The sequence below is a fragment of the Paramormyrops kingsleyae genome, chromosome 4 (genome assembly GCF_048594095.1).
Source record: "Paramormyrops kingsleyae isolate MSU_618 chromosome 4, PKINGS_0.4, whole genome shotgun sequence".
NCBI classification, from domain to species: domain Eukaryota; kingdom Metazoa; phylum Chordata; class Actinopteri; order Osteoglossiformes; family Mormyridae; genus Paramormyrops; species Paramormyrops kingsleyae.
In genome coordinates, this window is record NC_132800.1 from 15,564,340 (window position 1) to 15,695,705 (window position 131,366).

Sequence of the window (131,366 nt, forward strand, 5' to 3'; positions counted from 1 at the left end):
AGGGGCCCAACCACAGCTGGACCGACCGCATCTGCTTAATGGGAGGAGCTGCCATTCGGAGTAGCTAGCTGGCCGTCATTCTCGCATCTCCACCTCACTCGTAACCTCAGTCATTATACCACTCTCCCGGCACAGGAAACCGCGCATGCCAGAAGAGGAGAAGAAATGCGGCCATCAGTATCGTTCAGCATCACTTCGTCCGCTAGCTACAGAAGGCTCCTACGGTGTCAGTCGCTTCTTGAAATAGGTCTGAGGACATGGTGAAGGGGCTCTTCTCGTAGAGAGGTGACACGGAAGTCGGCACCTGAGCCGTCCCACATTGGCACGTTGGGGAGGCTTTTCCAGCGGGGATTCACGGGAGTCGCCCTGCCCTCGGAACATCCCGGAAAAATCGCACTGTGTTTGCTGGTTTGCACTATACCTACACGTCTTTGCACATTTTCTTTGTTTTGCACTATTTGCATCTGTAATTTACAGACCTTGCTTCTGTATGCATCGGAATTTCCCCCTGGGATCAATGAAGTAGATCTAATCTCAAAACAAACTAATAAATAGGTAAATGAAGTGCTGAAGTGATGTGCCTTCACAACATCCCAAAAATAATAAAATTTAGTTTGAACTATGTTTACTTGTTTGCATTGTGTCTTTGTTTTGCATTATATATTTTTACTATTTACAGACCTTGCTGCTGTATGCATCATAATTTCCCTCTGGGATCAATGAAATATGCTTTATCTTAAAGCAAAAAAGTAAATATATGCTTCACAGGAGTCACTTTGACCATGGAACATTCTAGAAATGTTCTCACTATGTTTGCATGTTTTCACTATGTGTTCCATCTTTGCACTTTGTCTTAATTTTGTACTATATACTTGTACTATTTATGCACCTTGCTGCTATATGCATCAAAATTTCTGAAACAAACATATAAATAAATAAATCCAATGCTGTTCTTAAATTTTATAGAGTGATGATTGATTGAATAAATTATTTCCTCAAGTTGAGATTCAGATTAATCTCTGGAGTGCGTTCTGTCTACAAAACATTTATTATGGCTTGTATTTTATTATTTTAGCAGTTTTCTCCAAAGCAACATGCAAGTTGAGAGAACGCAGGGTCAGAGGGTCCCTGGAGCCATTGGGGGGCTAAGGGCCTTGATTAAGGCTCCAAGCTTAACATTATTTGATTTGAACCGGAATCTTCCTGGTCACAAACAAAACATCCTAACCCATCAAGCCACTGACCAATTCCACTGGTCATGAAACGTTTGGTTCTTAAACTGTGTCCCTTGCAGTGCGGCTAAATTTGCTTCTTACCTTCAGACTCATTCAGAACTTTGATATGCAATATAAGCAATGGGAAATTTACCCTCGGAGAATACCTTCAGCAGATTTCCGGCAAATTCTGTGATTGTTTCCTCTGGGAAATGTGTTAACAGAACATCAGGTGACCTATTTGTTCTTCTTGCACCAGTGTGAAGATCTATTGTATGGAAAAGATGTATAGCTGCAATTTCCCATGAATGGTTTTATGAAAAGGCACAGAGAGTTGACTGTACCTCAGGTGAATGCGGCCCCTGTTTGCATCTCAACAGGGCCTCAAAGATGCCTTTGAACGATCGGGGGATCTGTCTGTTTGGCGATTCTCCTAGAATTACAAAAAAAAACAGCAGACGTGGATGAAGTCATCTGTTCATCCAAATGTAATTGCAGGACACAGTGAAGAAAAACCGGGCAGCTCTTAGACATTTTTGATCCAGTCCCAGCCGACTTTAATTACAGACTCGAGAAGAGCCCAAATGGACTTCTGGCAGCTGGGATCCTCATTTTGGCTCCCACGGGATTTAAAATCTATTTTGCCTATTACAACCTTTACCCCTCCAGAGTCTAAATTCACGACATATGCAGAGATGTGCAAAAAAACATTTTAAACCAAACATCAATTTCAGAGAAGGGAAAGTGGATGAAATAGATAATGTGTTCTGATATGCCTCTTTTCTTAGATGAAATTGAGATTTTTTTCGTTTGGGTTGAAATAAAAACACTTCCTTGTTTTTACAGATGTGGGTATCAGGAAACCAGCTGCTGTCACATGACCTTAATGCAAACATGACTTCTATCAGCTCATTATTTAACAAGTGTGAGTGGAATTCTCCATTCCCATCTGTCAGCTATTTCATCTCCTGTTGCTTGCCTGCAATGCTGTCAGGCCTCACCCATTTGCAACTTAAGGGGACCTTGGAGACCCTGATTGGTTGTCAGGATGCCACTAGTTTGGGTGCTAGAAACCTGGGCCCGCGGCTGGGATGGATTCCAGCGGCGCCCTTGCAATTCACGGCATCTCACTTGCATGCCTTCTCACTCCCATAATGCATCACTAGCTTCTATCTGGAGCAACACAGCATGGGGTCAGTTTTATGACACTCAGGCAGGTTGGGCTAGGATGACAGCAACAAGAGTAAAGGCTGATGTTTCTGTGGTCTGCTGTGACTGTGGTCATTTCTGACCTAGTACAAGAGAAAAAAACTAACAAGCAACAACTAACTAACAAGCTAACACGTTCAGCATGGAGGTGATGGGTTCTGATCTCAAGTGCTATAGCCTTGAAACTGGATCTGTAACTTGATCTGTTTTAGGAAACCGTATGGATGCTTTGAGGTAAAAATACAGCATAAAGAAAAACAAAAATTGGGATTCTGACTAATTCAGTGAAATCGCTCCCCACTGTATCTAAAGAGAAGGATCAGGGTGACTCTGCAGAATGACACCTACATGCTACATAAACACTTTAGTGTTGTTCCTCTTCCTTTACTATGGACCTACCCTGTGATGTTTGCACTCAAGCCATGCAAAAACGTTAATATTTACCCCAAATGTAAAAGCAGATGACAGATGTATATTTACCTTACATGTAAAAGCATATCTATACATTTACCCTACATGTAAAAGCATATCTATACATTTACCCTACATGTAAAAGCATATCTATACATTTACCCTACATGTAAAAGCATATCTATACATTTACCCTACATGTAAAAGCATATCTATACATTTACCCTACATGTAAAAGCAGATGTATATGTATCCCAGATGTATTAGCAGATGGGTAATTGCCCCAGATGCAAAGAGTAGATTTATATTTACCCCAGTGTAAAATCAGTTGTATAATTGTCATAGATGTAAAAGCAGATTTTTATATACCACTGATTAGCAGACAGGTAGCTGCCCCATATGTAAAGCAGGTGTATATTCACCCCAATGTAAAATCAGATGCATAACTACCCCAGATGTAATAGCAGATGGCTTATTGCCCCAGATGTAAAATGTATGTATATAATTTCCTGTGACACCAAAGCAGATGTTTGCCCCAGATGTAGAAGCATCTGGAGACTTGATACCAGGATTTAAGTCTGTGTGCATAATTATTCCAAATGTAAAGACGGATGTTTAATTACCCCAAATGTAAAAACTCCTGAAATTGGCCCAGATGTGAACTCGTGTTTTAATTGCCCCCAGATGTATAAGCTGCCATGAAAATGCTCCCAGTATTAAAAGTATGACTTTAATTGCCACAGATGTAGGAATGTGGGCATACTGACCTCCAGATAAATAATGTATATAATTGTTGTTTTATTAAAATTTAGAAAATTAGTGTGATTAGATTGTACTTCATCAGTTTTTAGTGAGGGGGGGGGGGAGGGTTGGAGGGGGTTTACAAAAGCTGCCCCCCCCCAGCATGTTAACTGTAAACGGGTCAGAATAATCATAAAGCAGGCTTCCTATCTCCAGGGAAGGTCTCTAGAGCAGAAGGGAGAACCTCAGGCAAAATATGGCGAAGTTTTTTGAGTACATACAGAATGTTATGGACATGCTAAATGCTTCAGCAATTTAGCAGTTTACCAGCTCTTCAAAGATTCTCTGTTAATATGAAGTCCAAAATGATGATGTGTGACATTTAGACGTCACACCTTCAAGAGTGACGAGCAGATAAGAAGACCTCAAAGAATGCATGACAGAAGTGTGTGTGTGTGTGTGTGTGGATTAGGTTTATATTACATTGTGGGGATCAAGTGTCCCCCACAATGTAATCAAAACCTGTTTATTGTGGGGACCATTTTTCAGGTCGCCACAAAGATCTGTGAATGCAATCAAAAATGTAAAAATGCAAAAAGTCTCATATTTAGTTTGGTTACTTATGGTTAAGGTTAGGACCGGGTAGGGATTAAGGTCGTCATGTTGGGATTAGAGTTTCCTCCACAGAAATGAATGGAGAGTCCCCACGAAGATGTAATTACAGACCTGTGCGTGTGTGTGTGTGTGTCTATTCAATTCACAGCAGGAGTATATATATTAAAAAGAACCCTCTCTTGTTACTTGAAACAACATGCTCTATTTTATTTAAAACAGGAAAAAATGTTGGACAAGTTACAACAAGAAGTAAAACACCGTCTTGTACATTTTGAACACTGCAATGGCTGTATACTTTGTGGTCAGACCCAACAAGTCACCCCAGCTCAGTTGCTCAGTATTTCCACTCAATATGAAATAATATCGCAGCCGCCTCCTACCCTGGTCCCCTCTGAATGTCACTTTCCCTTTGCTGTACAAGCTGAGATTCCAATTAAAAGAAGAAAACTGAATGTTTATTACCAGCTTTTCCTGTTTAAAATCTGCCCCCCTCACTTGCCTCTCAGTTGTCAATTCGTATTACAGTCAGATTCCGTTTCCGTGGCGATTCGAGACAAATGTGTTCCATGGCAACGGTTGTCCTGTCTCCGCGTCCTGTCCCCGCAGAAGGGAATGCTTGAACAGACTGTCAATTAGTCCAGCTGCACGCCGATCCACACGAGCACCGTGACATCCCGCCTCATTGGAAGTCTCACCTTTTTTTTCCCAGCGAAGAACACTGAAGTTTGAGAAGAGACTAACAAGCAGAACGCTAACAGAAAGGCGTAGAAAATGCTCAAATGACAGCGCATCCGTTAGCTGACATATTGAGTTGAATTTTAGCGCCAGGCGTATTTACATTTGTTTCTTCTCTTTTTTGGAAAGCAAACGCGTTTCATCAGCACCTCCCTGTCAATTCTGATTAAGTCTAAGTAGCTCCTGTCCAGCAGAATCAGGAGCGACTTCAACGCCTGGGCTTATTCGTTAGTTTTGATCACCGTGCTGCTATAGCTATGACACTAAAACACGTTAGCGTTAATGTGCGCGCAAGCCCTGAGCGACACGCTTGCCCATGTTTGCGAGGTTCCCGGTTGGATAAAGGGACTTGCTACCGTCTGTCATATATCTTACCTCCTTAAAGGCATCTCCTCCTGTTTCAGAGATGGTGTTTTACGAACATGAGTCTTTTATTCTACAGGGAAAATTCTCTGCTTCCAGGCGATGATTATGAATGAGGTTGTGGTTGACTGACACAAAAGTATGTTTCAATAGGGGAAAGTTAGCCTCATAATCCAACAATGAGTCTTACACCATTCTCCATATAAGCCACTCCAGTTCCATAGGCATGTAAACATATTTTTCTAATCCTAAACATATGTCTGGACACCAAAAGACTCTCGACTCAAAGATTCTCGTTATTATAATTCCCCCTACAGATCGGGGCCCGTGGTTCTGTCATTCTTTGATAGTCCGATGGCAGCACTTCGCCGAACGTGGGAGCAGGAACAGGGTGTGATGAAAGGACAAAGACAGAATTTGATGTTAGGCGAATTTCATATTTAAGGGACGATGGGTGTTGCTAACGGCAATGTGAAAGGAGGAAGCGTAGTAGTAAAACTTAGGCTATCATCATTGTCATGTTCGTCTGTATGTTGCCTGGGTTAGGGTTAGGGTTAGGGTTAGGGTCGAGTCTTGAGATGGATTTTCAGTCTCCTTGGTCATAGTGCAAAGAAACAGTAATACACAGAATACAATATAAATATAAAAGACATTGAAACATGACATATTTAGGCATGGACATAGAAGAGTAAAATACAGTTAAAAATACATTTAAAAAATGCAGTTATGCCAATTGGCAATAGAGTTGAATAAACAGGAATGGGTGATAAGTGGTTTTGTGTACTCATAATACTACTCATTAGTATTGTGTGTACTTACTGAGATAGGAGAGCTTTACAAATGCTCATCCTTATTCCTGTGATTGCATTCAACTATTTATTAAACCATTTTCCAGCATTACATTGCGTCATAAAAGTCGAGCTATTCCCTCTCTTTGGATAAAATATTTCCTTTCGTATGTTGCGGTTGTTTATATCTGAGGGATCCACCAGCAGCCAATCAAGCGCATCGCGACCATGGTTTTCTGGTGGAGTAACTCCATCTACGTTTGCTTGGCAATCCCTCTGCCGCACGGCCTCGGTTACCTTCGAACCAGAGATCCAGCTGGAAATTCCAGTGTCAAATAGACAAACGCATGCTAACTCCCGGTATCCTATTTTAACCACTCTGTTTGGTGAGCTCGTGTTACAATTTATGTTTATAACTAAAACAAATGCCAATGAAAACAAGGCAAACCAGTAAACATTTAAATCAACATTATATGCAGTTGGAAAAGGACCTCGTAAAATGATCTCGAACCCCACTCAACTCATCTCTGTCAATTCTTCACGTTGCACCAAAATTCAACTGGTTAAGCACTGTATGAATCAAGGTCATGCAGTGGAAAGAGACCCAATTAAGGGTCACAGGGTCAGCTATGATGTATGACACTGCTATTCCTAGCATGCATGAGACTCCTAGCAGAATGGCCCAGCCTCCATCACTGGCCTGTCTGCTGAAGCACTAATTAACAGCATGGGTGTTTCTTCCATTTTAAATTCCAGTGCCAAATAATTTGGAAATATCAATAAAACTAATACATCATATGCAAAACTAATTAGATTGCACAATATACAAAGCATAAAACTAATTATACCCTTGGTAAAGACTTTGGTGGCTGTTGCTGTGCTTGCTGGCTCAGTGGGTTGTTGAGTTCAGCCTCCTGACTGCAGGCCTCCCCCATGGTCTCTCAGGTGTCCCCCTGCAAACACAATTCTGTAGTTTGTGCTGAAAGGTTGCTCTTAGGTCATTTTTCCCTTTTACTCACTGGACCAGATTTTATGGATAATGGAATAGCAAAATGAATAGATCTATTGGGAAAAAAATTACAATTTGCTTGCATTTTTTTAATTGTATGTTATGATGTGGCTTTGATTCCTGAACCCAGTTTTGTGGGTGGGGTTTGCATTTGGGGCGTGGCTTTGATTCCTGAACCCAGTTTTGTGGGTGGGGTTTGCATTTGGGGCGTGGCTTTGATTCCTGATCCTGGCTCTGTGGGTGGAGTTTGCATGTGGGGCGTGGTTTTGATTCCTGATCCTGGCTCTGTGCGTGGAGTTTGCATGTGGGGCGTGGCTTTGATTCCTGATCCTGGCTATGTGGGTGGAGTTTGCATGTGGGGCGTGGCTTTGATTCCTGATCCTGGCTCTGTGGGTGGAGTTTGCATGTGGGGCGTGGCTTTGATTCCTGATCCTGGCTCTCTGGGTGGAGTTTGCATGTGGGGCGTGGCTTTGATTCCTGATCCTGGCTATGTGGGTGGAGTTTGCATGTGGGGCGTGGTTTTGATTCCTGATCCTGGCTCTGTGGGTGGAGTTTGCATGTGGGGCGTGGCTTTGATTCCTGATCCTGGCCCTGTGGGTGGAGTTTGCATGTGGGGCGTGGCTTTGATTCCTGATCCTGGCTATGTGCGTGGAGTTTGCATGTGGGCATGGCTTTGATTCCTGATCCTGGCTATGTGGGTGGAGTTTGCATGTGGGGCGTGGTTTTGATTCCTGATCCTGGCTCTGTGCGTGGAGTTTGCATGTGGGGCATGGCTTTGATTTCTGATCCTGGCTATGTGGGTGGAGTTTGCATGTGGGGCGTGGTTTTGATTCCTGATCCTGGCTCTGTGGGTGGAGTTTGCATGTGGGGCGTGGCTTTGATTCCTGATCCTGGCCCTGTGGGTGGAGTTTGCATTTGGGGCGTGGCTTTGATTCCTGATCCTGGCCCTGTGGGTGGAGTTTGCATGTGGGGCGTGGCTTTGATTCCTGATCCTGGCTATGTGCGTGGAGTTTGCATGTGGGGCATGGCTTTGATTCCTGATCCTGGCTATGTGGGTGGAATTTGCATGTGGGGCGTGGTTTTGATTCCTGATCCTGGCTCTGTGCGTGGAGTTTGCATGTGGGGCATGGCTTTGATTTCTGATCCTGGCTATGTGGGTGGAGTTTGCATGTGGGGCGTGGTTTTGATTCCTGATCCTTGGCTCTGTGCGTGGAGTTTGCATGTGGGGCATGGCTTTCATTCCTGATCCTGGCTATGTGGGTGGAGTGTGCATGTGGGGTGTGGCTTTGATTCCTGATCCTGGCTATGTGGGTGGAGTTTGCATGTGTGGCGTGGTTTTGATTCCTGATCCTGGCTCTGTGGGTGCAGTTTGTATGTGGGGTGTGGTTTTGATTCCTGATCCTGGCTCTGTGCGTGGAGTTTGCATGTGGGGCGTGGCTTTGATTCCTGATCCTGGCTCTGTGCGTGGAGTTTGCATGTGGGGCGTGGCTTTGATTCCTGATCCTGGCTATGTGGGTGGAGTTTGCATGTGGGGCGTGGCTTTGATTCCTGATCCTGGCTCTGTGGGTGGAATTTGCATGTGGGGCGTGGCTTTGATTCCTGATCCTGGCTCTGTGGGTGGAGTTTGCATGTGGGGCGTGGTTTTGATTCCTGATCCTGGCTCTGTGGGTGGAGTTTGCATGTGGGGCGTGGTTTCGAGTCTTGAGTCCAGTTTGGGGTGTAGTTTACATGTGGGGCGTGTCTTTTATTCCTGAACCCAATTTTACTAGTGGTTTGCATTTGGGGTGTGATTTTGATTCCTGAACCTAGTTCTGTGGGTGAAGTTTGTATGTGGGTGGGACTTTGCACCCTGAACCGAGCTTGGGATGGAGTTTGTATTTGATTCATGAGCACTCCACAGTATGAAAGTATGAAGATCAGCCTTGTAGCTTAGTTCAATTGATTTGTATTGAATAATTTGTAGTATTTCTTGGCACAATGGCCAAATCATCTGTGGCCCTGCGTGGTGCATGGAAAATAGATTTTTCATCAGCGCTATAGGTATCAAACAATTTCTTATGGATTATTAATGAAAAACATTTCATAATGAAACAGTATATTAGTTTTAAGTTCATGAAAGATCAGAAATTGCATACATTATCCCATTCAGTTGTATATCTGGTTGGATACAGATAAATTATGTTTTTTTTTCCAATTGTTGCATGTTGGTTAATTATGTTGTGTCTGCAAGCATTAACAACCATCCATCCATCCTCATTCCAAGCATTTATCCATTGCAGGATTAGGGTTTTGAAAGAGGGGGGTTTGAGGGTCGTTGATCACCTCCACACACACAGAGGTAGGGGTGGGATTCAACCCCACAGCCTTCAGTGCTACCTACTGAGCCACCATGCAAATCCATACACCGCTGGCTTTTTAACAGTAGTAATTCAGCTTCCAGACTCTGTGACCTTAACCACTACACCACCTGCATCCCGGCAGGCTAAAAGCCGCCATATATAAAAAAGAGGGAATTCTGGGTAAATGAGGCATGTCCTACCATACCATAATGACCGTGTTGTGATCCACGAGTCATTTGGTAGAACAGCAAGGCTCTAATGGCAGAAGCTGTTCATGCTCACTTTGTGACTGAAACCAGTGACCTTCTCTTGTCCTGTGAGCCTGGATCCTTTAAGGGCCAATTCTCCTCTAACGCCCATCCAGCATTCATTTATGCACTTTGACCGCATCACGTGGCCCCATGTCGTTTATTTGCTTTGGCTCCCGTCGACAGCGAGCATCTTAGATAAAGGCGAGATGTAATAAAACAGTGAAGCTACAGAAACCACTCAATATTTTAAAAGGGGAGAAAATTAAAAGGCCTACACACTGAAAAGCTATTTCATGGTTATACACACCATACCCATCAGAAGAAAAACAAATAGAGGCATTAAACATTTCCAGAATAAACCTTCCAGAAGTAATGAACCAGCCATTCGTGAACATCTCAAATCCAATTTTGTGGTCAACAGCTGAAGGAAAACTGGAAGATTGCCACATAAGATTGTTAAGATGACAAGCTTCACGAAAGCTGTTATTTCTAAACAGATTCATTCATGTGTTATTGATTACGCTGCAGATCTTTTTTCCCTTTTTAAAACATTTATGTTAACATTGTGGCAATGCCGTGACTTAATGCTTTGCCATTTGTTTCTTTTGGTGTTTTTTTCCATCTCTTATGTTTTTATACTGAAAACTATGTTTTTATGGTAAAAGATGAAATGGCTTTTTATCTCAACATGAAAATATGCTTTAAGCTAAGAAAAAGAAGCAATATTGAGGACTATGTCAATGTTATTCACTATTTGGGGAGTGACTGACTTTGGCATGTAGAAATAAACACAAAACCAGTGAACCAAATCTGTTTCTAATTAGATTAGAGAAGAAAATGGGACATCATTACGCCAGCTTGAATACATTAAAAATACATACAGCTTGTTTGTGTTATTCATGAAAAGAAACATTTTTCAAAGTCAAAATAATCCATGGAAAATTTCTAGAGTGACCAGGACAGTAAACAGTCCCGGCTGGCACCGGAGTCTAGACAAGCAGTCTAGTTTTCAGGTTATTTCTATGGTCATCTTCTACTGATCATAGCTCAGATTTCTATAGTGGCCAATCACCTGTTTTCTATGTTACATCCAAAAAAGACAGGTCAGCAGTGACCAGAGCAACCCCCTGGAGTCCAAACTAGACTAGGTTTTAATTATTGAGGTGAACATTAATTATCATCTTTACCACTAGGGGGCACAAGAGCAGCTCTCATTTGGAGTGAACTAGTAATCTTTCATCCACACTACAAAATTAGTAATTTTACAGTTTCTATAATGCATATAGGATTTAGATGGTAAAATTGGTGTCTATATATTGTCAAGTTAAAGTCAAGTCAAGGTATCTTTATTGTGCAAATGGGCAATTAATTGAATAGATAGGAAAGTGCATTAATGGATTTTGGTAACAATATTATTTGGTGCAATACTAGATAATATAGAAAATTGTGTCCAAACGTAACTTTTTATAATTATGATGCTTCAGTGTTTAATCTGGTAACAAAGATGTGAGCATCTAAATCTAAAGGTATATAATTTCTATTTTATTTTCAATTTTATTCATATAGCACATTTCACAAAGAATATTATCACCAAGCTGAGGTAACGGTTACAAGGACAAACTCCCTGAGAGAGAGGGGAAGAAACCTTGTGGGAACCAGACTCAAGAGGAAGCCCCTCCTTTGGGCAACCCCGAGGGATACAAGTTTGCATAATTAAATGATTGTTAATTTAGTGATTGTTAAAAGGCCTTTTACACAGCTCATAAACCCGATGGGCACCAGGGAGTATTAAATCACAAATAATTCAGTGGAAAATCCAATTTTCTTCCTGAGAAATAGGGCACAACATTTTAACATCCAACTACTAGCTGAATTCATGTCATGCAGCTATGGCAAATGGATTGTAAATACTTTATATATATATATTGTAGTCATGGTATACACAGCATTTTATATGAATTGTGTTTAAGTCCAAAGAGCTTAGAGCCCACTATTGTTGAGCTATTAATAACGTAAGAGAAAACTTCCATGGAGCTACTATCTCACACCCTCAATGCATGATGTGAAACTGATGTCCACAGAGAATCATGGTTTTTCCAAGTGAACAGGCAACAGTGTGGCTACATTTAGAATTAGGTGATCGATTGTTGACACATCACAGCACACAACAATGAAACGTGTCCTCTGCATTTAACACATATGTGACATTGTGACATAGCAGGGGGCAGCTAATTCAGCGCCCGGGGAGCAGTGCTTGGGGGCGGTACCTTGCTCTGGGTACCTCAGTGGTGCCTTGCTGGTCAGGGATTCAAACCAGCAACCTTTCAATTACAAGTGCACTTCCCTAACCATTAAGGCAGCACTGCCCACATCAGATATCAGAGAGGTAAAAGCTATCAGTGTTTGTGAATGTTTGTGAATGCCGTGTTAATACAAATGTCTGCCATGTATGGGGGCCTGTGATCGGAAGGTTGGCAGTTCAAATCCCAGGGTCAGCAGGATGATTTCACTGTTGGTCCCTTGTGCAAAGCCCGTAGCCCCCAGGCACTCTGCGCGCTGGCTGGTCCCGCTTTCTCAACTGCACGTCGCTTTTATAAAAAGTGTGCTAAATAAATAAAATGTAAATGCATCGTCCAGATAATGCGAAGAGGAGTGGACATCTGAATGCAGTGCTGGCAGTGGTGGGGGTTTGCATGGGTAGGAACGGGTGCAGATAATTTTCAGAACCAGCCCCCCGACAGGCACCATATTTTTGGCTAACAGAACCACAGATGCCCCAGAGCCGCACACACTAACATTTGGGTTGTTTTTGCCCCAGTGAGGGAAATAAAGAGCCCAATGTGGTTTTCTACCCGAGTAAATTGATTTATGTAAACTGGTTCCATTCCAAATCACACTGGCCCGGCGAAGCCGGGCTTTATGATGGTGTTACGTAACTGCAATCACTCCAAATCTGTCGTAATTCATCACTGTTTGCTCTTCTGTTCAGATGGAGCTCAGGAAACCAGCATTTAGAAAAATAATGACTCACTGACAATTTGGCCGGCAAAGTGAAGTGCAGTCCCATAATATTTATTCAATAACTGTTATTGTTCTTACATGTAGAAAATCTGTAATGATTTTGTAAAGATAAATTTTTTTTTGTGCTACAGAACATGTTACAGTAACATCATGTATACAATAATGTTACAGTATGTGAAATATGCAATATATATATATATATATATATATAAATATATAATGAGCAAGACACCATATATTCTGAAAGATATCATATTTTTATGAAATATGACAGTAAATGACTATAGAACTATTCATTCAATAACTCATTTTAAAGGTGTTTCCTGCTTTAAAAATACCTCTCAAATTTCCACAACTTAATCAAACCCAAAAAGAAACCTGTAACCACCTTTGCAAACATCATTTCTGTTTTCCAGGTTTCAGCTGCTAGCATTGAGCCTTCATTAAAATAAAATTCATGTAATTTATGCAAATGACATATTACATCCATCTTCTAACTGCATATTCTGCTCATGGTTTCAGGAACCTGGACCATATCCCAGAATGCACAGGGCTGGGGTACACTATGGACGGGATGCCAGTCCATTGCAGGGAGCACACTACAGGCAACATAGGGGTGAACTGTAGCCGAACTGTATGTCTTTAGACTGCAGGAGGAATACCACACAACACCGAGAGAACATGCAAACTACACATTGTAGAAGCCAAAGTAGAAGGTCAACACTGTAACCCAGTGCTTCACCATAAGTGACTTACACTCAGTGACATAAAAAGTTAAGCACCCAGACGGAGTGGTGGAAGTGAAATGAATCTGCACACGGTGACTCAGCAAAAGACGAAATGCATTTTGTGGTTCCACAGAATCAATTTTGTCCATGAAATTACTGTATATCATTTACGAAATGCATTTCATCCACTTTCTTCTGTGCACGTAATGCAAAGTCCTGATATCAATTCTGTGCACAAAATGAAAAATTCCTTTTGATTTCTGTGCATGACAGAAGGTGAAGTCCTTTTGCTTTTGTGGATGGAATGCAGCGAAGCATTTCTTGATTTCATCATCAAATAATGCTTTTTTATACATATATTGTATATATGTAATGTATTTTGTACACGAAAATGAACGCTTGACACTTGGTGCCCCGTAAGTGATGGTAATGCTGTCTAATGCGTCTATGAGGCATGCTCTGTATCTGGTAACTAGTCATGCCAGCTCCATGCAAATCAAAACATTTACATACCAATCGCTGGTCTGCACATGTATCAAATTACATCCAAATCGGACCATTATTTCTGCATGCTTAACTTTTTTTGGTACTGAGTGTATATTATGTCATATCGTGCATTATCATTCTTGTTATTCTTCCTATTAGTAATTAAGAAAAAGCACTCAGTGATTCCTAAAAAATATATGCCATGTTAACTTATGCTAGACATATCTGATTTTTCAGATTTATTACGTAGATTATAAAACAGGTTCAGCTCCAGATGTAAATGAGAATGTCAGACTTCAAAGCACCTTTTATTGTCGCCTTCAGATATATGATTCATGGAGTCATACACTGAGCTAAAGTATCTTTCCTGTTAGCCACAGTGCAAGTAAGGAGTAATACATAGATTATAAATACTGAGACATATAAACACAATGTAAACATGACATTTTAGTGCATGGACATTAAGACAAACAAACAGACACAACCATCTGATTGGTGGGGAAAGTGTGCAAATTTGGTAGGGAAGTATCGCACACGATGCAGAATGTGCAATAAATAAATAGATTTAAATTCAGAGTTATGAGTCCAGAATTATTAGTCCATTTAACAAACCCAGTATTAGGCTGGGAGGGGCCAGACTGTTCTGGACCCGAATAGTCTGAGGAAAAAAGCTGTTTTTAAGCCTCAGTGTCCTGGCTTTGAGATTGCAGAGCCTCCCAGCAGACGGCAGCGAAGCAGTGTGCTGTAACGTAGCATACTGGGTTAAATATCTCCGAAATAAATACAAGACAATCTGAAAAACAAGATACATTTAGCATGCAGATGTAGCAGGTTTGTACAAAATATGGTTTAAATAGCCTCATTAAAATATCATTTGTATGGCACTGTAGAAACCTTATTGCATAGAATGGCAAAACGCTTCAAGAGGAATGAAACAAACACTTAAAAATGATAGCTAAACATGACTGATAATGAGAAAATGAAAAGAAACATCTGTCGACTAAATGAATCAGGTCAGATCAGGCTGGGGAGCATGCGCTGATGCAGCGCGTTGCCGCTCCCAACACACAGCGAAACTCCTCGTGATCCCGGCCGGCGATACAGCAGGCAGACATGTGGTCCAGTCCCACCCTCTGGAAATGGCCATCCATCTGCCGCAGCCTAGTGTTACGTGGGCGTCCCCTTGGCCTGGTCCAGCCACTTGGGTCCTCAGCAATGAGGATCCTGCGAGCCGGATCACCCTCAGGGAAACGCGCCACATGGCCGTAGTGCCGTAACTGACGCTCCCTCACAATGCAGGTAATGTGCCTTATTTGGGACTCCTCTATCAACCGCTCATTCGACACAAAGTCAAACCAGCAGGACCCAAGGACTCTCTGAAGAGACACAGTACCGAAGGAGTCCAGTCTTCATCTCAGCTCACTGGATAGTGTCCAAGTATCACAGCCATACAGCAAGACATGGAGTACCAGGACTTTAGAGACTTGGTCCTTCGTCCTCTTGCAAAGATATTGGGAGCCACACACCCCTTTCTGGTGACCTCATGACCCCCCATGCTCTTCCAATCCGTCTGCAGACTTCATAGGAAGAGTCACCAGAGACATGAATGATCAGTAAAGATCAGTAAATCTTTCTTCGCCAAAGGTCACCCCACAGCCGCTGGACCCCACGACCCTGCCCAACACCCAGTCCATACAAGCATTGAACAGAGTTGGAGCAAGAACACACATCTGGCAAACTCCAGAATCAACTGGGAAGAACGCAGAGGTTCTCTCTCCACTCTGCACAGCACTCACAGTACCAGTGTATAGGCCGGCCATGACGTCCAGCAACTTGGGGGGGATCCAGCAAAGTCTCAGGATGCCCCACGGGGCAATATGATCAGCTGAGGTGAACGCTTTATGAAAATCGACAAAGGCTGCAATGAACCTCTGCCGATATTCACGCTTGCGCTCAATGAGAACCCTCAGTGCAACAATACGGTCGATGTTAGACTGCTCCAGTTGCTGACAGACATGCAAGTGATTACGGATCCTGTTAAGAATGACCCTAGCAAGGACCTTACCTGCCACTGAAAGCAGTGTTATCCCCCTGTAGTTGCGGCAATCCAGGCGATCACCCTTCCCTTTCCAGATAGGGACTACAAGTCCTGTTTTCCAGTCAGTTGGGATGACGCCTGACTTCCAAATGGAAGCAAAGATTGCCTGCAATCCCAGGAGGACAGCCTTACCACCAGCCAGGAGAAGTTCACCCCGAATACCACAGATCCCAGTGGCATTCCCTACCCTCAGCTGATTCACCACCGGTGCAATTTCAGTGAGATTGGGTGGTTCACAGCTGATCGAAGGATCAGCTTCGAGAACTGTGGACCCAGAGATATCCAACATCCTAGCTGGAGGGTCAGCTTTAAACAGCTGCTCAAAGTAGCCGGCCCAGTGGGTCACAACTGCAGTGTCCTCTGTAAGGACCATTCCATCATCCACCCTGACTGCAAGTCTCCGAGGAACAGATTCAGATGTGCATAATGCTTCGATTCCTCTGTCAGCAGGACGTGGGTCACAGGACCACAGACGGTGTGTCACCTGCTCACAGATTTGTCTAATCATACCCGGGAAAATAAAGAAATGAAATGTTAAGGCCAGTATGTTCATTCCTTTGACGTATTACTTCAGGTTATCATGTATTCTGGTACAACACACTGGTGTTGTGATGGCCTGTGTTTAACTGAATCCCCCACAAACTGAGAATAAGCTGCTACTAAGATCCAACCAAAGTAACCCAGGAACACACACACAAGCCCCAGGAAAGGAGAACAATCAGATAAAACATAATGGATGCTTGCCCACATGGAGCGAGATAACAAGAAACAAAGAGTGCCTGCTCTCAAGATCCACTAGACCACTGAACGGATTTCTGCATGGTTATGGAGGCGAAGTTACATAAACTGCAGGTGTGCCCAGTAGCCTAAGTATCGCAGTTTGACATCTATTGTGACAGAATGAAAGCGTTTTGAATGTTTCAATATAAAATAGCAAATACAGCAACCCTGATCCTAGGGAGAAATGGAGCAGAATCAGTTCTGAAGATTGCAATATAAAATATATGTATTTGTATGTATCTGTGTGTGTGAAGCTTCTTAGCTTGTGGGGACATTTTTCAGGTCCACAATATAAAACTCTATTTTCTATAAACAAAATTCGTGAATGCAGTTTAAAAATTAAAAATGCCAAAAGTCTTGTATTTCGTTTGCTTGCTTAAGGTTAGGGTTGGGTGGGGGTTAGGGTCATCATTACTGGGATTAGGGTTTTGCCCATAGACATGAAAGGAAAATCCCCACAAAGATATTAATACAAATGTTTGTGTGTGTGTGTGTGTGTGTGTGTGTGTGTGTTTTCCTGTATCTTTCATATCGTAAAGATAAACAAGAATGTATGCAAAACAAAAAATCTGCAGTATTTTGAATGTCATGATTATTTTATAAAAACCCAAACGTTTCCAAACATCATTTGAATCCCAGTCACTAAAAATGTTTGCATGATCCATGCATGGAAACTACGTTTTGCATAAAAAACATATATAATGAGGCCCTTAAATACAGTATTTACAGGATGCCTGCATTTCGGTCAGCTGTGCCAGGCTTCAGTTCAATAGTACAGGGCCATTCACAGTTTCCAATACATTGAATGACATTCCTGATTAATGTCATGTTCTCTGACACCTGGTTTTTATAAACCCAGCATATAATAAACACAATCTTTACATTACCCTGGTTTTTATTAATTGGTCCAAATGTTAATCAGAAAAAAAATGAAAAATGTGGATTGAAATTTAGCCGGTGAGGGATGGGGGTATTTGTCTACCTGCTGAACATCTTGGGTAAGACGTCATAAATACACACAAATTAACAGTTCATCTTAAGTGTCCCATTTCCTCTATGTTTTTGCCCCAAAGTGCACTTCTGTTTCGCACTAATGACTGCTGGCTCCAGAGTAGCTCATTTTCTCCTGTACGGGAAAAAAAAAAAAAGACAAAGTGAAATCTCCATGGAAACCGCTGTAGTTGATTCAAAGGGGACGGCTGTTCGGAGATTCCCTCGTTAGCGTTCCTGTTAGCCGACCTCTGAATTATGAATGTTTGGAGAAGGGGAATGAAAGTCACTGCGAGGCCCACTAGTTCTGAGGGGAGGGGGGTATCTGATGATGAAACTGAGACAGTCCGTCAATGAATCAATTCAAACACCCAAGCAATTAGACAGGACACAGACGTAGATTTACCTTTGAGGAACAGTCTGTAGACCTCCATAGTGCTGTCTAGAGAGGTGACAGACCTCGGTAAGGCTGTCTGTAGTGCTCAGTGGCCACTGATACTCATGCCATTCATAGGGGGGACACCAAGCATCTGTTACGGACATGTGGAAGCTCATTTCCTTCGTTTCATTTTTGAAAAACGGCATTGGCTATGTATAATATTTATCAGCCTCCGGAGTGGACAAGCGAAGGCAGCTGGATGTCCAATATCTCTGGATGACAACATTGAGGCCCTCTTATAATCTATCAGGAGAGAAAAACAGGACTGAAACAAGAGCCATAAATGGAAACAATAACATCTATCACAGGAACAAAACTCTCTGACTTTCATTGTGGGCAGATGATAGTGACCAAGCTTCTATATTTAATTTTATCACTCAAAAAATCCGTCGCCGTTCTAATATCCACATTCTTTCATATTGAAACGGGACATGTTTTCCATGCAGCTTACTGTGGCAGTCATGGATGGATGTTTTTATTATTTAAGCAGCTAGCTAAAATATACATTATATATATTAAAATGCAGTCAGAGCCCATGCAGTTGACTATTAAAAATATAAAGAAACAGCCAATAAAATACAGCACTCACTATTAAATGCTTCAAGTAATTTGTTTTTTGGGGGGAAGTACAGTATTGGAAATTCCTTGCGTGCAAATAACTTGACAGAGGTACTTGTGAAGCAAGGACATTGATGCTGGCACAGAAAGCAGTAAGTTTTAACACAATAATCTACTTTTCCTAGTAACAAACACCTACAGTCACATTGCTTGGCCAAGACCCAGCATACACTACTGGCCTGCTAGCACATTCACCAACGGTGTGTTCAAATTTCACCACCCCACAAAAGAAACAACTATGTAAATTTTCTGCATTTCTATAAGCACGAGAGACACAAGAGAAATACAGCAAAGCAAAAAAATAAGTGTTAACACAAGTAATTCTGCCAAATAATATTAACTGTTCTACTCCCAGCATGCTTTGCTCTATCAGTAAGTTCCATATACATATATGAGGGCCTTGACAATATCGCTATAATATGTTTCACATGTTAATGCCGCCTTATTGCTAACAATCTGAAATATATGTAGATAAAAACACAAATCGAACAGTTTGTGCTCATGTATGCTGTGAACAGGCTCCTGTGCGTCCAATCCCATGTCCTAATCAGCTATTGCTTTTAATGTGTAACTGACGTTATCCACAATCACTAACTGCAGTTTTAAGCCCCCAGTGCAGCCTCTGAGATTTCCTTGCATATTTTCTCACCAGCCTTTGATTTTATATGCCTGTAACCAGCTCCTCCCCCGACCAGCATATATTTGCGTAATAGACAAAGGATCCTTTAAATTTCCCTGTTCAAATCATACCACTATGCCTTCATCTTTGGCAGTTCTGTTTACAGACCAAGAGGGGGTGATACGGCTGGGGTGACTGCAAACAACAGTTTGTGGTTTCAAGCAGTGGCCATGCTATAATACAGAGAGAAGATCTTTTTTTCTTCTGAACTGTTTATATATACAGTACATCTATATCTGCAGGTGATTTTACCTAAAGTGGCACACAATTGAAAAAGCAGGAACAGCCAGTCCCTTAAGCAATAGGGGTTGAGGGCTTTGTATAATGGCCCAACACTGAAATGACTCTGCTGACCTTGAGATTTGAACCGCTGCCCACCTGATCACAGGTTCAGCCTCCTAACCAGATAAGCCACTATCACCCACCCTCCACTAAAACCTCATACAGCTGAACCTAAACGTAAACCGTCAAAGATTATTCCACAAGCTGAACCTACACAGCAGACATAAATGTTATTGTTCTTTTAACGGTAAACTCACATCGCCGTTCATCATCACCCAGCCGTTTTCATCATGGGATTGGAACAGCATCCGGATACATGCGATGGATGACTGATGCATGCACGCGTAACTATGACAATGTATGGATTATATATGCATGGGTGTAAAAGCACAGTGCTATTTCGGAACTCGTTTAAAACGAAGGGAATCTCAGGAATTCTTCCAGATGCACATGAGTGTTTTCAGAACCCAGTGTCAGCTGCACCTGTGCTCTTTCTGTCTCTTCGTGGGACACGCGCATGCAAACGCACAGAGAGCTTGTTATCATAACTCATCCCCCTGTTCCTGTTTGCTTTCTGTTTTAGTCGTAATAGAATTCAGTGCAGGCTGACAGCCTGCTTTTCCTGTCAGAGGCATTATTTGTGACTTTCCCTCAAAATGTTATTTTCCTCATTGATGGAGAACATTGTCGTCCCCCCCCCCCACCCCGACCCCCGGAATGATTAATATTTCTCATTGATTCATGCTCGCAGTGGGACCACACAGTACATTTTGTGCAAAACACTGAAAGCAATTATAATTTTATAGAAACATTCTCCGCGGCCTACTTTGCAGACAAACAATTACATTTCAGATTGAAGAGGTGAAATGATTAAGAATATTTTACTTTGTTGCCATGACAGCATGCATTTTTCATGTGCGGAGTGTAATTACTATAGTTTCAATGATGTAAAATCAAGAAAGATGATAACAAACAGAAGGAGAAGGGAAATATTGCTATTGTGGCGGGCGTTTCCATGGCAACGGTGATAATAATCCCAGTGATGGATGTTTTCTCCTGCATTTTCCATTTTGTATGGCTATAACATTCAGAGGCAGTTTTTAGCATAGCTGTTTATAGTTTATTAGTCTGTCAGAATAGTTTATGAGATGTTTCTGCAAAACAGACGACCGTGCACCCAGACCTCAGGGATGCCTCTTTAAGACATATAGAGACTCATTTAAAAAGGGATTTTTAATGCTAAGTGCTACGAAAACACTAGCTAGCTCACAGTCGCAAATTACGCTCACGAGATGCACATGTATAATATGTATCGTCTTACAGTATTTTGTACAACATCCTGACAAATACAAGGAACAGACATCAAATTATGGTAACAAGCTCCATCTGTTTCATAGATAATAAGCAAGAGAGTTTCTTTTTTTATTAAGCACAGGGTGTGATTTTGGCAGATTTATAGGGGTTGGGCATCTATCGTTGTCGGCCTTCTTAAAAGCGAGAGACGTTGATAGATCAGCAATCTAACATCAGGTAAATAAATAGTTACACACCCCCTTCACATGATATAGGTTCCAAAATCCCCTTCGGGGGTCCCTGAGTTCTCAGTAATTCAGTCGCTCTGCTTTAACCGTGAGCATTAGGGCCACGGATCCGCACGGGAGGGCTTGGTGATGCACAGGGAGCGGTTCTGAGCTGCATCATGTAGCTTCCCGGAAGTGGGCATCCCCTGATTAGCAGAACCGCTGTCGCAGCTGTGCTCACCCACGCCGCTAACAGCTGCGAGGAATGCCACAGAGGACGGAATTAGCTTAACGAGTAGAGTAATTAGTTCAATGGAGTGTTTAAATACTTAGGAGTAATGACCCCCATGCCCGGGGATGAAGCATGGCGGGCGGCTCTCGGCACAGCTACTGATAGTCTGATAGCACTGTTTAATATCTGATGTTTTAAGAACATTTTAACGACGTAAGAGGAGGTGATAGATTAGCGATTTAGGGGTCGAAAATTTTCAGTCCAAGTCCAATGAATCAGTGAGTTCTTTGCATTGTGTAACGTGCATATCGTTTAGACATCAGTAGTTCGATATTACAATATTCACTTGACACATAGGAGGCCTGGGTTCGATGCCCAGTCAATAATTTCCTTCTGGGATCAATAAAGTTAATCTAAATTCACTGAGGGGTTCTCAAGTGGCTTAGCCTCAAGATCCACCTTTTTTTCTTTATTGTTAAGACCCTATTTTGTTTTCATGCACTTGATGCACTTTTACAAAACAAAAAGGTAAACGTCAGAAAAAAAATGGGTCATGACCCTCCAGTTGAGAAACAGCAGGATACATGTTATCTTAATGGGTTCAGTGTAAAACTGTGAGATTATGTAAGACACCTCATAAAAAAACCGCTAAATGACCAACAATAAACATCTGCAGCAAGAATTAAAATGGATTTTAAAAGGAAACTGTGTTCACTGTCTATTGTCAACTAGCATTTCAGTTCCTGCACAAAGCAGACACTTTCAATAACATCTTTTTTTGTTTCCATTCAGTGATTTCAATGGAAATGAGTAACTGTAATTATCACATGTCTGTTTTGTCATGATAAGCCCTTTTTGTCGAATTTAATTAGCAGCAATTTTGCACAAAGCGTTTTTCATAACAGTGCTTCTTCATAATGGCACTTTTTTCCCCCCCGTAACATTCATTTCACGACATTTGCTTGCATACAAGTTCACAGTTGGACGTAAATTTTTTTTTGTGTTTTACTTCCTACCATGTTTTCTGAGAAGTTTGTATTTGTTTTGGACGTGAGACAGGGCAAACAATCTCCTCCTGCACAATGACGTTAAATTGCACTTATTCACTCGTGAACATAATGTGTGACACGTCTGCCGTTGGTGATAAAAGGAATTAAGCTTAACACCCCCCCCCACCCCCTTCCCCAGTTTAATCGTCCCGCATGGGATTTTGGGTGCCTGTTTCTTTAAGTAGATAGGAATATGACAGCCCTTACTTCATTTAGCATTCAAAATGTAGGAGGAAAGGGGAGGGGAGCTTTAATTAATGCTCAGGATGAAGTTGACCATGAACGACACAATTAGGGGGACATATTTAGAGAACGGAAGTGTCATGTGATGCAGGGAAGGTTTTGCTATTGTGGGATAGCCAGCTACTTTGGGCATAACAAGGTGATGAAACCTCGCAAATACAAGGCAGGTAGCCCATCTGCTTGTGGTTCAGGAACAGGCCTTTCCACATAGGGGGAGGGGGATTGGAAGGCTGTTGGTTTGAGTCCCTGGACAGAGTAACCAAATCAATGTTGGGTCCTTCAGCAAGGCCCTAAATGGCTGACCCTGCACTCAGACCCTAAAGCAGGGGTGCCCAATCTTATCCACAAAGGACCGCTGTGTGTGCGGGTTTCCGCTGCAACTCCCTAATTAGATTACTAATTAGAGGACTGATTGGCTGAAGAGTCCTCACATCAGGGTTTGAACAGCTGACCTACAGGTTGTCCCAAAAACCAGCACACACACCGGCCCTTTGCGGGTAAGATTGGGCACCTAAAGCTTCATGCTAACATCTTTATGTGTCTCTCTAAATAAAATGAGGAGCAAAAGGAGATAAAAACATGTGTCATAAAAACACATTCTAATGTACCTGTACTTGTGCAAATGGCAAATAAAGATTCACTTAAAATAAAGAGTAACACCTCTGATAAATAAACGGCAAGCCTCCATCCCCAGGAAGCCATATAAGTCCAGTTAGTAAGAGTCAGTTATGCAGAAAATAAAACCAGTTGTAGCTGCAACTGTCTGTTAGTGGAAAAAAAGATCACAAACTAGGGTGCAAGGCCAAGGGCGGGTTTGTTGTTTCTGGGGGCCCACACAAAAAAATCACTTCACTCCAGGAAACACCCCCCATCCCCCCAGAGGTTTCAGAAACTAAATAAATATCTAGTGAGTAGAGTCAGGAGATCATAGCTAGCTAGCTGGTTAGCAGAACATGCTGCTTCAGTGCCTCCTAAATAAGGAGCGTGTTTATTTTATATTTAGTGTAGTGACTGCAGTGACCCAGTCCTCCACCTAGCTAAGTTCTCCTTTAACTCCTAAAAGAATCTGGACGGGCTGCTGTGACACTGTAGAAGATTGCTGGTGGATTTCCCTGCTTCCAGTATCACGGGGTAATTCGCTGACAGACAAAGCAGAGATACAGTGTCATACTTCTCACACATTCAGGAAATCTGTGGTGATAATGTTTGGACAGGGTTCAAGGACAGCTGGGTCTCTGTTGAAGATTTGGGCTCTATTTTCTGAGAGGAGGGGGGGGTCTCATGGCCATCTTTGGACCAGGACAACACACCACACCAACACTGCAAAGGTTCATATCCCTGAGATCATGAACAAATTGTTAACTACTCCAACGCTGTGCTTCACTTTGGATGAACGTCTGATAAATGAGTTAATATAATGAAACCATATGGCTAGACTCTAAAACTCCACAGAAAATATTCTCATTCTTAAATGGATTGGCTCCTCTTCTCAACGTGAGTAACATCAGCACATGATGACAGCTGCCTCATTGGCTCTTGCCCATGTTTCATCTTCCAGAGACCAGTGCATATTAGAAATTGCTGTAAAAACAATTCTCTTGTGCACTGCAGTGTTCAGTGAATACTGTACTTCACCTGTAGCTTTGGGCAGATTTTGACTTTTAACAAAAGAAATGGGATGGACTGGCATTCCGTCCAGGGTGTCCCCCTGCCTCGTGCCCTGTGATGGACTGGCATCCCGTCCAGGGTGTCCCCTGCCTCGTGCCCTGTGATGGACTGGCATCCCGTCCAGGGTGTCCCCCTGCCTCGTGCCCTGTGCTGCCTTCAATAGGCTTCAGGATAAAAGATAAGAGGACTTACATTTGTTTTAGATTGATACTTTGGTAATATTTAAACCTAATTAAATAATCCCATTATAGTCTTGCAGCCATTTCATATGAAACACCTCAGTCAAAATACACCACATACCTACAAATACCCGCTGCAGCCTTAACATCCACCTTCACCTGCAGAACCTGCATAAAGATAAGCTGTGTTATTGCGAGTATCAACTATTGTCTTAACAACCATCTTACTGAAACACCTCTGTCAGAAAACATAATTATTCCCTGGTATCCTGACAAGAGTATTTTTTCCCCAAACCCTTACAACCATGGTGTCATTGATGCAGCACGTAAAGAATTAGGCCGTGTGCACTCAGCTAAAAAATCCCAGGAGAGGTATATTCTTAAAGGTTATTATTAAATCTACATTTCTAGAGTTAACATTCACTATGCATCAGATTAGTACTCTGGCATGGTGACAAGAGTGGGTATTATGGGATGGGGGAGGGTGTTCATCCATATGTTGATTTCCAATGTTTTTCCAAATGTGTTTTTCTGATGTTCAGCTCTATTTGATCTTTAGAGGATCAATTACACACATGAGCTAAAGACCTAATAAAATTTAAGCCACCTCCCATGCTTTAATTAGCAATATAAATATGTCTTATGAATAAAGTACTGTAAGAAAAGTTCTCTGAGCTGGGTATATTTTTTTAAGCTCCTTGATAATGATCTATTTGAACTGGTTTTCAGGCAATTTAAGAGGACGATCCCTGGAACCTGCTTATTAAATGTTAAATTTGCTCTCAGACTTTGAAAATACATTTTCAAAAAGGAATCTGTTTTAAGATATGTGATGCTGGGCAGGCTTGGCATAACCGACATCAATAAAGAGTTACACTTCAGCTCTTCTGGATGCATTTATCAACATCCTTATATTGTCATTATTATTTTAAGCAGGCAAAACTAGGGATGCCTAAATGGCTTCAAAAGTCAAATGGACTCTTCTGTGATTAAAATTAATATCTTATGTGGATAAGGTTAAATTACTCTGTTAAACATGAGGCCTGTTACTGATTCTCAGGTTACAGATAAAAGTCTGGCATTGTTTAAACTGTGTTTGAAACTTTTATGGACAGGAACAAAATGCAGGCAGTTTGAGGAAAACTCTCATTTTGGAATTCTGCCCAGTGGAAAAAGGTGGGGGGGGGGGGGGGTTGGGATGAGGGTAAATTAATAAATTCTCTGTTTTTCATGTTCCTGATAATCTGATTAAATATTATGGAGCATAACTACAAGCAGCCGTTCCCTGTTTTATTTTTTAATGAAAGACAAATATAAAAATCACTGATAAGGATTTGGGGTTGAAAGGTAAATCAAGAAATGGTGTTTCAGCAAAAAGAAAAAAAAAAAAAATCAAAGTTCACTTACATCTTCATGCTTGTGAAGGACCATAAATTTTAATTAATTTGACCACTATGGACTTTAAGCATGATTAAAGAGACACGTATCTGATATGTGATAGCGTACAAGATACAGGGAGGGAACAGAATCATGGAGACATCAGATAAAAAAGGGCTTCAACTTTGAAGCAAACACATCACAATTACAAAGGAATCTACAAAGGAGAGTCAAATGGAGTCAAATGCGGATTAGCAGTATGTGTCAGGCATGAAAATGGAGTGATGAGCAACAGTTTTAAAAAGGAAAAGATAGGAGCTAAAAGAGTTACAAAGGGAACAGACCACCAAGGCCGGAATCCTGGGATCCTTGGCTAACATGAATAATGCCTTTATTGTCATTGTACAGGTAGCACAGAAATTAAATTTTGAAATATCCCATCTTGCTCCCCTATGAAATAGACACAGACAAGATATGCAGGTTAGAGTGAAGCTTAGGGTCTGAGTGTAAGGTCAGCCATTTATGCCGCACCACTTGGAGAAACTTTCAGAGTTAAGGGCTTTCCTTAAGTGGCCAACAGTGATAGGATTACTCTGCTAGCCAAGGCCACCCCCCCGGCCAAATTGGGGCCCTAAGCAGAATTTTATTTTGAACCCCCCATTACAAAATTGACTGTATCACGAGATCACCTGCATGGATCCAACTGCCTGTCGGCGCATTTGACCGCTGATTGGTCAGATGCTGCGTGCTGTCAATCACTGCGGCAACGCTTGCAGTGTCAGAGTACTCGTCTGTTTTTTTCTCCCCTGCCTTGGCTGACTTGGTGCCCTACGCGCGCCTCACGGCAGCGATGCGCATCCTTTGCGCATTTGCAGAGAATGCGTCCCCTTGAGGAAAATGGGCCCCCCCCCCATGGATCGTGGGGCCTGTGTTCTGCGTGTAGGGAGGGGATTTGAACCGGTCACCTTCCAAACACAGATACAGGCTTCTGACCCACAGAGAGACACCCCACCCAGTATTTACCAGGCACAAGATGCAGCCGTGAAACACAGTCACAATTCAGATTTCACTATTTCAGATAGACAGACCCTCAACAAGAGAACTTGCAAACAAAAAAACAAAAAAAACTCAGAACGGAAACAATCTTTCTGTTCCAACCAAATCCTCACAAGAGGTTCACATTGTGAGACACTATGTATTTATAACCTTGAGCAAAACCAAGTTACATGGGAATGGGCAGGCAAGAAGGTTTACTGGGTTCCCTTGGACAGGAAACAGGAAAGGGATCAAGAAACAAACACTAACTGAATGCCATCCATCCATCCATTCATCCATCTTCTGCATCCACTTGTCCTTTTCAGGCTCGCGGCGGTCCAGAGGCTACAGAGGCAAGACAGGGAACAACCCAGGACGGGGCACCAACCCACTGCAGAGGCGAACTGTACATATGCACACACAAAATAAACGAGGTGACACACAGCAACGAAACTACGAACAACAGAAAGAAATAAAAATAAAGTTCTCGCTCGCATTTGGGATTGCATAATGATCCAGGTTTCTGGGAGTGAGGAAAAGAACCATGAGGGCCTGTAATTAACCCGCAGAGCCTCCGTCATGTAGTTTCCTGAGGTAAGAACCATAACCAGGACAGGTTTGCATTTGGAGTAAGATCAAAGACGCCTTCAAAACACAATGTCTGCTGCCAGCCATTAAAGATGGTGGCGCTGTAATGGTAAGGTAGCCTCATGGGAGTCATATGATTGGAGGATTATTCAACATGGTTGTATAACAAGCCAGGAATCTGTTATATCCATTTTAAGACTTGGTGCACCCTGCAGTGTAAACTATTTTCTCATGATGTTCCCATACTTCAAGATGATAAAGCCCCCCCCCACCCCCCCCCCCCCCACACACACACACACAGTACTAAAATAATTCAAGACACAGAGTAATTTCATGAACACCAGGACGGAATCAAATGCTAGCCCAGTGCTCCAATGTGGGGACATCGAAACGTCATTGACCCTTTAAGGACAGTTCCTGAGTGCAGAGCACAAAGCAGACTTACATCTCCGTCATCTTCCAGGCATCACTCAGTGGCTAACACAGCGTCCAATCGCATGCAGAAGTGGGGGGGGGGGGGTCAGTTCCTGGCTGTGTGTGCATGGTGTTTGCATGTCTTCCCATGTTCATGCTGGTTCCCACCTGCAGTCCAAAAACATGCAGTTGGTGTCCCTACATTGCCAATAGCGTGTGAGTACAGTATGTGTAATTACACCCTCACTGGCATCCCACCCAGGATGTTTCCTACCTACTGCTTGGCACAGGCTCCAGCTCAGTATCACCCTGTACTGGGTAAGCACTTATCTAGCATGTACTGTATGGAGGAAAGCGATGGCTTCTCCACTCCCTGTTCATTAGTGTTCCTAGGTATTGCCACCATGTGACCCCAAACCTGCTTTTACATTAATGCATTCTTTCCTTTCTTTTTTTTTTTTTTGATGTTCTGAGCAAACGTACTAGATTTATGGCTCTTACTTGTTCCGCGAATAGTTCAGTAATCCTTGCCTACAATGAACAGTAAAGATTATCTGAATTCACCAGTCATCCGTGAGCAGAAATATTTCTGTCCTCACTGGTCCTTTCACTGATTTTTCTTCTGCCCCAATAAATCTCAGCGTCTCTGAAATGTTTGAGTAAGTCTGCATTCCCAAGGCAGATATCACACCTGGTTTAGTCTGGTGGGCCGCGAGCAGTGAGTAGGGCTTTTGTATGGTCTCATTGCATCATTGTTGACAAGCCTGATCCTGTTGGTGTTGCTACATCGGCAGACCAGTCATGTAGTCCCAGGAACATGTCACAGATATTACAAAATTAGAATCAAAGTATAAAATTCAGATTTGGTTTTTATTTTTTATTTTGTCCTGGAAATGAAAATGGAGGAAACATAGCATACATATAGATGAAATCATGGTGTAATTGTTTGCCAGGGTTTTGGCACTGAGATTTGAAATTGTAAAAATTCATATTTTATAGTAATATAAAATATTACTATTACTATATGCAATACTACTATTATTTCATCTTCCTCTTCCTCTTCAAGTGACTCTACAGGTTCACATACTTTTTACTGTATATATGAGTTGATTATATTAAATGTGACCAGACCCAGCTCACATCTGCATGCCATCTATGATGCACCTATTTGGTTTTTCTGTACTAGGTGTCCTTCATAAAAACAGCTGTCTTTGGTTCTGTTCCTCCCCATCTCTACTCTGGTCCAAAATAAAGCCCCTGTTTGTTCCACCCATCATTTCACGTAGATCTGTCACACCCAGAGCGAGCATTACAATTATCTATTACAAATTTAAACATTCTCTCAGGATAGTCATTGGCAGAGGTGGAAATTTCAGGTCCAGAAAGTTAAAATCCAGACCAACATTTTGTTCCAACAAGCCAGTTGAGTACCTTGTAACTGTAACTCTTTATACTCGATTGGTTGGTTGAAACAAAATCATGGTCTGGATTTTTACATTCTGGACCTGAAATTTCCACCTCTGGTCATCGGTTGCTCCAAGGAGGGAAGGTGTGCCCTGGGTTACCCATGAAACGGAAGATGTAGAGTGAATGCCAAGAGGATGATAAGCTTGATTTTAAGAGGCCAGATGGATACTAGATGTTTTCAATGAGTACTGAAGGTCTTGATTGGCTATGTCAAACCTGCAGCTTTAAAAAGACAATTACTGCAATGGTAAATGAACATGGGAATATGAAGAATAGGCATTTGGATAATGCAATGAAACTGAGTTTCAATAGAACACCATCACATCACGTTATAAACTGATTTGTTAGAATGTTTATTCAGTCATTGGTTTATATAAAGAAAATGAATGATAATAAACCTTTGGTTGGCATTTTTGCTTCATGTTTTATGTTCTAGATGCTGAAAATGTAAACAGCACAGGATATGAATCATCATTTTGTTTAAAAGGGAAAATCACTATGACTCAGACTTGAATAGCTCCGATTCGATATTCCTTAAATGAAGATATTTATGGTCCCTGAATACTGCAAAAATTGCGTTTTAATACCATTATATAAATGCAAGATGCATGATTAAAGATTCAAGATGTTTAATTGGCCTTTTGAAAAAGTTCACGGAATATTTACTTGCTCAGTCAAATCCAATACAAAGAATAACTGGCAGTAAATAAATAATAAATAATTCAACACACAATACATGATAACCATTATAGCAATACTGCAGTGACACAAATAATACTTCCACATGGCGTAATATATATGAAACAATACCCCAATGAAACAGCCTATACTGAAATACATTCAGCCCATTTCAATGCTTTAAAAATGTTATAAAGACAACTTAATTTGTAAAAAAAGTAAAGATAATCAGCTCTTCATTCTTCATTTTAGAATATTTGAATGTTTTGTATTTCTTACATCATTTTAAGAGTTCAGTGTGGAATTGAAAACTCTGTTTTTAAGTTTTTAAGCTGCAACATATGAAACGTAGCTTGTGTTTAAAATGCACAGTAATGAGCTCTATTGAAATATGTCCCACATAGTTCCCGACTGTCAATATTATTGTACTCCTGTGGAGTAGTGATGTGTTTGTCTGGTCACTGGATCAAACCAACACGGTGTGATGGTATTTAACTAGCTCTGCCGACACCAAATAGCATTCCTGTCACGCTCCTTGGTCCCCTCACCGCATCGACCATGTACGACAAGTGACAGGGTGCAGGTGACACACTGAAAATCAAAAGCAAACATAATTCAGCCAGAAAGATGAAAAATAATCGTTATTCCCTTTTTTTTCATGGAGGTCCCTGGTTGCCAAGGTGATGATTGAAGCAGAAAAATCGGGCCAATCCGTAAAAATAAGACAGACTTTGATCCATGACTGATTCACTCTCCAGGATGCACTGAAGTGAATCATACTACCATAGGCATGAATTTACAGTTAGCGGAATAAAAAACACGCATTTTAATAATAAAACCATTTGCTTCTATCCACTGTGGTCAAAGATGAAGGTTCATAGTTGTCCATTCCTGTGTGTTTCTGGACTGACTTATTTTTTCTTTGATTTGTTTAATATTAATGATCGTCCATTGTAATACTGTCAATTACCTAAAATTTAGGTAGTTGTCAGCTGATCGTTTGGCCACAGTTTTGGTTTTAGTGTGCAAACCTGGTAATAATTTATAAGAGATGAGTAAGGAAGGAAAGTTTATGTGCAGAGTCACGACCAAAAGTTTTGGCGGTGACACAAATTTTGTGTTTTGCAAGCTTTGCTACTTCAGCATTTTATATATATATTTTACACATTTCTATGGTATACTGAAGAACAATTAGAAACATTTCATAAGTTTCAAAGGGTTTTATTGGCAAATACAGCACATTTATTCAAGGAGTGAGTATTTACAACGTTGACCCTCCTTCCTAACTTATGCAATTCGCTCTGGCTTGCTGGATATCAGCTTCTGGGCCAAATTCTGATGCCGATCCATTCTTGCTTGTTAGAGCTCATAGTTGATCACAGCTTGTGGGCTTCTGCTTGTTCACCGACTTTTTGAGGAGTGACTACAGGTTCTCAAAGGGATTAAGATCTGGGGAGTTTCCTGGCCACAGATCCAAAATTTCAATATTATGAACTCTGAGCCACAACGTTGTCACATTTGCCTTGTGACATCATGATCCATCATGCTGGAAAATACACAGATCATTACCAAATTGCGCCTGGATTGTTGGGAGAAGTTGCTCCTGAAGGATGTTTTGGTAACATTCTTCATTCATGACGGTGTTTTGGGCAGAACTGCGAGTGAGCCCACTTCCTTGGATGAGGAGCAGCCCCACATGTGGGTAGAATCTCCGGATGCTTCACTGCTGGCACGATAAAGGACTCCTGGTAGCTTTCACCTTTCCTTCTTCAGACCGTCGATTTCCCAGATGTCCCAAATAGTGAGAAGGGGGCTTCATCAGAGAAAATAACTGATGAGTCATTTAAACCTTAAAAAGTGCAGCCTCATTGCTACGGTGTGGTTAAAATCTAGATTAAAAAGTGTTAAGATTCAAGATATTTATTCATCACGTACACAGTTGTAATCAGCTGTGCATGATAAGAGAGTAATAAAATATAGAAAAAATAAAGAAAAATAATAATATAAGATAAAAAAATATATGAAATGTTCAGCTGTACATGATAGGTAAAAGGTATTCTGCTGTGCAATTTAAGTGCAATGTGCAAGAGGCCTGAGGTATGTGCCAACAATTTGGACAGTGTGAAAGCAGTTCTCATAGGATTATGTCATTGTTACAGTGACTGAAGAGTCACTGTAGAGTCCGGCGGAAGACCTAGAGGCACTGAGTCTTATGACCTGGGGAAAAATCTCCTCCTTAACCTTTCCGTTCTGGTCATAAGGCTGCGGAAGCGTTTGCCTGAATTCAGCAGGTAAAACAGAGAGTTATTGGGGTGGGATCGATCCTTGGACATTTTTGCTGCTCTGGTCCTACAGCGGCTGTTGTAGATGTTAAAGTAATTGCACCATGAAAGAACTAAGTTGCCGAAAAACAACCTTTTCAATGAGCTTTCCTAAAAAAGGTTGGTTTGGTATAGACCTATAGTTACTTATTACTGAGGCATCAGGGTTGGACTTTTCTAAAAGAGGTTTGATAACTGCGGTCTTCAGGACCCTTGGAAAAAGGCCGGACTGAAGAGAACTATTGACTATTTGTAGCACATCGGATGCTGTACAATTAAAAACATCTTTAAAGGAGCTTGTAGGAGCTTTGTCAAGGTGCTGAACAGGTTCTGTCAAGGTATGTCATGGTCTAGGTCATAAACAGGACAGGGACGTAAAACTCCAGTCCTGGGGGGCTGGAGCCCTGTGTAGCTTAGTTCTTTCCCTGTTCCACCACAAACGATTCATATCAAGAGCTGTGTGGTAATTAGCGCAAGGAGGTGCAAGGAGTTGAATCAGGTGTGTTAAATGAGGGAAAACCCAAAAATGTGTAGGGCTCCAGCCCCCCAGGACTGGAGTTTGACACCCCTGGTCTAGTGGGTGAAAATGTGCCAAGTTAATGTAAGTAATCTTAAGCGGAGGCACAGGTGACATAGATATTTTGCCCGAGATGGAATTGCAGACACTTCGTCTCATCCTCAGAATTTTATCTGAGAAAAAAGATGCAAAGTCATTGCATGGTTTGCATGACATTGCATACAGTTCAGGAGGAACTGAGGTTTGTCAGTCTATCAACACAGTGATTAAAGTGCATGCATTATTGCTATTTCTATTAATAATCTTAAAGAAAAAGGACTGCCTTGCCCCTTTCAATTCTAAGTTATAGATGTCATAGTGAATTCGGAGTTTGGTTTGTTGCCACCTGTACTCTGCCTTTCTAAATGTTTATGTTTTTACCAGTTTTTTTCTGTTTTCTTTCCTGAGACGACTTTGACGTTCATGGGGGCAGAGGCATCAATAATGTTCATAAGCACAGGATGCAATAAATTACAGAGTTGGGAATAAACAATGTCTTTCTGGTACTAGTGCCGTTCAAAGCAGCTGGTTAGCAGACTGTTATCTGGAGAGGCTTCCTCAGCTTATAGCTCTTGATTAACACTGTACCAGTAGGACCATTTTACACAGGGCACTTGGTTCATGGGCATGACAGTGTAAACCCTCTAGAGACATGAATGTGTAGCCTTCTGTCAAGCAGTCTGCCTCCATAACTGGTACAATGCTTGCTGCTGTGTTAGGCTGATGCTTAGATACGTGAATCATTCGTATATAACTGAAAATGACAACACATCAGCAGCAGCATCGTCATCTTCATCATTAGCATCATCATCAACATCATCACCATCATCATTATCATCATCACCATCATGATCATCATTATCATCATCATCACCATCATCATCATCATCATCATCATTGCCATTATCAACATCATCACCATCATCATCATTATCATCATCATCATTATCAACATCATCACCATCATCATTATCATCATCATCATGGCCATTATCAACATCATCACCATCATCATTATCATCATCATCATGGCCATTATCAACATCATCACCATCATCATCATTATCATCATCATCATTATCAACATCATCACCATCATCATTATCATCATCATCATGGCCATTATCAACATCATCACCATCATCATTATCATCATCATCATGGCCATTATCAACATCATCACCATCATCATCATTATCATCATCATCATTATCAACATCATCACCATCATCATTATCATCATCATCATGGCCATTATCAACATCATCACCATCATCATTATCATCATCATCATGGCCATTATCAACATCATCACCATCATCATCATTATCATCATCATCATTATCAACATCATCACCATCATCATTATCATCATCATCATGGCCATTATCAGCATCATAATCATTTTCTGCTTTCCCTAGTCAGGGCCCCTTCAGCAGAATACTGAGCAGACCATACATTTTCAAAGGCCATGGCTACTAGCCGTTCTGGGGGATCCCTGGACGATCCAAAACCAGTCAGGGAGATGTAATCCCTCCAGCATGCGGTGGGATTTCCCTAAGGCTCTCATCCAATGAGATGCCTGGAACGGGTTCAAGTCGGCACCCAAATTAGACGCCAAACCACCTTAGCCGACTCAATCCGTTGGAGCAGAGGCTCTCTTTCGAAGTCTCTCTTGATCTCTGAACTCCTAACCCAGAGCCATCCATAAATGCTACGGAGAAACCTCATCTGGATCAATTCTTTGATCTTCAGGCAATTAATCCAATCTTTAGGACTCACTATCTGCCAGATGAGAGGTGGAAGGTTCCATTTGGGCAACAATCAATAAAAACACCATTTAGTGCATTTGTTAAATAAGTCAAAAAAAAAAATCATGCTTTCATACTTCATTTTGACACATTTGAATGTTTACTTGTACTTCTCAAGCAATTTTAAAAAGTTTGGTGTTGAACTGAAATGACACAAGAAACTGTGTTTTTTTTTTTTAAGTTGCAACCCTTTCAAAAGTGGTCTGTTTCTCGGGGGATCGATGAAGATTATATGAGGAGCTTGTTGTGATGTACGCGTTCCCTCAGAACATCCAAAATCAGCCCGGCACAATTGTCACCAATGTCGCGAATATCTTTTTCACCAGGCCTGCTGAATTTGTTTACATCCTTCGCAGGAAGGTTCCTCTCCAGCTGGCAATAAAAAGCCGAAATCTATAGAACGTGACAGATGCTCGAAACACCACAACAGAGGTGCAGAGTGGGGTGACAATTCGCTTATAATAATCTGACAATGAATGACAGATAATGCCGGCTGTGAGGAATTTAATTGGCACCCTCATCCTTACACATAAACATGTGAGTCGTCTGTATACTGTGATGTCTGAAATGGCATAATATTACCTAAAAATACAATAAGAATACTTACAATTCATTATTATATGCCCAGTATAATCTGGGATGTGATGGGGAATCAAAGGACCCAAGCTATGAAATGAAGACATTTGTGCCAAGGTTTTGCTGGATATCTGAAAGACCTTCAGCATTTCAAACTGCCCACCCAGCGCTGAGTAAACTGCTACACAGTAACAGTGCTGCCTCTTCTAAAGGCACCTGCATTCTGAACGGACATTGAACAGACATTTGCACAACAGCCATTTTGCACTGTATTTACTGCAGTGCTACATTGTTTGCACAGTTCATATTTTTTAAATGCAGTTTTTATGCAATTCTTTGTTGTGTTTCTCTCAGCCAGAACTGTCCTTTGTTGTGTTGACAGAACAATGAAATTTTCCCGCATCAGGACCATCTTATCTTATTTTAAAATGTTATTATTTTATAATGTTTGAGCACATGCCGTAGCATGACGTGATGGAGGCTTTAAAGTGCACCTAAAGGGTATGTTCTGTGTCCTTCAGACTGTCCTGTGGAATTAACACACTGGAATAAAAACGTAGCATTCAATTAAAAATAAAATCATTTGGTGATGGAGATTTTAAACAAGTCGGCGGGAAGAGATGCAGTGATTTGGTTGTGCTTTACTGCATTCTACATAAAATAGCTAATCATTTGAAATACGTAGGTACAAATATAACATCTTAACAACATAAAAAAGCTACGTAATGCATGCAACACTAGTCCAATAAATAATAATGATAATAATAATAATAATAATGTTTATTATTGAGTGACTACAGCCCTGTACTGGATAAGTGGTTTTGGAGAATGGATGGATTACAGAGTTACAATCAGCTTTTTGTCTGGATTTCCCCCAATACTATAAGGCACAGAGAATATGTGCCAATTCAAATATATAAACTTAACAAGATTATTCTTAAATAGCTTTAACAGTATTACTATAAAATCTGACTTTCTTATAAGAATCTAATAAGATCTATCAATGTTACACAAATCATTTTCATTAGTCAAAGGATGGTAATTAAGTCCACTATTAATGTCGCTCTATAAGAATACATCTCTGCCTGTATTGTGTCTGTATGATTTGAATCATTTTTCATAATGAGCGACATTCATAATAAGAAGAATTATAATTGTATTATTATAATAGCCAGGCAATTTTGTAGATCAGTAGCTTTACCAGTAGGGTTATATATACACAGTGTACAGTAATAATAATAATAATAGAAAAACGGAAATCCAACTGTATTGTACTCATTTTATTTGCGCGTTCTGTTTCCTTTGTCACAGTAAACACAAAAACAACAAGATAGTGCTTGAAGAAGCACAATGCAGAGTGTTACTTCGCATAGTAAATGAGAAACATTATACTTCACTGGCTACCCTGCAGGACAGAGCAGTACAGAAGAGGGTCCTGCACTGTCTTTGGGGATTCTGGCTGATCAATAGCATGTAAATGTATTCACCACTTCAGTGGAATTCATATTGTGATACATATGTGATACATTAATAAATAGCCACACATTAAATAATAATGAGTTGGAAAAAAAAAAAAAAACATCGTGCATGATGCATGGGATCTCGCCAAAAGAGGGAAATACATTCAAATGCATTCGCCGCAATTGATATTCATGAACACCATGGCAAGGCTGTCAGTGCTTCATGATAACAGGGGTCAGGGCAACAGAAAATGGTGGTTAAGACCAGACTGAGTTCTGGAGGCAAGGCCACGAGGAAATTCAAATCACTGTTATAATCATATCAAAGGGTACCGTGAGGCGCTCTCGAGACTCACCCGGCACAGAGAAACATGAGAACGCATTTATTCAACGAAATGCCCACTCTCTATTCTCAAAGATGGCTACGTTTTTGCAGGCTGCCCCCCCCCCCCATGAAACCTGTCATCTTCTCCTAGTGGTTAAGTTGGCAGGTCTCACTGCTTATGCTACAAAAACATTGCATGATTTTTCTGGGGGGGGGTGGGGGGGGTGGTGGTGCTATTTTTGGAACTAGATACAGATTAGATCAGTACTTATACTATACTATATACTATAATATTTTCTTTAGTACCTGACGTTCTTAAGTTTAATAAAAATACTCATTGAAAAATAATATGACATATCATTGAGACGCTGTTATGCAGAGATTTGGGTTAGATCTCATTTATGTTATCTGCTCTGCTGAGAAAAGTATTTTAGGTATGAAAAGAAAAAGAAAAATCTGAGACCTGCTAGCTGGATTAACAATAACCAAACTTCTGGTTGTAATGTCCATGAAACTGGTTGTGAGGGGAAATGGTGCAAGTTTTAGTGTGAAGCTGGCTCTAGAGAGGTAGATAGGTATTTAGTGTAGGGAGATACAGTATACTGGGCCTAGAATGGTAGATAGGTGGGTAGGTAGGTCGATAGCATTGACTGAACTCTATCGTCTATTAAGATAGACAGACAAAAAGACAGATAGACAGACAGATCATTATACAGTCTACTGCTTGAAGGTAGGAACAATGGATTTGAAGACCACAGAAATGTTTGCATTTGCTCCACAGTAGGCTCGAAAACATGTGACCTGTTTAGCCTATCAGAGATGACATTGAATTGGAAACCCCTGAATGCATTCGTTAAATACTTCAGTGCTTTCATCTCGTGCACAATGGTGTTTCTTTATAACCCGCAGACAGAATCATTACGGAAAGGGAAATGGACAAAAGCAACAAAGTAACACCAGATGGCCAAACATTGTTTGGATGTCTGCTCCTGTTTTAACTCAACTCACATCAGCCAAAGTTACTTTACACCCTGAATCAGAAAAGACACTTTGCCCAAACAATGTGTTTCTTTGCCTATATGAAACGAAAATCACCAATAAAAACAAAAAGTAATTTCTTACATAATTTAAACTACCATTTTCATACCTGAATTATATTCCAATAAAGCAATTATCTGTCATGGTTGGTGCCCATCCATCCCTGTCCTAAGTGTTCGGTCACTGTTTGGCCAGCAGGTGTCGCTGTCCATCCTGTTCCTTGTGTCATTGTACTAGCCCCTAGTATGTTGCCCTTTTTCCCTGGGTTGCTGCATAGCTCAGTGGGTTGTGTGTGTAATACCAAGGTTGTAACCCTACAAGCATGGGGTCAAGGCCATCTTAACTTGTTTTGTTTAATGGATTTCTGTTCTCTAGTGTTTAGGTTTCCTTTATTCTATTTGTGTCCAGTTTAATTCTGTCACAATTAGTCTCTCATCGTGTTAGCCCAGTTGTGTGTCAAAATTTCTAGTGTTTATTTCCTGGTATGTATAGTTAATATTTCCATAGTTTTGGTGTTAAAGTTCCCTAGTTTTCTTTGCTTGTTAATTGCTAGTTAAGTTTCTCCACCTGTGGCCTGTTTCCCTGCACTGTGCTCACTGGTTAATTGTCTTGACCTACCTTTTGTTAGTCCTCATTTGTGTATTTGAGTTCCTGCCTTTTGGCGCGTTCGTTTTTCTCTCGGAACTCGGAAATTCCGAGTTGAGTGACATTACGTCCGACAATCTCCCGTTCGAGCTACCCACATCTCGGAACAAAAATGGCTGCCTCCATGAACACGCTGCTGTGTGTTGTTGCTTTATATTTTAGCAGATTTGGAGTTTTCCAAATGGAGAAAATGGAGAAGTGGAGATTTTTCCGAGAGACAAACAAGAAACACGAACTAGTCAAACCACATTAAAAGAGAAATAATCGAACGCACCATTTGTCCTGCTCCTCAGTCTGCCATTTTGAATTTAGCTGTGTGTTGCTGCTCTATTTAGTTTCTAGCTCTGCTGCCTGTGTTACCCGATTCACAGTCTTTCCTTGTTCCTTGGTTGTGTTTAGTTTCTTGGTTTTTAGTTACTTCAGTCATTTTCCTTGTTTTCTGACCCCTCGTGGGTCTTTTGTTTTGTAGTTTTACTCTGTGTGCTCAGTTTCTTTAATAAATCCCTATTTGTCTTAGAGCTGCTAGTGGGTTGTCACCTTTTTCTCTCCTGTGCCATGCTGCGCTGGAACAATCATGCCCTGAATAGGCATTCCATATGGCCTATATATATATATTATAAATAAAGTAAAATGTGTGTGTGTGGGTATAAAACACAACAGTACCACAGAAAGACACCTATATGTAATAGAGATCATGTAATTTATGCATTATCACACTTTATCTGCCTGTGTGGGCATTTAACAAGCAGACAGTAGGAATAATAATAATAATAGGTTCCACACATAATAAATTTAGAAAAATAGTAGCGTTTGCCAGCACCATATACTAATTAGGATGTCACACATTGGCACCTCAACTTTATATGTGATGAAACTGAACCAAGTTTGCGGGGCGGTCAGATGGCGGAACGTATGTTTGGCTGCGATTTGACGGCGAACATGTTGTCGCGGAGAGAGGCGCCCGCGGGGAGCTGTTATGCCGATGCGCGATCCCGGTGCGCGACTCTCCGTGCGACACCGGAGCTGCGGGGGTGGGCGGCACGCGCCAAGGCGCGCTGCCGACATTCGGATCCCGCAATGCCGTTACCTCTTTCCAGAGAAACCAAAAGGGTGACGAATATATTATTAAGGGTCCAAAGCACGTAGTGCTATGGAACCTTATTGTTTTATTATTATTATTATTATTATTATTAGCAGTAGTAGTAGTAGTAAAATACAGAAAGGACAAACAAGAAGAGGTCACCACCAAGCATCAGTACTTACTATACTATAATCAGTAATAATTTTAAAGTTTCAAGTTTAATGAAAATACGCCTCATGTGATTTACTTTGTGTGATTTCAATATGGCTGTTTTTGTAATTCAGTTATACTGAGATTTGGATTAGTTCTCCTTTACTTTTTTCCCACTATAGTGAGAAAAGTATTTTAGGTATAAAAAAACTGGATCAGTAATCACCGAATTTCTGCTTGTAATGTCCGTGAAATGAGAAAAAGGTGTAAGCGTCAGTGTGAATCTGGGCTCGGCTTTGGTAAACAGGGACACGTGGTACGGCGGCGGCTGTCGGGTAGGATGCGAGTCTCCGAGGAGCCGTCACTGCTGGGCCGTAATGTCTTCTTCATTATTTCTGTATACTTGAGGTCGAGCAGATGGTTCTGTGGAGAAATCGATTTTCCTGGGTAAGTACGTCTGATAAGCTGGTAGAGAGGTAGTATTTTATGAAATCCTCTACGGCATGGTTTCAGAACGGGGGGGGGGGGGATCACAAAGACGACATAAATAAATACCTTCTACGAAGTGAAAGTGTGAAGGTTACGCGAAATTATAGTAGAATGTCTTATTATTACTCTCTGGGGCTTAGGAAGCAAGTAAAGGCCTGTGTAATTTTAAATAATTGTGAAATAGGTCATATTTATTTAGGGCATGGTGTTTTATGGCTTATATTTATTTTGCACTTATTGGAGGAGTAGGTCTAGTGTAATTTATTTGCCTAGAGTTAAGCAACATACTCCCTGAAACTGCTGAAGCCCAATATATTACACAGCAGGTCCCATACTCTGCTGAACCTTGGCCTTTACATAAATATAAATATGTGTGTATTTATATGCACACACACACACAGTACATATTTATTATTCGTTATATTTTGCAGCTGTACTGCAGTGCAGGACATTGCACATTAGCGCTGCAGTGAATTATACTGTGCAGTGTTGCCCTTGATGATGCAGTGCTCTGTTGTAGCTTTTATGCTGTGCTTTGTATGCTGTATTATGTTGCCTCTATGAACTTTTCCATCCTTTGTAAAAATTAATACCAGTAAAAAATTAAATACTCCCAGAATAATTTTTATATACTACAGCCTGTACCAGCTGTTGACATTGTGGTTTGTCTTGCTATTTCCTATATTCAATCATACCATGAGCCTTGCACAATTTGTAACAGAAACATATTTTCTTGCAATGCAAGTTGCACCTGTTTTATATACATGCTCTAAATCATGACATGAATTAATATTGTCCTGTTAGATTGATCTACTTAGTTCAGTTTTGAAAGGTCATATACAGGCCTTGAATGTAAGTGTAATGTTTTTAAAAGAGCTATCAGTGCCAGTTTGGTTGTTGCAGGGAATTACCGTAAAAAAAATAACATTTTACATGTATTAGGAGGATTAAGGGCCTTGAGCAAGGGCCCAGTGCTGATGATGGGATTTGAACCAATGGGCTTTTGATCATGGATGCAGCATCTTAACCTGTTGAGTCACACAACACTCTGTTTTAAATACCCAGAATTCCCCCCCCTGCTCAACTTTCCACATTAGTAGTGATTACTGTTAGTTTAATCTGCGAGAGGGAATCTTACTTCGACCGCTGCAGACTGAAGGATGGCAGAGTTTTCTGACTTTTGTTCGCACCCTGCAGTGGGATTAGGGGGCTCTGGTTGTGCACTGACTTGGCAGAGAGCGACCAGCAGTGTCACCATTCCCTGCACTGGCAGCCAGCCTGCATTTTGGAGTGACGGTATTCGAGCGTTCAGCTACAGGATTCTCCTCCCCACATTTCCGTCAAACTACTGGGCCTTTAAGCAGCAGCCCTCAGAAAGCTGGACACAACACTGAACACTGCACTGCACACACTGGATGCTCACGCTTCTGTTTGACTTATACTGGATGCCGGTTGTTAATAACGGAGTGATTTGTTAACAACGTGTGTGATTCATCCCATTTAAAGAGCGTGTGGTAAAACAGCACCCTGTTGTACCTACTGTCCCTGGAGATTTTAATTTATATGTAAATGTGCGGAATTCAGCCATACTCACTTGGATCAAATTATTTGGGTGTCCATGATAAATAAAAAGCTGATTTTTAAAAATAATATTAGAAATTATTTAAAGACTTGCGTAATATTATAGGATAAGAAATATGTGCAATACTAGAAAGTGTCTATCTGAAAAGGTAATTACATGCGTTTGAACATCTGTAGTAGTTGAGGGATATGAAACAATATTACGGGAAAACAAATATTAGTGTAAACACAAGTCACATCCAGTAACAGTGCATACCTGACTTTTGTTTTCAGGCTAATAAATTTTAAACCATTAAGCTATTAAGACTCTTTAGGACCACCGGATGCCAACTTCCAAGAATACTCTCCACATTTGGGAAAACATGGAACATTTGTAATCACTTATTATTGCAAAAAGGATCTTGTTGAGAAACCAGTATTAATATACTCACTCAAACTAGTATTAATATACTCACTCAAACCAGTATTAATATACTCATACCTGCTGTGTGGTTTTAGTGCCTGAATCTGTAAATAGAATAAAAGATGAATCACTGTGAGTCGGGGTTATCTACTTGCACATATAAAATGTTCATTGCAGCAATGTTAAGTCAAACTACATTCTTTAATATTCTTTAATAATTAAGTGACAATGCCTGGCACTTGGCCTAATAAAAAGGAAATGTGTAAAAACATTGTTTTACGTTATTGCCAGGTACTACAGAGACAGAGGTTTCATTTTAATAAGAGGGTAGGGAGAATTACAAGGTAGTTATTAGGATGAATGTATGCCTGAGATTATTCTGGACAAAAAGATCCATAAAAGATTGGTGTCGTATTATTCTGTTGCTTCTGGGCACTTCTTTCATTATAATAAAAGAGCGAGATGGAGAAACAGGGAAAGAGATGCTCCTTCAGATGAATCTCTATAATTGTGCCACACAAGGATGTCAGACATTCACCGCCCTGTCAGAAATTTCATGTCGTTAGTGATACTGAACGGGGCATTGGGAAAATCACAAGAAGACGATGCCTTTCCCAGAAGAGGAACAACTCCAGTCGGCCACCGGCACATTTTAACATAACTTAAAGAGTCAGTAATTAGATCTCTTAAGCTCGGAACTGTTTGCAAGAACATTCTGCAACAGTAATGAAGTGAGCTCCTCCATTTAACAACAGAGGGATAAATCTGTTTGTTCTGTACCACAACCTACCCGGGTAATTAAATTACGAACTCTAAATCAAATCCGCCCCTCGGCAAAGCCTTGTATTAGGGTAAGCCACAGAAAACAAGGCTAAGGCTGTGTATTTGTGTCCTCATCCTGTGGGAATAATATGATTGGAGGAGGAGTCGCGAGTGAACTCTGAACCTAATGAACGCACGGGATTGCCCCCCCCCCCTCGGGGGAGTGGTTCGGTATAAAATACCACGTCCTCCAAACGACTGGCTCTTCAATTCTTTAGCTACCCAGTTCCCATTCTTCCAGGGATGTTTTCTGGAGCAGTCGTTCTATCATGCTGACATTAAGGTCCAGCTCATACTGTATGAGGGTGGGGCCACACCCTTCATTGCATCTGAGAGGAATGTTTCCTCCGAACACGGAAAAATGGGGGGAGAGTGTGGTTTATTTTCTCTCACTCAACCCTTTCCACTCATTGCTGTGGCTGACGTGTAATTATTTTGAGAGGGTCAGAGAAAAAAATTAATGTAACCCTGTAATATATCAGAAAATGATAATATAATGTGATGTGGAATCATTATGAACTAAACAGGGTGTAACCCCCCCCCCCCCCCCCACATCCCTGACCAGGCTAAGTGGACAGCAGTTAGGTCTAGGTCTATATATTGTACACTGACATCCCATTGTGCCCAGTGCATCATGGGATAGGTCCCTGGAGATAGGTAAGTGGTTTGAAGATGGACCGATGGATTACTAGCTAAAGGTTTAGGGAGTCTTTAATAAGTATTTTTTATTTTACGTTTAATTATGTCAGTTCTTCGACAATCCCCCAATAACAGTGACAGTGTAGCTATATCGAGACGTGTGACGGTGTAAACCCTTCATTCAGCCATTGCAGATGTCAGGGGTATACAGTATAAGGATCCACAGCCTCTTGCACCTCAGAACAGGCTGCCAGGGACAGTGTTCACACTGAGCCTCTTCTGCTGTTAATTACGTTGACAATAATTAACAGATGATGATAATTATCGCGTATAATTACTCCGCAAACGATTATCCTAAATGAGAAATCAAGCTTCCTCGTAGCAGTCATACCATGCAGGAATGCTTAACTGGATAGTTCTTAATGAATTGGACCACATTCGGGAACATAACAGTCTACGTTGGCACTTGTTTTCTGCAGGAATTGATCAAATATGTACACACAATAAAAAAACAGTCGGACCGCTCTCCTTTTTCTGTAGGCCGGTTGATTCTGTCCCAGGAATCTTGTCAGTCATCTTAACCCCATTTAGTAAGGTAGTAATGAGTGCGGATTCTGGAACGTGCAAATCCTGCAAACCAATAACGGCGCCTGAGTCTGAGCGCGCGACAAATGAGGGCTGAAGTGAACGCGCTAACCAGCCGCATTACAGAAAAATCAGGTTTTCATACTTTAATAAGGACGATTTGCCTACTTGGTGGCCTAACGATATCATGGGAAAACCTGCTGGGTGAACAGCAGAAATACGACAGGATGGTTTTACAGGCCGTAAGGTACGACTGCCAGCTGAGCCTTGCTAAGGGAGATAATAATCGATATGTTCTTAATAACCCCATAAGCTTGATAGTACGGTATTCAGCATGCATGTAATATGCTAATTAACATCAAGAATTATATATTAGCTAACTAAACGTGCTATTATAATGCTACACACACTTGATCAAGTGCTTAGTCATTTTTGGGGGTGATAAAGGCAGGTTTCATAAATAGCACATTCGTATGGCATTGTTAATGTCGCTATACATTATTAATGAATATTTATTAAAAACAAATATTACTATCATAGTTTTTCAGTACATTAAAATTACATGTAAAAGAAGACGCTGTAAATATTATATTATAAGGCAATTTGTGTCTATGATGTACATGTAGCTTTGCATAAACATTTAATAACTGAATTACGGTAGGAATAAAAAATAAATAAAATTAAAAAATGTAAACGAATTCAATGCAACGGATGGACATAAAACTGAAACATTTTTCCACAATAATCTGGATGAAACGTGGAAGGAGAAGCGGTGATGAGAGATGACACGTCTCAGCTAGGCCGGGACCCATTACAGCCTCGGTGAAAATAATCAGTCCTGACAGCTCTGCGTTTATTTCTACTCTGTAAGAACAGGATCCAGCAAGAGATGCATAACCCTAAACAGCTGCCTTTATTTTTTCATCGATCCCAAGTATATTTCCCGGTGTTTCCCTTTTTTTAGTGTAGGTCTGTGTGCCGCTTACATGTGTGAGGTGGTTTGAAATGGAAAACTAGATATTGAACGAGTTTATGGATTACAGCGGTGTTTCCAATCTGGTCCTCGGGGACCTACAGACAGTCCGCGTTTTTTGGGGAGTTTGGAGCGAGTGAAAATGTGGACTGTCTGGCAGGGAGCTCGGAGAGAACCTAAACTGGGCTTGATCGTAGGTCCCCATAGACATTGGGGAACACCGGATTACTGGGTTAGATTCAGGAGCAGTGGATGCGGATGAAGCTTCTTGTTCTGGTGTCAAAGCTGACAGGAGGTTAGTTGAATCAGACATTAGCTGTCAAGGATGTTAGAACATTTAGTGTAGCTCATGTTCTTAAAAAAATATTTGTAAACAAAAACATCACTATTTTAGCCCAATTTAGTCTTGACCAGTACATAAACATATATACACATAAATGTAAAGGTATGTATTTTTGTGGGCATGTGTACACAATACTGTGCAAAAGCCTTTGGCTGCTGAAGAAAATTATGTTTAAATTATCTTTATGCTGGCGTAAAGCTATGATTTTATGTCTGTCAAAGTGTGTCAGATTAGCCGTTTCAAAACCTCTCCTATATCACCCCAGTATCTGCCAGTAACTGCCCAATATGCCCACATTTTTGTTGACTAGGTCGTTAAAGAAATCGGTGGATAAGCGAGGAGCCGTCCCTTACTGATATTTCAAACATACTGTGCTGGTAGTTGGTTTGTGTAAACCATCTTTAGATATTGTTTTAATGTGACCTTTGCACCATTTATAACATTTTTAGTATATTTATAAATGTTTATACAGTAATGTACTGCATACTGTAATATATAGTGTACAGTGTATATGCATGAAATCAACTCTAATATACAATACTTGTTTGCATACTGTAAATATAGGCAATCATTTTTATTTATTCTGAGATGCTGCGCTGCACTTTCCGCAACCAAACTTCTTGTACAGCATACAATAGCGACTGGTCGGCGAGCTGGTCGTAAGTCCGGGTGGTCGTTAATACAGCAGGTAGGTCTTTAAGTGAGGGGTGTCTGTACATGGAGTGGCTGAGGGGCCCCTGAGGAGGGGGTTAGCATTTACAGTTACAAGTCTCTGCATCTGCTTAATGTCAAATTTATCCCATTCGTCTGTGTAGTTTTGCTCAAATTCCACGTTTGGGATCCACTATTGACTGCAGTATTCATTGTTTCTGCAGAAGCATTCAGGTCTCATAAGAACCCCTCGTGCTCGATGGTTGTCCTGCTGACTAAGGCTTGCAGCTAAATGCTAGCTAAGTGTTGTTACCAGGCACTACCTCTCTTTCACTACCTCTCTTTCACTACTTCTCTTTCACTACCTCTCTTTCACTACTTCTCTTTCACCACCTCTCTTTGCTGTGGACTCCACACGGGCTTTGTAAAGGTGTGTCTTTACTCGTGGACTTCTCTTATATAGATTCATTCATTAAGCACGTTTTGCTTGTTGCATGTACTCTCCAACCTTCCGTGCTACTGACCCACATGCTATGATGGCAAATTCTTATTGGTCTCCATAGTTTCCAATTATCTCCCTCCTCCATGTGCCAATTCCAATTGAGATGCATTAATCGGTATCCCAAATTCCATTCATTGAGGAATCTTGTATAAATGAGAGCATTGCATTTTATTAAATGATACGGGTGTATACAGGGATGGGGTGACAGGAACACTGACCCCAGCTAAAAGCTGATTGGCCACCAGAGTGCCCCACTCCCTCTCATTCACCAATTCTGCATAAATTATAGTCCCTCTTGTGCTGCTACCTCGAATCCCAGAAATGCCCCTGATACGAAACAATTAATATAAATGCTAGAAATAAGTAATATAACAAACATCTGGTTACTGAGTTAGGGACGCTATAATCTGTGCCTGTCCCAGAATGTATAGGGATAATCAGAGATAATCCTGCTTGTGTCGGCGTTTCCTCTTTCAGGGTACACACTCGCTAGGGACGTAAGAAACACTCTGAGGGCATGAAAACTTCACACACACAGATGGGGCTGCATTCAAACCAAGACTTCTGGAGCTGTGGGTCAGGGGTCATGGGGTCACAAGGTCACAGGGTTACCCTGCATTGTCATGCTAAACAATGAGGCTCTTCAAAGTACCACAAGAGCAGTTTCTCATTTATCATTTAGTGGGTCTCTGTAGCATAATTACTCTCACCGTCAGCATGAAAATTAGCTAAATTTACAAAATTACTTCCTTATTCTGATTGACGGGTCTGCTTGCTCGGCAGATTTCAATCAATAACAGCGACAAAAGAAAAAATGGAAACTATCGTTAAAGAAAAAATGTTAAGGGAAAATCCAAGGGCTAATGTGAATCTTTTTGACAGAGATTTTGGATCAGACTGGTTATTGCACCCATTTGGCTCGTTAATGATCCTATGGGAATAAAGTACTGTGACACTGTAAATTATGTGAAACACCAGATGTGCAGATTTAATACTGAGGGATGCAAAGAAGGTAGCTACATATTTGCAGGTGTAGGTGCTACATTAGGGTGTTGAGTACTGTAGGTGGGAAAGTCATTGTCTATAAAGCGTTCCTTACACTTTTAAGGTGGTGGGGGGGGGGGGGGGTCGGGGTCGTAAACTAGCAGACTCCAGTTCGGGATGCTTATCATGCATCTCGATGGAGAATCCTGGAAGTATTGTGTGCAGCAGGAGTCTTGATAGATGACAGTAATTCTGTCAGCAGCAGCGGTGTGTGGTTCACTGGGTCAAGCCTGTGACCGGAAGGTTGTCGGTTCTAATCCCATGTTCAGCAGAGGAGCCATATATCCATTGAATCTTTGAACAAGATCTTTAACACCTCAGAAAATACTCCAGGAGCGCTAGCTGAGCAGCTGCCCATGTGCCATGAGCCTCTCTCTCACCTCTGTATGTGTGCGTATACTCTAAGAAATAGGAGAGCAGGGTGGGATATGCAGAAAGTAACACATTTAATGTATCTGCTCTCATACTTGTACAAAGACCAAAGAAAGCATCTTTTCATTAAACAAAGGACTGGACTGAGGCGTTACTCACACAGTGTTCTTCCGTAACTCGCCATCTGAAAGCCAGTTATCAGGAGACACATCTTGGTAAATTTGCAAAATTATTTTAGTATAAATTGTTCAATATATTGTCTTACCTCCTTATTTTACTGTTGTTCAGAATCTGCTGTTTAAGATTTAAATATAAGTTTGCCTGCTTGAATTTAGAGAAATTCAATCAGGCCAAAGCGGTTAAACAGGAAGTAGGAAGGTTTGGTTAGCTGGTATAATGCTGAATAAATGGATGAGGAGTGAATCTACCTCTGAACACTGCAGATTATTTGGGAAATGCTCCATCCACTGTGTGACAGACAGCAGGATGGCAGGTCAGATTGGAAATGAAAGATGAGCGTTATCACAGGATATTAGTCTCAAAGATGAGAGGCAGAAATTCCACACCTAAGTCAAGGACGTTTAGTTAACAGTAATCAACAAAATGCAAGCATGATGCTTCAGCTTTAGTTACCCGAAAACATTTAGGCAAATATCAGGCCATAATATCGACAGCAAAACTGTAAACCTAGACACTGTACGACATCCAGTTGTATTTCTGCCCTATAGGGGGTGCTGTGGCGCCGGCATACTGTTGGATCTGCGCTACTCTCAGCCACGGTAACTCATCACCGTGTCTCTGGCACATATGCAAGACAGAAAGACGGGCTCGGGATCCAGTGACATTCATTCATCAGAGTGGAATGCCTAAACGCTGTTATTAATGTGGTGTTAAATCTACATCGAGTTTATATAGCAGCTGGAGGCCGTTAATTTGTTTGCTCATTTATTTATGGTGCTACGTATATGTGGCATTATTTATTGCTGGCAATATTGCTGTTTTCTTTTGTTTTTTATTGCGGTTGGTATAAACCCACCAAAAATGAAAGTACAGGAGCAGCTCAAAAATATCGCTTAGCCATACAGGCATACCTTTCCCCACTAAAGTCTTTTAGTGATTGTGAGCGGGTATACCTTATCTTATGGGGACACAATGTCCCCACAATATGATGAATACCCGTTTTTTAAACTCAGTTTAATAAAGATCTGTGACTGCAATAGAAAAACTAAAAATGCAAAAACTCTTGTATTTTGCTTGGTTACTTATGGTTATGGTTAGGGCTGGGTATAGGGGTTAAGGTTGTCATAGTTAGCGTTAGCATTTTTCCCATAGAAATGAATAAGCGGTCCCCACTCACGTGTGTGTGTGTGTGTGTGTGTGTGACAGAGAGAGAGAGATTAAGTTAAAAGTCACATAAAACACATTTAAAACAATGTAACTAGTCAACGATTAATACAGTTTTGCACTTTCTTTCGAATTACTTGATCTAATAGCGTTTTTATCTAATAATAATAATATTTTATATTCCACGGTTAAATTAAAGATTAACGATTTATAAACATGCTGCTCTCAAGTTATTTTAATGGTCATCCAATAGCAATGACAGGAAATCCATAATAATCAGACCATAGTTAGTGTACGTTTAGGTGGAACATTGGAGCTTGCTGTTTATTTACAGTCTTTATGAGATATGTTCTCATCTTAATGCATCATGTGCAATCGGCCAGCAGAGCGCGGATAGAGAGCCGGGCAGTCCATGTGGAGGGTGTCTAAGTAGCGCCCCCTATGTGAAATGCGGCGATACGCGCACTTTCGTGCGCAGTCTTTTGTGTGCAGTGTTGGGAGCGCATAAGCAAATAGGACACTGGCTCACTAAGTGAACGGGCCAGTCACTGCCAGTACATCTCATACCGTCAAAGAAAGACAACTTCTCCGCGACTGCACTGCCCGCGATCGCCTTCTAAAAGCCTAAAAAAGCAAAAGCCATCACTTGGGTATACATTCATTTGCAGAAACCTTGTGGTACTGGTTCATCTAAAGTCATTTTTTTCTTCTCAAAACCGCGAACGGATGTGAGGCAGAGACAATTTTCAGCACTACTAATACCTCGGTTTTAAGTTGCGCGCCGATTTCTCTCTCTTTTTTGTGCCGACTCCTCTTGCAAGAAAAGAAGGGGAACTGAATAGGAGGTGATTGATTGATGTTTCTTCTGAAATGGACGTAAGGTTTTATCCTCCTCCACCCCAGCCTCCATCAGCCACAGATCCGACTTGTTTGGGACCCTCGCATCGCTTGGACCCTTACTATTGCAATAAGGTGACGAACGTCTCTTTTCCTTCTTTGCATCTCAGTAAGAAAAATAATTACAAAAGTTAGTCCTGAATTTCCTCATGGTGGAGTCTGATGACACTTTTCAGCCAGAGTAATGCACTTCTGCTGGATAGTTTGAATTAAAGTGGCAGCCGATATGTTTAAAACGAGCAAAAGCATGTAAAGTTATGTAGGCTATGCAAAACTGACGCGCTTCTCTATAGATTAAAATGTGATTGAGGTGCATGACAACGCGATCTAAAACAGGCTGAAGTGGTTTATTTATGAGCTGAATGACACGTCGACCAATCGGACTTTGAATCACATTTCTTAGTTGTAATTGTATAGTTTGTAAAAAAGCACATTCACTGGCACCCTACTATTGGCACTAATACTTATTCAAATCGGCTTCCAGTACGTACTTTCTGGTAGCGTGCGCTATATCCTCGAACAGCCCACTCGCATGCAGATCTCAGTTCAGCCCTGCGTTTGACAACAACTTTACATTTAACTGAAAGCATCGATGCATTCTAACTCATAATAAGGCAGTCTACAATACTACAAGAGAGTGACGGATTGCTTTGTGTGAATACGCTTTGCGATGAACTGTGAAGTTAGGAGGATAATTCATTTTCTTCATCACATAATGTTAGTAAGAATATTTTTTTTTTGCCAAAGGTTGCCACAGATGGAGCTGTAGCGTCGCAAATCATGCACGTTTTTGGTATTTTTCTTTAGTAGAAACTGGGTGGTCATGAGTATCAAACACATTACAAATACACCTGCGGGGGATTAAATATACGTTTCTAAAAAAAAAAGTGTTGATTTTACATTATGCACTGTATATAGGAGTATGAGGTGCCTTGGCTTATGGACTGATTATCTTCCTTGTGAAATAATGCCGGTCTTGTTCTGTAAGGTTAGTCCTTGTATGTTTAAGGGGGATGGGGATGTTTAAGGGGGGAGGGGGATCCTGGGCGGGGGTTGGGTATCACAGTGTCCCCCAACCACACACACGCTTAGACAGTTTGCTGTTTCGTTACAGTAATTTCGTGCATTTGTAAGTGATCTGCGGAGAAACAAAAAGCACACATTCGACCCCACGTCCACTTCTGTCCATACCTACATCCAGCACTGATTCATGTTTTACAGAACGCTGTTTGACGGCAAGCCCCGATTCTTAAACGTCACATTTTTAAGTAACGGTTTAAGTAATGTTCTTTTCCATTTGAAGTAACGCATGGCTTATTTATTAACATATTTTTAGTATTAAGTATTTGGTCAAAACATCGTGATATTAATTATTAATTAACTATTAATCAGAAGATTCACGAGTAAACGTTCAGCTTTTAACTACTGAGACCACTTTTTTGATGAAATATGAGTTGCATCCTTCTCGTAATTATTTAGTTTCCCACTGTCGTGGATGTTTCTGGATGTTCCATCTGACACCGATCGACTCCTGCTACTCAATTTCTGTAAGGTGAATCTTTCACGGCCTCTGCTGGGTTTTCCTAGTTTGTAGGTCATAACTGTGAGATTCTGGGTTGATAAGACTTCTGTGAAAACGGGGGCGGGCGCACAAACAGCAAATTAGCTGAAATGGATGCTGCCCCGATATGTGGTCAGGACACCTCGGCACTGGATTATAGCACCGAGATCGCTACTCAAGGGGGATACTTTCGGTGACATAAACGCAAGATTGCGATGGTTCGTTGTTCTTACGGTCGTTTTCCAAGACGGGTCACAGACAGCACTGAAAAAATTCTATGAGTTTACTTGTGAAAATGCTGACCTAGATAATAATGTACTTCTGTTTGCTTGCCTTAGGTTGAGACCAAAAAGCAGAGAATTCATGTTGTAGAAGCCATGCATGTTGTAGAAATCCCGTTTAACAATTTATTAAAACTTATGATATACTTGGATAGTGTCCTAAGTACAATTTATAGTGCACAGGATAATTAAACAATTAACAATTAATTTACCAATCGTCACCAGTAGCAAGTAAAACGGATGGGCTTACATTAATTAATTGCTTAATGACAACTTACTGACAGTTCAGATGTATTATTATTATTATTATAACTTGCCATTCACTATGTTTAAACAGCTGCTTTTTACTCTAGGCCTACGTAAAACAACAATTAGTGAATTTGACATAACAACAACAATTGTTATTTCCTAGATATGTAAGTTTTGAATAAACAAAACCCCAGTCAAAACTATTTTCTTGTCACCTTACTTTGACTGAAATATATTAAAGATAAAATCCAGATTTCACGGTATGCTTTATCATTTGATGATAATTATTCCAAGACGTAAAATTTAAACAATTTCTTCTTACACCATACCCCATTTAGGGCTTAATCGGAAATGTAATATTTTGTATTATAATTTATTTGTTTTACTGTAGAAAATATTTCAACATTTTATTTAAAAGAATAACGTTGTTTCAGTAAGGTACATTTTTTTCAAACTGGTAACCCTTCTCTCTGTTTTAAACCGGTCAATGCGTGGTCAGTGCAATCAAAGGACAGACACTGAAAGGACCTCTTTTAAAATTCCGAGTTGTCATCTGTTCCTGTCTTCTGGCTTCACCTCTTCCCGTTACCATGGAAACCAGAACTTTTCCAAGCCAACGTGTTCTAATCAGGAGGGAGGGACGGCTATGTTTTAGGCAAATAAGCCAATTAAAAAAAAAAAAAAATTTTGCATTTTATAATTTTTACAATATATATTTTAATGAACCCAGCAGCTACTTAATACTTTAAATTGGGGCTTGATTTATCAATTAAAAGTTTTTATACAATTAAGAACTTTATTAGCATCGTGTTATATTTTGGAAAAAAATCAAGATATAAGACCTCTGTGCCGTTATATTCCCTTAACGCTTGGGAATTCTTGGTTGTGACGTTTACCAAATATCAGTCTTCGGTGTTTCAAATGGGCTGCTTATACAATTCTCAGTACGAATGTCCAATTTTTAAACGCACGCCCTCCGCGGGTGTCCCGAAAGATTTATAGAAACAAAATGGTCAGAACACCGAGAGAGGTTTCAAGGGAAATATGACAGAGATACGTACAGACCGAAAACTTTTAGCAAATCTAAAGGGAACATTTTACTGAAGATGTAGGTGGCTGCATGAGTCAGATTATTCAATGGTCCGCTTGCAGCGTGACATTTTGAGACCTTGCTTGTTCATTTGTTACTGACCCCCATTCGGTACGTGGTAATTAGGGGATTCAAACTGTTCGCTTTATCAGCACTCAGTACTGTTATTCATAAGAAATTGGTTTATGCCTTCCTTCTTACAGCTGGGAAGAGAAACATTTTCAGATAAGTAGGTGTTTGTTTTAAACTGATACTCTTGTGAGTCAGCGGTAAACTAGAAACCTGGATATTATCAGTTGTCCGTTGTCCTCTAAGAAAAAACGGCTTTTCCATTCAATAAATCTGAGTAGTCTATTTTGTGTATGGTTTTTAATCTCTCCAGTTTTGATTACTCAAAAGCTTGGAAATATTAGCTTTTGGCCGGCAGTTGTCACCACCAATTTAACGTCATTGTAAGGAATGACATCTTGCATAAATTAAAATGTAATTTACTTCACTGTTACTGTGTAACATTTTGTCAGGAACACTCATGTTGTTTACTTATAAATTTAAATTACACTGCCCACGTTATTCATGTTATCAAGGAAAATTTACTTCACTTTCATATTTTGCATTGTGTGTTTTAAGTGTTTGGTGGACATATGATTGCATCCATGCAGCTTAAATGGACGCTATGTTCTGTAATACAAAAGGCCCCATCAGAATGAGCTTTTATAGCTCATTAATTTGTTACAATCACTATACCATGACTAACTTGAATGTCAAGCAAGAGGACATACATACAGGTACAAGGAAATTCAACAGATGCACGCCTTAACTGAATAGTTAATATTTAACTCTCAAGAAGCTTGTACATCTGGTTATGGTCAATAAACTGCTTTTTTTTAAAAAAACAAAAAACTAATTTTGAAAAAAGAGGGGACAGGGTGTGTTTTGCCAGCGGTAAAAATGTCAGCCGATTCTTCCAACTGATTTGGCTTTGAATGTCTGGACTGGAGAGCTGGAGAAACTACCTTTGAGAAATTAACAGAGAGGGCTTGTTTGATCGCCTGCTATTAATCTGCAGAAAAATGTTTACTGCGAAGTGTTAATATCAAAACTAATGATTTATTTCAGACTAATGACTTCTGCACAACATGGCGGTCTCGATGGAGTGCGGAGGCTTGAAGTTATTAAAGTTAATGGGATAATATTCCAGTCACCGGGGCCAACCCGAACTTTGTGGTTGTTGCAATCAGCAAGTTCTACTTGCCAGTTTTTCTTCAAGGTCCAAATGATGTCATAATTGATAATAGAGACTTGTGTCCACTTAGCAGCTGTGTGTTACTGATTATGAAGTCATGCTGTGTGGCAAACCAACACACGATAAACAGGGAACACTACTGAATCGAACACTGCAGATACCTTCCACGGAATGATGTGGAAGGTGTTGGCCATGTCAGGTGGCCTTCCCTTACCGTTAGCTACAACTCTGCTTAACTCCTTCGCAGAAGGTGGTCCAGCATCGTTTGCCTTGAGTAAAAACATCTGGCTGGTGTTCTTTATGGTTTTCAACATCATAACGACCTTGTTTTCCAGTGTTTCCCCCCCTGCTCCCCGCCCTTTAGGGGGCTTTTCCACTGCAACAGGTAGCATACTTTTGGAACGGTACTTTCCCTTTTCCACTGACTTCCAGTCGATTACCAGTACCAAAATTTCCAGTACCTAAAATACCAAACCAGCTGGGGTACATTTTTGGTAGTTCGGTACTTTGGGGTGGGACTTGCAATTGCTTTCTTATGAAAATAGCCTGCCTCTAAAAAAACGTAATAACAATAGATGTGGACAAATCATTATTATGATTATTATGATTGTGATTATTGCTGGGAGGGCAGCACCAAGCTAACAGGCACCACCCACTGAATTGCTTAAAGGACAAGCATGTGAATCGCATTAGGTTACCGTAATGTCTTGGTAAATCACCTGCCACATTGAGGGACACATTAAAACTGCAGACAAAAAGCACGGGGTCATGTGTGGCTCTGTGGCTCAACACTCGGTGCCTGTGGCTGCAGGGTCACCAGTTCAAATCCCAGTGCCAGCAGAGTAACCATCAACACTGAGCTACTGACTTCTCTTAATTCCTGTTGCTCCAGAGTCTGACTGTGCTTTCTCAATTGTATATCATTTTTGATGGAAGCATCTGCTAAATTAATAAATGTAATAACTACAATTTACAACAGGCCTACAGTACAGCTTTATATAATTTACTCACTTAACATGTTCATATCTAATTCAATTGACTGAAAAAGCAAGCTAACTGTTGCCAGCAGTAATTTTATTGAAATTATTTAATTTCCAGTTATAGAGTCTAAGCTAATATTTTTATTTGTGCTATTGAACACGGGCAGTATTGTTGGCCTAAGATGTTTCCTATATGGGTATGTGTTTCCTTATTGAGGTGTGGTTTGGATGTATTTGCTGGTCTTTTTATTGGCGAGCAGAAGCATGCCTGGGGGGTTAATCAGCGTCATACTGAATCAGATCATTGTCTGAGCACTGGGCAGGTTTCTTTACAGAGGGTTAAGAACGATAGCAGTCATGGAGCAAGCTTCTCTAAAGCAAACATTTTCCGATGCTGAGGTAGTCGTCAAACGTGAGGAAGGTTTAGGCCTCTGTATAGTTGCTAGCTATTTCGTAAAAAAAATGGGCACGTAGCAAAAAGTTGACATTTTAAAGGGATACATGTCATTTGACTTAACCCCGGCTGAGCTAAAACAGGAATTCTGCTCGAGTCAGATATCATGTCTTCATAATTGCATTCCATACACACCCTAATGAAAATTTCATCACATTCACATGGGACCCAGTGCTGGCCCTTGGCTTTTTTGCCACTGACAACAAAAACCGCTACTTCGATGCCTGCTTGTCTGTGTCAATTAGTGTGTCCTATAATTTATGGGTCGAGGGCAACCGTCCCCCCAGTCATTTCCATCTTGTATAATCACTGGTTTCTCATGAATCATTTAGCGCCACGAAAAGATAACATTACTCAACATTAAATAACTGCAAAGTGCTAACTGGCCATAATTAGGTGTCCCTCACAACCCCTGAAACAAAATATAAAAATTCTTATTGTGTTAATTATTCATAAAATCAAATTTGCAATCAAGTTCAAACTCAGATGGCTTTTGCTTTCTTTTTTTTTTTTTATTAATAATCCACCATGAGTGTTATTTTGAGTCTAATTTTTGTTAAAATGATTGTGTTTGTATTGACAAACCAGTGGTGTATAATCGTCTGAGATGGTACAGTGCGGTATTTTAAAAAACCTCTTTAGGACTTCTTATACAGAGGAAAGTGATAATTGGTGTCAATTCTAATAACAGTGTGGGAATATGCAGTTTTTTTTGCTAGATTTCCCCTTCAAAGGAAAGATGAGAGTTTAGTGTTTTTTTCCACAGGCAAAAATCTCAATCTGTGGTGGAAGAAAACCTCTAAAAGTGATAACGTCAACCTGTCGACAGATTTTTCTACTTCGACAGCTTTTTGAGGCGATCTAAAACGGGCAGCTCTGCTTCTGATTTAGTAATGGTTTCTCTTGAGAAATGCACGGCCTTTGTTTCCATTTAAATAATCCTCGACGGGTGAAATGTTATTCTCTCACTGACATCTTGTTTTGTCTTCCTGTGGCGTTCCAGGATCTACTATCAGTCATAGAACAGTTATTTATTCTTTCCCCTTTCTTCAAGTATGGTGCGACAAAGACAAAAACCTCCAAAAGCATTTTATAAGTTATACGACTTGTGTGATGTATCTACTTTGATACTGAATTATAACTTCAGGTTCTTGGATCAAAGTACTCTGCTGGGTAAAAGAATCGGCGTCCCAGTTGACAGGCCTTCAAGACATCACAGCTTGCTGGACTTTCCTGACACATTTTTTTTATATTACGACCCAAAGTGCACTTTTAAACGAGACAGGAAACCATGTCTTTTAGTTTGTTTTCATGCCGACAAGGCGATATGTGAAATGTGTGGCATGTGTCTTAGCCAGAGATGTGTTTAATTATATGAGAATGGCAGGTTAGGGTGGCCCTCTGAGTCTGGGGTTAGGGTTTGAAAAGGTGACCCTGTCATCATGTCTCGTGTGTTTACATCCATAAGAAAGTCCCAGATTTCCCTCCTGAGTATTTATATAACCTCATACTGATATCCCAGATGTTCTGTCTATAAAACTTAACGACAGAATTTTGCAAAGGATTTGCGCACCCTGATACCCATATTTTTTCTGCGAGTTTATGCCGTTTTGATAACCTACACTGATGCCGAGTCAAGTTAAGCAGGATATAATAGACAAGCGGATTCAAGCACAATTCAGATGAAATTCTGTTTGCCATGAATCACAGAACAACTGGGATTTGCTCCAGTGTGATTCATCAAATCACCTATCATATCTAAGAGCACATTTTAGGGTAGACAACAATGCTCTTAGTTTCTCTTCAGATCTTTAGATCCCAATCAGCATCTTGCCAAACAGAACATCATAAGTCAAAATGAAAGGTCTGTTGCTAAATGCTGTATGTGTTGTTTCTTACATTCCAGATGTCTGTGGCCTTTATGATATGCTAGCTGTTTATCTCTGAGTCAGTATTTCAACCCAATGGCTGGAGGGTCAGAGGCGGTCACCAGTCAGAAATAACACCACCAAGAACAGCATGGTCTTCGAAAACCGCGCATGTATGGAATTCATGTATGCATCTTGAAGCACTGGGGAAACAATGTAATTACGGTGACCTTTATACTCAGCGTTTGGAGTAATTAGTGCATTTTAAACCCAAACAATTGGTCCGGCCAGTGACTCCCAAATTTATCAGGGTTTAAATGCAGTTTAGAGGGACGTGATGGAAATGTCAAATAGATGTTCATATGAATGGTGGCCGATTCAGATAAGCATTACCACTGCAGTGCGTTATTTCATGAATGTTAATGTCCATTAATAAAACAGTTGGTGAGATTATACATCCACGCACACAGTAAGGATATTGAATATTATGATTTTATAAATTTGGGTTTGGTCAAATTCCACTTAGTGGTATGAAAAGCCATTGTGCATTATCACTTTTTCTGGGGGAAAAAGACTGTTCTTGGCACCTGTTTGAGATGTTTGATTTGCCCACGTGTCAGATGACAATATCACAGATTCTGGATCTGCTATTTTTCTGACTGGCTTGTATTATGACATACAGTACATCCCAGTGTCAGGTCCACCCTGACATACATGAGCTTTGTGCTATTCGGATGTCACTTTTTTCGTGAGGCAAATTTTGAAAGTCTGAACTCTGACACAGCTTAAAAAATGCCGGCTTTAAGTTGTCTTGAATGTGTAGTGCTTCTCTATGTATGCGTTATATTGCCCTCGTGCTCTAGCTAATTAATATAACTGTGGTTTTGTTAATTACACCATGTCATCTGGTAGCTGCGCGTCAATTTTACCCAAACGTTGTACATGGTTAAGGGTACTTTTAGAGAAAATTCACCAGAAACTTCGGCTTGGGAACCAAGTTATTAAACTCCATGGATTTGAAAGCCTGAAATTACAGCAGCTGAGATTTTATTTGAATATAGGGGTGGGTACTTATTTTAAGAAAATTATAGGTGGTTAGAAATTTGTAGGGTGCCAATTAATCATCCTCTTAGCATTTTGCCGATTTAAACACCATCTTATCCAACGACATAAGATACAAGTTGTTCATTCATCCGTACATCATTTATCCAGTACAGGATTCTGGGGAGCTTGACACCTATCCCAGGATGCAATGGGCACAAATCAGGTGTACCCTCATTCATGTTATCATATACGGCTGGGTCTTACTGCAGTAATCCAGTCTAAATAACTATCTCAAAAATATGACACAATTGGACACCCCTTTGCTCTCTTAGGTCAAGGTGGTTAACCATCACACTATCTGCTAGCTAAAAATAGGATGTTTTAAGGCAACGTGAATTCACAGTCCTCTGCAGCCTATTAGTTGCTGAGATCACTAGCTCCCCCTTCAGGCCATTTTAGAAGCACACCCTGACTTACACACACCCCCTGGGAGACCCTCCACCATCTCATTGATTTAACACATTGCTCAACGTTGCACGCCAGTAAGATACATTCCTGCTTGAACCCGACTACACTACAAACACTATAAATACTGCTAAGATTTTCACGGAAAGCCGATAAGTATGTTTTAGAGCACACCAGGGTTACATGACAAGAATAAACTGGGAAGAAATGGTGATTTGTTTTTTTTTTTAAGCCACTGTGACACGTTATTTTGGGCGTGTGGGACTCTGGAGCGTGGAAGTAAATTGCAGAGCAGATGAATTCCTGTAGCTTAATTTTCACGCAGTAGATGTCCATGTTCTTAGAGGCGTGGGTTGGTGTCTTCATCATACTTCTCCTCCTTTCTCAGTGTTTTACCTGCAGAAAAGGCGAAAGCCGTACGGATCTAAAGAAACAGCACAGGGTTAAAACCAGCAGCTTCAGAAAATCGCTCTGGATTCCAACCGCAGAAAATCAGCTCCTTTCGAAGTCTTTCCCTACCTGGGAATGGGTGCACTTGGATTCTTATAGGCCTTATGCTTATTAAGAACAGGGATAAATGTAGCTTATGTTGGAAAGATTTTGACAACAGCTGCTTTTGTTAGCTCGATAAATTAAAATCTGGCACATAACCGCAGCTCTGGCTGATCTTGAATAAGATTATATCCACTATACAACTAACTCTCTATCTTTGCCTGTCAGCTCATCTTGTCTGGGAGAATTTAAGCCAAAGATCAACTCATTAAGTAGCTCAACATAATGATCATGAAATCTGTACATGTGTTTTTGCCATTTTGGCTTGTGGGACGAAACGGTTCCCCCACTCCGATAGTTTACAGAAGCTGGCCCGAGTTTGTGATTGGGACCCATTCAAGCAATCTCAGTATGCTATGCACTTGCAGTGACGATCCAAACATGACTGTCTGATTAATCTCCGTTTTGAGGCAGAAACACAGACACATCCAAACAGATGGCGAAGGAAATTCAACATGCCTTAATTGTTTGGTTTAATCTCAGTACAAACATATTGAAATCATTTGCACATAAAGGTCTTTTAAGAAGGCAGGAGGCAATTTCAGTGGTATATATTTGGGCTAAGAGTAAACCACCTATTACCAACTGCACCACAGTGTGTCTTCAAGTAAGCAGGATTTTAATGTATCTTTCGTGCCTGAATGCAAATGATTGTAAAGGGTAAGTGGACTGGATCCTGGTTCAGAGGTCTGTAAATACTTTCATTTGAAAACGTACTTATTTGGCCGATGCTTTTGTCCGGTACCGGTCCGAGCTCATGTTGGACCCCAGGCAAGCATCAGAACTGGCGCCCCTGTCCAAGGCAACATGAAATTAGGTGGCAAGTCGGTGCCCCCTCAGAAGTTGGCACTCTAGGAGGCCGCCAAAGTGAGGTACGAGTGAGGGGTCAAGGGCCTTACTGAAGGGCCCAGTTGTAACATCAATCTACCAGTCTTGGGGTTCAAACCAACAACCTTCCGATGACAGGCACACACATGCCTTCCCCATCTCTCTGACTCTCTAAACCCGCTTCTTCTGTAGGATTAGCCTTAATCAATAGCCTGTGACTCATTCTTTTATCTGCTAGCTGAAGATGAAGTGACACCTACTGTACCAGTTCTTATAGTTTCCAGACCCTACTGCTGGTGTCAGGTTTGCGGTGAGGAACCGTGCGACAGCAGGCTTTCTGTGAACACCTGACAGATCAGGCAGACGGGCTCCTTCCAGAAGTTTTTCATGTGAATCTGATTCAGTTGTGGCACTAGAAAAAAAACACTTTTACTAATTGATGGCTGAAACCAAAAACCTGACACGTAATTGCGTTTCGCCCACACGGAGGTGATGGGTAATAGGTGATTTCTCTGCACCCCTAGATCTGCAGGAGAGATCACGGATAGAACATCTCGACATAAAGCAGGACGAATTTCGCTTGTTTTTCTTTTTTTGTCCGACTTAAAATGTTTTTGTTATGTTCAAGCGTTTGATCGGGAATGAACATCATAAACCGGTTATTACGATGAAGTTTCATAAGCGGCTCTTATCTGACACACAGCAGAGCTAATAAACGGTTTTACAGCTTTTACCCGCGAATCGCCCCCTAAACACCACGCCCGCGAAATGTGCCCCGCCCGCTCGATGCGCGATTGTTATTTCAGGAAGGAAAACCACATCTACCCTGCACATCATTGTTTGCTCTAGATTTGCTTCGTTTCGTCTTTTCTTGGTGCTTTTTCTTCTCTTTTTTGTCACCCTGCCATCAGTCCAAAATGTATTGTTTTTTTTTTTTTTAAAGCTGTCACAATAACTAATATAAAGCCATAGACTTTGGCCATGTTCCAAAACCCGCTCCATCAACGGACGGATACTAGTGTTATGATATATTTACAACATAAAAGTTTCTTATATAGGTACATTAAATTAAAATTTTCCATTTCCAGTCTTTGAAGTTGCTTGTATATGTTCAAACAGCTCCAACTGTCACCATTATTATTATTATTATTATTATTATTATCTGCAGTGGGTTGGTGCCCCATCCTGGGTTGTTCCCTGCCTTGCCCTCGTAGCTTCTAGGATAGGGTCTAGAACCCCCCCTGACCCTGCATAGGACAAGCGGGTGTAGAAAATGTATGGATTGATTATTATTTAGCACTCACTTTAACTATATCTTTGTGATCCTGACCAAGATAAGTGGTTTGAAAATGGAAAGATGGATTTGACTTAAGCACAAACCCAATGAATGCCTGCATACGCAGAATTTGATTGCAGCTTGTAATGTCTGGTTTGTTTAACACTTAATTTTCTATCTGTTCAGGTGGTCTTACCGCCCAGCCCAAGGCTGACAGAACATTATGTCCGAACAGATTCCAGATCAGTCTGCCGTAATGGATCCGTTGGTGTTTGTACACTTTGCACCGAGTAAACAGGAGACTAAATAACTGGAGAGGTATAAATATAGGGTGCAAACCAGGGACAGCTGCAGGGGCACCATTATCTGCAAACAAGTCAAACAAAAGAGACTCGCCCTTGAGCCTCATGTCGCAATAAATGTTGTTTGTTTTGCGCCGCTCTGATGTAATCGTCGGTTAAATATGATACGTAGTTTTTCTGAGCAAATACAGGTTAAATGCTGTAAGGGTTCACTGCCGTAGGATACAAAAGGGGAGATCTTTCAGTGGGTGAAATCAGCTTGACGAAGGTTGTGTATCAACAGTCGCCACGCCTCTTAATGAACTCGATGTTGGCGGACAGGAAGCTTAGCATTTCGAGCTGTGTTTTTACTCACAGACTAAAGGAACACGTGAATTCCGTCTGAACACTGGCTCATTATTATTGAATGTCCAGCCTGAAAGTCTAAGGCCAGTTCTTTGTGGTTTTATCTTGCAGGAATAGAAAGAACTTAAGATATACACTAATCAGCCATAACATTAAAACCACCGACAGGTGAAATGAATAACATTGATTATCTTCTTAAAATGGCACCTGTCATAGGTGGTATTTTATATATATAATACTAAGTGAACAGCCAGTATTTGAAGCTGATGTGTAGGAAGTGGGTAAAATGGGCAAGAGTAAGGATCTGAGCGACTTTGACAAGGGCAATGTTCTGCTGGGAAACCTTGGGTCCTGACATTCGTGTGGATGTGACTTTGACATATGCCACCAACATAAACAATGTTGCAGACCAGGTACACCCCTTCATGGCAACGGTATTCCCCGATGGCAGTGACCTCTTTCAGCGGGATAATGCGCCCTGCCACACTGGAAAAATTGGATTGAGGAACATGAAAAACAGCACAAGGTATTGACTTGGTCTCAAACTTGTGGGATGTGCTGGACAAACTAGTCCGAACCACGGACGCCCCACCTCACAACTTACACGACTTAAAGGATCTGCTGCTAACATCTTGGTGCCAGATACCACAGGACACCTTCAGAGGTCTTGTGGAGTCCATGGCTTGAAGGGTCAGAGCTGTTATGGTGGCACGAGAGGAACCCACACAATATTAGGCAGCTGGTTTTAATGTTAATAATAATAATTGATACTTCATTGATCCCCGTACGGAAATTCTCTTTATGCCTCCCTCATCTTGCTCTTTGTAGGTAAGAGTAAGCTGGGTGCAAAGGGCAGCCACTTGTTGTGGTGCCCAGGGAGCTGGGGGTTAAGGGCCTTGCTGAAGGACCCGCAGACGTGCCAAAGCTGGGTTCGAACCAGCGACCCTCTGATCACAGGCACACAGGCTTAGCCCACTGAGCGGTATAAATACTTTTGCATTACAGACACTGCATTATAGATGTACAGCACTGTGCAAAAGTCTCAGGCAGCTGAAGGAAATTGTGTTTAAATCATCTTTATGTCGCTCTGAAGCTGTGATTTTTTCTCTGTCAAGATGTGTCAGCTTAGCTGTTTCAAAACCACTCTTGAAATCACCCCAGTATTTGCAGTAACCATCCAATATGCCCGTGTATTTGTTGGCCACTAACTTAGCCTGTTTGACTAACAAATAACGGATTAAGTTAATTAATTGAGGAAGTGGTGAAATGTAACAAATACATGGAATGGCTGGGGTGCCACTGAGGAGAGGTTTGGGAACGGAAGCGGCGTTCATCTAACCATCCAGCGAGATATCAGTGACTTTTTGGAGAATGGAAGAAACTCTTCATTTTTTATTATACTTCTGTTTATTTGCATATATTAGAGTGTTAAATTGTACCTTTTTTCTAAGCAATACTTACTAAGCACTCCTCAGATAAACAGCTGGATCTGCCTTTGACTCCCTGAGACTTTTGCACGGTGCTCGACAACTTGGTATTTTTGGATTGTGGGGTTCTGCTATGCTGAATGCCAGATGTTAAACTGAATAGTCTGAATCCCTATTATAGTCTGATGGTGACTCTCAATCAAATTTATTCTTTAAACAACAAAGTCCTAAAAACTTCCTCATTATGTTCGGCATCAATTCTGAGTCATACTTTTCATTTCAGGCATCGTTATATAGCTACGCATGTTTGCTTTTAGTGAATGTTATTCTGCGAGATTAAATATGGCCGGGCCATAAACGGCCGTTTGTAGGAGAAATAATTACAAAGCACTGCGGTTCCCTCTAGCTAGTGAGTCAACCCCCTTGGAGGGGCCCCATCTCTGGAATACTAGGCATGTAACTTGATCTAAATTACCATTAAAATGGCCTTTTTATTTTACTTTATTTATACTGTGGCCTTTGTTTTTCTTAGAAAAGGAGACTACTGAGTCTGAAACATTTAGTGGGGGACTGTATGTACACAGTCCATTTTATCTGTTCTCCCAAAGTGTCCCCAGCGTGTATTCAGATATAATAATATACCATTAACATCAAATGGAGTGAGCCTGACAGACTGCATTTGTGCAAAAGGCCGCAGAATTAACATCGCCGCTTCCTCCCTGCAGCACACTGGGTTTTCTGCACTCCTCTCTCTGCATTTCAGTTTATTTTTTCTCATCCTAGGTCTTACCGTATTTCTCCTATTTATGCACCCATGAATCATCCTGAATACCCCCCCCCCCCCCCCGAACTGCTGTCTGAAAGAACAGATTATTACAATTATGTTGATTCGTGGGTCCCAGGCATCATTTAAAACAACTGTCCGATTTGAGCTGTTGAGTTTTAGCAAGTAATCCAGCTTTATTCGCCCTTTGATCAATTACACTGGAAAGTGTTAATTTTTCCACATATCCCATCATGCTCTTCTTTTTAAGACATACACACACGTAGAGGTGAGAGTGAAGCTTAGGGTCTGAGCGTGAGATCAGCCATTTATCCAGCCCCCTGGTGCATTTTTAAGGGGGTTAAAGGTGTAGCAACTCTGCCAAGTGTGAGATTTAAACTAGCAACCTTCTGATCACGGGCATATGGTACCCTACTCACAGAGACACACACATCAGCCTGGGAAAAGGTAGGATTCTGCTCCTGAATGTGAGAGGCTGACACAATCACTGAGACTCGAGAAGGTGCAGATCCACTAGGAGACAGAGGGCTAGAAACATCACAGCAGAATGGCGTTATTATTATCCCTGTTACGCAACCTTGAAGAATAATGCTACACACTCACAAAGAGAAAAAAATGACTTTGAATTGGTTGTACAAGCACTGGGGTGAATCATTCTCAAGTTTCAGTACGCCGTAAGAGGGGTGCTGAATATTTTAGGAGCCGGAAAGTGAGATTCATTCTGCAGCATTGTGTCAGTACAAGCAGCAGCTGGATAAAGTGAGAGGTCATTTTTCAAGCTGTTTTGCTTTTTTTTTTCCTAGGTCACCATACTCAACATAATGAAAGGAAAACAAAACGCTGAAACAAAGCTTGAGCTGAAAGATTAATGTTACAGCTTCTGCTGGAGGGGAAGTGGCCAGTAGCGTAATTGGGGAGTTTTCAGTAGCAGGTGTGCTATAATGATTTTAGGATTTTCGCTCAGGACCCTTGAACAGGATTTGCAGTAGAGCTGGTCTGACATTTGGTCTCCATTAATGGCATTTTCTCCATTATGAATGGCAATTTCTGTGACATTGTATTTTCTGTTTTCTGGACAATAATGTAAAGCGAAAACATGGCGGTGTATGATTCAGTGAGTTCACCTCCCAGGGTCTGTAGCACGATTTCCCAGTTGGGCCCTTGAGCGGGGCCCTTAATCCCCTCCAATTGCTCTAGGGACTGTCTGATCCTGCTTACTTTGGATCAAAATGTCTGCTAAGTATGTCAGTGTGAAAAGGGTCCTGCCCTCGGTATGGGTTTCCGTAAAGTTACCCCAAAGGTCTAGTCTGTTCATTCGGTGATTGGAAAATTGATGTTCTAACAGTAGAACAGAAGACTCACACACCGGAGTGTGTATTACTGAAGGCAGTCAAAGATGGGAGTCTCTTACTTTGCATACTGGACTCCTGTAGCTGTTCGTCTTCCTGCAGAAAGGACTTTGGACTGTATCTATGAGACACGTACCTGTACTGTGTTCATTCTCTCAGGGTTTGGAAGGTGGAAACCCTAACTTTCACTTTACTCCCTCACCGTAATCATGTAAACTGACCTGTGCCATCAAAATGGATCATCAAGCATGATGCTCTTTGGATGCTACAAATACATATACATCGATTAGCCAAAACATTGTCACCACACCCAACTGAAGCAAATGATGTCAACTGTGAGTTACCATAGTGTTAGCATAGTATCTAATATATTCCAGACCTTGACACGCACCATTTTGGTGAGATGGCCAACATTGATCGGGTTGGTTATAAGGGTGTTTCAGTTGTCCAGACAGTAGTTTTGGGACTTCAGGAAGTCACCGTGGCAGGTCTCACAAGTTCAGTACAAAGGTTAGCGCACAATTTTGTGACCTGTATTCCTGTCCATGCTAATGCTATTTCTGCTCTTATGTTTCTTGGCCAATTCCTCATTTTTAGCATAGGATTTCGATTGTAGGTGTATGTCATAAGTCCGTCTCTGTGTTTAATTTGGCTTGGCCTATGGGAATTGTGTTTTCAGAATGAACTTAGTAAATGTGGGAGGTCTTTTGTTTTGCTTTTTTGGATCATAGGAACCTTCTGAGAGACCTCGCAAACTCCAATCCCCGACTTGGCTTGAATGTCATTCTCTTTCGAATGTTTCCATTTATAGAAACTCCGACCGACACTCTAGATCTGCCCACATCTGGGGTTCCTCATCATTATCTTCCTGCTCCATCATTTCATTTATCACTTGATATTTTAATGGATCGAACCCGAACGTCTCCCACTAGCAGAGCCCTTGGAGGCCATGTTAAAACATTCATGTTATAAAAAGCACCCCCACCCCCCCCCCCCCCACACACACACACACACACACAGTAGCTGTTGCGATTAGGTTGAGTATCTGCCCCTGGGACAATAGGCACACATCCCAAAACTGTAACTCTCTATAAGGCTCCCATTTGAAAGTCTCAAATGTCCTCATAATGTAACAAAAACCTGTTATTTTGATGTTGTGGAGACCACTTTTTTTGGTCCCCACAAGGGGAAATTCAATTTTGTAAAAATCTCTGACTGCAATAAAAAATCTACAAAGTCTTGTATTTTGTTTGGTTACTTAAGGTTAAGGTTAGGGCTGGGTAGGGGTTAGGGTTGTCATTGTTAGGATTCCCTATTGGTGTTGCCCAGAGAAAGGAATGGATGGTCCCCACAAAGATATGAATACAAACCCGTGAGTGTGTGTGTGTGTGCGTGTGTCCGAAGGAGAGCCTGATGAGATATGTGAAAAGAAGCCTTTCAATGGATTTGTGCAAATGGAAAAAAAGCATCATTTTAAACAAAGACACAGTAATGTTCTTCTATAGCCAAAAGTGTCCAACTTAGCCGCATTTTAAAATATGGTCAAACTTAACACACTTTTATATTTACCTTGAATCCATGAGCCGAAGCCTTCCTAGACCCATAATGCACTCTAATCTTGACTGAAAGCTTTCAAATGAAATGTAGTACGGTTACCTAGCAACTACTTGCAAATTTAACATCAATAGGATTTCAGTTTTTCTTCCCTGCTCCAGTAACACTTTATAAAATAAGAACACAAGGCTTTTTAAAGTGGCATATATATCACACTACAGCTGGTTCAGGCTTGTGCGGAAGACATTTTCATTTTTCTTATGATGAATGATCAAAGAATGTGGGAGAAAAGGCAAACATACCTATAAAATGACATGCAAAAGACTATTTACTATTTATGTCTGTGGCACCGTTAAGATTATAGGGTAGTAATGTTGGTCAGGCTGGTGTGTGTGAAGTTCAGAAAGGGGAGTTTTAGGAAAAGGCATGTTTATTTTTGTGACCACAGTAGACCACATATCTGTTCTCCACCCCCATGGGATATTATCATTAGCAAATGGGATATTCAGCCATCTTAGTGATGCATGATGCATGCATGGCGATCCTGCAAATGCCATCCAGTAACACTCTTAAGGTCCCATTGTTCAGTATCTCAAATTCTTAACAGGGATAGGGTGCCAAACAACAGGTGCGGAAAGGATGCATTAAGAGAACCATCGTCATTCGTCTACTGTGACCCTCATGTACCGATTTTGGTGCAGAGCATTGCAGACTGCATCACTCTTTTTAGAAGAATAGGTGGAATCCATCAGATTTCCTGTTAGAGTTGTTGGCACGCCTAATGTTTCCTCTTTAGATGTTAGATATCAGTATCTGTCAGGAGAGCTTGAGTGTTATGGACCAACATCAACGTGATAGCTAATCTGTAGTATCATTTACAGTCAAATGAACAACTAGGTTAAACTGCTAGCTTAATATTATTATCTTCATGGGTGAAGTTCAGCGATGCATTATGCATTTCTGTGTTTGAAAATCAACACCCCCCCCCCCCCAAACATTTCTATATAATGTAAAGTTATAATGTAAAGTTTCGAAGGCTCTCATATCATTACTGATCTGATGATTCACTGTATTTCTGTATGATGATTGATATGCTCAACTTCTTAAAAAAAAAATCCATAATAGGGTCAGGTTCGATCTAACTTTTCCTGTTTACTTAACTGTTTTATTTTAGTGCTGAATGGCACTTGTATAAAACTGCAGACTACTTGCTGTATTCGAAATCCCAGCAAATGGAATGGAAAACACTGAGCCACTCAGTATCGATTCCTTTGTAACAGAACAAATGAAAAGCAAACGTGAAATTTTGACGGAAATCCCCTCTAATCAGTTTTCATTTTCACCATTCAGTTTAGTAACAATATAAATAGGCCTCGGTTTCAGCATTCGATTTGTCATGGGGAGGAAATCACAGCCGCGGAGAACCTGTGAGGTTTTGTTTTTGCTTTGTTATTTGGAGGAAACATACTTATTGACATCATCAAAAAAATTACTGGGTTACTGTATACGGCAGTTTTTCTCAACCTAGTCTTCAGGGAACCCCAGACTCAGCCTCCAGCACACCTGAAACAAACAATTAAGAACAAATCAAACAAACAAGAATGAACCAAACAAATGTAAAGCGAAAATGTGGACTGTTTGGGGGTCTCTGAGGGCTGGGTTCAAAAACACTGGTATATGGAATTCCAGCAGGAATCCTATAACTGATATCAGCCTAGTCGTGTTTCGGTGGGCCCTGTACCATGAGCGGAGGTTTGTGTAAGAAACGGTTTCAGCGTGGGCTGTGTGTTTCTGTTGCAGATTACAGGACGCCTAATGAGCAAACCCCCCCCCCCGCTGAGATCATTTGTCAAACAGACTAGCCTGCTCTGGGGTATCCTTAAAAAATTCTTCTTTTGCATTCATTGGAGCAGCAGGCTTTAATAATTGACGTAGATGGCTTCATTACCATTCATCGTTTAATTAAACGCGGAATGTGGATAATCTTGTGTCAATATCACTTAATATTGATAGATTCCACCCACATTTTAAGGAGAAACACCACACACACACACCATGGAATGGCAGAGCTCTGCACAAGCACAAACAAGCATGAAAACTTACCACGGTGCCACTCTGTGGTTTGAACAGATGGTGCCATGCCCTCCTGATTATAGGGTTCATTAAGGTTCCGTTTGATGTATCAGAATTATAAAAATACCGCGATAATTACGCTCAAACACTGTGAGTTAGCTCCATTTTTTCGGCAATCAGGAGCAGAGGCAAGCCTTGTGAGGCAAATTGGCCTTAATTGAAAGGAGGCTGATTAATATTTAAATAAGGCCTTGTATGGGGGCTTGCAGCATGCGGAAAATAAGCCCAACGTCTGAATTAATTGCATCGCAGGTTAAATTAAATTTCCCATAATGGGAGCTGGCACAGGGCTTTAGGATTGAGTACAAAGCCAACTCCTCCGCCTTCTCTGGATGGCTGCCATTCAGCTGTGTTGGTTCCACCTCTCTGGCGTGTCCTTTTCAGGCAAAACAAAGGTTCTAGCAGAAGAATGCATCCACATTTTCAGAAATGTTAATCCTTTTTTTTTTGGGACATCGCAGCTGCTTACATTCTCTGCAACATCTCCTGTTTTTTACACCAATGGTTTGGCGTTCAATCAGTGCATCCACTTCCGGTGTGAAGAGAGCAGAAGCTTCTGCAAAGGTTCTTTCGGCTTTCCACAGCTTCAGGGCTATTTTTAAGGTGGGGACATGAGAGCGGTCACAATTGATACAGAGGGGCTGACCTTTTCATCAGCCAATGATATGCTTCAAATCGGTGAGTGACAGAGGAAGGGGCACTTTGGGGGCCAATTAGCTTTCAGTTGGGGCCAGTGCCCCTGTGGCCCCGCCCCTGTATACGCCCCTGCCATTTTCAATGCACAGAGAAGTTGTCTAAGATTACCGGGCATCTGGAGGTCTCTTGTTTAGAAACTCATAAACAATATTAATTACTCCTAAGCTGTGGAAGGTCATTAGAACTATCTAGTTGCTCGGGAAACCAAGAACTCTGTAAAAGGAGTATGGAGTGTCCTGACAGCGAATGAAATGAGCGAGGAACACCCTCACACTTGCCAGACTGAGGGGTCTGCTCCCAGTTGCAGGGTTTTTACCATGGGAAAGAGTTACTCTTAGATTTACAAAACGAAAAGATCCGATGTGAGTCACATTTTCTTATGGCCATTGTCTGACTTAATGGGTGGTACCACTATGTCTGTGATCGGAAGGTCGTTGGTTCAAATTCTGTGCTCAGTAGGGCCCCTGATCCCTGTTACTCCAGGGACTGGTATCCCCTGCTTCCTCAAAAAAAATATTTGTCTCTTAGGATAAAAGTATCTGCTAGAAATTTAAACATGCCCAGGGACATTGTGTGCTTCTGAGCCTGTGACCTGTGGAGGCCATTGATTTAAATCCCAGTTGAACCCTTAAGCAAAGCCCTTTACAAATTGCTCCAAGGACTGGTTGACACTGCTCTCTCAATTGTGTCAGTTTGGATGAAAGTTTCTGCTCAGTCACTTAATGGATTTCAGTCAGATATCGTCCTAGTAGAGCCCCCCAAAATTCACAACTTCCTGCCTCGCCACCAAGCATCCACCTTAATTCACAGCATCCTCTCTGGGGATCAACAGCTTCACTATGACAGCCCAACAGACCCACCTGACTCTTTATTCCAAGAGGCTTATTTCTGATGAAGGTTGGTGACACAGTGAACCAACAATTCCGTTGAGGGTGTTAAATGCCCCCCCCCCCCCCTGCAGAAATCTGGTGGAAACCTAGAAAACAAAGGCACACTCGGCGAGAGTGTTGCATCAGCGGGTGACCTTCTGAATTTCACTACTGACAAAGGGTTGGGGTGTGATATGATGGTTTGCAACAATTGATTAATGAGATAAAACAGCTCAACACTGTTCATTGTTGGGGAACTTGGATTAGCCTCTTGTACCGTTTTGTTGTTCAGCATACAGCCTACGGCATATTGATATTTTTATAATCATGGTGACTGTTTTGGGAATTTTAGTCTATATTTTTAAATATCTCTTTCAGTTTTCAATCGGCCCTTTTCTACTGCCAGTAATGAGAACCTAGATTCAACCCAATCACGGTTTTGGCTTAAACCTGACCCCCACATCTATGAAGTGAGGTTATGAGAGTGCGTAATCCAGCAGGTTAGACCTCTGTTCCTCTAAATGGAGTTCACTGGTTTGGATCCCACTGCCAAATAGTCACATTTCTGTTGGACCACTGAGCTGAGTCATTGACACCCTGAAATGTTGCGGGGGTGACAAATATATGACACTGGAAGCTCACGGTAAACCCACTGTGCCGTTGTACGCGCCCTGCACGTAGCTGTGTATGCCTCAACGGAAAGCGAGATAGGGTACGTGAAAATAAGTGTTGAATTATACTCGCCCGAAAAGCAAATAAAGCCTCATTTTCAAGTTCAGACTTAGTAAAGTCTGTATGTTGGTGGCCAGTGGGCGTCTGCAGACGTTTTGGGGGATTGTGTCAGCGAAGCTGTCATCCAGGATGTGGAGAAAGAGTGAGAACGATGTGACCTTTCTGCAGGCGAAAGGTACTGGGGGTAGTTTTAGGGGGTGTGGAGTAGGCCACAGGACGTGGTGCGTTCATGAGATGTCACGCGCACGGAGAGCCCCTCCCTGGCCTGGTAAGTCTGTAAAGGGGGCGGATACCAAGTCTGACCAATGGTAAGATGTACATTAACATTTTAGCGGAAGATTTTATCCAAAAGCGACATGCATTTTTGCGAAAGCGATAACCAGCACAGCAGTCTAACCTACGGAGCCAATCCCACCCAATTCCTCCTGGCTGATGCCTAACCCCTGCACCCCTGCAAGCCCCGACACTTAACTTTCAGTCTTGTTGATGAATAAAAGTTAGTTTAATAAAAGGTTCATAACTTAAAGTCTTGGAGAACGTGATGCATTGTACAAACAAGTACGTGTGAGTGATGTATCATCGAGGAGGATAAGAGGTGTGTCCGTGTTTGTCTGAAAACAGAATTCGACTTGAACAGAGGCTGTGGAGATAGACCCATACTCAGAAACATATTCTGGCCGGTTTCATGAATGGGAGGGGGCAGGGAGCATATTTCGCAGACTAGGGGTGTCCCATACGGTGAATCTCCCATAGTTTTCAGAAACTTTGAGCCTGATGGGTAGCAAAAAAATTTGGGGAAGGGGTTCATACCTGTTATTTAGCTACTTGGCTGCATGCCTGTGTGGAGAGCACATCTGGTGCTACCAGCCTGCAGCCAGCTGACAATGCGATGGAGCAGTGGCACTTGTCAGCATCCAAACCAGGCACAATACTACAGAACAGAAACCCTCACTCACCACTTAAAAGGCTTAAATGAAACACTCAACTCGACCTGTCATGATAAAAATAAACCTGACCTATCTCTCACTCTCTACTTTCTGTTGCATGTTTAAAGACTCTTATACTGTAGATGTTACCCCCTCGCCCAATCCTCTGCTGAGGGTGCGTCCTGTGCAAAAAGACCTTCTCTGCAACATCTCCGGACACGGAAGCTAATCAAACGGAAATCCGGAGAATGCCACTTTAGGCATTTTTGTGGGCAGATCATGCCGCTTTCTCAGGAACTTCATTGTTCATTTTATATTTAAGAATCGTTTTTCCCATTTCCCATTGAACACCCCCTAGAGCCTCTTCCAAAGGTTAAACACTTTAAATTAAATTACTCATGTAGTCCAGAGCTTAAAATTATACTGTTAAGTGATACAATAATTGTCTATGCAAGTTATGCAGCATATTATTCAAGGAAGGTCACCAAATTTTGGCTTTTAGCTCTTTGAAACAAGCCTACCGTCTTTGGATGACTTTATATTCACATTATACTATTATAGTATATATTTACCTATGCTTGGCCCGTGCAAATACACACAGTCATTGCCCTGTTGTGTCTCTCAGCGGATGAACACACTTTTGTGTGATGTCCCCAATGTAACCTTTCAGTCAAGTGGAGTTCCAGAGGTTGGCGGTAAGGGGGGGGGGGGGGGGGGGGGAGATTCAGGAAGACTCATTACTTATAGTATATCTTTATTGTCATTGTACATTTACATTGAAATGCTGTATCTTTAAATGACTGTGGGGCTTCAATTCGTCTCACTTCCCAAGCACAGTTGCTCTCGCGAGTTTAGATTAAGTTCATAAATGCTTTGCAAGTATATTTGAAACAATTAGAGCTGATAATAGTGTTGTAGCAATTAAGTTTGCACAATCTGCAGAGCGTGCGTGGAAGCTGAAGGCGCTCCCTAATTGCCCGCGTGAAGGAGACGTTACGAGAAGCACTTCGTGGTTGAATGTGACCTCGTTTCCTGATGTTCTTTCATGGTGACTGTGCTCCGAGTTTCAGGCAAGTCAAATGCTGTCCTAAGGACTGCTTTTTAAGCAGATTCATTTTAAAAGCAGAGCGGTTATATTTTAAAGAGTGTTTATGAGTCCCGTCTAATCGCAGCTCTTGATAAGAAACGACCTTTACCTGCTGATTGGCTCATCTCTGAAAAATATCGGGGAGCATTTGTTCTTACCGGGTTGGCATTCATTTAGCTCTAGGTGGCAGAGGCACGAGAGGGTGATGAGAACACAGAAGGATTATGGGAAAATAGGGGATGAAAAAAAACCACCAGGAATCAGTCGAGTGAGTCGACAAGTTACGGTGACACCACATGACAGACCAACATATGGGTGCCTGAGAGGAACATTAATATATCGACAACGTGTCTGAACAGTCGTTTGATAAATGAAGACTGATGCTTGATGCATGAGCAGTGGGATGAAGTGACCCAAACTAGGTAGGAGCTGGTGATGTTGCTGACTAGAGCAGTTAAAGGTAGTAGCGTAGACGCTTGGGTTTGCCTTCCTGTGGTGTTAGGGTCGGCACCGACCCGTTTGGGCCGTTTAAAATGCATAAAAGCACCACATAGATTTGTGTACTGCATCAGGAACCTCTATTTAAACAAAATAAATTTTAAAATATTGGATGATAAATTATTGTTTTGAGGATATTTTATGGCTGATTTAATACACAGGTCGGCAACGACCCGTCTAACATAAGAGATAGGAACAGAAAATTAACACAGGACAAAGGTTAGAGCTCGATTTTGAATTGATGAGGAATGTTTACTTTTATCTATATCATCACCTGCATCATGCAAAATGGAACTGCTGTGAATGTACGTATGCAGATTTCCATTTATGCTTTCATAGTCCTATCTCAGAGAATATTACATGATATGATATGAAATGGATTCCCGGTGGAGGACTTGAACTTATTGGCAAGCCCTCGCTGAATGTGGGACCTGCTTGATTGGTCGAGAGGGGGCCGTTTCACTGACAGGCTTGGAATGCAATAGACATCGTCTGCAGAATCCATGTGAGGATATTGGCACATGTGAGGAGATTAAAAAACCTGTCATTTATGATAATGATTTTGTAGCAATTATTGCTCATGCTCGTTATAATCTGATGCCTGTAGGGGGCCTCGTTGGTTTAAAAATGGCAAGCCACTGTAACTGTAACAGTAATATACTTCCTCTGTAGTGGTACTGCAGGGTCTAGGGGCAGATCCCTGAGTCATCTCCAAGAGTCTGGTGTGCGCACAACCACCTAAGCACTGCTAATGTCACTAATTCCCTTTATCATATATTAGTACACAGGCACTGAATGAATTAATTTACCATGCTTTTAATAACCCATTCTCCAGCTGAAGGCACATTGATGCATCAAAGTGGGAACAAAACAGATAGACATTGATTTATACATCATAGAGATCACCTCCTAATCATCATCAGCTTGGCAGAAATGTCAAAATGAAGTTTGATATTTAAATGTCACCATGCGATCATACCACCATAAAATGGAATTCTCTCTATCACTCCCTGAATTCTCTTTAAAGTTGTTTAGAAGCTTTTGAAAGAGTTATCCTCAAAGCTCGAGGATACTGGTTTGAGAAGAAACACCCACCATCAGTCTGCCTACCCTGACCAGCCCCCAGGTTAAAATGGGGTTTTGTTGTTAGACATAAAAGTCATATTTCCTTTCGGTAATAAATTCAACTTAGAGCAATAGCCAGTGGGCCAAATTGACCATGCGGGGATTTTGGAAAATTACGATTCTGAAATAAAATATGATTTTGGCGGGAAACTCAGGGGTGTGGCCAGCGATCAGAGGAACGAGGTGGAGCGGAGGGATTAGTCGATGTCAAATGTTTTGGGCGGGGGGGATAACCACCATTATATTCCTGGCAACCCTGACCTAATTATGTAGGCTGTGTATTATCCGAGTCGAAGTATATGTCTACAAAATGATTTGTAACTTAGTCTGGCATCCACCCTCTGTGTTCCCATCAGTGTTGGCGCATGAATAACCCCCCATGGCACTAAGACTTGTCGCCCCCCCCCCCCAGAACATTGGGTATTTCCAGTAATCACCGCTCTCTTCATTGAGTCATATTTAATAAAAAATGGGAATGTACCACATTTGGGGGTGGCGGGGGGCTGTTGATTATTACTTGGGACCCACTTGATTGTGCGCTAACATCTCATCCCGGGGCCTCAAGAAACCGCTATTGACATTTAGCTCTCGGCAGAAATTAGTCCTAATGCAGCCCTCTGGGTGCCGATGTCTGCTGATCTGCTTAGTCAGAAACTGTCACGCGCCGAAGTTTTGGTCTCCCAGGTTACTCCGTTATGTCTGAGTACCAGGAGCCATTGGGGGAGGGTCACAGAGCAGAAGAGCATTAATTACTCTCAAGGGCATGTTTAATTTAACAGGTGTCTTGGAAATGCAGTTTTTACAATGTTGCCTTTGCAGGTTTTGGCCTTCTGACACTGGTGTTGGGGCAGGTTCCGTTTCACAGAACAAAACCAATATCGCTTCTTCAGCACTCCCGTTCTCCATACTGATCTATAATCTCCATACCCGATCTTATGTACAGGAAAAAAACAGGAAATTACAGAATATCACGTTAGATCACTTCATTTTTCACGATGCTTGGTGTGATGGATTCTCCTAGTTTTTTTTTTAATTCTTATGCCTGAACTTGGAACCGTTTGGATGGCAAATGGCAGAATAAAGTACTAATAACACTTATTATTGTTCTGGAAATATCCTTACAGTTGATAACGCCACTTGCTACATAATGTACAGACGAGGATCGAAACCACAGGCGTAAATGTGTCACTTGCTATATAAAAAAGAGCAATAGCTTGATAGATTACACAACATGACAGATCTGCTGCTTTGTGGGGATTTTTGAAGGTTAATCATTTAGTGAGAATTATCTGTGTCTACCGTTTTGTACAAAACAACAGGTATGAAAAAGGTGCCAAACACGGCTTGAGACTGATTAGCACCAAATAATAGCTAATTCATCAGGCTGGGCTGATTTCTATTTAGCTACACTCCACAATCTTGCATGGGAGACAAATGACCAAACGTCCAACCACAATGTAATAAAAACCTGTTATTTTGACATTGTGGGGACCATATTCCAGGTCCCCCCCAAACACCTGTGAATGCAATCAAAAAACAAAAAAATGTCAAAAGTCCTATATTTTGCTTGGTTCCTTTTGGTCAAGGTTAGACTTTGGTAGGGGTTTTCCCCATATAAATGATTGGAGAGTCCCCACAAAGATATACTTACAAACCTCTGTGTGTGTGTGTGTGATACTCATCCTTTTCCAGGGGACATATTATAACCCCCCCCCCCACACACACACACACACACACATACACACATATGCAATAGCCAAATAGGCAGGGGTGATTCTAGCATACGGCATAAGATGGGCTATAATTCATACAGCAAGGCCAACCTTATCGTTAGCCAATAATATGTTTTGAATTAACGAGTGACAAGGGAGGAGGCACTCCACGGGCCAATCAGCTTTCAGCTAGGGCTGGTGCCCCTGTGGCCCTGCCCCTGTATATGCCCCTTGAAAATTTGTAATAGCTACATAAATACCAGCGGGAATAATCAGAGTGATAGGTTGCACGCCAGTTACCGGGAGCTCAGGTGTGCAATCAGGACCAGGAATCCTCGTGTTTGATGACAGATGGCTGCTATGGGATCGTCTCTTAGACGGAAAATCAGAACAATAAAACAGACTCAGGTTCATATTACAAAACAGTCAGACAAGGTATAAATCTCTCATAAACAGAACAAATGAGTTGTATTAAAAACGTTTCCTCCTTGGAGGGAGAGGTGAATTTTAAAATACCCTGGGAACCAATGCTGAGGAGGGCTAATGGCTATTTCACAGAACACAACATTATCGCAGTCATATTTTTAATCACCTAACTGTGTGCTGTGGGGTAGCAATGCCAGGAATGATATTATATAAATATACTGTAATATTAAATTAAATTACCCATAATCTTCATTTTATAACACCTGGTGTTAATAGAAAAATCGCACAATTTAAGCAAGTGTAATTCTGAGGTTCTTTTTCTGAATGTGAAATGATGACATTAATGTTTAACAGCATACACCAGGTAAAATCATAATATAAAAAAAATTATAATGTGAAAATATTTCTGTTATCAGCATGTCATAGTATTGAGCCAGATGTAATCACATGAAGTAAGGAGAGGTTGAATGGCCTGGTGGAGAGAGTATTATGAGCACTGGTGAGAGCTGGTCAGTTGGATGGCTTCATCTATATTTGATTATGTCGTCTTGGCAGTGGAACCTATTACAATATCAGGGTGTACCTTTCTGAACCCAAAACAGCCCGCCTCCAGACCTCAAAAAGACCCATGTCACTTTGCACAGACCAGCATAACATACATTGATTGACAGTGACGATTATAGTCCGTCTTTAGAGGCTGAAATTTTTAGTTTATAAAATACCTCCCGCTCGCATTTCCGCCCGCCGTGCCGGAGGATCGCTATTATGAAGTATCTCTGTCAAAAGACACCGGTTCCTCCTTGATAAAAGCAGGGGATGGGATTTTTCCAGCAAAAGAGCAGATCGGAATACTAATACTGGCTCAGCTTCGCAGACCTGACCACGTATCACTTTCGCACTCATTTTATGGATATATTCAGCTACGTCGTATAGGCTGTTATGTAGCATGGCAACTCTGAAACAGATCCTGCAGACTTAAAATCATGTGCATTTGTGCATTATAACAGGAAGAAGAACAAGAAAGTGATATGACGAAACCAAGATTAAACAAAGATTATTATTATTATTATTATTATTATTAGAGTAATGGAGGTATTATTCTTATTTGCCGGAAGTGCTGGTTGGTGTACAGTATGGCTCAGAGAGTTATCCACTGTGCCCAGGATAGGAAGGTTGCTGGTTTGCATTTCATGGTCAGCAGCCTGATTTCACCTTTTAGATTAAAGTGTCTGTTAAATGGATGTAATGTTTACCAGTAGGATGCATCCAGAAGGAATTTTGAGAATATGACTCTGGTCCACAGTGGGCCTCAGAGGCAACTCGAGGGACTCTGGGGGCCCTAAGCAAAAAACTCCACGGGCCCCCCCAACTCGCCCTCCCCCAGCATGGTAAAATTTAGTACCTTTATTTTACTGTGAAGTGTAAATTAATATCAACAAAGAATTCAATAAACACAAGAGCTTTATTTTCACTTTTGTGAAAGACAGAATACACAAATGAACAAATTTGCAATTTTATTTCTTCACTAATTACATTGAATGTGAATAGTTTTGTCTTGGAATAATTAGAATAATTGATTAATAATTTGAAATGAAACGGTCTTGTGAAAAAGGTCTCATTTTAAATTCCCCCAGGGATTAAAGAAATCGGTGGTGTTATCTTTGGTCACTGAAATAGTTTTTCTGCAGTGTTTACATCTGACCTCATTTTGTTCGGTGTCGTCTTCACTGATCAGACCCACCGACGGATGGACCCGGCATTCTGTTTAGGTATAGGCTGCTATGGCAGTTTGTTAGCTGAGTCTTTGTGCTTGTGTCATTTATGCTTCGCTTTGATTTAATGCAAACTAATGTTAGCTGGACAGGATTGGAGGCACGTGAATGAACATGGTGTAGTATTTTTTTAAGGGGACAGTTCGTGAACTTGTGCATTGGGGAAAGTATTAACTGAATTAACCAACATCAGTAACATTAAGTCAGTAGGAAGTTTTAATTTCCAGTTTTGATACATTTTCAGTAAATTGTCCGGCCTATAATATTCTTGGCTGTAGTCAAGCGCATAACAAGAACATTGGGGGTGTTGAAGTTTCCACCTATTGATGGGGGTCCTGGGGGTTGTATTGGCTGGTTTTGATTATTGGGGGGGGGGGGTAAAGCTCCCACCCCCCATAATTTATGCCCATGGCTATAGTATTGTAACAGTCACCATATCACCATATTGTTAATATCTGTGCCTGTAGAAGAAAACATGCAGTAATGAGCTTCACTCAGGACCAGCCTGATTTAATCTGGACCCACCCATCAGCCACTTTCCGGATCCGCCACCGGTGCCGGCCCCCTTCTCCGTATGTGAGTTTCCAGCCTGTGTCCTGCTCTCGCTCCTTTATAAATGTGTGCAGAAATGCCAGTTCTTTGCTCCAAGAGAAGGCCGATCTGCAGCTAGCTGTCTGCCTGTTGCCATTATGGCTCTGAATGAGTAATGCATGTGACATTTTATAGAGATTGTGTCCCATTAACTGGAGCTCGGATGAAGTGGCAGCATTCACTGCATATTTCCTACAAGCCATAATGCTGGATTTATTTTAAAAAAGTGTTTCTTTAGCAACAGATTGTGTTGCCGGAAGGTGTGGGACAGCGGCACTGAGGCTGAGCTCACTCTGCGGTCAGGTTTTTCCTCTCCAGACCAGGGGGTTTCACATGGAGGCAGGAAAGCAGCTGGGGGTCTTTTTTTGGCTTTTGCCGTCCACCTTCATATTTTCACAAATGTAGATAGTGGAGCTTCTCCCCCATGCATCAGCAGGCATGGTTTCCACATGCTCAGCTGTCCACTGATGAATCCTCCCTTCCCTCATTTATATAATATGGTGAAGACTAACTTTATTTTAACAGTCAATTTTTCACCTGAGAGACCTAACAGTTTGCATCCCATCAGTGGTTGGAGGGATGGATATATAGATAGTTGGATGGATGAATGGATATATAGATAGTTGGATGGATGGATGGATGGAATGTCCCAAGAGTTTTCTTCTCCGCTGCCTGTATCAGATTGAGGTTAGAAACAAATACAACAATATCAGACACTCCCGCTTGCATCCCATGTAACTGACCATATGTGGACAAAGACGGCCCCAATCCAGAGAGCCTCACTGCCGTAATCCAGGGAGACACCCCCCAATCCAGAGAGCCTCACTGCCGTAATCCAGGGAGACACCCCCCAATCCAGAGAGCCACACCGTCATAATCCAGGGAGACACTCCCCAATCCAGAGAGCCACACTGCCATAATCCAGGGAGACACCCCCCAATCCAGAGAGCCTCACTGCCGTAATCCAGGGAGACACCCCCCAATCCAGAGAGCCTCACTGCCGTAATCCAGGGAGACACCCCCCAATCCAGAGACACCTCCTCAATCTAACAAGACACACTCCCCAATCCAGAGAGCCACACTGCCATAATCCAGGGAGACACTCCCCAATCCAGAGAGCCACACTGCCATAATCCAGGGAGACACCCCCCAATCCAGAGAGCCACACTGCCATAATCCAGGGAGACACCCCCCAATCCAGAGAGCCACACTGCCATAATCCAGGGAGACACTCCCCAATCCAGAGAGCCTCACTGCCGTAATCCAGGGAGACACCCCCCAATCCAGAGAGCCACACTGCCGTAATCCAGGGAGACACTCCCCAATCCAGAGACACCTCCTCAATCTAACAAGACACACCCCACAATCCAGAGAGACACAGCCCCATAATCCAGAGAGACACACACCCATGATTTAGTAAGGCACTCCCTCTAATCCAGAGACACACCCCCCAATCCAGAGAGACATGCTAGCTGGGGAAGCTGACACCAATGCCACACTTCTCTCACTTCCTGTCTGCAGTTCCTTGTCGCTTCCCCACTTGCCTCATTTGACCCCAGCAGCTGTCATGGTAGGGGTATGGTACCCAGAGGAAGTCTGCACAGTGTTTCTGTTTTATCTCGCACATGCACAGCACCTCTGAGGCGTCAGACTCCTTCTCGTGACTATGACTCTCACTGACTCCTGAAGAGTCTCATCACTGGCACTCTCAGAGCATCCAGCCATGTAGGGAGAGCTTGTCAACATGCTTGAGAGGGAGTCTTGCCTTCACTTTAATGTTTCCGAAATTATTCTCCTTGTATATTTAAACAAATCTGAAATGAGGGTTACAGAGTGTGACTAAATCTTATGATACATTTTTAAAGGGCAGGATATCTGGATTTGAGGATCAGTCTAACTTGATTGTCAAACCGGATCGCAGTAAATAGATGGGGTACATAGCTGATTATTCACGTTTGCTAAAATCAGGTTCAGATTTAAGGTCGTTTCAGGTTGCAGCGTGACCTAGTGGCTTGAGAGAGGTAAGGAGCATGTGCTGACCTAGTGGCTTGCAGGCCCCCTTAATTATGATTAAGGGAGCCCTATGGGACCAGCCCCCCCGCCCCCCCCCCTCTCCATAGCCTCCCTGATGCTCTGGAGTGGCTCTCCATAGACAGGATATGAGGCTGCATTCCAGACAACTCAGAACCTGAAAATGTCCTACCTCCTCCTTGAAAAAGTTCTATGGAACGGCTCTTGAAGTCAGGTCAAAGGTCAAAGGTCACTGTATGTGTGTTTTACACAGAAAAAAAAACAAAATCTAACATTACAACATCCTGGGTTGCTCTCTGCCTTGCGCCCGTAACCTCTGGGATAGGCTCTGGACCCCCCCCCCCGTGACCCTGAATAAGATAAGTGGTTTCAGAATATGGATGGATGGATGGACATTAAGTAGTAATAAGAATTTCTTTTGTTCTCTTAAAAGTCACTGATATCTCGCTGGATTTTTAGATGAACACCACTTTGGTTCCCAAACATCCCCTCAGGGGCACCTCAGACATTCCCAGTATTCATTAAATTTCACCACTAGCTCAGTTAATTAATTAATGAGGTATTGATTAGCCAGAATCCTGCTATAGTTCGAGTCCAAAAATACTTTAGTGTATTGGATGATTACTGCAGATATTGGGCTGAATTTAGGAGAGATTTTGACATGGCTAAGTTGACATCTTTTGACTGACATTTTGACTGACATAAATCATAGATGCAGACCAACATTAAGACCATTTGACCATCATTTCCTTCGATGGCCTATGACGTTTACACACTGATTAAATTGTGTGTAAGAGAGCTTTAGGTTTTGGTTTGGAAGTTTTGTTCCTCTTCACTGTTTCAAGCAGGTGCTAGAGATCTAGATATATTTTAAAGCTATTTAGGCACAATAAGGTATGTAGGACCCAGAATGGCAGGCATGTCACGCTTTAGAGTTTGCTGCTCATTCACACCAAGCTCGCAGATGAAAGCAAGGGCGCTGTGCTCAGAGTTGTGACAACTGCAGCAGTCATAGGTTGACCCTTTCACTGACCAACATTGTCAACGAAGCAAGTGTGAAATGAATGAAATTATGTAATTGGGAGATCCCCACAAATCAATACGATAAACTTTTGCTTTACAGTACTGCAACTGTCCGTGATTTATACATAAACGCTAAAAACCTAAATAGCTATCGACAATAGAACAAGACAAAACAGCAAACAAAGTTCGGTCTACTTTTTAATTGATATCCTTACAAGAAAGCAAGAAAAACTCTTGAAATCTACAAGCTTGAAATCTAAAATTTTTGATCCACATTCTCTTTTTAAAATATATTCTGATTTATTTTCTTGAAAGGGACAGTTTCCAGTAGAGTTCAGCTACGAGGTTCTGTTGTGGATTATTAAGCCTGGTGACAAGCTATTAAGCATCGCTACGTCTCGAGACCCCAGGCAGGAAACAGTCTTTGATGTCATGCCTGTCAGAGGCGACAATCCCAGTTCAGAATGAAATAATGCTTGTCTGTTATGAACTGTGTGTAGAAGGTTAAAATATCAAAGTACTCAATGGCTGTCATAACTAATAAAATGGTTGGTTTCCTGCAGTGAGGACTGGCATCTTTATTTTTGAAATTACCGGATGTTCCTTGTAAGTGAGCTCATTCCCCAAGGCCATGCAGAAGACCAAGTAGGACTTGGATAGGGGGTTGATCGGAGACTTGGCTGAGTATGTAAATTGTGTTTTTTAGATCAATACAAAAATGAATACAAACACTATTTGTTGACTTAGGAAAATATAAGAGCCTATTAGAACACAGAGGGGTGAGTTTTCTATCTAGAATTGTGGGCGGGCTGACTCTTAGCTCAAGATTCAAGACTCAGCTACTTTGGTGATATTGAGATTTGTTTCTGCACAGTGCAAAGACCAGGCAGGAGTGCAAAAACTATGACATTGAATCTACAAATCAAAAAAGGCAAATAAATGCAATAGGTTATATAGGGCAAGTAGATTTGGGCAATTCAAAGAAATCTGGTAAAAAAAAAAAAAAACTGCAAGAGAGAGACTGTGTGTGTGCGTGTGTCTGCGTGTGTGTGGGGGAGTGTGTTTATTGGATGGAAGTAGTCCGTTTAAGAGTAAAACCTTCAAACTATATTACCCTGCAATCACAAGTAACCACAAGTCAGCATGTGTCAGTAACAGCATATTAATTGATTAGGAAATGGATTTATAAAATCATCGACGATAATGCTTTTAAGATGTCTAGCCATAATTAAGCCAATTAAATTAAATTATGTGTACTGTGATGGGCTGACATCCCATCCAGGGTGTGTCCTGCCTTGTACCCAGTGGTGCACTGGCTTCCCTTCCAGATTCTATCCCTGCCGTGTGCCCCGTGCATTCTGGGATACGCTCCAGGTCACCCTGACCAGGATAAGCAGTTAGAAGTTGGATAAAATTCAACTACAAATACAGTAAGCAAGTTGTACCAAAAATATCCATCTTTTAACAGCTGAGTTGTCAGTTTTCTGGGATGTGACAGAACATCTGTTCTCAGTGCCGTCTTCAGGGGTTAAAGATCAAGGTGTTTCATTTTTTCAGTCAGAAAATTATGTTATGGTCTGATAATGCGAGTTCACACGTCACCGAATCAAGCACATGCTTAGCTTGTGACAGCATTTATCCCTGAGTTTTGTAGCTACATTCTTGTGGCTTTTTGTACTGATAATGGATCTGGAATTCTTTTTTCCAAAGGTCCAATCACAGACTGACAGGTTTCTAATGGAAGTCTGGTAGCACAGGCCTCATGTGGCATTGAAATCATTACTGATTTCGTCTTTGATATTAATCAGTCATCTTTCATTGCTTTAAATGGCAAACCTTTGAGAGCCACCTCACAAGAAAGCGATTTGCCATCTGGAGAAATTGGATTTTTCTTTTATCGTCTGGCTGAATGTCTCACCTTCGTTGGTGAGCCGATGCGCGGCGAGGCCTCGTTTTAATTTCCCAGGTGTGTGACGTGGCTGAACCATTGCCCCGTTGAACCCTGAGATCAAACATCTTGTCCTGACATAAGACTGTGGGAATCAAACTCAGGCACAGATCGATTGAGTTTGAAACATTTATGAAAGCGACATCTGATTGTAGGGCTATAACTACAGTCACATCCGATTATTCTGACAATGAGATTTGCCTTAATTGAGTTGGAAAAAAGGACAGCCAACATCACCAGGCAGCCCTCAGGTCTTTTCGAATGCAGACTTGTACACGGAATCAAGTCGAAAGGAGTTTGGTAATCTATTGTGAGGCAAGGGTAGCAGGCACTTTGTCGGACAGCCCTCAGGACCCTGCCACAGAGCATGTTTACCTTTAGTCAAGGTTTGTTGTGGCTGCCGTTTTCTGATTGGGCCCAGAGGCAGGAACCTAAGATTTCTGTTCTGCACTCTTGCCCACTTCCTGTGCACCTGCGGGGAACTACTGGAGGTCGGTGCCATCGCTCAGCAAGCTTCTTGCGTTGGATACCATATGGGTCACAGCTCTGTTCCATTTCATCTGTAATCAATTGCATGCTAATTACCCTAAAAACACCAATATCAGGACCAATAAGGACAGGAATGGACAATTAAAGACAATTGAAATGAAAACACATTTGGATGAAAAACACCAACAATGTCCAAATGTTTAGATCCTCTCTATCTCTTTCTCTCTCTCTCTCTTTTTTCTTCTCCTCTCTCTCTGGTTTGTCAAGATGTTCGGATTTGCTCAAACATCTCGTCTCTCTCTGTTTACAGTTTGAAGACATGTACATGAGCACATCAGAATCGAGCCAGGACTTCCCGTCGTCGGGCCAGGTGGGTTAATTAATCTTCACTGCCTCCGTCTCAAGTTGTAATTAAACAAATTTGAAGGGCTGCATCACAAATTAGCGGCACTATCAGAGGCTGCCACGATCGGGAGTAATTATGAAGGGCAAACAAAGCCTTCAAACCCGGGCTTTCAGCTAATGAGATGAAGGAGATACAGTGTCATGCTTTGCAGGTTAGCGGAAGACTATCTTTAGTGTTTTGATAGTTGCAGTGCTGCATTCTGTGGCAGCATTCTCATTCACAAAAAGTCATTTACCCATAAAAAATACTGGTATACAACAAAATATCAGCAGAATATTACTATATTATATATATGTATGGAAAATCAAATTATTATTAATGATTATTTTACCAACATTTTCATTTTTTTTACATACTACATTACCAAGCTACTCATAACGCTTCAAAAATCTCTAGAATTAAATTAACTTGAGCGAAATACTCATGCAGTAATATTTTACCCATCAATCGAGCCTGCTGTCAACCACATGCCTGTCTGTGGTCGTTTACGTAAAAATAACGCTTTTCATCTGAGTGCGCTTCGGTCCTTACAAGTGCAATAAGATTGAAGTATGATACAAAAACCAATCATATCAAAACTTGGGAGCATGTTTGATCCTTGTAGAAGTTAAGAGATCCCCACCGCAATTTGAGCACGGCTGACTGTAAACTGCCGAGTCTGATCTCCGCCGGAGTATTAGCCTTACGCCGTTGCTGGCCCGTGCAAGTGTCCGATCTTAATATCTGCTCGCGAGAAAATGAGATGGCGAACTTACATGTGTTACAAAGCTCCCGGCTGGCAACAAAGTTGCAGTGACACATGCGTAAGGTGCTAACGCGCAGCTCCTTGGACATTTACACCTTCGGCGTGCTAATAAAATGTGTTACATGCGATACCCAACAACCTCCTCGGCTCACGACTAACGGACACCTGGGTTCTGCCATGTGGTTGTGTGTTCACATGCCATATCCTCAAACGCTGGCAAATTGGATCCTTTAATTAGTCAATCAGTGATACAGGAGACCTGATTTGTGACAGCCTGCATTGAGAGTCATCTGTCTGATGTGTGGCTGAGCAGGTCTGGGCTCTGTATCTGAGGTCAAACTCTTGCTGAGTCTGATAGCTGAGAAGCTTTTCTCCACACGAGATCAGTGTTCGTACCTCGTCTTAGATGCCGCAGAGCTCTTCCATTGCACAATATACACTTCCTGCGCTGAGCGATGGCTTTAAACATCATTTCCTTTGGTTAGCTAAAACAATATATGGTCATAAATAACAAAGCAGACAGGAAGTGGCAACTTTCATCATCCGTTTCAGTCATGTGACATCTATGTGATACGGGTGACGTCGGCCATAAGGTCCACGCAGTGCCGCTCAACCCAGTATCTTACATTGACGGCTTACTTAGCAAGCTGCCTACTCCCCATGTGTGAGGTGCAAGTCCAAAACACAGTGAAACTGACCACCCTGCTCCCCCCCCCCCCCCCCTGCGTCTCACTTCAGGAGAGTGCCATCCAGCGACAGCCAAACACGAAACTGACTGGAGTCACCTGGAAACAGGACATGGACTGTCCTCGGCCTCCATGGGTAAATAACCTCACATGTCCTACCACTATTGCCCCCTGTTGGTCACTACACTTGGGGGGGGGGGTGGGGTGGGCAGGAGACCCCAAATTGACTTTTAGAATGGGGCCCCAGAAACAACAACCCCAGTTTATGACTGATTCCCAGAAGTAGGCACAAGGAGGTTAGAGACATGACACCCTCAAATTCTACTACCAGCCTTTATGGTCGGGGGGCTATTTTTCACCTGCTATGCTATGAGTTACATATCAGCCAATGGCTGCAGCTCATTCAGATGGCGCAGCATAATACATACGTGTCGACCACAGGGGCTGCCCCTCGTCTGATTGGCTCCGGTATCCCAGCTTTCATGGCTCTGCCAGGTAGCCGTAGGGTCTCGGAGAGTCAGGCTTTAATTGCATTTATTTGAATCAGTGAACATGGAGATTGAATCAGTTTCCACGCTATCCGGAAGGCAGAGATTGCATCTGTGGGGAATGGACTCGCCTGACAGTGGGCTGAGTACAGACTTGTATTTGCCTAATTTGATGAATATTTAGCATTTGTTAGTTTTTAATTTTTTTAAATGATCTAGGCATAAAGCTCTATTTATTAATAATTTTATACACCAGTCAATTCTTAAATCAGCAGTCAAACTACTTGGGAAGATGGAGAAATTTGGCCAAATATTTGAATACTGATACCAAAAACATGACTTTTGCAAAAAGATAATAATGTATGAATGAAACTGTACATTTTATCAGTTAAAAACATTGATTGGTGATATTGTAGACAGAGGGAAACTGCCCCTGTAAATTCCAATGTGCGTCTCGTGCTGAAGTAGGGTGAAGGACAAGCTTCCCTTTGGCTTTTGGGTATAATGATACCGCCAGAGGAAGTCAAACCTTACAGACCCATTGATTCTGTAATCCAAGGCAATTACAAAGTGCTGCACCCAATGGGAATTATATTTAGAATTATTATAATTATACCGAACTGTGGGCCGAATAATCACATTGAGGCAAATATATATGGACCTGGGCCCCCCAGGGGTAATGTGGACGGGGGAGGGGGGTGGGAATTTGTAGGCCATTAAATTTTTGGAGAAAGTCATGCAGACCCGGGCAGTGAGCACGATATGGTGTGCTTAAGCAAAAGAATTAATGCAGATTCAGGGTAGGTGAAAACTAGTGCATGCACTTCCGCCCCCTACTGGGTAAGCTGCATAACGACGGGACGTCGGTGTGGCTTCCTATTACCCCTCGCAGAGCTCGAGTCTTTGTGGTGAAACGCTCGACCCCCGGGCTCTCTGTCTTTGACCTGAAGACAGAGTGGAAATCTGATCATTTTCACAGAAACGTCTTTGCGCGGCAGGAATTTTTGTTTCCTCTCTAGCTTCTCTTGTAGCGGTTTGTAGATAAAGTAACACATAAACACCACCCAAACCACACACACCCAGGCACACACGCAGCAGGAAGCCAGCCACTGCCTTCAGCGAAGCTAGTCTACCTGCAGAACGTATTTTATCAGTCATGTTCAGAAATTGGAAGAGGAAAAAGGAATGTAATCTGAACCGGTGGCTCTTATTCTGTACAAATGCACCCTGCAGGTATAATGAGGAAGTCTTCCTTTTATTATGACATCAATGCACACTTTCAGAGCTTAAAGACGCAGCTAAGTAAGAGCATATGGTCGGCTTCGGCCCTGCAAATAATGTTGTGAGGGTGCAGCATTGCCTTCTAGCTGATTATGATATAACTGTCAGTGAAGCTTCTTTCATACAGTATGTTTATAGGAGCAGTTTCCTGAGTACTCCGGGTATCTTCAAGCTGAATTTTCACTTTAGTTTCCATTATAGCATGCTTCTTTTTTCCTGTCATCACCGCGCTCTGTTACCATCGGGCGAGGTCTGAACCGGCGTGATTGATGGTGAAATCGCTGGCAGCCTTTTGTTGTGTGGCATCAGAGACCACGTGACCTCGTCCCTCGGCTGAAGTGGCAAGGCATCCGGGACGGGGACTGGGATGACAACGCATTCAGTCGCGGGTGTTGTGAAGGTGCAAAGTGCGATGGAACTTTGACCCGGGGCTGTGCACCTTTACATTTTGTAAAATGGACTCCCCACCCCCCCCCTTTTAAACAAGGGCCTGCTGTTGGGTGGTGCTTTGTCGTCAGAGGGCGTTCCACCCAATTTGACTCTCTGCCTGACCAGTCCAAGATTCTGGTAACTCTGGGAAACAGTATCCACCCTCATCAATGACTGTCTTCTATACTGACTAACATACTGCACTCATTGCACTAAGACACTCTTTCTATAATAGGATGGCTGCCTCTTTTTGTGTGTTTATTCTCTTATTTGTTACTTCTATGCTGCTAAACAGAGAGCTGCTAAACTGTTTTTCACTATTTCTGTAATAGTGACAATAAACATCTATCTTATCTTATATTATCTTATCTTACTAGAACACCAATCGCGACGTAGCTGTGTAGTGATGCAGTTGAAGAGCGTTTTTTCAAAACTCGCTCAGTCAACGTGATATGTGTTGAAAATGTAACGAGTAAGTAATATACGATGTAAGTCCTTCCTGAGGATTTAGTAAGTATTGGTTCTCAATTCTGTAACATAGGCGAGGAAGCCTGACTTTAGCTCATTTGGTGATCCCATTTCAAAAATAACAAAAAATGGACTGAGTGAGATTTGTTCATAGCATCACCATCTAGTCCCAATATATGACCACCGGCATGTCCAGAACGCCTCCTTTTCTGAATCTTTAGAATAGGCCTCCAGCTTCCAGTCTCTCAGGTTCAGCGGCTGGTGAAACTAGCCACATATTCAGAAAGAAACCTTCAGTCTAGCAGCCAGACCTTGCTGGAACAGTTAGAATAAACCTCTCAGATATACAGGTCATGTAAGAAACACAAGTATGTATCCCTGGTGCATTAAAAGGTAAAAGATAGAAGTTAAGGTAAATAGATAAGAGCTGATCCAGTCATATAAATGGTGAAAAGGATCTTTGAAACAATCTGTGCCTATTAGCATACAGTAGGTAAAAGGCCCTCCCAGTCCTGCCAGAGAAACCGTCAGGTCCAGCTCATCACACTTTCCACTTTAGAAAAATCCTTTCAGGTACATGTGACCTTATATTCTACACAATACCTATTTCTGTTCTGATTTGCACCGAAACCTGCACAAAAAAAAATATTTATTAAGAAATGAAACCCCCACCGAGCTCTCTTTGCAAAAACACTCTGTAAGACCCCATATTCGCTGTGATGAAGTGTCTGTCTTTGATGTTTTCTGGATTCCCTCCACTTTCTGTAGCTGCTTACCCTAATCAGGGTCGCATGCCATCCAGAGCCTCTCCCAGAAGCTACAGGTGCAATGCAGGAAACAACCCAGGATGGGGCACCAAACAACTGCAGAACAAACCATTCACTCACACATCTCCCAGTAGGTGATTTTGGTGGCACCAAATCATCTTAGCACATTTTAAGACATGCAATCTTCTCTCTCTTACTTACACACACACACACACATTCACACAGACACACACGCACACATGAACCCTGGTCCAAGAGGTGTCAAACAGCAGTACTAACCACTGTGCCACCATGCCTCTCTCTTTCTGGAGTCTAGATATCAATATGCATATTTTTCTTTATAGAGTAGCCCTTGCGTGTTCTCACAGATGACATTTGGGGTTTTGGGGGTTATGGTCTAGTGTGCATGTGGAATCTTTGAGTTGATCAGTCGGGACTCCCCCTGCTGGGTCCTCGATCTGGTCCCTGGGGGACCTCCTCCAACCGACTCCCTTAAAGCCTGCCCCGTTGGCGGTGTCACCTCACCCACGTGTCCTCAGAGCCTCTGACATGAAAGATGCAAATAACATACGTGTCCCAAGGTTATGTGTCATTTTTCGTTTTTTACATGCCAGGCCCGTAAGTAACATCCCTTCCTCCAAGCCGATCTCATAAACCCAAACCTCGTTTGTCATTTTTTCAATTCTCAGCGACATTCAATAAACACAATGGCAATAGCAGATGCTCTTCATATATAATTCAATGCAAAATGACAGATTTATTATTGATAGTTACGTAATGTAATAGCACAACCTGCTGTAACTATCATAAGACCATGTCATTTAAATGGTATGGCTGGTGTTGTGCCCAAATATGGCGATTAAATTTTTTTTGAGATATGAGTTATGCTCCAACAAAATGATGCTTGGATAAAACATATAAACTTCTAAATTAAATGTGCAGCTCTGTGATTAATTCACTGTGAGGTGCGTTTGTAGGCCTCATTTAACATTCACTGCTAAAACAAATCGAAATAAAAATGTCCGTCTGCTCAAACAAAAATCTCTCACACCACAATTTTATCAAGGTTTTTTTTTTTTTTTTAAACAAAAGCTGGCAGCTCAACAAATCCAAACTAGTTCTAGGGGGGATGCTTGTAACGTGACAGTCAAATGAAAACTGTTCACAGTCCCTGTTGTATTCATTACAGGCAAGATTGCTCCTGTATCTCCCTGCAAGGCCTGACGGGAAATGAAAAGTACTTTGAGAAAGTAGGCCTCCTAATTAAGTTACACACCTCAGCTTTTACTCAGCATCTTCATTACTCAGAATTAACAATACACCTTGTTGGTGTTTGGTGATTATCCTTCATTGCATTTTGTTTTGTTCTAATGATTTTTTTAAAATTATTTTCCGACAATTCTCGAACAAATCATCCATAGCAGTCTAGGACACTGACAGCTTTTTTTTCCCGAACATGCCGGGTTTCCCCCTGAATTACTGTTGATATCGGTTACCAGCCAACAAACTGTAACGTAATCAAACCTCTATAACCACACTGAAAGAAAAAAAAGAAACTGATTTTTTTATAGTGTCCCAGAAGGTCAATGCTGACTTTTTATTTCAGTGGTTTCTTTAGCTATTTTTATTGTTCTTCAAAGACACTAAAGTACAATAAACAGAAGATATATGCAGCCTAAAATAACGGTTGTGTCGGTGATGCCAAATGATGAGTCGGTAGCTTGAGAGTGTCCTCATTGGATACTCTGCGATGTAAATTTACACAGCTTTTCCCCCATATTATTATTTTATTATTATATTATCATGTAAAAGAATAATCTTAATGAGCACCTCCCCCCTAGATGTACTTTGAAGACAAGGAGTGTCATTGTATCCCAGACTCATCTTCTGTTAACCCACATTATCGTGGTTGGTGAATGCAGAGCAAATGCAAAGCTGGCTTTTTTCATTTATTTATTGAGCATAAGCTATAGGAATTATTTAAGCATAAATCAACGTCCCTGGAAGTGTGTTCAGGTGGCTCGACCATCCACTGGATCTTGAACTAGCAACTGTCTGGTTACAAAGCTGAGTCCTAATAAACCCCTGGGACATTCCTTATTAATGCTGCTAGCTTGCTATGTGCTAAAGTATAAGTATATAAGTTACCAGCATAGCTAATGTGCTTCCTGTCTTGACTCCTTTTCAGCAGTGTGTGTGTTTTTGATCGATTGCTGGCCTTGGTCTTTCACAGATGCATTGTTTTTAATTGTCTTCCGAGGACAGCAAGGTGTTGCTGTGGCTATTTACAGTACATCCGGCCTCTGATGCAGCTGGTTCACTCTAACAGACATATCCATGCATTTCCCGCTACCTCTGCAATACCCTGGTGAGAATCTTTGGCCGTTTGTCATTGAGGGAGATGAGAGTGATTACAGTCGAATTGTTTTGTACCGTATGGTTTATTTATTCATTTCTCCATTCAATCTCAGCCGTTATTGCTTCTTTTCACATGTTTTTTTTTTAATATCTAAAGCCTTTCTGAGGTCAACAGTGGACCTACTTTGACATGAGGTGCAACGTTGGAAAAAATAGTTTCATTGAGTAAAATGGGATTTGTTACAATCAGTGTTGAACTTTAATGCTAAAACATGTGACAAGGCAGAACATGGTTGCAAATCACACTCGCAGTCTGTCACTGGAATCCTACAGATAACACTTGGAAGGACCCTACAAGGAATTGATTAAAGTCAAAATTTTTATTTATACAGATGTTTAATTCCCATTTATGAAATGTTCCTCAAAGATCAACTATGTTACCTCCTAAAGTAAGTATTAAGTGCCGCTGAAAGATAAAGTTAAAACACGTATTAAGAGTAAGGTATTAATGTCATGCTGCGATAACTCTGTAAATTTGGCACCAGACCTGATACAGTGAGCTATGCTAATCCATTATGGTCATATGTTCTGGTTGTGGAGGAGCCTTTGTCAGCACCTAAACCAGAGTCCTGGGATGAAAGCTTCTTTCAGGCAGCTAAACAGTCTGTTTTTGTGGCTTCATGCCCCAAGATGGAGGGCAGAGCATAGTAAGCTTCAGGTTTGCAAAACACAAAATCCGCTGTTTAGCTTAGCATTAGCTGTTTCAAAACTATGGCTATTTATATGCAATATGTGTTTGTAGAATCACTAATGATGCCAGGGTACCGTCCCTAATAACAGACAAGGAAATTAATAATGAGATTTGTTTGTGGTTAAAAAAGGAAGAAATTAATATGAGATCTATTGGAGTCATCTGTGGAGGGAACAGTTGGGCTACGGTTTTGGATGTAATTTTTTTTGATAATTGCTTAACTGGCCGTCTTACAGATTTTTTTCCCCCTGATTAAAAAGTTATGTAGGAGGTGTCAGAGCAGTAATTAATTTATATACGACTACGTCTGTACCATCCAAATGTATTACAGTCGATGTAATGAATTTGTTTTCAGTTGGATTATTTCAAGAGCTAAAAGAATTTATAATTTGATCCCTTCTAACAAGTCACTGGCTGTTACCTTGAATTAAAGTGATTTAGCTCTGTTTAAAGGAGTTGTGTTTATCTTCCTGGCTTATAACCACAAGTAGCCTTTGTTAGTAAAATAAAGTGATGTTTCATGCACAGATGGTGATGCCGATGATTTAACGCCCTGTTTTAAAATTTGAATTAATCTTGCCAGTGAATAAAACTTTATTGGAATCACTTTTAAACCCAGGGAATTAAAAATAAGTTCATAATTAATTAATTGTGCACATATTGTATCACTGAGTTGTTTTCTGTAGCTGTGTTTTTATTTTGTTGTAATCGTGCTCTGACCTTCTGTCGTGCAATAGTGTGACCTGTTATGTTGTCCAGGTTGGACCTTTTGCGTATATTGTTATATAAACGACTGTATAATGTGAGATATTTTGAATTTTTTTCCTACATATGCACTACAATGTTTGCATGAATTATCAATATACCAGTACGGCAAAGTCCATGACATACACTATATGGACAAAAGTATTGGGATGTTGGCCATTACACCCACAGGAACTTTTATGACATCCCATTCTAAATCCATAGGCATCAATATGAAGCTGGTTTCCTCTTTGAGCTATAACAGCTGCCACTCTTCTGGGAAGGCTTCTGCAAGATTCTGGAGTATGTCTATGGGAATTTTTGCCCCTTCATCCAGAAGAGTACTTGTGAGGTCTGGCTCACAAATGGCTCAGGTCTGAAGGCCTGGCTCACAAACTCTACTCTAGTTCATCCCACAGGTGTTTGATGGGGTTGAGGTCTGGGCCAGTCAAGTTCTTGCTTTGTGCACTGGGTCACTATCATGCTGGGATGGAAAAGGGCTTCTCCAAACTGTTCCCATAAAGGTGGAAGCATAGAATTGTCCAAAATGTCTTTGTATACTGAAGCATTAAGAGTTCCCTTCACTGGAACTAAGAGGCCTAGCTCAACCCCTGAAAAACAACCCCATACCATCATCCCTCCTCCACCAAACTTTACAGTTGGCACAATGCAGTCAGGGAGGTAATGTTCTCCTGGTATCTGCCAAACCCAGACTCGTCCATCAGACTTCCAGACAGAAGCGTGATTCGTCACTCCACAGAACACGTTTCCACTGCTCCAGAGCCCAGTGACAGTGTGCTTTACACCATTCCATCCAATGCTTGGCATTGCGATTGGTGATGCGAGGCTTGCATGCAGCTCCTCGGCCATGAAAGCCCATTCCATGAAGCTCTCGGCACACAGATTTTGTGCTGGGATTAATGCCAGAGGAAGTTTGAGTCAACACAGCATTGGCGACTTTTACGCACCACGCGCCTCAGCACTCTGCTTCCACTTTGGAATAATACCACTTACAGTTGACTGTAAAATATCTAGCAGGGAGGAAATTTCACAAACTGACTTATTGCAAAGGTGGCATCCTGTGACAGAACCACACATGAATTCACTGAGCTCTTCAGAACGACCCATTCTTTCACAAATGTTTTTAACCCGAGTGCATAGTTGGGTGCTTGATTTTATACACTTGGAGTAATGGATCTGAATGAAACACCTGAATTCATTGATTAAGAGGTGTCTCCCAATACTTGTTAATATAGCATATTTTCCAGGAGTTGGGTTTTGTCAGGTGTAGGTCATTTAAATTTCTTTTTGATATGTAAAATCACATGATGTTCGCTTGGTGAACATCATGAACAGGAGAAGTGATTAATTCATCAAATGCATTGATGGTGGGGCTGGGATATGTCTGTCTGTATGGTGAACTTTATTCTCATTTGTTTTGTCCCAAACAGTGTTATCCTGTACCAAGCCTCAGCGACGATGGCCTCAATATCCCCCCCATCACCCCCCCAACCCTGCCAGAGCACGCTTTAGTCCACATGCCAGAGTCGGAGCCTGGGGGCTACCACCTCCTGTGCCCCCCTGTTTCTCAGAATGGACTCAACCCCTTCCACCCCCAGAACATGGACCTTCCCGCTATCACCGTGTCCAACATGCTGAGCCAGGATGGGCCCCTGCTTTCCAATTCATTATCTATGGTAGGTCTTTCTCACTCTTTGCATTTGTAACCTCTCAAGGCTGTTTCTTGGTCGTTCAAGATGGGGCCAGAATTCATACGGAGAGGCTAATCTCATTATTAACCAATGATATGTTTTGAACCAGTGCGTGACAGGGGAGGGGGCACTCTGGGGGCCAATCAGCTTTTGACTGGGGTCCCTGTGACCCCCCCCCCCCCTCTATTCATGTCCCTGAGAGCTCTCCATTTTTATCATTTAAAGTTATAAAAGAAAAGTTTATGGAACAAACATGGAGGAAGTGTCTAATGGTTGTGGTATTTAAGAATGAAGACTGACTTTGTTAACCCTTAACATATGTATTGTTTTTGGCATAATTTAATTCTGTTGCTCGTCCTTTTTCCTTTTCTTTTTTTTAAGAAAAAAAAATTACATTCTACAAGGGGGTAGCGGAGTATCTGCAAACCTGTAACTCGGTGCCCAGCCGGACCCTTTAGACGGAGGGTGATACAGTACTTGATTGGTAGCACTAGACGGTCTTTAAATAAATGCCACAACCTAACCCAAACAAAGGCAGACATCTATAGGAAATACAACAATTAAAACAATACTATCTCATATACATTGACCAATATGTAGATTCTTAATGGAAATAATCCTATACCACAGACATTAAAAAGGCATTGGCAGATTCTGAAGGAATGGTTTTTATTGATCCAAATACATATATGAGACTTTTGACATTATGTTATGCCAGATCTGGAAAAAAATTTACAAACCATCATTTGCCATCATTTTATGGGTGTTGAACCTTTGAGTGAAGCATTTTAGCTAAGTGGCCTTCGTTTGTGGTGGGGGGGAGGGGGGGGGGTTGATAGACAAAGTGGAAAATATCAGCTCTGTAATTTCCGTTGCATAAAAGCTCTAACAGAGTAACAAATGAATTTGTGTCAGTATTTAAATAAAAACATAAAAAGGTAACACCGAGGTCTGGTTGGGGGAATACTTTTTAGAACAGTTCAGTTGTTCCAACTGGAAATATAATGGTTTGTGGCTTCATAACTGATCTGAGAACAGAGAAATGAAACCTAAGTTTTGTGTCAGGATGGCTCATCGCTGTGTTGATCGCTTGCACATAGTGCTACTGAATGGCACACTGAGTAATTGTGGCTAACCAGGCATCTCGAATAGGTCTGTGACAAATTCAGACATAAACCCAATTGTAACATTTTAACATGACTAAGTGCCTTTCACGTGACCTTTGGTTTCCAAACTCCTAATGTTTTTGCTCACATGAGTGAGTGCTAGACTTAATCTTTTGCATGATGGGCCTGAAATTGAATTATCACGCTGGGTATTAATATTAATATGTTACAATATGCAGCTCAGCTCAATTGCTCATTAGCCTGTGGCAAAAACAGTCTAAAGAATTATGTAATTATGAAGTAACAGCTTAATGATATGAGTCAGTTGTAATTTTGTGGCCAATTTGCAATTCCTGTGTTCCTCCGTGTTAACCTAGCATCGACGCAGTGGGCCGTTAATCCTAATCGCATTTTTGGCGTGGTCTGAGAGCGTTTGCAAATCCCTTGTGCCACAGACGATTGTGGGAATTAAAAACTAGCATTGCAAAAATGTTGCAGGGTCGTGTCAGAAAAATAAATGCATAAATAAATAGAAACACACACACACACAAACACACACACAAAATAGAATTCATGCATAATGAAAGATCTCGAGAATCACCCAAGGCATTTATTCTTTTTACCTTAATGTTCTCAGTGCTGGAAGGATATCCATTAGGAGCGCCTATGAATTATGGTTGCCAGGCAACAGAGGAGAGCTCAAGCTTCAGCATAGAATGAAATAGCTGTTTGATAGAATGAAATTTTCTCCAAGCATTAGGCTGTTGAAACTGCCTTTTCTTGTGGAACATAAAGTGCTTTTATTTGTCTCATGCATTTTTTAGTAGAAAATTATTTCAGTTCCAGGGCCTTGAATTGCTTCGCCACAGAAAGATATTTGATTTTAATGTGTTTTGCTAAAATACATTGGAGAGAAAGGGGAAAGGAGTAGACTCATTGAACTGTGATTTGTGGGCTTTATTTAAGGAGAAGTATAAGCTTGTTCAATGCACGTTAGGATTTTAGATTATAGAACCCAAAGGAATACATTAGGCGAGCCAAACATGGGTTTAGTTCATATGAACCGAAAGGTTCTGTGAGAACGATTCAGATGAAGAGCTCGCCGTTGACCACATCCTGTCCAATCATGCATGCATTTCGCTTGAAAGGCACAATTTTGCCGTTTCTCTGAGGCTGAGGGTTACGAATGTATACGTATCCTTCGTATGTATTTATTTGTTTGGCTCATGTACAGAAAGGAGAAAGGTGATAAAATGCAGAGCTCTGCCTTCATGGCAACACCTCCATACAGTAGCTTGAGACGTGAAAAAGCAGAGCATGCTGGGATACAAAGTGTCCGTTGGATGAGTTCAATGAGGCCTAGAAATCACCGTTTGCATAGAGAAAAAGACTGTTATAGTGAGAGAGACAAACCACATTATTCACCATGACCCTGCTGTGGGAATTCTGGTGTTTGCTGAGTAATCTTATAGCTAAAAATATTTCAATTAGCTAAAGTGAAAAGGAAAAACATACAGAAGCTGAAATAAGCAGAAAATCTGCAGACCCTCAGAATAAAACACATTACACGCTAAAATTTTAGGGGTGAATTTTTTGTATTTATAGAGAGCCTGGAAAAGGTTTCGAGACATTTTCCGTCAAAATCAGCCAAAAAAAAAAAAAAGAAGAAGAATTCTGTGAGTCACTTTTTGGTAATTAATATTAAACAGAAATAGTTTCCCACAAAATCAGTGTGGGCTGCTTTGTTACTCACTGTGTATAAATTGCAGTTCGTATTTTAGCTGTGTAGTATAAATTTGTATACTAGCATATTTACTAAGCACAATATATAAATGTAATTAAACGAATATTCATAAGTTTTAAACAGATATTGTTACTGCACATAACACAATTATATATATCGTGTGTGTGTGTGTGTGTGTTTAGAATTGGGATAGACACACGAATAAACTGCATGTGTTATGCATATATAATCAGGTTAGTCATATGTGCTTCGTATATATGAAATCGGGTAAACCCCTTATATATATGCAAATTTCTTCTTAATATTCATCATCTGTACTAAAGATTTCAAATATAAACTTTCTAGTTAAGCAGTGGCTTCAGTTTTGTCACAGAATTATTTAGCTGCATTCTGGATCTCTGCTAGTCATGTGGGGCCTGTGTAATGTCTCACTGGAATTAATTACATTAAATTCAAATAATATCCCTTAAACTTCAGTTTTTCTTAGCTAACTTGTTTGTTGCAACAATTGGCAAAGAAAATAGAATTAAGAAAACAATACAAATCAATGAAAACAATGTAAATAAATGTATTTAATCTGTTTTAAAATTATGCAATTTCTATCCATCTATCTATCTATCACAGTCGTGGCCTATTAAAGAATTTACTTTATAAAATTTATTTTACTGTATAAAATTAGTGTATTATCCTTAATTTAGGGAAGAAAAGCTGCAATAGTATGTATAAGCTGCAGATTAGAGCATCTTCCCTGTCCTGCTGCAGACAGATGTAGTGGGTCACCTGGGATTATTGTTGAATTCGTGAACTTTAAATTTGGCTGGTGCTTCTTAACCAGCTACATTCAGGACACCCAGATTATTCAATATTGCCTGCAGTAAAAAAGAGATCGACCCTCAGTTGTTAAAGAGAAACACCTACACATGTTCTGTGTTTCACAGACTGTTTTCAGGTGAATTCATTTGCAGAATTTACCACGGTCATTAATTTTATGGGAAACGCGTTTGTTCAAGTTAAAGCTTGTTGTACGCAGACCAGACGAATCACCAGCAACCAGAAGCTGATTTGAATAATCACTTTTTTACATTTATTATAGAAGCTAACAGGTTTTTTTATTGTGGGTTTAATAGCACTTCCAATAAAGATCTAAATTATTCAGACTCAGATTAGCTTTGGGATTTTATTAGGTGCCCTGTAAATTAGCCAGCTGCCGCTGCAAATTCAACGCCCTTCCCAAAAGAATAAAATTAGAGTTGTGTTATTACAAAATAACACCTTTTATATACAGATACGCACTGTGATAAGAACCCAGTGCGTTTGAACTTGGCGATGCAAGTCAGAGCTGTACTTTTGAAATGATACCAGTAAGCGAAAAAAGGTAAATACACAGTTTAGAATCAAACAACTCTCTCCCTAATGGAGCTGCTGATGCTCTCCAGAGGCGTCGCGTTTTTTATTCTGTTCACTGCTGATGTTTTCTGGCTGTGTTCTGAGGGACACTCTGGGGAAAGACTCATTAATCCATTAAATCTCTGAGTGCTTCACTTCATTCTATTTGTTTACCTGACTTTTATCCAAAGTGATGTACATTTTTTTTTCAGAGAGAGCAGGGCCAGGCAATTGCGGGTTAAGAGTCTTGCTCAGGGGTCCTACTGTGAAATCTCTCTGTCGGCCATGGGCTTTGATCCAATGACCTTCTGTATGTGTTGAAGTCATATGTGTTAAAATGAAACATGGCTTGTCTTCTGAATCCTAATCACATCATAATATGGACAGATTAGTAATATTCAGCACATGCTCATATGGCAGCGGGGATGACCAGGACCCTGGCAAAGTGACAGCTGTGTGTCGAATTCCTGCTGGGACCCCTTTCATAGAGTGGCCCTGTATAATTCAAAAATTTAATATGCATATTATCTAAGCAATAAAGGTCACCAATTTTAAAAGAGCTGATGTTGTATGTAAACAGTGTGTCAGTCCGTCAAGGACACTGTGGTGTCGGCAAGCAGGCGAGCAGAGAAGCAGGCGAGTCAAGCCGGTAATACGGGCAAACGGGGTTTATTTGGGAAATCCACAGGACAACAACAAACAAACATCACACTACATCAATGACGGATCTGGGGAACACTGACTCAGACACGGACTAAATACACAGGATACTCTGAACAGAACAGGCAACAGGTGAATACAATCGGGAATTAACACAAGGTAATGAGTGGGGCGTGGCACACAGGAGGATCGGACGAGCCGGGGGTGACAGACACCCCAATAAGCCCGCTGTGTATAGTTTTAATTGACATTCATTTGCTTGTGCATACAGAAATATCAGTTTATGTATTTATTATGGATTTCTTTTGTTAATTGACTTACATAGCCGCTAGTTTTACACATACGTAAAAAAAGTGTGATCTTTTGACCCAGTTGAGATTCCTGAAATATGCCTGACAAGCTTGTTCATAGCAAGATGCCAAGTCCCGGGCCCAGTGCTGGGGAAGGTTCAATTTAGTGGGAGATTAAAACACAAGGACAGAGCCATTTCTGTTTCCTCTGAGGAACAAATGAACACAAATTAAGTATCTCTCCAGGAAAATACACAGGCTAGTTTGATTGTTTATTATGTTATAGTATATCTCCCCTTCCATGGAAATGGCTTTAAACATTTACCTCTCTCTTTATCAACTCGTTTTATATATGTGAGTCTTAATAACACTAACACCTTAAATCAGAAGTGAAATTGTCCGTCTCGGTGCAGTTGTGACTTACGAAAGACTCACATTGTTGTTATCTGTGTAAACTGAGCAAACCTGAAACCATGAATGCAGTTGCCGTTTGTGCACAACCGTGCAAGATCCAGTGCAAAACGATAGCTGTGCAACGCCACCAGGCACAGTTTGAGAAGACCTGCATTCCAAAAAGGATGTCATGCCTCGGTAGAGATAGGACTGAGGTGTGGTAAACGAGGCCTGTCCCGTTTCTGCGGTTCAGAAACTCTTCAGATTGCGCTTCTCTCAGCTTCACAGAGACGTGTGAACTTTTCTGATGACGTCAAGTAATTTTTTATGTAAACAGACAATCCAGGTCTTAATTATCCCCATGAGTTTTTACGTGTCTCAGATATAACCCTTATTGTTATTTTGCCTTTTTTATATGGTTATTTCTGGTTCTGTGGCCCATGCACGTGTGTTGCCATGGTAGCCTGCAACAGGCCTTCCTACTGACTGCAACACGAGTAGAGACAGGACTCCAGCAGTGGGCCAGTAAATGAGGTGCTGGGTGTCAGATAACAGGGGGCGGGGTTAAGAGGGAAGGGGTCGGAGGGTGTCTCTTGCCTCGCGTTCCTCGGTGGTGGTTTTCTGGCCTGAATCCAGTTCCCGCTGCTTCTGCTAAGTGCCAGCTGAAGGGGGTAGGCTTTAAGACCCAGGGGACCACCTGCATTTCTGACCTCACAGCAGTCCCATGGCCGGCTCTCTGCTGAAACAGTTAGAGTTCCCAAGAATATTGCACCACCCTCTTTAGATTCCCCCCTGCTCAAACAAAATGGGGGGGGGGGGGTATCTCTATAACACGGGTTTTTGTTGTATTTATTCTTGTTAATGATGCATGTGGGATTAAAATAAATAAAAATAAATTCTGGTGAAATCGAGCTTGTTGTATCTCCCACAAAGATGCAGGAAATGGCAAATTCAGACTCGCCCCGATACAACAGCCATGCTCAGATGGAGACCCCCAGACCCAGGATCCAATCAGTCGTGATGCAACACGGTCAGCTGTCCACGATCAACCAATCACAGCTCAGCGCACAGCTCGGCTTGAGTGGGAACAACATTACCCACAATTCCCCATCACCCCCTGGAAGCAAGTCAGCAACTCCTTCACCATCTAGTTCAGTACATGAAGATGAAACTGATGAGTCATTAAAGGTATATCCTTTACACATTTATTATTATTATTATTATTACTTTATTTTTTTCGGAAACTGTTGTTCAAGGTGATGTTCTCAAAAGTTTATTATGTTTTCTTTCACGAGCAGTTCTGTGAACGATCCTCAATTTTGTTTCCGTGAGAATAGCTGGGAATAATTGTAAATTTTTTTAGCTTACATTTTTCAGTAATTTCAGCCTCTACAAAATTTACATGAAATGGTGAAAAGTAACAGTAAGTTTTATTGTTAAATGTTACACTACCATAACCCTACCCAAGGGCAAAACACAATATGACGTGTTCATAGTTGTGAGTCATTTTTGACCTTCTGGGTATTTATCAAATCACTGTTATTTCCAAAAAGCCAGCTAACCAATACTATGCTATTTTGAGGTTCATTTAGATATTTATTTCCAGCATTAAAAACGTAATACAGATATGAAGACAGAAAAAATCAATGCACTGCTTCATATAACCTTGTCTGATATGTCACATATATTTCCCGCTAGTTTTTTTTTTTTTTTTGCAATTTAAAGTTTCTTGGTAAACATTGCCATGCAGCTAAAATAGCAGCAGGTATCTGTGAATTATTTATTTAAGAACTGTAGTATTTACATGATTTTTTTGTTTGGTACATGCCAGTATACACTTGGTATTAAAGTATTTTACATGTGGCTGAAGGTGTTTACCTATGTCCGTGTGACTTTTTTTACATGTTATATATTTGATTGCTGTATGTGTGTATATTTCCGCTTTATACCTCATATATGTACATCGCTCTCTAACAAATTTAAGACATTAAGTCATGAATCGTTTTGTGGAAATTCCGGGGTCATCCAGACGACAGCCGTCGTCCCATCGCCGTAAATGAGATCATCTGTTTTTGGGGATTCCGATTTTCCCAGTTGCGTCAGACTTTACTGATATTAGGTGCGGTGTGTTTTTAGAGCAACGGCGCAGAGAAGAGGCCAGCGGCGGACATGGGAAAGAAGCCCAAGACGCCCAAGAAGAAGAAGAAGAAGGACCCCAACGAGCCGCAGAAGCCGGTGTCGGCCTACGCCCTCTTCTTCCGCGACACGCAGGCGGCCATCAAAGGCCAGAACCCTAACGCCACCTTCGGCGAAGTTTCCAAGATTGTGGCCTCTATGTGGGATGGTCTGGGTGAAGAACAGAAGCAGGTACTTTCCGCCCCCCCCCCCCAATACACAGGTAGTGGTGAAGCTCACTCTCCAGCTGCACCCAACAAGTACTTCATTGTAAAGCACATGTGAAGGTGTCTGGCTATTACAGCAGCATGCGAGCTACAAATTGAAATTCCTTTAGACAAGTAAGGTGATGATTATATAGACAAGAACCTTTAAAACACTCTTAAATCTGCATGACGCAGTTGGCTCGGCCTCCTCTCCTGGACGGAGGACGGCTACATTGTCACTCTTCGGCTGAGCTTCACAGTGACCCCTTTTCACACTCCCTCCCAACATCCATAAGAGAAATAAAATCCATAATGGACTGAGTAATGGGGTTATGAACCATTGCCTGGCATTCCCTCAGCCTTATTTACAGTGCCAAGCCCGTCACACACATACTGTGTAATAACACTCTCACACATACTCTCATACATACATAATACTTTGACAAACATACTGTCATACTCTTGCATATTTTTACACATACTCTCACACATATTCTGTAATACACCCACACATTCTCATACTGTGATGTATTCTCACACATGCCCGTACTGTCACACACATACTCTCCCATACTCGTGCACACTCAAACTTCTATACATACACATACTGTACATTCACACAAACCCACATATACTCTCTCATACTCTGTCATACCCAGGCTCAATGTCAGATACTGTCACACGTGCTGTCTAATACTCTCTCCGTGGAGTCAAATGCTTCCTCAGACAAAAGGAGGCAAAAAAAGGCCTGACTCACACAAGCTGTAAATCAGCGCGATGCAATCTCATCAAACGCGGTCGCAAATATACACCCCTCAGCACTGCTGCCCCGGAGTATTGAAAGGGACCAGTAAGTAACATCACACAGTAACTCGCAAGTCTGCTGGGTTTTCAGCTCAATCCGTGTGTGTTTCTACAAACCAAACGTTGTATACTCAGATTCACAAATTGCTTAAACATCCATAAGTCCTTTAAGCGTGTGGGTCGCCGTTCCTCCTCCCCAGCAGAACTGGCACTTAAAACTATCTAAAAAGTCCCAGGGAGCCTTGACTTTGTGCTGTTATGTAATATGGTGGAATAGCGCAGTCGCTGTGAGCGGAAAAAGCACTGCCAGTGATTTTCGGAGACGACGGCTCGCTGGGAAGGCCAGAGATACGACCCTGCAGTCAATGCTTAAAGCAGTCCTCATTTACACAGGCCCAGAGAAGAGTGTTTGGGCGTGTCCAGCATATGGGCCTCTCCCGGGGGGGGGGGGGGGGCGACGGACGGGCCAGAATTCGCACGCCAGTGTGAGAATTACGGAGCTGCCTCACACGCACGTTCCAGGCCAAAACCGCCAGTTTGCCAGGATTTCATTATATTTTTTGTTACAAATAAGCATCTGAATTCTCTTCATTGAAATACACTGTTTTATGATGTCAGGCATAGGGAAAAAATAAAAGAAAAATGCGCAAATGTGTTTATCTGTCCTACTGCTGTGTAATGAACATCGCAAAATGGGAAAATTATATTTTTCACCGCTCGCAGATTTAATTTGCTGCAATTTTGAGCCTGCCCCCCTGAATTAAAAGAATCTGGGAGACAATGAGACCAAATCAAGCTTCCGAAGTGGCCTGCTCCCCCCCCCCCCCAAACACTGCCTTGTCAGGGTCCAGACTGATCCCATTAATTATGTTCCCTGTCGAGTCCATCAAATCACATCTCTCCTCTCTCCCCATCAGCCAGAGCTGTGTTCTTCCTAAATATTGGAAATGAACCAGCACAAATAAGACCAAATAGCTATTTCATATCCAGTGTCGCCTTCTGGATCCCCTGAGAATTTTTAGCTAGTCAACTACTGTGTGGAATAGTTAGTTATGGAGGTTTATATTTTCCCCCATAATCCCTTCTAGCTACTGTAACATTTAATTGAATGATGACACCTGACTACCATGATGTCATCAGCCATGACGGTTTTTAATAATTAAATGGCCAATAGTAAGTAAGGATACTTAATTTGGAACGACTTTTTGAGAAAAGACATTTGTGATAATAAAGTAGATTTATAAAGTAGATTTATAAAGTAGATTTATAATAATAATGTCCTGATGGCACAGTGGTCCTCATCAGTAGGGATTGAGTGTCTGAACTGTCATTATGATGTAACATACCTGTCAACTAATTTCAACTGGAGATTATTAATTTAATTCATAAAGCATAAATCACACGTGCAAATAATGCAAGTCTCATTAATGTGTTTCATGTTCTATGGACCATTTGACTTGTGGAGAAAAAATTGTCATGACAGGATGATATTGAAACATTCAATGGTGAGGACAGTTGTGGTGTTGTGGGGACCACATTACAATGTGAGAAAAACCTGTTATTTTGCCATTGTGGAGACAATTTTTCGGTCCTCACAAGGGGAAACTCAATTTTATAAAATTCAATGACTGCAATCAAAAAACTAAAAATGCCAAAAGTCTCGTATTTTGTTTACTTATGGTTAAGGTTAGGGCTGGGTAGGGATTAAGGTCGTCATGTTGGGATTAGAGTTTTTCCCATAGAAATGAATGGATGGTCCCCACAAAGATATGAATATGTGTGTGTGTGTGTGTGTGTGCCCATCTCTTTTAATATGCTGTCCTAATTAAGTCTTTGAAAATCGTGTTTTCAAATGACAAAATGACAAGATAATAATCATCCATGCAAAAAAAAAAACACAGTAGACCTGTCTGCTTGAAAGAACAAAGAGAAATTTAATCACACCAGAAAGGCAATATTTAATAATATTCTCCATTGTCTGTCACATATAAAACATTTAAAAAGTCATACCCCTATGCCAGTCAGAGGGACATTTCAATTTTATTTTATTAAAAATTCCATATCAGCTGATTGGTATGAGGATAGTTTAGGAAAATGGCCCATCATTGTGTTTGTATATAAACAGCTACCTGTTTAGCACAAGGCTAAAGCTTTATGGGGTCACCAAAATGTTACTGATCTGAGCAGTGCAGTAGCCCATTTTTCTATGGGTGATAAAGCCATCATTGGTGTCATTAATCAGAGTCACACACTTCTTTATTAAATGCCCCCCCTGCGTGATAAATCATGATGTGTCATTTCCCTGTACTGGTTGTGTCTTGACCAACTGTAAATCCATTTCTGGCTTTTCTTGACAAAGCTTCACTGTATTTATTCCTTCTCTGCTGTTACTTAGTCTTCTCTATTGAGTTTTCTATTGAGTTTAATTGTGACTTGTTACAATGACAATAAAGGCACTCTTATTGTTCACATACATCGCATGTATATACATCCTTGTGTCCAGCCTCCCTCTTTCACTCTATTATTGTTATTATTTTTCTTGTTTCGTATTATTATTATCATTATCATCATCCTCATCATCACTGTTGCTTGGTGTCTGGATGTCATCTTTGTTTTGTGCCACTGTGTAACTGCATTTGGATGATATGACAATTAAAACCCACTCGGCTTGACATGACTTGTCCATCGTTGGCAGCTGTACAAGAAGAAGACCGAAGCGGCCAAGAAGGAGTACCTGAAGCAGCTGGCGGCGTACAGAGCTAGCTTGGTGTCCAAGGTGAGGCTTGGCGTCGCCCCTCTGATGCTACATGGGAAATCTGCATGTAGACGTGACCTTACTGGACCGTGAAGGACGTGCAGCTGGGGGAGTGTGTGTGTATTATGGGTGTGTGTGTGTTTGATTAATGGATGCTTAGGTTTCCATGGTTGAATACAGCACCCCCCATTGTAAGCTCTACCCCCAGCCCCGCTGTGTGCTCTAATAGCGCGTGTATTGCTAATGCACACATGCTTGAATATTCATCTAGCATTTTACTCTTAAAGAAAGGCTGGGTTTGCTTCATTAATCCCGTGCCAAAGCATGTCGCTGTAAAAAGAGTCATTAACTGGCTCTGATTCGCAGTCTCGTTGATTATAATTTTATTGTCCCCCTGCCACATGTGTGAACAGGAGTGTTTTAAGCTGTAGAAGGGAGTATTAAGATGTAGATGATGAAGATTTCAGAAGGTGACCGGCACAAGCTGGAATTTCAGTCTGCTTTGTGCGTTGGACTTAGGATGGATTTGAAACATCTCAGAAGATGACATATTATCACTTTTCAAAGAAATAGTCAAGTACTGATAATCTGAGCCAGTTTTGCTGCTGCATTTAAAGGTTTTGGGGAAAACTGGCCAATCGGTTTCTGTTGCATTTTGATCCATCCCCGCACCATGAACATAATGAGGTTCGACTCTCAGCTAAGCAGCAGCGAGCGTTTGAGTCACATGATGAGTCACATGATGAGTCACATGATGTGCTGACATGTTTCGCTTTCCTTGAACCTCTGGCAGAGTTACAGCGAACCTGTGGAGGTGAAGACGTGCCAGGCATCGCAGATGCTGGGCCCCAAGCCTTCACTCTTCCCAGGAGCCCCCCCCGTCCACTCAGGGCTTTACTTGGGTCCCCCGTACCACCCGCAGGGCTCCATGAACCCCTCCCACCTGCCAGGTCTGCACCCCGGCCTGCCCCGCAGCATCGCCCCCAAGGCCAGTGCCCCCATGCCCGTGTCCATGGCCAGGATGGCGGCGTCACCTCCCCCGCAGCTCCAGATCAGCCCCCCCCTACACCAGCACCTGGGCCTCCCTCCAACACACCAGTCTATTGCCATGCAGCAGCAACAGCAGCCGCAGCTGACCGGCCACCAGATGGCGCTGCACTCTCCATCTATGCCACAGGTAGGTGTGACCCCCCCCCCCCACTATGGTTAGCTCCCAACAAAGCATGACATTCCACATTATAGTCAGTTGTGTGTATTTACATTCATTTTCTCAGCAGATGCTTTAATCTAAAGCAATGAGCAAATGAGACAGCAGGGTGGTTCCTGGAGCATTTGGGGGTTAACAGTCAAACCTGTCTGCCAACCCTGGGATTTGAGCCACCAACCTTCCGGTCATAGGCACTGCATCCCGCCAAGTCACACACACACTATTTGCCAGTGAAGCCAAACAAAACATCTTACAGTTTTACATTTTGGTCATATCATGCAGACCTAGGAAATGTGGGTGTCTCCCTTAAATGTGCAATAGTATGCCTTGCCCTGGGATTCAAACAGACTAGCTTTGTGCTTCAAATGCTCATAACCTGTGGGTGGCTTTCTGATTTCCCTCAAAACCAGGTGCGTTTCAGCTACATTCCTTGACTTAATACCATGAATTCGCCGTGGATTTAAGGGTTGAGGTTGGCCTTTCCAAAATATGGATGACAGAGGGAGAGATGAGCAACAGGTGGAATATGACATGTAGCAACAAGGCAGATCGCCAGTGACAGACTTCAGGATCATTACCTTCCAAAGCTTGAAACTGTTAGTGGTGTCACTCTGTATTGACCATAATGCAACCATGTCAGATACCATGTCAGGCTAATTTCCAGCTCTGTAAATATTAGGTTCTTGCCTTGTTTGGAAGACACTGTGTAGCTCTTGCTCCAGTACTGCTTACACTTGTACCTGGGCATTCACTGGAAGCTCAGTCTAGCCACACTTATGCCCAGTCGACAGCCGTATGTCTTTGATGTGCCGTTTGCCTCACTTGTACGTCACTTTGGACAAGAGCGTCCGCTAAATAAAGTTAAATGTAAATGTATAAATAAGTAATAGCGATACAACTCTAATATTTTTACACAAATGAGCAGAAAGTAACATGCGGACGTGGAAGTACAGCACATTTATAGCAAAAAGGTCATATCGATTCATTTATTTCAGCAAGATGTGGCTTGTGTTCTAACCTACTTTCATCCATGACATAACAGTATGCTTTTTTATATAAGGTGAGTTTGCTTATCAGTGGTCAGTGGATGTAATCCCACAGAGATCACAACCTGCTCACACGAACAGATTGCTTTTAGTGTGAAGAGGCTGTTTATGCCCTGTGTGTCATCTCTATGCTTCCTTTCTTTCTTGCTTTCCTTCTTTTCATCATTTCCAGCTTTCCATCCTGTGCCCCACAATATGAAAGCAGTCAAAAATAAAGCATTAATATCTGTCATATTGCTTCATAACCCCATGCTTCGTGTCTATGGCACAGACTGATTTTCAATTTTCCCTCGTAATAAACAGATGCATTAGGATTTGGATGTAATTTAAGGTTGCAAAAAAATGGAAGGAAAAAAAAAACAACAACAACATTGAGATTGATGAATACATCAGTCGCAGAGACAAAAATATCTCGGTATCTGATGAAAATCCCTCTCCGCGCGGACAGGAAATGAAATTAGTTCCCAAGTAAATCTCCGAGATGGCGATGGCAGCTTACCTGGCCACTGGCCCTTTACGGCTGGATGCTGTGTTCTACAGGAACCGATAAGGCTGCAGAAATCTAATTAAGGAACAAATGACCCTTTCGACATCAAATTAATCTTTATCAGTGCTTCCCAGCGCACAGATATTACCTTGCCAGCCTCACCTCGAAAGAACCTGTAGGCTCATGTAGAAACCAATGAGGTTATTATAAAGTTCAGATTAGATGTTTATGCTCCTAGTACTCAAAGCTTAATTTGTTCCTTAATAATGGCCACAAGATGCAGATGTTTTGAATATAGTTCATTTGTTAAGATTTGTGTAGCCTGTGATTTTACTGGACGTTTCAGAATTGTTATAAATCACTCGCAAGCTAGCTGTTTGATGGTATGTGCTTAATTCGGCACGGAGGGAAGCACTCTGACAGTTTCAGAAGATCCAGTGTTGCTTCTTTCATCCATTCGTTTCTGAATTCTGTGGATTAGCTGTAAAATACAAGCCAAGCATCAGCTTTCTAGTGTTACTGCTAATGGCAAAGTTGCTCCTGTTTTCTTGTACTCAGAAGGTGACAGATTGTCAAACAATTGTAAATTTTCTGATGAAAAGTACCTGATTGTGCTACAGATTCTGATTATCCCCCTTTTTCAAAATGATTACTTAATGTATTTTGGCTGTTCCATAAATAACATTTCCCCTGACAGAATGATTGAGGAGAAATCAAACGGACTAGGCATTCAGGCTAATTTGAACATGCTTACAGTCTTTTTGTTTTTTGCTGCATATTTTTCATTCACATACCATTATATGAATTACGCTGACCTACATATTAGTGCAAAAACAACAATTAATTAACTGGGTAAATCATAAATCAATAAGTGAAAGCTAACTGTGGTGCTTGCATGTCACACTGGTACAACAAGAAATCTTGCTGTAAATCTTCCCTCGATTTACTTAAGACAAAATAAGTCATCACAATTTATTTATTTTTTATATAATAAAGCATGTTTTCATGCAACTACTTTAACTGTTGCTACTACTACTACTACTACTACTACTAATAATAATAATAATAATAATAATAACAATAGAGGGTTATGAAGTAGATATGACATTTCAATTACGGCCCGAAATGATTTCCTTATCTGATTGTTGGGGTTTTTTAACGCAGTGGAGATTTGCAAAAAAAAAAAAAAAACAAGCACATTCAATGTAAATCACTTCGAAAAAGTTAAACGTCCCTCATTTGAATGTGAAAGGCTTTATTGTACGAGGCAGGGCCGTGGGGATTTGACAGAACACTGTATTCATACACAGAGTAGCTACCTGAATGAACCAAACTCTAATTTATCACTCCTCGGAATACAAATGAGAGCCGGAGTGCCCGTCTTCGTAATCACATGGATTAGGGGCTGAAATTGTCTGAAGGCCAATTTTAGATTAGCCTGTTACTCCTTGTATGGGTGAGTCAGTCTTTATAAAGAGAGGAAATACTTAAGCTATACTTTTCTTATTCCGTCGGGGAGTCATAAGCTTCATCCCTTTAGATCTCTCCTTTATATCGGTTATAAACCTCGCCAGCATAATAATCCTCTCGCGTTTTGCATATTTGTGAAGCACAAATAAAAACGGGAGAGGGAGGTGCATGTGGTTCAACTTTGGTTTGCTGTAGCAGTGGGGCGGAAGGGGGGGGGCTGTACAAAAAGACAGATGGTCCTTTTGTGATCGAGTGAAGGAGAAGTATTTGGGGGGGGGGGACAATGAGTGAATAGGTAGAGTAGGGGGAGGGGCTGGGAACGCTGGAGCCACCTGCTGTCGCAGCTTTTCAGGACGCCGTTCTTCTGCACCTCCAGGATTTACTTCCTTTCCACGTTACTTTTCTTTGGATGAGTGCGGGGAAAAGGTCTCGAAATTAAAAGATCCGCTCCACTCCGGTTCGCCGTTCTGCGTAATCACATAACGATAATTATAAAGTATTTATAATGACACCGCATCTCGCTCTATTTATGTGTCGACAGCAGTTCGTAAGTCATATATGTGTGATTTTTTTAATGACTTGTTTGTCGCATTCGTTAAACCACCTGTTGTATCAGTAGGTGAGGGGGTGACCACTCCGCCTTGTGATGTGACTAGCTAGCTTGTAGAATGGATGCGCATTTATTTCCTCACCAGCTGAGAAAATTGCTAACAACTTCCTCTTGCCTATCGCTAACAATTTCTTGTGGCTGTCATGTCACTCGTTAAAAAAAATCTATAACTGATGAAAAGGGAGGAAAGTCTACACATGAATGTTACACTCAGTCTGCGGGGGTCACACACCCCCTGATGGGGAGGACAGAACTTAAATTAATAGGGACCACATAAGACTTGTGGGTTGGTCTGTCTAACCAAGACTCTGTGACACTCCAGAGAACCTCAAATACCTCACGGTTGGTGATAATGGCCATTTGTCACCTTTGGCCGACAATGGATCCGACCGCTTTACGACATCCTGTATTCTCTCCTTCTTCCCTGAAGGAGGCAATCTCTGCTGCTGTAAATTATCGCCAACGAGTCCGGGGAGGGGGGACTCCTATTACCACAGTGATCTGGTTAATTCATTATGATTTGATATTTGTTAGCCAAATAGGCTGATTAGATTCATAATTAGTTGAGCCTGTAGTCATGAACTAACTTAACTGTAAGCAAAAAACATAAGTAAGCAACCCAGCGATGTGCTGAAAATCCGCACTCATGCGGCACACCTGGTTTGCTACAATAACAAAATGAATTTACACCAAAGGATGACGCAAACAAAATTTGAGCGGCAGATCTGGCATAAACATGTTTACACGCACACTGCAAACGTGGTTTTACCGCAGTAGGAGTAATAAGCAAGGTGTTTTTGCATGAGCGGCATGCTGAAACTTCGTTGACTCGTATTGATTTCCCCTGTGCCTTTCTTCAAGCCATCGGCTGTTGTTTGTTCCTGTAGTAACTGTGATTTTTTTTGTGCTTTTCCAAAGCAGGGATTTCCCCTACAAGGAGAGTTCCAGAACATCCTGGGGTGCAACTCTCCCGGTGGCCAGGCGTCGTCCCCGGTGATGGATTACATGCGGTCCGGTTGTAGGAACCCCCCAGCACAGAGTGTGGAGTGGAGCAGCGAGTACTGCAGTAACGGGTCAGTGACCTGCCCTGGGCCTTCATTAGCATGCTGCCCCCGATTAAATGCTGAACTTTATAAAATGGAGACATGATGGTCTGTTTCCCTTGACATTACATCAACACCCAGACTGATTAACTGGTTAGGACACTGTGCCTGTGATCAGAATATCACAAGTTCAAATCCCAGAGTCAGCAGAGTGATTTCTCTGTTGGGCCCCTGAGCAAAGCCTTTAACCCCAATTTCTCCTCTGCATTCTCAGTTTTACGTTACTTTGGATTAATGCCTCTGCTAAATAATAATGGGAAATTTATTTATTAGAAAAATGCAAAGTCAAAACTAGCTGGAGAATTTTATTGGCAACTATTTCTGACCATTTAAAATGGTTAAACAAGTTTTTGTTTCCATCCTTTTCCAGAAACCTGCCGAGAGACAAAGCCCTGTACCTCACCTGATCTGGAGATGGGAGTTTCCACGGAAATCCCCCCCATCGCCTCCTCGCGTTGGAAGCAGACCTTCATCTCTGCGGAAAATCCAGTCACCGAGCACTTACAACTTCATATCTTACACTTAAGATTTTTCCAGGTCGGCCAAGAAAGGAATTCAAAAAACGAAATGCAAGGACTTGCTTTTTCAGAAAAAAAAAAAACGAAAACAATTTGATTGCACGAAACAGGGACGGGAAGGGAAATGTGGAACAAAACGCTTACATCTGATGGTTATTGCTTTGGAGTTTCCCTAGCAAATGGGCTTAGATTCTGTAGTTTTTTTTCAGGAAAGAAATTGTAGTCTTCTGTTATTGTTTTAAAAGTCGGGGTTGAAAGGTATCTGTGAAGACTTTTAACAGCTTTTTATAGTCAACATAGCATCTCTGTAAATATATTTGACCTTACACTCTTTTAGAGTATAAAAAACATTTAAGTATGGTGCGATTTAATCAAGACAAGCTTACATACAGTACGTCTTTAAAATGGGCGTTAAATTAAAAATATTCTCCTATTTTTGCCTAATTTTAAGGAGTATTCCAACTGAGAAATTACTATATTTTACAAAAAAAAAAAAAACAATTTAACCTGGTTCTCAAAAATTATTATAAAAATCTGTTGACCCACGAAGGTGCATGAGTTATCTGAAGAGGCAGGAAAAGGAGAATGAATCAAAAGGAAAGAAAGTTTATTTTGTACTACATAGAAAAGCCTTTTTGTATCAATTGTTGTGTGTTAATTAGTAAGTATCCCTCAAACTCTGTGTGGAACAACCAATGGCTTCTGTGATGTTAAATAGACACAGTAACAGACTGAAAACTACTAAATTATAAATCGGGCACATCTGTGTATTATTATTATTATTATTATTCTTATTATTATTATTATTTCTTGATAATAAGGCTATATTTAATCTTTTTTTAAGGAAACGTTTTTCGCTTGTTTACGATATAATGATATAATGGTGGTTGTAAGTAACTATGTTAGCACCAAAAGGACATTTTTTTCTGTTTATTTTTGGACAAGTGGATCCAGGAAAACCATGTGAATATTATTATTTAGTTTTTATTGTGTTTCCAAAAAAATAAATAAATAAGTAAAACCTGCATTTTGTGCAGTAATCTAACTCTGTCTGGCTGCTTACATTTGTCCCACAGGATGTTTGACGTAACTAAACGGGACGGGCTTTTTTGGAGAGGCAGCCACCCCCGACACTTCTGCATCCCCCCCCCCAAATTCTCAGGCCCAGAGTCCCCCACCCCCATTCCTATTTTCACGGAACCGACATTGTGTTTTGTGTTCCCACCTATCCTGCCCTACAATTTGTCTACGTTCTTTACTCACTACCCTTCAAACCCCACGACGGGACGTCACCACCTCCAGTAGACGTTACGCTAAAACCCCATAAATCCTGTTAGCTGAAGTCCTGTTAGCACATTAATAACCCTTCCCAGTACAATAGGTAATTAATACCCATATTCAAGCTCAAGTCATGTGGGGATAATTACATGCGAACTACCTACTGTACGGCAGTAATTATACACAGAATTCTTTCCAAAATACAAAAGGCCTACAAATTAATGTGTGTAATGGCAGGGTTTTGACATCTTGCACAGACTGACGATAATCTTCACTTTGTTTAACGTGCTTTTGTAGAGACACGACTTGTAGAAGTGTTACCTTCTACTGACTGATGCTGCTACTTGACGGAGCCGTTGAAAGTGGCCTACATGTGCTCCTCATTCGGTTTTACTAAAGTCATCATGGAGTATCTTGGCTCTGGGTGGCACAGTGGCTCAGTGCATAGCTCGGCTGGTTGGGAGTTTGACTCCTGCATCTTACGTGTGGAGTTTGCATGTCCTCCCCCATGTCGTGTGGGATTCCACCTGCATGCGATTAAGCTAATTGGTGTCTCAAACATTCATGTAGTGCATGTAGCATATGAAGGACTGGCATCCCATCCAGGGTGTCCCAAAGCCAGTGCTACCTAGAATAGACTGCAGGCCGTAGTCATATGGATCAGGGGTTGAAACTGGAACCTCGAAATCCCATTTTTGTGGGTTGAGTTTGCATGTCATTCTTTTTCACAAGTTTGCTTAGTTCGGGATGCCCCCTGCTTCATGATTCCTGGGCTAGATGCCAGATTCACTGCAACACTCTATTGCAATATCTAGTAGTTGGGGACCCCCAGACCAGGGGCGTTGCTAGAGATTTTGGGCCCCATGAAAGCATATCATATTAGGCCCCCCAGTCCAAACCAATACAGTTATTTTCCTAATTTTTTAGGGCCCCTGTCACTCAGGGGCCCTTGGAATCGTCCTACCTTTCCTCCCCCTTACGGCGCCCCTGCCCCAGACAGTTCACATTTTTGCTCCCTCCTAGCTCTCAGCCAATCAAGAACACCGAAAACCTGGCACAGGCCCATTGGTAACTGGGGGGGGAGCTAAAATGTGGTCTGTATGGGGGTCCCTGAAGGCTGGGTTCAGAAACAGCTCTCTACTGGATGAGAGGTTATGGAAGCTGAACAAGTTCTATGGGTTTAAAGGAAGATTGTAGCTGTTTTGAAGAATGTTTAAAACCATGTGGTCAATATCAAGGTATAAACAACAAACATGTAGCTGAAAGAATATAAAAACATTACCTTAAAAGCTTATTTCGTCAGATATTCCAGTTTATTTCCCTAGCGATGAAAGCATTCTTAATGAAAGTCTTCTTTCTCACATGCCTGTGTTTATTTATTTCTGCCTCTGTGGTTAGAGGTTTTGCCCTCCTGGTTTCATGCTTGTGACTCTGGCCATTTTTCCTTTTTTTTTTTTTTTTTTACCTGTATTTGGAAATCTGTGTCCTTCTTCTGGGCCGTGACCCTGTGACAGATTGATGTTCCGTCCACATGGACCACGTGTGACATGGATCACGTGATCCCAGGATTCCAGGTTTGGACAGGGCCAGTGTTGGAACCGTGTCAGAGGTCTTGGGGGTTGGCAAAGGCAGGGAGAGGTAGAGCTGGGGGGGGGGGGGGGGGGGGGGGGGTTGGAGGGTAGCAGTGGTAAAGGTTGTCGACTGGGGGAGGTGGTGAGGTAAGATGGCCATTTTAAAGGGACCCCTTTAAGCATATTTTTGTCTTAATGTAGGGTGGTGGGCCCTTAGATTTTAGACATCGGGGGCGGGGGGGTTCCCATTTCCCTGTGAATGGCTTTGTTTTTCACATGGTCTTATAATAAATTACCTTTACCAAGCTTCACATAACACCCATTAATTAAATCACAGGATGCCCAGGGTGACAAATGATTTAACAAACTAACAAGCTTTCATTTGCTGTCATGCCACAGTTGCAGTTGTTTAACAACGCAGCCACTTTCTGTCATAAAACAAACTATACTAGTGTTTTTTCAATCAATTGGTCAAGCGTACACATTATTATTGAAGAGAAGTTCACGCACAGTTTAGACCTAGGCAATCGAACCAAATGCAAACAGTAAATTCGCAAAGCATCGGCGCTGACGTTATAAGTTGTCTGGGAAAGCATGTAAAAAGGTCCTTATCACTCTTGAGTAAATGCCGGAGCCATAGATCACTCGTGCTCTTAAAACGTCAGCCGGACAAGGATCCGGCAGTTTCATTTATCCGGGCTCTCCGGGGAGATGCAGATGGTATCTCTGTTATTCTTTCAGAAATGTAATCAGCGGCTACGGGGAAATCCTGTAACCTGAGTTTTGCATTAAGAAGTTGTCCAAGGGTGGCCATTGGAGTTTATGTTATTAAAACCGGTCCGCCCACCAGATGAGCTCATTCTTTTTTCCAATCTTGTGTTCACATTCATTTATTTATTAGGTCCTTTCGTTCTCCAAAGGGATTTACAGGGTAAACACAGAACAGATAAAAGGTAAACGCACAAGCACATAATCAGTAAATGCAGTCTTGTGCTCAGTTAATGTGAGATATTACTCTGTAGTACAGTGCTGTGCAGAATAATCAGAATAAAGGCAACGCCCAGGGGCGATGCTAGGATTTCTTAAGGTGGGGTTGCATAAGCCAATGCATACATTAGCCAATGAGATGTACGTCTTTAAAGCTGATCAGCTTTGATCAGCTTTCACATGCGACCGGGGCCCCTGTGACCCCTGACCCCGCCCTTGTATACGCTCCTGCCAACGGCAGAAGCTGAAGGTGGACTCACATCCACAGGTGGGACCGTGGAAGTCCCTTACATGCAACGGGGCTGTGGTGAGGAGTTTGACTCCCCAAATACAGACAGGTGGTATAGACTCTGAGTCCATTCGTGAAGAGAGGGAAGGATTTTTCAGCTGTAAGGCTCAGGGAAACCCGGTCTTTCTACACAGGAGTTACACTGGAATTTAGGTAAAGACGGAACTGTCAAATGACCTGATGTAAATGAACACAGAGAGCTGTAAGGTGAGATGAGAGTGTACAGATATGATGGTACTCCTCACATGTCATCTGTGGATCAAATTTTGCATTTATCCTTCAGTGGGCCAGCAAGGTAAAATGTTGTCAGATGTGCCGGTTGTTGTAGGATATGATCAGAAGGTCATTGGTTCAAATCCCATGGTCAGTAGAGTGATGTCATGGTTGGGCCCCTGAGTGAGGCCCTTAACCTCCCAGCTGTTCCAGGGATTGTCTGACCCTGACTTCTCAAAAAAATAAAAAGTATATTGGATTAAAGCGTCTGATAAATATGTAAAAATATGGAATCAGGCTACTACTGCTGTGTAGCCCAACATGGAGCCCTGGTTGAGGGCGCTGCCTTCATATGGTGCAATGAGCTGATGGTGAGATGGTGGACAGGCTGGAATGTGGAGAATCCCAGTCTCTGTTAGGTTAAGCTGGAGGTCATGATCCGCCAGAAAAAAATGGAGAACGAACTTTCGTGTCAGAGGCAGAAGGTAAAGTAGGCATGCAGGTCATTAATACAGCAGAATCAAGGATACCTTTAGATCACTGTATTAAGATAAAAGGGATCACAGAACTGATTTGAGAAATTACTCAGAAAAATTCCCCAGGGAGATTTTGTTTTGGTGCATCAGATATCAAATTTTGCATTTATCCTTCGATGGGCCAGCAAGGTAAAAATTAGCCATATTGATGGGAAAATACAACATGACACAATGCAGAATTTTGAAAATGTAAATTGTTGGGAATTTCAACAGTTTCTCAAAATTTGTTGTTATCAGTGGAAAAGAGACAGGAATTATGAATTTCACAACACTCCCATCTCTTAATGCAATTCTAAAAATGATTATACAAAATAATAAAATGAACAAGAGACATAGATTTACATATGGAAATAGCGGAAAAAGGTCTAATGTTTGTCACGCCTGTATAACGGCTGTGTTTTACTTTACTAAAAGGTTATTAGTTTCACTTGTGGGGTGAAATCTGTGTCTCGGCTTAGGAATGACTAACGGTGCCACTGTTTCGGGTCCCTTTTACCTTAAACTGGGGGTGTAGAGCAATGCCGAATTGGCCAATGGGGATGAGGTTATCTGAACACGTAACTGAGAGGCTAGTTTGTTAAGGCCATTATTAGCAAAGGTCAAGCGTTCGGAAAGTTTTGCCGAAAAGTAGATTATTCGTTATCATTAATCCTCGCCTAATTTAATATAAGCACAGACGCCAGGCTTGTTTCTCACCTTCAGGGCTGGGGGTCGGAATCCACCCTGTATGCTGTGTGTGTGAGGTGTGGATGTGCAATTATTTTGCATGTATTTGAACTCCAACAACAAGAAATTGCCATGTTTAAGGATTTACAGCAAATGCGTTGCGTACCAGTTATGTCAATCCCCGATAAAGTCATTACTGTCTCAGAATGTTTAAAAATGATGATGTTTAAAACAAGAATGCCCATTAGTGTTTGATATTGTCACATAATGAGAAGTGCATTGATGATCCACCTGTAATCGTGGTCTGGTCACGGCCATCATATGCTATCGTCTCTCGTCTCACCCACGTTCCAGCGAGTGGTGTTTGGCGCGGCTTTAGCTGAACTTTAACTGTGCACCAGCCGACCTGAGTTAAAAAAAAGACACTGGCAGAATGTTTTCTGCTGAAGCAGCAGGCATCGCAGATTTTTCACGTTATTTAGAAAACGGTCTGGTTATTTTCCAGTGTATGAATGTTGTGACTGATTCATATATATATATATATATATATATGTCCATTTTCTGACCACATCATATTTCACAGATGGGTGCTACTGTAAAAACTACTAAGAGCAAACAGTACAACAAATGTAAATTGTGGGTGCCGTTATATTAATGATGGTCAAATGTGCAACTTAAACCAGATCGTGATGTGAAGTGTTGTGGATACAATGTAATTTTAATTAAAAAATTAATAAATCACATTATTTAAGGGGGGATGTCTATATAAGGATTTTTAGGTACTCTCCTTGTGGAAAAAAAATTCCACTTAAATGTTAATGATTGAGCTGAATATCAATATCCATCGACATGTACTGAAATTTTGTAACAATGATTCAGTACAAATCAATGTATTGTTATAGTGATGTTTGATCTTACAAAGAGGAAATTTTACACAACAGAATAAAAACATTTTTGGCCACAAAACCTTTTTGGGGGCAATGTGTGGTTCAGTGAGTTACGGTACTGTGTCTATAATTGGGAAATTGTACAAATCCTGTGGTTGGCAGAGTGATTTTACTACTGGGTCCATGAGCTGGGCCTGAAACCCTCAATTGCTCCAGGAACTGTCTGACCTTGCGTTCGCAATGATGTATGTCACCTTCTTAAATACACACACACACACACAGGTTTGTAATTATATCTTTGTGGGGACTCTCCATTGATTTCTATGGGGAAAACTCCAATCACAACCTGGCAACCTTAACCCCTGCCCAGCCCCAACCTTAACCATAAGTAACCAAACAAAATATGAGACTTTTAGTGTTTTTAGTTTTTTGGTTTCATTCACAGATCTTTCTGGGGACTTGAATAATGGTCCCCACAAAGTCAAAATGACAGGTTTTTATGGCATTGTGGGGAACATTTGATCCCCACAATGTACTGTAATATAAACATAATACACACACACACAGTCATGGAAAAAATGAAGAGACCACAGCACATTTTGTTTCACTCATTTCTCAATTTATGGGTGCACTTCTGTGAATAATATATCTTTTTTTGCAAACTGCACCCTAGTTCTGCTCTGCTTCTCACTGATGAAGGGCTTCTTCCTTGCTTCATCGAAATTCAGTCCTGCTTCTAGGAGCCTGATACGAACTGTCCTAGCAGTGCACTTCACACCTGCACTTAATGTTCCCCATTCCTTTTGAAGGTCACTTGATGTCATCCTCTAATTCATGAGAAACGGCTGGATAAGTCGATGGTCATCTCTGGCATTAGAATGTTGCTTCTACACTTCTACCCTTTACCTGGCTGGTTTCTGGTCGTTCCCAGTGTCTCCTGCTTCACCTTATTCTTGTGTTCTGCTGTCTTAGAAATTTTGAACCTGGAAGTAACCTGCTGCTCAGTGTAGCTTCTGCCAACAGAACCAGGATTAAAAAATATAGAATGGTCTCTTAATTTTTTCAGTGACTGTGTGTGTGTGTGTGTCTATGTGTGTATATATATATATATATATATATATATTAGTGCTGTCAAAAAATTAACATTTTTAAATCAGATTAATCACAGGGTTGCTGTGGATTAATTTCGATTAATCACGATTAAAAATAATTTATTTTTAATGTATATTAATCGCATTTCATTTTTCATGAGCAAACAGACTCAAGAAAAAAGGAAATATATATGCACTTAACATGTTTATTGAACATCTTGAACACGAGTCGGATGCATTCCATCTGCCACAAAAGTGCAATACCATGGGCCCATATCAAAAAGCAAGATTATTGCTTAGCCGGACAACTTTTTGGATTTAAGGTACCTCAGTTTAAACGATCTTTATCTTTGTTCACTTACAATTAGCCCGAACTACCATAAATGTAAAGTGTGTGTGTGTGTTTGTGTAAAACTGAATTATAACATAGAAATTAAAAAGGGAATTCACTCTCAGTTGCCTAAATGACCTTGTCAGTTAAGCACATTTGTGAAGGTGTATTTAAAATTTATTATATTAAAGTCTATTTCACTGATCCTGCATGAAAATCCCCATAATGCACACTGATCATGTTTCTAGTTCAGCTTGACTTCTCTAGGAGCGATTCAGGAGGAAAAGCTTGTTTGTAAAACTACTTTACCAGCAAAACGCAGCATTGCTCATTACATTAGATAATCACATCCATTCATTATCTTCCAGCCCTGTGCCATTTCTTGTCTTATAATACATAATTAATTACATTATTTACCTTTGAAAATGAAGATATATATGTGTTTTAAGTCATGTGGTCGTATAAAATAAGATGAAATAGACCTTTATTGATTTCCATGAGGAGAGCATTCCTTGTCCAGTAGCACAAAGGGGATCAATGTAACAAAATATAATTTAGGTCGAAATAAACACTAAAAAGAATAATAATATGAGTAAAATAATCAATCGATATGTAAAGATGAAAAAATAATAGGATTTAAACTAAACTACCCATCCATCCATTTTCTGTACTAAATGTTACAGAGGACTGTAGAAACAATGTACTGCTCTGGTACATGTGGTGCAAAATGGCTGTTAAATAGCATAACTAAGAACAGGCTGAGCCAAAAAACTGAAGTTCTTAACTGTTATGGCTGTAAACTATATAGCATTACCGTACATTAAAATTAATCAATTAAACATTACAATTAATTAATGTAGCATTTCATTAAATAAACTAATAATGAGAACGTGTTTTGCCCTTTGGGAGGGTCTTTAACCCCCGGAATGCACCCCAGACGCTAACAGTCTCTTGCTGGCACGACTACATATGCGAGCGTGAAATGTCATGACGGAGAGCGTGGGGCTCCAGTACCTGGAAGCTGGTAGGTGGCTGTTTAGGCGCTAAAATAATATGTTTCACAGTTCTAATATTACTTTCTCACACCAGAGCAAAAAAAACACACGTAGCACCGCCAGGCTATGCATGGGCTTGAAATGTAACTAAACAAATACTTACAAATTCTTACTGGTGCAAATATTTCAGCTATAAAAGAAATTAGTTGATTCTAACTGAGTAATGTTATCGCCCAAAACAATTCAGTGTATTTTATTTTGCAAAACATGCTAATCCCATTTACTTCATTTCACTCACAGGCATATTAAGAATGAAAAATAAAATATTTTATTTGGGTAAAGACTTTCAAATACATTCAAATATAGGCCTACGGGAACTTGCAAAAAACGCAAAGCACACTTTAAAGGAAACGGTGTGATGTGTACTCTTCCAGCTCTTTTGACTTGGATTTCAACTTTTTACTTCAATAAAAATTGCTTAGGGGATTCTTAATGAATTAGATTTTGGTTCAAGAGGACTTTCTTTTGAGCAGAAGGGAGATGACGGTGAGGTAGGTGAGTAGGCCTGTTGAGAGAGTGACCCATGGGCAAATGTAGCTTTACTTGCCATTTGTGTAGGTAGGCCTCCATTAGAATGTTAGCTTTCGCATATCCCATCATGCTCTCCTTTTTACGATATACATGTACATAGAGATGAGAGCAAAGCTTAGGACCAGCCATTCATCCAGGGCCCCTGGACCAATTTTCAGGGCTCATCTTTAAGGGCCTTGCTCAAGGGCCCAATGGGGATGTGGCTATTCTGCCAAGTGAACCTGTAGGGGTTAGTCTTGGACATCGGGGTCTGGATCTGTGTTTTGTGGGGGTTGGTCTTGGTGGTCAGGGTCTGAGTGTGTTTTGTGGGGGTTGGTCTTGGTGTGTTTTGTGGGGGTTGGTCTTGGTGGTCAGGGTCTGAGTGTGTTTTGTGGGGGTTGGTCTTGGTGTTCAGGGTCTGAGTGTGTTTTGTAGGAGTTGGTCTTAGTCTGTTTTGTGGGGGTTGGTCTTGGAGGTCACGGTCTGAGTGTGTTTTGTGGGGGTTGGTCTTGGTGTTCAGGGTCTGAGTGCGTATGAATATGGCAAAATCATATTCAGTCCAATGAACTGAACAAATTTTAATATAGGTATATTTCTTCTGATTAATAAATTGATTGCTGAACAGGCCAAACACAATGTCATACCTCACTGTGAATGCAGTTTGTGTTTCCAGCGGAAAACATAATGCACAACATAATTACTCAGTGGAGACTACAGCAAATTGCGGATTAATTCTCACGAGATGCGGTACGATTAGCATGATCAAATATCGGTCACGTCTTCGCTCTCCTTGCAAACACCGCTCTTCTCTTTCACAAGATAAAATAATTGCCCCTTCAGCAAATTTTCCATTCCACGGCTACACATTTAGGGTAATCATGCACAGTCATAGATAAGTCACGCAGAGAGCCGTTTGCATATTCGTTTCCAAAAAGAGGCACGCGATAGAGAGCGGCGATTGTTCTCCAGCCTCCGGAAAATATCTCCCTCTACAAATGTGTCTGTTTATCGAGATGACGGGCTAATCATGTAGCAATAGACCTGAAATGATGCCTTGGAAAGACGCTATTCAAATTAACCAAGGTGAACCCAGTTGACCGCATGGAAGGCAGAGATCCTCTGCTCCAACGTATCAACTGGCAATAATTACGAATCATGTGAAAACATAATTAAATAAACCTTGGCAGTGCACTTACTATCAGGAGTTATAAGTAAACACAAGTTAGTAATTTAGGTAATGAGCCACTTTACCCCATAATTAATACCATGAGTAAATGTATTAATGAATTCTTATTAGTGGTCGGGCATGTAGCCACGAAGAAAAATTACAGGTTTGACACGACAAACCCAAACTCCCTCCCCCCTCGGGCACCGTGAAATTTGTTTGCTCCCAACCTGGCACACAGCCAGCTAGTAAAATAACGAGTTCATACCCCCCCTCGAAAATCTTTTTTGGCTTTGAGCCTGTCAGTGGTGTTATTAGTATGTAAGGTGAGGCCCATCACTTGTTAACATTATTTTTTTGTATTTTATTTACGTAACGGACTCTTTTATCCAAAGTGAGGTACATTTGAGAACGCAGGGTCACCCGCTCCCTGGAGCGACTGGGGATTAAGGGCCTCGCTCAAGGGTCCAACAATGAAATCACCAAGGGATTTAAACTAGCCACCTTCTGACCCTTGCATCCTAACCCACTAAGCCAAACACAATTATTAGGGGAAAATAGATTGCACCTGATGGTTTGGCCGGGCTATAGATTATAGCAGGTATATGATTAAATACCAAGTAAGAGAATCCTTAACCAAAAACAAAACCAGCCCCACTCTTATTAATGCAGTTTTTTCTCCCTCAAACTTACTCTGAACTAAGCAGTGGTTTGCCCTCTGTCATTCTGAGATTTACATTATGAATAGCTGATCTGTCCCCCTGTCTTTGTTGACAAATATCATTATGGGCATTACATGTTTGCAGATGCGTGATTTGTTGACAAAATACCCTGCGTTTTGACCAATGTGATAGGGGTCAATGGTTTCATGTATTACAATAATCAGATGTGATTTAATAAATATATTTGTATAAATGCAAAGGATTTACTTGGTGTTTTTGCTTCTTAGGGGTGCGAAAATAGAATCAGTGAAGGTGCCAATTTTTATGAGAACTATATGTACTTTCATTTGTTTGTTTAATCATTCGTTCACTCAGTTCTGTCTGGTGTCTTTCGCGGGTTGTCGGAGGGCAGATTGGGAAAACACCCAGAGCGCACCTCTGACACAGAGGGGACCTCGTAGTGGGCGTCGAGACAAACGGAGAAACAGAAAGCGGGCAGGAAAAAGAAACCTAACCAAGGGGCGTCCGATGAAGGACTCCGTTATTTGAGAATTGTTTTGTACTGAATATAGTCAATTTTTATCGTAAATAGTATCTTCTGGAAATCCAATCTGCGGTAACTTCTCAGTGATGATGGCTCTTACTGCTACTGCGCTAGAGACTGTAAAGGCTTGCATTTCCCGTCCCAGAGGTTTCCGCTACAGGAGAGCGTGAACGAACTGGGCCAGTGAGCCAGTGAGAACACTATCCACACCACCCAGCAAGACTTAGAAATATAACCTATGGACACTCATAGGCATATGAGTGCCCCCCCCCCCCCCCCCCAACAGACAGCTAATGAAGTTCATAATGTTGGTGGCTGTAATCAGTGCAAAGAAGGCTGCAAGAATTCACCAGTACTACTACTACTACTACACTACTACTACTACTACACTACTACTCCTAATAATAATAATGTATATTATTGTTATTGTTCCTCTTATTTTTGTGGTTGTTCTTATTGTCATTATTATGTGTTTGTTTATTTGGTTGTGACCCTACCCAGCATGGATGGATGGATGGATCATATGACTCCAGGTATAGAAGATAGAATTTCATACACCACCAAGCCAGATTTTTTTGCCTGATGTCATTTTTTTTTTTTTAATTTTGCTTCATAATTATCATTTTTAATTCCTTCATTCTATCCTCACTGGGTTTGTCACATCCTACAGTATGTACTATAACACATTTTAATTAAACTGGATGTAATGGTGCCTTATAACTTATGTTCTCTCCTTGAAAGAGCAGTGATTACCTATTATTTCACATAATGCTACATTTCTGTGATTTTACTTCTTCCACTCTTATTCAAATATAAAAACATATGGGATTTGTGGGAATGGGGAAAACTAATTATGTTTATGAAGAATCCAACTGAGCATAAGTCACAAATTTTATCCTTTCAGAACCAGAAGGTGAATGTATACACTCTCACACACACACACACACACACACACATATTAAAAGCAGGTGTATCCTGACTTTTGACTGGTATTGTATATTTTATTTCCAGATGCTTTTATCCAAAGTGAGGTACAATTGATAAAACAATTGCAGGCTAAGGGCCTTGCTTAGGGGCCCAATGGTGACATCACATGGTTGATCATGGGATTTGAACCTACGCCCTGTCAATCTCAGGAACAGTGGCCTAACCCACACATCTGCTCCGCCAATGTAAAATGATACATTGTAGCTATGACTTCAATATGACCTCGCCGTAAAGGTCGGACGGGAGTGAAATCATGTGGTAGAGTAACGCTGTGCCAACTGGAAAGTCACGTACCAAACAAGCACACCTGAAAGTTTCAGGGACAGAACACGCCAGAGCATCAGTTAGGCCCAACAAACACAAAGTGGGCCGCAATCCACAGTATTCTTACGAAATGTAGCAGATGGGCCACTGACTGTTTTTTTTTCCTTCCTGTTTGTACCATACTGGTGTGGTTTTTTTTTTTTTAACGTCGGAAAAGGCGACTCGCGGGGCTCAGAGATGGCAGCGCTCCCATAAACTTCACACCCACCGGCAACCAAGTGGGGCGACAGAATCTTCCAGAAAACAAGAGACGCCTGCTCAGCTTGCTTGGGCACGCGACAGTGGCCGGGTCCTCTTCACGATTACCGAGTAATGAAACTTAACTCTGGCTGGAAATACTTCTCTTTCCCAGCCATAATCTGCATGACCTTACATATTACTGAAGAAACACAATGACTTACACAACAATTCTTCACAAACAGGATTAACGAGCGTAGGTGGTAACTGTGTAAATTCACAAAAAAGAGAAACTTTCCATCCTAAAAAGAAAATGAAATAGGTTCCTTTTCTTACTGCCATTCCTGAAGGCATATGCGCTGGTGCATTAATTTTCTGTCCCCCCCCCCCCCCCTCCCAATCCCAGTGTGAATTGGAACACAGCGAATAGTGTGTTTGTGGATCATCCGAGCCCTTTGGCAGGCCGTGAAGGAAGACAGAATCATCTCCCTGCTCACTGATGCATTTAGGGGGCCGAGGTAGCTGGCAGATGACAGCAAAGTCACTCGAGACAAGATCCGTCGATCTAAGACACGTTCCGGTGTTGGGGGACCAGCTGAACGGGCTCCGACAATGAGCTCCGGTCTCCTTGGGATGCCTTTTCATCTCCTGCCTTGAAGCCAGCCTGCCAGACTTTTAAAAAATACTTTATATGATTCCAGCTTTTGCTGATATAACCTAAGGATATATCCATCAAGTCATCATTTTGATGTTAGGAGCATGAGGTCCCAAATGAGCGAACAGTCTATGGTAACGCTGCGGCGGAAACCTGAATATGCTTGTTAGTCGTAAATTTAGAAGGGGAATGATTTTACATTCTTCTTGGTCAGTGCTAAGGAGGGCCAAGACGCAAAGTATATCTCCGTTACGTGGGTCGTGATAGTTGCAACTGGTCCTCAGGATTATCAGCAGACCGACCCTGACAGACCATAGACTAAATGACACCTTAACTGATACTCTTGCTCCACCCTCTGTTCCATGCTGAAGGGGGTGTAGACCTCCCAAGGTGAAGCCGAAAGACTGTCAAGTGTCCTGGAATGTCCGAGCGGCCGTCTAGTGCTGGTGACTTCGAAGAGCGATTTTAAAGCCTAGTCGCCATTTTTAACATCGACTGCCTTAATCCTTGCCTGAACAAAAAACGTGTGTCTAGTTGCTTTATGCAGTATTACTTACAAAATGCAGCACTGTGTCAATCCATAAGCTGACAAAGGCAGCCGCCTAGGGCATCATCTTCTGATAGGGTGCTGAGCTGCCAGCCAATTGCACTTTGTGTCCGTCTGGAGATGCCAGCGGGGAAGCTTGTGTAAGGCACCAATATTGACAGGATGTATACAAAGACTTTCAGCTTTGAGTTTCAATTATAAAATTAAGAATTCCTTATAGTTGTATACATGTTTTTGAAAACTATGGTCATACTTATTTTAAATGTATGAGAGTAGGTTAGTCTGCACAAATGAGTATATATGAATATAAAAGTTTTATAAAGAGAATGATGTGAATTTTTTATGCGGTAAATAATCATTGTAAATAAATTTCAGCTTATTGTAAATAATGCATGCATGTATACATGGGCATAAATTATTATAAATAAATTATTAATCAAAACCGATTAATATAACACCCCCCCGCCAATAATCATATTCCCCACAAAATAGGCGGAGACCTCAATCCCCAATGTTCAACCCAGTATCCCTGACCGGGATAAACGGCTGGAAGATGGATCGATATATATAAGGTTTGAATCGTCTGTAAACTGTTATTTGAAAAAGTACCCGTTTACATAGGCCTAATAAATACAGTCATCCTGACATAAATGTGTGCATTCAAAATGACAAAATACTGCCTGTGTCTTCCCTTACGTTCCTGAAGATATTGCATTTAAGCTTGTAAATTGTGTTGATTGTAGTATTTATAAAAATGTGATATTGGCAAGAGAGGTCTCTGCTGACAAAATATAGCTAGAAGATGTGTAGGAAAAAGCGACAATTGTGTGGAACGGTAACGGTGTCGCAAAGCTTGATACTAATGGAGAATTTACAGTGTGCTTTCAACTGGCGAAATTGTTTAATCAACCCGAGGTGAATTGAAAAGCATAAATTTTAGACAGCAAATTCTGCTGAGTGTGTCACTTAACTTTATATATGAAGCCATTTTCTCACACCTAGCAAAATTTCGTTATCGAGAATAGTTGTCATCTTTTTGAAATATGATTCTAACAAGGAGAAAAGTAACCAGTCCTAAGGACATTCTTCGGAAATAAAACGATATTTGTTGTTGGCCATTACGGTTTAATAAAATAAAATGTAAAATGTTGTTTCATAAAATGTCACAAGAAAAGATATGTCTGCTACCTGAACTATGAATGATTGTGTCTTTCACTTTAAGGTCACTACAAATAGCAGCGATGAATACTGTGGCAAACGACAGCGCGATGTCACAACGTTCAGAGTTAGGGCACCTAATTTAGCTTAATAAATGCATTCAGGCTGTTATCCACCAGTAAGAAGTAGCAACACTGACAGATCTGGAAACAGGCCTACATTGCTTCATAATTTACCGTTCAATACCCCAAAATATTTTAACTAGTTAAAACTTGAATTTACTTTGTAATTACAAAGTTGTAATTTCGCAATTCTGTGTGCATAATAATAATAATAATAATAATAATAACGGGTATGACCAAACAGTAGGTGAA

The 131,366-nt window shown here is 41.3% G+C and overlaps 1 protein-coding gene across 5 annotated transcripts; it reads left to right on the forward strand.

Moving 5' to 3' along the window:
* Positions 1-40,516: 40,516 nt before the first annotated feature.
* tox (thymocyte selection-associated high mobility group box) lies at positions 40,517-116,404 on the forward strand. 5 transcript variants are annotated; one of them, XM_023818262.2, is made up of 10 exons: positions 40,517-40,656; positions 86,875-86,934; positions 88,454-88,537; positions 97,139-97,384; positions 103,912-104,166; positions 105,115-105,345; positions 108,859-108,939; positions 109,712-110,095; positions 114,657-114,811; positions 115,212-116,404. In XM_023818262.2, exons 1-10 carry the CDS (start codon positions 40,627-40,629, stop codon positions 115,246-115,248), a joined length of 1,563 nt encoding a protein of 520 aa, XP_023674030.2. In that variant the 5' UTR covers positions 40,517-40,626; the 3' UTR covers positions 115,249-116,404. The 5 variants fall into 5 exon arrangements, with proteins under 5 accessions (XP_023674030.2, XP_023674027.2, XP_023674028.2 ...); XM_023818259.2 differs by lacking the exon at positions 40,517-40,656 and adding an exon at positions 50,450-50,929; XM_023818260.2 differs by lacking the exon at positions 40,517-40,656 and adding an exon at positions 50,450-50,929 and having other exon boundaries at positions 114,660-114,811.
* Positions 116,405-131,366: the final 14,962 nt, after the last annotated feature.

What these genes read in the sequence shown, in the direction of transcription:
- tox (XM_023818259.2), top strand. Translation starts at nt 50,828, where the DNA reads ATGGACGTAAGGTTTTATCCTCCTCCACCCCAGCCTCCATCAGCCACA. An exon ending in TTTCCAATTCATTATCTATG is followed by an intron (nt 97,385 to 103,911) that starts GTAGGTCTTTCT and finishes TCTCCCACAAAG; the next exon opens with ATGCAGGAAATGGCAAATTC. An exon ending in AAACTGATGAGTCATTAAAG is followed by an intron (nt 104,167 to 105,114) that starts GTATATCCTTTA and finishes GTGTGTTTTTAG; the next exon opens with AGCAACGGCGCAGAGAAGAG.